Source organism: Thalassophryne amazonica, chromosome 11, assembly GCF_902500255.1.
Source record: "Thalassophryne amazonica chromosome 11, fThaAma1.1, whole genome shotgun sequence".
Classification (NCBI taxonomy): Eukaryota; Metazoa; Chordata; class Actinopteri; order Batrachoidiformes; family Batrachoididae; genus Thalassophryne; species Thalassophryne amazonica.
The window spans coordinates 90,043,862-90,188,040 of NC_047113.1; the positions used below are offsets into that span (position 1 = coordinate 90,043,862).

At 42.5% G+C, this 144,179-nt stretch overlaps 1 protein-coding gene, 3 long non-coding RNA genes and 1 pseudogene across 4 annotated transcripts; 1 reads left to right on the forward strand and 4 right to left on the reverse strand.

The window, feature by feature from the left end:
• Positions 1-28,918: 28,918 nt before the first annotated feature.
• LOC117520189 lies at positions 28,919-37,903 on the reverse strand. The gene is made up of 5 exons (XM_034181506.1): positions 36,987-37,903; positions 34,651-34,807; positions 31,516-31,664; positions 30,149-30,229; positions 28,919-29,055 (listed from the first exon to the last, which is right to left on the reverse strand). The coding sequence occupies exons 1-3, from the start codon at positions 37,545-37,547 to the stop codon at positions 31,660-31,662; spliced, it is 723 nt and encodes a 240-aa protein (XP_034037397.1). The 5' UTR covers positions 37,548-37,903; the 3' UTR covers positions 28,919-29,055; positions 30,149-30,229; positions 31,516-31,659.
• A 5,527-nt stretch (positions 37,904-43,430) lies between these two features.
• On the reverse strand, positions 43,431-69,755 carry LOC117520226. The gene is made up of 3 exons (XR_004563576.1): positions 69,208-69,755; positions 61,711-61,805; positions 43,431-43,543 (listed from the first exon to the last, which is right to left on the reverse strand). It is a non-coding gene; the product is annotated as an uncharacterized LOC117520226 (long non-coding RNA).
• Positions 47,134-62,813, forward strand: LOC117520225. The gene is made up of 4 exons (XR_004563575.1): positions 47,134-47,297; positions 50,713-50,717; positions 53,768-53,771; positions 62,803-62,813. It is a non-coding gene; the product is annotated as an uncharacterized LOC117520225 (long non-coding RNA).
• A 27,140-nt stretch (positions 69,756-96,895) lies between the features above and the next one.
• Positions 96,896-135,377, reverse strand: LOC117521005 (annotated as a pseudogene).
• On the reverse strand, positions 114,532-125,225 carry LOC117521006. Its single transcript, XR_004563849.1, has 3 exons — positions 125,212-125,225; positions 121,314-121,315; positions 114,532-114,677 (listed from the first exon to the last, which is right to left on the reverse strand). It is a non-coding gene; the product is annotated as an uncharacterized LOC117521006 (long non-coding RNA).
• Positions 135,378-144,179: the final 8,802 nt, after the last annotated feature.

Below are 144,179 nucleotides of genomic sequence, written 5' to 3' on the forward strand. Positions count from 1 at the left end.
TGGTTAACAACACTGTATCCTAGCAATCATGACTGAACTACAGCAGACCCCGGAGCGGCGTGCTCAGCGCCGCCGCTGCCGGACTGTTGGTAGGGCAGCCGGTTGCGTTGTGATCTTAGTGTGTTTCGTGCTCCTCAGATTCCTGGCCTGGTGGTTGACCCAAGAATTGCAGCTCACTGTGGACCGAGCCAGAGAACAACGCAAGCAACATCAGAAGAGGTTTATTCATAATGTGAATGAGACAGATGGACACCCTCATATATACCATACTAATTTGTGGTACAGAGATGTTCATTTATTGGCTATGGAATTACGTTACTAATTGTTATGTTTGTTCGCAAATGCCTATATCCTCAACACACCCAGCTCTGACAGCTAAACCGTACCCTGCTAGGGTGACAGAATGTCTTATCATACGGATGCATAATCAAACTGTATTTCGGGGGCAGCAGTTCTCAGCAAATCTGATAAGATGTAACACCACTTGCCTCAGTGCAACCACTTATATGATAGGGATTTCAACAGAGGACGTACAAGCATGCCCAAGTGCTGCTCCATTGACTAGACTGAAGGGAAATGCAAAAATATCATCACGTTAAATTGTCATTACAACGGCCATTCCCGATTTGCTTTTACGGGACAGGGAATAAAACTGTAAGTAAAATTAAGAAACGTCTGTGTACCCAAACGTATGTTTTATCAAATAATTTAAGCCTAACCAAAACATAATATGTGGATGGTACTTATCTTCATCACATTGGACGGGGATGTAATTATACATGCTCCTGTCCATGGGGAACGGATGAATCATGTGCTTATGTTAGTAAGTTTTTGCTACCACCTGTAAATGGTACTCCGGTGTATGATGACATCTATTGGCTTTGTGGTTCCAGACTGTACATGAGTCTCCCACCAAATTGGGGTGGTGTGTGTGCACCTACCCAGGTGACTGACCATACATATGTGGTAGTGCCAAGGACCTCCACAGAGAAGAATGGCAGCACCAGACGGAGGAGATTGATATACCCAGATGTATTACCACATGATCACATGTGGGGCTCGGATGTACCAAAGGACCAAAAATTGTGGTCTGTAGGAGATAAAATAGCACATTCATTGTTCCCCTGGATAGGAGTGGGAAAAAAAAAATTAATTAATGATTGAAACTCTGAATTATCGATTGGGTCTGTTCATGAATGTAACTGAGAAAATAGTAGCAGCTCAAAACACTGAAATAGATGCTTTACGTACCATGGTGATGCAAAATCGCATGGTTTTAGACTTGCTTACTGGTTCACAGGGAGGAGTTTGTGTTCTGCTGAACACAACATGCTGTACTTTCATCCCAGACTCCATTCATTCAGTGGATGTGCAGGACGCATTGGAAGAGCTGAATAAACTTCGTGATGCAATGCATAAAGACACCCTAGCCGTGAACCGGTGGAATCCCTGGTCCTGGTTGACTTCAGGACCATAGTGGCAGTTACTATTGAAAATGGTGACACCAGTTATTATAGTCCTAATTCTGATTGGACTTTGCATGTGTTGTGTGATCCCTTATATCAAAACAATGGTTGGCAAAATGGTGTCAAATACATTTGTACAGTGTAATCTGGCTTTCCAACAAACTATGCCAAAATATCAAGCATTGAAACAGTCAGACCTTAGTGGAGAAAACTATAATGACTGTGTTGAGAATTATGATGATATTGAAAAGCTCACAACTCCAGTTCAAGCTTGAACTGTTGACGTGATGAGTTAACACACTCTTAGCCTATGAAGCTTTAGCTGAAAATGTAATAAGACAAGTGGTGTAGTCGAATAATACAGATAAACGGTTCATTTATACCAGTCAGCCGAAGTGACGTGTGGTGGTGGTGTGGAGATAATAGAATTTTTGACAGATTGCCTAGGAATGTGTCAGGCTACTGTGTTTTAGTGTCCCTACTCCTCCCAGTAAAAGCCATTCCCATTTTAGCCAAGGACTTGTTGACGCACCTAAAGTCTGTGGTGCCTGAAAATTGCAGCTGAAAATCTGAATAAGAAGTGGTTGCTTAGTAACAATTGTTTACTTTTAGGTGAAGATGTAATACCGTTGGAATGCATGATAAACAGAGGGGAAATGTTGGAGTTATTCTGTAGATACACTGTTTTATTTTATCATGCATGTTTTGTGTTCTCTGCTCTGGTAGAATGTAGTTCTCTCTGCTCTGATAATACACTGTTTTATTTTATCATGCATGTTTTGTGTTCTCTGCTCTGGTAGAATGTAGTTCTCTCTGCTCTGATAAAGTGTATTGTACTGATGTGATGGGTGAAGGTTACTTAAGATATGTGATATGACGTGTTTCTGCAAGTTGTGGTATCTCTGTGTGCACGCTAAGCTCTTTTTCAGGATATGTGAAGATGACCCAGGCAGAATGCAGCCGTAAGCGGAGCAGTGAGATAAAGAATAGAGAATTGAATGTTCCAACCACAGTGTGATTATGATACATTAGTCCTTGTGTTAGAAGAAGTGTGATTAATCGTTAGATGTCTTAAACACATCTTAATCGAGCCCAAGATTAAAAAGGTTCTGAACGTCCTGAATGTATTGTGCAATCAGCGGTTCTGCGGCAACAGCTCACGCGCTATCACTCTTCCCCTTAGGAGCTGTACCGGCCATGTATGTAGGGAAGTCCTAAATAAAAAGAGCGGGAGCGCAGGCCAGACTTTAGTGTAGCTTTGGTGTACAGCCTGACTGCACTCCTCGCGAGCTTAAAATTGAATTCTATCTCTCACTTGTTTTAAGGCCTGGTTGTCTCTTCCTCTTATCAAAGATACAGTATTCTAAACCCGACAACCACCACAATTTCTCTCATTGATCCCCATGCTCCTGGGGTACACATGTATAGGTTCACGGCTGCCATGGTAACCTTTTCTGCCTCTTCCCATGTCATATGTCCAGATTGTAATCCGTCCACACATATCACCACCCGCCAATGCTGGCGTTCTTTGGCCAAATCAATAGCTGTTCCCAGAGTTTTCAGCATTTCCTCCATGTATTCGATCGAATTTTCTCTCCCTGGGTAGCTTTCAAAGGGCACATGTATGAGTGCATGATAAGCCATTCGCGGTGCGCTTGTTATCACCATCGATCTTCCGTCCAGATCTCTCCCCTTTATATTCTTAAGCTCTTCTTGGTATTCTCTGCCTGCCCGCTCCTTGAGCTTTGCTCGGAATTTTCGGTTGGCAATTTTCAGTCTGGGATTTGTGAAGACAATGAGACTATCTCCATCTATATCCCAAGGACTGCCAAAATAATGATATGCCTGTCTTCCGTCTTGGGCCACCATTTTTTTTGGTTCCTTCGGGCATAGGGTCCAATTCCTCCATGTAGTCAGATTCAGTGTATACATGGTGGGTTTTTGCTTTAGATTTTCTAAAGATCTCCTGCGAACGCCCTTCCTCTTTAATATGGTAACTCGGTCTGGCAACACGTTCTTCAGCTTTAAGCTGTCCCAAGATTCTGGGCCCACATTCCGGCGATTGATGGAATATCTGTCCAGACACTCCCTGAAGGCTTCTTCGTCTTTTATCCTGCTCAACCAGGTGTTCTGTCTGTTTTCTAACTGTTGAAGTTGTTCCTCTCACACTTCCTAGGGGCAATTTTGGCCACTCTGGGTCAAAGCTTGTGTGGAGCTGGTCTGGGCTTTTATATTCTTGACCATTTCCCCCAGGATTAGGACCTCCCGGGGATATTGATTCATCTCCACCTACCTCTGGGTTGTGTTCCTCATCACTTTGTTCGGATTCGGCCTGGGAGTCTATCTTGCCTTCGTCTTCATTATCGAGGATCTGACTTCCACTCATATCTTCCATTATAGGATATTGTTCCTTAAGCATTCTTCCTAATCCTTTTAGCCGTTCTGCCGTGGACTTAAACTCGGCATATACGGACGCTGATTTTGCTTTAACATCAACCAGGACCGTCTCTACTTCCAACAACCCGGCTGTCATTTTTACTACGGAGTCATAACTTTTCTCGGGGCTTATTAAGGTGGTGATTTGTCCTCTTTTCCACTCTTCTCCGAGAAGTTTACACCACCATACAAGCCACTCTCTGGTCCCCATCTTGTCCTTTGGGACTGGTGGGCTCTTTAAAATGGCCAGGATCTGCCCCTCCTTATGCTTACCTGGATAGTATATCCCTAATGTGTGTATAATTCCTGCCATGTCTTCTTTGAAACATTCTTCATCAGTTTCCACACTTTGATCTATGACATATTTCTGAACTGTTTCTGCCCAAGTATCATATCCTCGTCCATACAATACCACTCTGTGTGGCCGGAAATCCACTTCTTTTTTCCCTTCATGTTCGGATTCAGGGTTTGCTACGGGTCCTGGCTCTCCTTCAGCCATATTTTCACTGCTTGTTCTTAATACTAAACTTACTGTTTCGTAATGATTGTCCTCTCTTTATTCTCTCGGTTGCTGAGATTGTCGATTCCACCACTGTCGTCTCCTTGACTTCAGCTATGGTCTTTGTCGTCTCGAGTCGTCTGCCTCTCAAAGCCTCTCTTGGCGCCTTGAGTCAGGGATGAGTGACAGACTACTTGGCTATTCAGCGCTAATTCCAGAGGTTAATTCCAGATCAGCTGCTCCTTTTCCCGCTTCTCCCCTCAGGAACCTCACGGGGTGATGATCCTATTCTCTTGTAGATCACCATTTTGCACAGTATACTCTCATACCTGCTTTCTTGACGATCCGATCCAGCAGGCTCCCTTGCCTGCTTCCCTTCCTCGTAGTTTAATGACGATCCAGCAGGCTATCCCCGTCTGATTCTCGTCCCCGATCCCAGCTCCCTGGGATAATTACTCCTGTTTCTTTTACTTCGTCTTTCTGGCGGTCGCCTCCAAATTTTCACACCTCTGGAGGACAGATATGTTTCAAGCCGTTACTGGACCTATACAAGCCATCAGCCGACACTCTCCACAACACTGTCCTCTTCGGTGATCTATTCAGGGGCTTTCCACCTGTCCAATGGCAAAGACTCTCCTTTGGCCAGGATTCTTCCTCGGACCCGACTACACTTTGTCTGGTCCTTGTTCGGGCGCCACGTGTCCGATCCCACTACCTAGATACACGGCCCACACTCACCCTCCAATGAGTGTGGTTGTGTAAAACCAGCTCTCCGTCTCTGGGGTCCGACCTTCGTGTCTCCACGGGTATTACCCGGCAAGGCTACACAAGGGCTATTTAAGCTGGTGTCGAGATTCGTCTAGCTGCTCACTGCCTCCATCCGGACGTCCACCCCGCTGAAGCTGGTCTCGCACCCCGGTTGAATAGCCTCCTCAGGAACCAGGATACGATCCGGCCACGCCCGTTAACGCAGCTCTCCTCTTATGGATCAGGGCTCTTGGAATGTTGCTAGATTTTAAATTTAGTGACTCGTACAGCGAGTCCCCAGGATGTGTTATTTTTATTGAAAACCAGACTAACCTTTGAGAGCACTTTGTTGTTGTGCACCCAATAAACTTAACTTTCACACCTTAAGAAGCATCAATAATCCAATGTCCGAGCCTTAACACTTTGACTGCATGCTTGGAGTTTTATTGCAGGTTTTGCAAGGGCCGATAACATATTCATCATGGGTTATATGGTGATGATTTCACAACAGTACTACAAATATAATTAAAATAATGATTGGCTGAGATTTATTATTATTATTATTATTTTTTTTTTTTTAATAATACTACAATTCTGACTGATCTTGCTTTGACTGGGACTGGATTGATTTCTTAACAAATTTTCCTGGGAGTGGGGGAGGAAGGTTTTCGAGGTTAAGGTCCCCAGCTCGATGAACTTGATTTCCTCTTCATCAGCTATTAGTCGTTGGCTGATCACGATCCTTGTGCGATCTTGTGATCCTTCAGCAAAGTTAATCCACATAAGATATTATTCCATCTTCAATCAACCACAAGTTGATCTAATCCATTCTGGTATGCTGTGATATTCCTTGAGAGAGAAATCGTTGAACATTCCCCACTCAGACTTAAGGCCAGTGGTTATCCTCCATCGTTCTGCTACTCCGTAACTGGACGGCCTGAATGGGCGTCGTAATATCTCTCAAACGACTCTACACGGCTCCAATCCTCTCACTCCACGATTCCAATTGATGCTCACAAGATGGTCAAGTCTTGTGATCTCCTCGTAGCAGGGGAGTAGTGGCAACAGCACCTCTCCCTGGAAGAATAACCCCGTTTTCTGGTGTTTCAACAAGTTATATATGTTCCTGACTCCAGTCGTCCTCAGATGATCTTGGCTACCATGGGGACACTGTTGACTCAAAACCTCCTCCCTTCTCCTTCTGCTTTACTGGAAATCTCCGCAGCCCCTACCAGTAACTTATTTCTCACGTTCCTCTTTTCTGTTAACACTTCAGCTTTTCTGAGAATTCATTCTTTTAAATCATTTCTTGAAAATCACATCAATCATATTCAATCATTTCATTTCAACTCTCTTTCACATAAAAACAATTCATATGATCATATACAAACATTCTCATTCCTTATTATTCATTTCATATCTTACCAACATCTTAATCATTTGGTCAATTGTTTCACATCAGTTTTTCTTGCCCCACTTGCGACATCTTCTTCACTCCCTCTTTTTCTCTGACTCTGCACTCTTTATGAAAAACAACTCATATAATCAATCATTCATTTCACTTACTCATAAAATACATCTTCTAATCAACTCTTAATTTTAACACATTACTACTTCATTTGATCATACTTGTCATGTTAGAATCATTTTTAGATATATTCCCTCGTCTTCACCATCGAGTTCATTCTGTGGACCTCCCCATTTGCAATGGAAAAGTCCGGCATGACCTCACTTACTCCTGGAAGGTACCAAAAACTGTGCAGTTTAATTCAACAGCATGTATATTAATCCCATGGCACGTATTATACTCCAAGATGAAAACAAGCTGAGAGCAAGCTTAAAGTCATCTTTCCTGACAATTGGGATCTTTGAAATTGTCCGTAGGTGTGTCTGTGTTTGTTTGTCTGTTTGTGGCCCTGCGACAGACTGGCATCCTGTCCTGGGTCTACCCCGCCTTGCGCCCTATGGCTGCTGGGATAGGCTCCAGCCCCCCGCGACCCTTAATTGGACTGAGAGGTAGAAGATGAATGAATGAATGAATGTCAGATGTGTGTGAAAAGTTAGATTGACTTTATGATGTTTCCTCCATAAAATGGTCCAAAATATAAAGAGAATTGAATTGACAAATATCTAAATGGGAGAAAAGCAAAATGTTGTGTTAAAAGCTGAAACATGACAAAAGTTTAACTTTTTTTTTCTGAGATGAGTTTAATTAATTAATTACAGACTGTCGTTATTAATTTAATTTTTTAAATAATGTTATTTTAAATTTTATATTTATTTCTTGTCATGTTTGCTGCCATTGTTAATGCAAAATTATTTATTTGCCGCTGTTTTCAAAACATTAATAAATTATTATTAAAATAATAACTCAATATTAATTTAATATTGAGTATTGAGAAGTTATTTTGGAAATAAAGAGAACTGCCCTGACAAACTCTGAATTTTTGTACATTTCGGGAGGAGGAGGGGGGCACCACAAACATTTGTGCTTCGGGTACCCAAATGGCTAGCACCGGCCCTGAGTTTTCTGCTCAATCAAGGATTTGGTCACAGAGTGGTTGATTGGCCCCGCCTCCTGTAGGTAAAGATGACAGGTTGTTTCAATCATCATTAATTAAAGGGTTCCAGAATAACTGAGGACATGTTGTTGTTGTTGCTGTTGTTTGTTATCTTTGAAACACATACCATATTTAGTCTAATATACGCCCCGGGGGTGTAAAATTTTCATGTAGGGGGCGGTTATTGATGATCGTTTGCATATGCGTGCATGCATGCATGCTGTACACAGTACAGCCTTGCAGTACATACGTACATGAATACTGCATGCAAGAGAAGCAGCGCAGACTCGAAACTAAAGTTTTTTCCTGCATGCACTAGATGCTACACAGTTTCATATAATGGCTCAGCACAAACATTTTTACTTGGCAGCATTCAAGCTAAAAGTTGTGAAAGAAGCAGAAGAGAAGGGCAAGCACCATGCCACTCAGATTTCCTAGACAATAGGAAACGCGTCCGGGAGTGGTGTAGGAACAAGGATAAGTTTGCAACCCTGGCCAAAACAGCTGCCTGGTGGGGGGAGACTGCAGGCGTTTGCATGACAGGGAAGGATCTGAAATATAATGCACTGCGGCTGCCTTCTGACAATAGGGCAGACCTCGCCTTAATCCAGCTTTAATCCAAATGTTGCATTATAAGTCACTGTGTCCCAGTCCAAATTTGATGTTTTCTTGAATAAATTACTTAGCAATTTGCAAATTTTTAACTAGCTAATGATTGTTTTTCTCTCACTGCTGGGTTAAATACTTTTCTCATCCACACAGAATATGCTAATTGTCGTGTAAAATGTTCTGCACTGTGTTGCAACATTATTGTGTACTTACGAGGTGGTTGTAAAATCTGGCCACCCTGTCAGATCTCCCTGTCGTCATCAGGCAACTCCGACTCAAACTGCACAGAAAAACACAAGTCAAAAATCACATACTGTCATGTCAACATAAATAATGCTGAATAACAGAAATAATGTTGTAAAGATTAAGCTAGCTCCAGCTAGGCTGTAACAAAAGACCCCTTTCTGTACTTACATTTGAAAATACGAGGGAGTTATCGTAACTTCCTTGTGTGCATGCAACAGCAACATAGCGACGGGCCTGGCTGGGCACAACAAGCCACGACACCATTTCAATCTCTGTTTACGTCGTCAAAATAATGCCATGGCCAAGAAAGTGATGATTAAAAGCATCAGAGAGTATTAAAAAGTTAGGAATGTTTCGACCACGGGTTACACAAAGCAGGAGCTGTTAGATTTAGTGGAGAGAGCGGATGAGATTGGCCTGCTAGCAAGAGAAGACAACGATCAGGAATAGGAATATTAACGATGTAGAACTGTTGTTCATACAACCTGCATCATCGGCTATTCCAGATGCCCAACAGTTATACCCAGGCCTGTCTACAGTCTAATTCTTTCAAAAGATTTGTCAAATTTTAGTGTAATCTGTAATTTTTGTTGCTCGGACTTCCAAGATCTGAATAGTCAAAACCTATCTCAATTTTACATCAGGTAATCTCAAAAGCTGCATGTGTGTAAAAGCACTCTCAGTATCTTTGAGTGAGAGTATTTGCTGAACGCGGTGGCTGCTCGGTAACACCAATGGTCCAGGCACATAAACAAACGCATGATGTCACACGGTGGCAACGTACGGAACAGTTTGCAAGTGGAAATGAAAGACTTCTGCAGTTCTTCTGTAATGGGGGGTTTACATATTTCAAGCAGACTTGAAGAACAAAATACACAAAATACAACTGGCCTTACATTTCGTGAAATTTGGGCCAACTATTTTTATACATCAATATACTGCAGACATTTTTGGGGGGGTTGCAGCATTCATGCTGAACTAACACTGTAAGCATCTTTTTACCTGATTTTATTTTGAAGTCATAAATTCCTTAAAGTGTCACAAAGTAATCAGAAATGTTTACTGACACACCTGCAGTTAAAATTAGTACTTTGCAAGTGGCATCACAAGTGGCATACTTTATGTACTTTTAGCCAGAAAAGTTAGGAAACAGCACTGTTCAGAAATGTTCTGAAACGGAAGTGATATACGGACTAAAAAGTGTACAGGGGTCAAAATGTCCAGCAGAGCCGAGCTGCTTAACTATGATATTAGCAAAAGACAAAAACGTAAAATATAACCCATATCAGTATACATTTTTATAACATTCAGAAGATACATATTGGTCTGTCACACAGCCTTGAAGGGACACTAAAACAGTGATTCTGCTTTGAAATCCAAAACAGTTCTAAATGGTCGTATCATTAAGCTGAAGGACATGCTTCATTTGTCATATCTGGTTCTGGAGGTGTTGCTTCACAGCTATAAAAATAAATGCAAATCAAAACTTTCTGCCATTTGTAGACTGATTTCTTATTTGTAGATTAATGAACTGATCTTGAATTAAAACTGAAAAATTGAAATCATGGACAAAAACAGTCTTACACGTGTGAGACGTTGCTGCAGTCGGACTGGGAGAGACTGAGATCCATCTAGATGGACAACACTTGGCCAGACGGTTGTCTCCAACAGAACAAAAGATAATTGTGAATAAAAGAAAAAACAAAATGAAGAAAGAGATCAAAGGAAATCTGAGACAGATTCACATCACCTTAATTTGTTGTATTCTCTCGACCACATCTTTCTACAAAATTTGGGGCTCAGTCTTGACACACGAGCTAAAGCCATAGACTCTATATATACTGGACAAAGCCTACAAGACATCATCCATTGGTTCTGACACAAATATGACTTTCTTCTCAAGAAATGGTTCAACAATTAGTACATTGTTAATCGCAGATGATTAGTTTTCTGTCAATTATTTGCTCAGTGTTTCAGCTGCACATTTTAACACTGGCTTAAACTTTGACAGAAAGATGTCTGTAAATTAATTCATTTTTTATGTCAGCGTATAGAGCTTGAGCTCTATTGTGCTTAATATGAACTGGCCTAAACTTTAAATATGCACATCATCTCAATCATATCATACTTTGATCCTTTGGGATTCTGGCTGTGATTGTTACTTTCACCTTGAGCCTTCACTGCACCAGTTATATTAATTATATTGTTTGTAGCCTCAAAGGTCTGCAGTCATGATACTACACCACAGCGCCCTCCACTGGATGTATAATGAGCTGAGGTAAACTTCATTTTCACATTTTAGAATGCTGAGTTCGACTTCAGCAGTCATTTTGGTGAAAGCAACTCAAACATAATGCAGGGGTTTTGTCGCGCATTTCATTTCAGACACAGTAATATTGTAATGTAATTAATTACTTTGTAATAACAGTAACTAGTAATCTATAATGTATTACACTTCGGAAGTAACAAACAGTGGAGGTGTGCTCTGCGCAGTACAACTGAAGATGGGTTTTGTCTTGAATATTGTCTCTTAATTTCACCCAGAGTGAAATTATACTTTGAATTGGCACTTAATCTATAAAAGATTTCACATTAACCATAAATTAACATTTGAATAAACTCAAAATGAAGAAAAGGTCATAGTAACTTAAAACTTTAAGTTAGTAGCATTATTTATTTCAAAATCCTTAAGTTTTTTTTTCAAAGTTTACTGTACATAATCTGTTTAATTAGTTTGAGTGTTTGGGTTTACAGTGTAGAGATGGATCGAACATCGTGTGTATCTCAGTGTGCACCACATGGAGCACACCTGGAACCTCATGGTTCTGGGGAACCTTATGAAGAATTTTATACTTGAATTTTAAACTTGATAAAAATCTGTTGCTCTCAAACAAAGCAGAAAAGTTCTAAGTTATTGTGTCCCACTCCAAAGTTGATGTTACTGTTTTTGTTTTTGTTTTAATAACTGACAAAGCGATTACCAAATTTTAAACTAGCTGATGATTCTTTTTCTCTCCCTGCTGGTTTAAATGCTTTTCTCATCCCAACACAATCCACTAATGGCCATGTCAAATGTTCAGTACTGTGTTGCAACGTTAATGTTTGGACGTCTTACCAGCTTCTTCTGACAGTGGAACATCCACCGCGGAGTCAGATGGCAGCTGCACAGAAAAACACAAGTTAAAATCACATGCTGTCACGTCAACATCACCTTCATCAACGACTGATGTTCAGGCTCACGTGTAAATAGAAATAATGTCGTAAATACTAAGCTAGCTCCAGCTAGGCTAAAACAAATGACCCCTTTCAATGTGATGAACGCGGTGGCTGCTCAGTAACACCAATGGTCCAGGCACATGAACGCACTCATGATGTAGCACAGCGGCAACGTCCGAAACAGTTTGCAAGTGGAAATGAACAAGACTTCTGCAGTTCTTCTGTGATGGGGGTTTACCTGTTTCAGGGGGAGTTGAGAGTCCTCGTTTATGGGGTGCAGGTTTTACATGTACCATCAAAAATAAGAGCTAAGGAGGCGTCTCAGTCTGTGGCACAGCGATACCAAACTGAACGACGGCCTCACAACTTATTTCTTCATGCTATAATTGTGTGTACATCATTCAGTGTGTGTGCTGTGACCAAGAACCATGTCCTCAAGAGTCTTTTAACACCTCAGTATCTATCTCCAAACTCTTTGTGCCAGTAACAGCGCTCTGTCTTAAAACTTTGACATGTTAATTAAAATTAATACATTAAAGATTTACTGGGCCAATGTTTCTGCCAATTTCACAAAAGACAGCTGAACTGACAGCACAGACATTTTGTGAAATTTGGGCCAAATATTTCCACACATCAATATATTACAGATATTGTTATTGGGTTCAAACATTCATGCTGAACAAACACCGTAAGAGTCTTTTTACCTGCCATCTTTATCCATGTGAAAGTCATAAACTCCTAAAGCTGTCACAAAGTAACTATAAATGGTAAATGGACTGCATTTATATAGCGCTTTTCCATCTGAATCAGATGCTCAAAGCGCTTTACAATTATGCCTCACATTCACCCCGATGTTAGGGTGCTGCCATACAAGGCGCTCACTACACACCAGGAGCAATAGGGGATTAAAGGCCTTGCCCAAGGGCCCTTAGTGATTTTCCAGTCAGGTGGGGATTTAAACCCATGATCTTCTGGACTCAAGCCCAACACCTTAGCCACTAGACCAGGGGTGGGCATCGAGGACCGAGACACTGCAGGTTTTCCGTGTAACCAATCACCTCAGCAGGTAGGTTGCCGATGAGCTTCTGGTCTGAACATAAACACCTGGTTGTCAATGAAATCACCTGCTGAAACACCTGATCTTTAATGAAATCACCTGCTGAGGCAATTGGTTGCACGGAAAGCCTGCAGTGTCTTGGCCCTTTATGGCACATGATTGCCCACCCCTGCACTAGACCATCACCTCCCCAACTATAGATGTTTAATGACACATTAAAGTCCAAACCACCAGCTAACAGACTAGTGTCAGTTTGGATGTTTATTAAATCATATTTTTTGGACAGCACGGTGGTTTTCCTGATGATTTATTTTGGTGTGGACAGTAAAAGTTATGAGCCGCTTATTTTCTCAGTAATCGTACATTAGATGGACCTAATGGATGAAACTACTGACAGCTGCTAAAAGCGCTAACATACAACATAAGATGTGATGAGTTTCATGCAGTGTGAATACTGCACCAGAGATGTTTCATAACACAACAAGCCATATTATTCCAGGTGTGTGTAATGAAATACTCCAAACAAACACAGCAACAACACAACAGTGAGCGGGCGCAGGACTCTGAGTTATGTTCACAGTGAGAGGAGTCGTCAATGGTCTCAGCTGCTGTCAATTAAAGCAACCATGCACACAATCATACTGAATTTTATGGCTTAAAATGTCTTAAACTAAGATGTTAGAAGAAAATTCACCCTCTGTACAGTTGTCATGGAGGAGGAAACTATCTATAGAGACCAAAACTGTTTTTTGTACCAGGCTGTGAACATGTTTATTTCTGCTCTACAGCTGGACATTGTAACACGGAGCCCTATGCAAATGTTCTCTGTTTTAGAACCAGCCTCAAGTGGCCAGTCAAGGAACTGCAATACATATTACTTCTGGGATGGGGTCAAAATACCCGATTGAGGTTCATGGCTTGACTAAAGCATGTGGCATATCTTCATTTGGGCCGTGTCCACCTCCACTTTGCAAGTGAGAGGGGCAAAATATGATAAAGCTTCAGGCACATACATGTTATTACCTCCGCCAAGGAGGTTATGTTTCGGTCGAGTTTGTTTGTTTGTTTGTTTGTCTGTCTGTTTGTCAGCAGGATAACTCAAAAAGTTTGAACGGATTTTGATGAAATTTTGTGGAGTGGTTGGAAATGACAAGAGGAACACGTGATTAAATTTTAGTGGTGATCCGGCTCACGATCCGGATCCAGGAATTTTTTAAAGGATTCTTCGCCATTGCAGGATAGTGGGAATTTTGACATTCTAGTTTCTAACTCCACAAAAACAAGGCAGAAAGGCTTGAAAAAAATTAGAGTGTAACATAATCAAATGTTCTATCAAACAACAAAGCTTGGTGATGATCGGATCCGGATGCTGCACCAAATTGTAGCTGAATCTGTACTTATTCAGTAAGATGTCATCAGATTTGATGTAGCTTCAAATGTTCTGGAGCTAGATCCAGAAGAAAACCGCCATTACCGAAAAATCGTTTTTATACAATAACCTTTGAACTAATAAAGACATAAAAGTGATTCCAAGTTCTAGTGGTATGTTTTCATGGTCAAGGATGTCAAATATAAAGGAAAGAAAAGTGTATGTATCATAGCTTTGGTTGTAACACTGAATTGTTGAATAGATCACTGTGCCAAGGAGGGAATCTCTTTAGGGTCAGTGACCCTATGGCCTTGTTAGTAAACAATGTCAAATACAACACACTGCAAAGAGGAAATCCCTCATGACAAACTATACAGGGCTGGGGAGCACAATGAATTTATTAGATGAAGGACTATCATTTGGCTTTATTATATTTTAGTGGCAATGAATATCACTATCCAGATGACTTCACTTAGCAAAGTGATGAGTCAGCAGTATACTCAGCAGTGGTTAAGTTCTGGTTCAGTGCACATCACTGAACAAAGTACACAAGGTGCAAAACCCACTCCCAGGTGTTGATGAATCATGTCTAGGATCCAGAAAACCCAGAGGCTGACATCAGCACCTTACTGTCGCATATATTCTGCTTCGGTGCACTTCACTGAATATATAGAAGGTGCACTTCATTATGTAGCAAAACATGCAACACTTAAAAAATAGTTCTATTTCAGAATTTACTGTTATTTATTTAGAGAAGTGTTTCATAAATGTTAAAAAAAATTCATATATTTCCAGTTTAGTTGAATAATAAATTGAATTTTGTCTCTTATTTGTTTTTGTCTATAAGCACATGCAATATCAATATCAGTGCTCAGATGACAGTAGCTTCTGGGAAAGGTGCAAGTTGCAATAAACTGTGATGCCAAGCGCTAAGGATACATGCTATCCAGTCACAGCAGATGAAACTTTTTTTACTACTGAGCAAACATCATTGTTAGACTTTTTTAGGTTCAATGATTCCACGGCATGTAGATGTTATGGCGTCAGTGACCCCATGGCCTTGGCGGAGGTTTGCACTCTCTGAGTGCTTCTAGTTTGTTTTTTTATTGGTATGGTGAAACCAGATGGTCACCCTTCTCACTCTGGTCTGCTTGAGGTTTCTTCATATATTCAAAAAAGAAACAACAAACACCTGCAGGAGTTTTTGGGGTCGGCCATGTTGAATCCTTGCTTGTGTGCATGAGCATGAAGCTGACTTATGTTGTGAGTTTTTGCTGTATAAATGAATTGAACTTAATTCTGAGTCCATCTTTCGATAAAATTTAATTGTTACAGAAAATCAATTGAACATCCACAAAAACAACAAATGAAGGCATTGAAGTTATACTTTCATCAGCAATTAATGAGTTAAATTTTAATTTCATGTGTACGAAAATATGTTGAGTGAATAAAATCTAGTAAAAGTTGTTTTGTTTTGTTTACAGGGGTGGTGGTGGAGGGGTGTCTTCATATTTTCTTTCCTGGAAGTGGTGGTCGAAGTTCAAAAGACTCAAGATAGATAATCCAGTTTACTCTCACTGTGTAGCTGAACGCCGTGCACACTGTCATCAGTGTGTGTGTGTGTGGATGAAAGGGTGAATGTTATTGCCAACTATTCATTAACTGCACTAACATGTAATATTTTTAGTACAATTTCAGTTTTGTGTTTTTACGAGTGTCAAATGTGATCAGATCACTTAAAATCATGAAGAAAAATATTGTGATATGATAAAAACAAATCAGGGAGAATCTAAGTGTTACAGTTGGAGTTGGTAGACTTTCTACAAACCTGATGATGTGCTTTGTGTCTCCTCTGTCTGACTCCCCAGGACGTCTGATGAGGATGTGGACCATCATTTTGTTCTGCTGCTCCTCTTGCAGTCCTCCTCCTTTTTGACTCCCGTGTCACCTGAAGTCAGAAAGATACAGCAATCAACCTGTGCACCCCCCCCACCCCCCCATTAAACACTGTGATTATCGGGAGAACACTGCGGTGACTTACAGCATCAACGAGGTCTTCAGAGTCGCTTCTTCTTCTCCTGCCAGGTTGAGGGCTGCAGCAAACAAACACTGTTAAACCAACCAACCAACAAAGACTTGCTCTTGTAACAAATCCAAATCCTGGTTAATACCTGGATCTTTCTGGCTGGGTGTGGCTCATTTTGTCTTGAGTTTCAGCTTCAGACCGATCTGAACTTCTGTCCATCAGTTGAGTATGAATGACATAAAGACAAACGCTGTCATGGTTAAATACCAAACCTGGTGCACAGGCTCAGACAACTTACTTAATGCTGCGTTTACACATAGGCAAGACACATTACGAATGACATATTTGCGTCATTCTTGGCACATTCCTGACATTCTTAACATGATTTAACGCATCTGAATAGATTTCTTAATAATGCGTGTTGGTGCGTGATACTCGTGATTTTCATAGAGCATGTTTTTGGCTGTCAAAAAAATCTTCCACGAATGTTACACACCACCCTCATTTCGCCTCATGTCATGGAGGTCACAACTGAGCGTGTTGATCCATCTTGATTCGTGGTGATCCTTCATAGAGCGTGACATCGTTCTTCTCTGATGTGCGCACAATTAAACCCTGCTGCCCCACATTCAGTTTCAGTGATGCCAAGTCAGCTAAAAGTCTCGTTCCAATGCTCCTCAGTGCGCTCCTGCACGTGTTCCACCTGCTGCATGTGCCTGATGTTTGTGAAAACATGCTAGACAAGAGCCGCGTAGAGCCACACATCTGGCTCTCTCTGTCTCCTCCTCCTTTCTGCATCACTCCATGGCACAGAGCCCAACTAGGCATGCAGTCATAAAGTTCTTCTGCTGTGGATTTTGAGGAGCAAACTGGAGCGATCTGAATTGTTCAGCAACTGACGATTGGTTGAATATGGGTGTGTGTGTGTGTGTGTGTGTGTGGAGACAATTCACAATGTGACGGAATTTAACGATGCGCTGTTGCACGCAACACTGCGGAACATTATTCTTTACTGTGCATAATGGTTCCTGATAATTCTCCAGCAACACGTGCCATTAATTGTAACGCGTGGTAACAGGTTGCAGCAGTTCCTGAGGACACCTGACACCTCTGCCTCAAATCATCACATTCGTGATCAGCGGCCAAGAATGCATACTTTGTGGAATTTGTGACTTGCCGTCATTATGTGTAAAGGCAGCATTAGTTTTGTCAGTGAATGTGGTTCAGAAATGGTGACCAATAAAAATTATTCTGTCACAATCAACAGTCTAAGTGAATATTAATTACGCATTATTGCAATCGCGGACAGCAACATGAAAGTACCATCGTAACAGCTCAGTAATCCACAGTAATTAGTGCACACACAGATATTTGTGCCGCTGTTACCAAATGTGTGAGGGGAACCTGTTTGAGTTCAGACCACAATGATTAAATGGAGACCACAGTGATGTCAGAAAATGGTGGATTGTTCCCTCTGGGACAGTGGAGAGTTATTGCCCCAAGAGGGTGAGTTTAAGTATCTCGGGGTCTTTCTCACGAGTGGTGGTAAGTTGGAGTGTGAGATTGACGGATTGGACAGATTTTCAATTAAAATGTACTTGCTGTGTGCGTCATGCCAGAGCATTGCAGTGATATGACATGCTGTCACCTTTTATCATCATTCACTTGAATCTCATAAATGTCACAAATTGCTCTATGAAAATTAATGATGACAACATACACACATTGCAATGCAACTTACTACACCATAACTAAAGTGACATGAAATATACAATGACATGGCTAAAATTCTTCTCTATTACCCGTGCATAGAACAGGTAACTCAGTTAGTTCATTATAAGACTGTAAATTGTATTTATTTCTTGTCTACATTTTTCTATATTACTAAAATGTTTTTTTTTTTCTCCCTCTTCAATCCACTTTGCTGTGGATCTAATGAATGCCCCCCCGAGCTTTATTCATATAAAACTCATCTAGTTGAGATTGTAAGCTATTGATTTTCTCTTTGTCCTCATCACTCCAATTTATTTTACTATAATATACTAGCAATTCTTTAATCAAGTATGTTTTCTTTGTTATCCTTTTTTCATATTTTTTTTTCCTAAAGGTTTTAGAATAATTTCTTATAATAAATTTGAGATATTCCCATTATTGAATTGGGGAAGTTAAATTTTTCATCTTTTGTAACATCCAAACAAAGATATTTAATGTTACTGCAGTATTCTTGATTAGTCAGTAAATTTGCACTGAATTTCCAATAATCTTTGAACTTATTAGTTTTGTGGCTTTTGGTTAGTTTGAGATTTACTATACAGTAATTCATCATACAGTATAATACACCATGTAATTCATCTACAACATCTGACACTTGATGCAGCAAAGTCTTATTTTTATGTTCATCATTATACAACCCCTGGCAAAAATGATGGAATCAACGGCCTCGGAGGATGTTCATTCAGTTGTTTAATTTTGTAGAAAAAAAGCAGATCACAGACATGACACATAACTAAAGTCATTTCAAATGGCAACTTTCTGGCTTTAAGAAACACTATAAGAAATCAAGAAAAAAAGATGGTGGCAGTCAGTAACAGTTACTTTTTTAGACCAAGCAGAGGAAAAAAATATGGAATCACTCAATTCTGAGGAAAAAATTATGGAATCACCCTGTAAATTTTCATCCCCAAAACTAACACCTGCATCATATCAGATCTGCTCGTTAGTCTGCATCTAAAAAGGAGTGATCACACCTTGGAGAGCTGTTGCACCAAGTGGACTGACATGAATCATGGCTCCAACACGAGAGATGTCAATTGAAACAAAGGAGAGGATTATCAAACTCTTCAAAGAGAGTAAATCATCACGCAATGTTGCAAAAGATGTTGGTTGTTCACAGTCAGCTGTGTCTAAACTCTGGACCAAATACAAACAACATGGGAAGGTTGTTAAAGGCAAACATACTGGTAGACCAAGGAAGACATCAAAGCGTCAAGACAGAAAACTTAAAGCAATATGTCTCAAAAATCGAAAAATGTACAACAAAACAAATGAGGAACGAATGGGAGGAAACTGGAGTCAACGTCTGTGACTGAACTGTAAGAAACCGCCTAAAGGAAATGGGATTTACATACAGAAAAACTAAACGAAAGGCATCATTAACACCTAAACAGAAAAAAACAAGGTTACAATGGGCTAAGGAAAAGCAATTGTGGACTGTGGATGACTGGATGAAAGTCATATTCAGTGATGAATCTCGAATCTGCATTGGGCAAGGTGATGATGCTGGAACTTTTGTTTGGTGCCGTTCCAATGAGATTTATAAAGATGACTGCCTGAAGAGAACATGTAAATTTCCACAGTCATTGATGATATGGGGCTGCATGTCAGGTAAAGGCACTGGGGAGATGGCTGTCATTACATCATCAATAAATGCACAAGTTTATGTTGATATTTTGGACAATTGAAAGGATGTTTGGGGATGATGAAATAATTTTTCAAGATGATAATGCATCTTGCCATAGAGCAAAAACTGCAAAAACATTCCTTGCAAAAAAGACACATAGGGTCAATGTCATGGCATAGGGTCAATGTCAATGAGCAGATCTGATTTGATGCAGGTGTTAATTTGGGGGATGAAAATTTACAGGGTGATTCCATATTTTTTTCCTCAGAATTGAGTGATTCCATATTTTTTTCCTCTGCTTGGTCTAAAAAAGTAACCGTTACTGACTGCCACAATCTTTTTTTCTTGATTTCTTATAGTGCTTCTTAAAGCCAGAAAGTTGCCATTTGAAATGACTTTAGTTTTGTGTCATGTCTGCTACAAAATTTCTACAAAATTAAACAACTGAATGAACATCCTCTGAGGCCGGTGATTCCATAATTTTTGCCAGGGGTTGTAGTTGTAGATATTCACCAAAGTTATGATACTTAAGTGCATTTTTTAGGTTTAAGAATTCAAGCTGCCTTAAAAATCCTCTAAAGGTCAGAGATTCGGACCTCTTTCTCTGAAAAAATGCCTTGAATGCTGTCTTCTACCAAATTTTCACTCATAAACTCAACTATGTCACTAATGTTGAAAATGTATCTTTAAAATAAAATTTTAAGATGACATTACTGCTGTATGGTATACAGTTATTTGGCCCAAATGGAAGACGGAATAAAGGGTTATCATTGACCCCGTCGAATGGGAGTGTGAAATGACAGTGGTGCTTACTTATACAAAACAGTTTGCACAGATAATCAGAAATTTGTGACAAAATTTAGCCACTCGACCCTCGTAGTTCAACTGTTTGCTCCGACTGATTTGTTTTTAATTCTGTCAGATGTTAGTGATGAAGCCAAAGGCTGAGCTCTTACGTCACTGGGTGATTAATGTTGAAACCGGAAGTCTTATTCTGGAGGGGACCAGAAATAAAGTGATGTGGTATGTTTACAATGATTTTTTACCTCCGCCAAGGAGATTATGTTTTCGTTCGCGTTTGTTTGTTTGTCTGTTTGTCAGCAGGATAACTCAAAAACTTTTGAATGGATTTTGATGAAATTTTGTGGGGTGGTTGGAAATGACAAGAGGAACAAGTGATTAAATTTTAGTGTTGATCCGGTCCGGATCCAGGAATTTTTTAAAGGATTCTTCACCATTGCGGGATAGTGGGAATTTTGACATTCTAGTTTCTAACTCCACAAAAACAAGGCAGAAAGGCTTGAAAAAAATTAGGGTGTAACATAGTCAATGTTCTATCAAACAACAAAGTTTGGTCATGATCGGATCCAGATTCTGGATCTGGTGATCCAGAATATGTAAAAATATAGGGAAAATAGAAAATGTGTCAGTGTGAGGTGACAAATGAAGCTAGAGATGCACAACTAACACCAAACTGTAGCTGAATTTGTACTGATTCAGTAAGGTGCCATCAGATTTGATGTAGCTTCAAATGTTATGCAGCTAGATCCAGACGAAAAACGCCATTACCGAAAAATCATTTTTATACAATAACTTTTGAACTAATAAAGACATAAAAGTGATTCCAAGTTCGAGTGGTATGTTTTCATGGTCAAGGATGTCAAATATAAAGGAAAGAAAAGTGTATGTATCATAGTTTTGGTTGTAACACTGAATTGTTGAATAGATCACTGTGCCAAGGAGGGAATCTCTTTAGGGTCAGTGACCCTATGGCCTTGTGTAGCACATGCAACACTTAAATAGTTTTATTTCAGAATTACTGTTATTTATTTTGAGAAGTGTTTCATAAATGTTAAAAAATTCATATATTTGCAGTTTAATTGAATAATAAATTGAATTTTGTCTCTTATTTGTTTTTGTCTATAAGCACATGCAATATCAATATCAGTGCTCAGATGACAGTAGCTTCTGGGAAAGGTGCAAGTTGCAATAAACTGTGATGCCAAGCGCTAAGGATACATGCTATCCAGTCACAGCAGATGAAACTTTTTTTATTACTGCACTGTAAAAAACAATAGTTGAGAATACTTCAAATTTGCAGGCAACAGTCTGCACTAATACTTTTATGTTGTGCCGATGATGAGCTATATCTTCTTCTTTGTCTTTCGGCTGTTCCCGTTAGGGGTCACCACAGCAGATCAATCGTTTCCATCTCACCCTGTCCTCTGTATTTCCTCTGTCACACCAACCACCTGCATGTCCTCCCTCAGCACATCCATGAACCTCCTCTTTGGTCTCCCTCTTCTCCTCCTGCCTGGTGGATCCATCCTCAGCATCCTTCTCCCTATATACCCTGGGTCCCTCCTCTGCACATGTCCAAACCATCTCAATCTCGCCTCTCTGACTTTGTCTCCAAACCGTCCCACCTGAGCTGTCCCTCTGATATGTTCATTCCTAATCTTGTCCATTCTTGTCACTCCCAAAGAGAATCTCAACATCTTCAGCTCTGCCATCTCCAACTCTGCCTCCTGTCTTTTTGTTAGTGCCACCGTCTCTAAACCATACAACATAGCTGGTCTCACTACTGTTTTGTAAACTTCCCCTTCACTTTTGCTGATATTCTTTGGTCACAAATCACTCCTGCCACCTTTCTCCATCCACTCCACCCTGCCTGCACTCTCTTCTTCACCTCTCTACCACTCTCCATTGCTTTGAACAGTTGACCCCAAATATTTAAACTCATCTACTTTCACCACTTCTTCTCCTTGTAACTGCACTATTCCACTGGGCTCCCTCTCATTCACACACATGTACTCAGTCTTGCTTCTACTGACTTTCATTCCCCTTCTCTCCAAAGCATATCTCCACTTCTCCAGACTAGACTCAACTTGCTCTCTACTCTCACTACAGATCACAATGTCATCTGCAAACATCATAGTCCATGGGGACTCCTGTCTGATCTCATCCGTCAACCTGTCAATCACCACTGCAAGCAAGAAAGGACTCAGAGCTGATCCTTGGTGTAATCCCACCTCCACCTTGAATGAGTCTGTCATTCCGACTGCGCATCTCACCGCTGTCACACTATTTGTGTACATGTCCTGTACTACCCTAACATACTTCTCTGCCACTCCAGACTTCCTCATACAATACCACAACTCTTCTCTTGGCACCTTATCATAAGCTTTTTCTAAGTCCACAAACACACAATGTAACTCTGTCCTTCTTTGTACTTTTCCAACAGTATTCTCAGAGCAAACATTGCATCTGTAGTGCTCTTTCTCAGCATGAAACCATATTGTTGCTCACAGATCTTCACCTGTTTTCTAAGCCTAGCTTCTACTACTCTTTCCCATAACTTCATGCTGTGGCTGATCAGCTTTATGCCTCTGTAGTTACTGCAGCTCTGCACATCACCCTTGTTCTTGAAAATAGGAACCAGCACACTTTCGTCTCCACTCCTCAGGCATCCTCTCACTTTCCAAGATTTTATTAAACAATCTGGTTAGAAACTCTACTGCCATCTCTCCTAGACATTTCCATGCCTCCACTGGAATGTCATCTGGACCAACTGCCTTTCCACTCTTCATCCTCTTCATTGCAGCCCTCACTTCTTCCTTGCTAATCTCTTGTACTTCCTGATTTACTCTCACCACATCATCCAGCCTTTTCTCTCACTCATTTTCTTTATTCATCAACTCTTCAAAATATTCCCTCCACCTTCTCAGCACACACTCCTCACTTGTCAGCACATTACCATGTGCATCTTTTACCACCCTAACCTGCTGCACATCCTTTCCAGCTCTGTCCCTTTGTCTGGCCAATCGGTACAAGTCCTTTTCTCCTTCCTTACTATTCAACTTCTTGTACAGCTCGCAATATGCCTTTTCCTTTGCTTTTGCCACTTCTCTTTTCGCCTTACGCCGCATCTCCTTGTACTCCTGTCTACTTTCTTCATCTCGCCGACTAACCCAAAACTTTTTCGCCAACCTCTTTCTCCTTATGCTTTCCTGGACCTCTTCATTCCACCAAGTCTCCTTGTCTTCCTTCCACTGTCCAGATGTCATACCCAGTACTGTCCTAGCTGTCTCCCTCACCACATCTGCAGTACTTTTCCAGTTGTCCAAAATTGCTTCCCCTCCAACCAGTGCTTCTCTCACCTGCTCGCTAAATTTCACACAACAGTCTTCCTCCTTCAGCTTCCACCATCTGATCCTTTGTTGAGCTCTCACTCTCTTCTTCTTCTTTACCTCTAAACTCATCCTACAAACAACCATCCTATGCTGTCTAGTGACTCTCTCCTGCTACCACCTTACAGTCTGTGATTTCTTTTAGCTTGCATCTCCTATTAAGAATGTAGTCCACCTGTGTGCACCTTCCTCCACTCTTATATGTTACCCTGTGCTCCTCCCTTTTCTTAAAGTAGGTATTCACCACAGCCATTTCCATCCTTTTTGCAAAATCATCTACCATCTGTCCTTCCCCATTCCTATCCTTGATACCATATCTACCCATTACTTCCTCATCACCTCTGTTCCCTTCACCAACATGCACATTGAAGTCTGCTCCTATCACCACTCTTTCATACTTGGGCACACTCTCCACCACCTCATCTAACACACTCCAGAAATCTTTCTCCTTCATCATTCATCCTTCCTTCAAAGAATGCCTCCTTGACCCCTCAGAGAGGGGTCAAGGAGGCATTCTTTGTGAAACGTTTGAAACCCAGCCTTAACCGGGGAGGGGGTCTGAGACACACTTTATCCCCTGTTTACAATGGGGTACTCAGGTCAAAGAAGTTTCAGACTTTTGTTCATGGTAATGAGTCATTTACATCATCAAGGGAGCCATCAGAAAGGCATCCATACCATCATTAGAGGGACAGCTGTCCTGTCATTAGGTGTGCTAACTAGAGCACAATAGTTGCTAATTAGAGCTATTGTTTAGTCACTAGCCTATAGCAGTCTGCCTCTCAGTAGGAGGGGTATGGTTAGGTTTAAAACTCCAGCTTTTGTTGGCTTCTGTTTTATTCTTCTCTACAAGAGTCAGACAGAAGTCAGACTTCCAGAGCAAGAATTTTAGCTGAGGAAGCTTCTGCGATTTGAACAGAAACGTCCTCGCGTCAAGCAACCCAGTCCAGTCGAAGATTCAAGCTTCTCTACTATGGAAACCACCTGGACAACTGAGAGCCTACACAGAAATCATCAAATATTCCTGCAGTTTAATGCATGTTCCTCCAATATGAAACGTGAAGTAATATGCACCGCACATTAGGAACAGAAAATTTTGCATTTCAACAGAAAATTTTGGATTTATCGGCTATCAGCTTCCTGCCACCGCCCTCCAGGTTCAGGCGGGTGCAGGAGACACAAATATCGTAGGGGTGCACAAGAGGCCTGAAAAAAGTGCTGGTGGCTGCTGTATCGCTGTATTACATTACTAAACCATATATACTGATTTCTAACACAAAACTGTCAAAATGGGTAATAAATATCAGTGTAAAGATGATTGAATATATAATGAGAGCAGTAAATTGATCAGTCCATGTGAACGCTGCACATCGACTCCTCGTGGGTTTATTTCAACAGGTGCTGCCCTGACGCTGATCCAGGGGCGTAGGTTTGCATATGGACCATAGGGACAAGTCACAACCAATATTTTGGGATGGCAAAATAGTCCCGTACCAATATTTAGCATTTTTGTTTATATAACAAAATCATTCACTATTTTTTTGCGAACTCGATACTATAATTTTAGTCGTCACGTTTTGTGTTTTCGACGTGCCAGAGTGACAGGGTTACCCATGTTGCAATTTCATTAGCTCACGTTCTTCTCACATGGACGTAAACAAAGCGCATCTCGTGGCAGGCAGTGCTTCATTTGTAAAGTGGGAGGTCCCAGAGCGCAGAGGATGGGTGGCTCCGGTGCAGTGTTGCCAGATGTACGATAATTATCGTATTTGTACGATAGTTTTGCCCTCTGTACGATCAATAATGGGAAAAAAAATCCAATATGTACGATAATTTCAGTTGGCTGCCCAAACACGCATCTCTCTCTGACACCCAAGAATCATTTTGCAGGTGTTGCACTCAGGCGGCATCAAATGCTGGCTTTGGGCGACCGGGACAGTCATTTGAAAGCCCGCCCCCTCTCCATACAAAGTAATGAGTTCCATCCAATCTCTGCAGGACAGGAAGATTCCCCAACCAACATCTTTTTTTTTTTTTCGAAACTTTATGTCAACAAATGCAATAACAAACGAACAAAACACAAGAGCAAAGAGATATACAAGAAGAATAAAAAAAGTTAAAGTTCCTTATGGAGGTATCAACATTTGTTTCTGTGTTCAACAAAATCTGCACAAGTGGCATCGGATGACGACAGCGACCTCGAGGTTGAATTCGACTCTTTCTAGTCTGGTAATTAACACGTTTGTGTCCCTTCACAGAAAAAAAAAATCTTTCTAGTCTGGTAGTGCATTTGTGTTCTTGTTGTGCCATAGTTTCCCCATTACTATAATTACTGTTTAAAAATGTGACATAAAATTCTTTGTAAATTAAAAAAAACGCTAAAATAGCTACGTTGTATGCGTTTTGTTTGTGTACGATAATTTCTCCCAAAATACGATAATTTTGAGGTTTTGGTACGATAGTTTCGTATTTCATATCTGGCAACACTGCTCCGGTGCAGAAAAACAAGAAGGGCGGGGGGGAGGGGTTGCGAACAATGCTGTGCGCCACACTTAAAATAAACTGCACACCCACACAAACACACCTTCACAAATGACACTAACACCCTGCCTTTTCCTAAAAAATTACTACATTTATGTTTGCTGTCTGTCTCTGTACTTTTGTCACTTTTACGCTTTTTTTCATACTTTTCCCTCGTTTCAAAAGTCACCGAACGCACTTTACCGTAATATATGCAACATATAGCACACTGTTGGAAAGCACGGGTTCTTGGCTTGCTGTCAGTGTTGAAATTTTTCAGCGTGAGGGCTTACATGAGAACTTACGGTAATGAGAATCAGCGGCGCACTAGTGTGAAACTTCCGTTTTTCCTCTGCGTTATGACATCACAGGCTTACGTTTACCGTAATACACCATATATATCATTGTAAAGCCCTTTTTTTGTTGGCAAATTAGGTTGCCAGATACCTACAACTGCATTATCTTGGTTGCAGAAACTTTTTTTTTTTTGTTAGCTCCACAAGTATTTTTTTTGTTGTCTTGTTCTCTCAGGTGTAGGCCTATAGAATAGATTCGTGATTTTGGGTGCAATTTTGTTATTTAAGCTATTTGTTTGTCTGCCTACACACTTAATAATGTAAATAAAGTGTTAAATTATTCAGCATTATGTCGTCATATGTTATGTATTATGCTGTACTTGTGCATCTAATGGTATGAGTGGGTTAGGCGGTGGTGGTGGTAGGCAGGGGGGCGGGGGGGTGGTATTGTCCCTACCAAAGCTGAGACCAAACCTACGCCCTTGCGCTGATCCACAACGTGACTCATGCCTTCCAGAACAGCTCTTATATCATCATCTGAATCTTCTACAACCCGCTATGGTTCTGTTTATTTTTATTTTATAGCTCACTTTTTATATTTAATAAAAAAAAAAAAAAATAAGCGCAGGCAGGAGGCAAAAATATTTTAAACATAAAATTATTTTTTAAACTTGAGTTACAAAGAGACAACATAAAAAAAAATTGTACAACAAAATTCTTGTTTTTGTAAATGTGCTAAATACTGAAAAGAGGAAATACTAGAAATAACCCAACAAAATGAAAATTATGTTTTCACAATGTAAACTTTTACTTAAGAACAAATACAAATTAAATAAAGAAAAAGAAAACCAAGAAACTACATGCTACAAAGGCTCACATACAAATTTAAATCACAATGCTAACAAATTTGTAAATTCTGTGAAACATGAATTAAAGACTGAAGGTGTTTTTATTTTGATTTATTTATTTTGAGTCTGAAATTTATCTTAAAAAGTATGCCGCGTTCACACCGGGCGCGATTAGACGCTACAAATTTGCAGGGGTCGTGTGGCGATGGACACGACTCCTTCGCCCGGTGTGTCGCTCTGCTTTTGCTGCAAAAATTCGCCCCAGTGCGTCATCAAATAGGAGGAGCTTCCATTCCGCTCGCCGGCTCCGGTTGTCAGTCAAGTTAACATGACGGACCTTGATCACACAGAGCGAGTTGTTGTGGAAAGCTGACAAACGTCATGAGACGTTCCCAATTCAGGGAGTATCATTATTTGCTGCAGGAGCTGCGTCTGGATGACGGCCTCTTTCAGTGGTCCTTCCGCCTCTGCAGAACCCAGTTTGAGGACCTCCTGTCCCGTTCACCCGCGCACATGTAAACAATTAAAAAAAACAAAAACAAAAAGAAACTCTGCTGCTTGCTGCGGGGCTGCTCCTCACTCTTTCCCAAAAAACTCTGTCATAATTGTGTTTAGAATCCAGTCACCATTTTCTTTATTATACATCTGTGTACTTAATAAAATAATCTCCATGGATGATTCGCTCGCACGCGCACGTAAAATAAAAAGAGAAAGAAACTCTGCTGCCCGCTGCTGTTCGCTCCAAAAACTCTGTCATAATTGTGAAATAAAGGACAAAAGAGACATAAGTCCTGCTCACAGGCTGCTACCAGAGACAGGACAAGTTCACATCTTCAGTCAAACTCCAGACATCTCCACATCACTACATATTCAGTCCCTGATTGGTCATCGCGGCGCGACGAGACGAAAAAGTTCAGATTTTCCAACTTGGGGAGGAGGGCAACGCGACGTGACGCAACGCGACGCAACGCAATATTGTGCTACAGACGCGCCAATCGCTCAAAATTGCTTCACTCGCGTCGCTTCATTCGTGTCCATCGCGTCGCGCTGCGTGACTTGGCGCCAAAACGCGTCGTTCCATAGGGATTACATGGCAACATGTCGCTGCTGTCGCTCACGTTGCGCCCGGTGTGAACACAGCATAAGACTTTAAAAGAGGCTGAAAATAAATAAACAGATTTACCTAAATTGACAGGTCAAAATATATTTTACCTCATTCTAAAAGAAATGAAAGCTTTGGTTAAAATCACATCTACACCCCCCCCCCCCCCCCCCAAAAAACAAAAAAATAAAAATAAAAATAACCACATGACCCAAGGGGGAAAGAAGAAGAAGAAAAAAAAAATCAGCAAATATACAACTGTTTTAGGTAATGAAGTCATATGAGAATAAACTTGGGGAGTGAGGGTCCATCAGAGGAGGAAGGCTGTTTGGGGGGGTAAGGGTCTGTTTGGGGGGGGTGTGGGTCTGTCATGGTCCTCTGGTCTGTGCACAGTCCTGTAGTGCTCCTTCTCTGTGCTGGTGGTCATTCAGGATTCATCACTGCGTGGCCGTTTGGTGTCGACATTCCTGAAACAACAATCACAATGATTGTTTCTTCTGTTTACAAAACCTCACACAGAAAACAAGGAATTAAAGTGATACGAGTAAACACAGTTATTCAGGTGAGCAACAGAAAATCAATCAACATGTAGATGAATTTATACATAAAAATATTGACTCATACTGGCTCCTAAACTGTGGGAATTTGCTGTTTTTCTCTATTTTATGAAGATGAAAATGATCCTTTTGTGCCCCAAAGACAAAAGGTCATCCTGTGTGTTTGTGAGCAGGATATTGCAAAAACACGAACAGATTTTAATGACATCTTATGAACAAAAAGTATGTCTTGACACAGAACATTTGATGAGACTTTGAACAGATCCTGATCCAGGATAAGTTTTAATTCATATTTATTTTTAATATCAACCACTGATCAGCAAGTTATTCATACGTGGCAAAGCAGCGCCCCCACCTGTGTGTCCACCCAGTGCTCAGTTAAGGATGGACACACAGAGCAATGCTGCCGGACACAAGCGCCAATGTTACAAAGCCGCCGTTGGCTCCGTGAGAACATAATGGACATTAGAAATATCTTCTGACATTTTATGAAGTAAACCAAGTCAACAATGACACTAACCTGCACCTGACCTTTGAACTTATGCAAGATCTGAGCAAAGTGCAATCTACAATGGAGACTTTTATCACAATCCAGTAGGACTGAGATTCTGCCCCCTAGTGGCATAATCAGAATTGAAACAAACCCAACACTTATCTTGTCTGAAGTGTTATTGAGGTGATTTTGTGTATCAAGTTGCACTTTGATACACAAGGTTTTTGTGAAGTTATTCTACTGCATCCTCTCAAAACATCCCTGTACTTTAATCTCTCATACATCACACTGTCAAAGTGCCGCCTGTTCGCCATGTTGTACGTGTCTGTCAGGTATCCATGGCAACATGGCGGACCAGGGTGATGCACGAGTTTTGAGACTTGACTCTTACTCGACTGTTGCTTCTTCACCTGAAAGTGTCAAATTATAATTATACAGTTGGCAAAAAATACAACAGATCACTTTCATGTTTTCTGACAGCTTTCACGATTCCAGACTGCAGCGACTTACCTTTTCTTTACGAGATTCACTTTTCTATTTCATCTTGATGGTCCAAATGGGGTGAATTCAGACACAAAAATCCAGATGTTTCTGCCAAAGAAAATAAGTAAACAGTTTCACTATCAGTTCAAGAAACAGATGAAGCGTTTTGAGGGAATTACCAGATTTATAAGTGGGATTTACACATTGTGTATTGACTCTTAAATCAGACATTGTCTTGACACCATGGTGCGTTTAACTTCTGATAGGCTGTTTTAAAGAAAACACATCTCGTTGAACGGCACATTCCATCTTTCCCAGAATGAAATATTCTTCCATTGCACACATGAAAAAAAACATTCATTATTTGTTTTATATTACGCCTAAAATAGATCCTTGTCATTTGATATTTTATTAATTTATAAACAAGAGAAAAGAGACTTACATTTCAGTGTGTGTCGCTGGTCCTTTGATGTCAAGAGATTCGAAACAGTCCAAAAAAACCCCCCTACATCCAACACAATATACAATCCAATTCAAAATTGTTGCCAGTCAGCTTGCAAAAAACAGTCATAGTTCAAAAACAATCCTGACCATGTGGTCCGTACCTGGTGCTGTGCAAAAACAAGCTAAGCGCTGTCGCCCCTAGTGTAAGCGCACGTGGTCCTGGTGTGCAATAGCACAAAATGTATACAACCAAAATTTACGCTGTCAGTGGAACACAATGACAAATGAGACGAATAATCCATATCACGTGACAGAAAAACCACCAATCAAATGACAAGGATCTATTTAGGCATTATGTAGTAAGTCTCTTCGGCTGCTCCCTTGTTTGCACTCGGGGTCGCCACAGCAAATCCAAGGTGGATCTGCATGTTGAATTGGCACAGGTTTTACGCCGGATGCCCCTCCTGATGCAACTCCACATTACATGGAGAAATGTGGCAGGGGTGGGATTTGAACCCGGAGCCTTCTGAACTGAAACCAAGCGCATTAACCACTTGGCCACCACCCCTGCTATTTAGGCATTATATAATCCCCGTTAATGCTGTCAGTTAACACTTGACATTGACTGTAGTTGATGCTCAATTTCATTTCCTAGATTTTCCACTTGTAAAAATTTTGGAGTTTAAGTGTTTCAACATTTCAGAAGGAAACAAAAATGGAACGACCTTTAGTAGACACTAAAAAGACGATATTTGAATTTTCAGCCACGAGAGACATGGCTAGCATCAACCACTAGCCATTAGCATTAACCAGAACTGCGTCCGCTAATTGTAATAGCATATATGAGAGCAGCAGTTAGCGTTGTCTTTAATCAGTTCATCATTCTTCAAACACGCCAAATTCCAGAATTTAATATTTGCATCAAAGACCATGTCCAGCCATCATCTTACCTCCGTCATGCTTTGATGTCTTTGAAGTGGCTGTAGGATCAAAGACACTCGGTGATCCAGTCTCCGATCCTCAGCAGACACCTGCCCTTGTGTGGAGGCTGCTCCAGACACTTCAGGGCCTTTTTCACTGGCTGCATGTGCTCCTTACACTAAACACAAATCCAGTTAGCCCAATTACTGCACAAAAACATACAACACAGACAAAGACATTGTTGCAGTTCACACGCTGCTGTTTTTCTCCTGATTTACGTGCACTTAAAGCTGCAGAATGGAGGATTTATCAGTGTTTATTGGCAGATATGGAATACAGCTTCAAAAGCATCTTTTCATTTGTGTATGTAATAAGGAATCCATGGATTTTTTTAAGGTAACAATGAGCCCTTCATATCTACATGGCAAGGACTTGTCCAATCAAACCACTCGTCGTAACGGTGGCTCCACTGACGGTAATGGATCAGTACTTTTTCATCTTCATAGTCAATCTTCTCTATGCTGGCTGCATATGAGGTCTGATTTTGCCATGAAAAGAGTGGCGGCGAAATTCATCGGCACAAAGCTGATGGCGCAGCAAAAGCGCATCTGTGTTGAAGTCTCACAGGACATGCCCTGACATGTCCAGCTTGTCCACAATTTCTCGGATAGTCACATGACTGAAAAGCCACCGAAAACCGTCTGAATTTTCCGAATGGTTGACGAGCTGGGCATGTTACAACATGTCCTGTGAGACTTCAATACGGAGGCGCTGTTGCTGTGCCATCAGCTTCGTGCCGATGAATTTCGCCGCCACTCTTTTCATGGCAAAATCTTCATTCACAGTGGAATGTGCCGATAAAGTGCTGATGTCCACCTCTTCTGCAGTTTCTCGGATAATCACACGACGGTCCCACATCTCCACAGCGTTCACTTTGGAAATGATCCGGTCGTGTCAGCATGTTGATGCTGATCGGAGCGCAGCGTGCCCTCCACCGTTGTGCAGATGTCTTTAAACCGGTTGTACCGCTCCTTAATCTGTGTGATGCCCAGAGGATCGTCACCGAAAGCCATCTGAATAATCCGAATGGTTTCCACCTGGCTGTCGCCCAGATTCTGGCAAAATTTGGTGCAGTCGCGCTGCTCCAGTTGTTCTGCCATTTCCTTGCAAAGAAAAAACGACGAGAGACTCCACCCATCCTCACACAAAGGCTGCTTACAAGCAAATGACGCAACCGACTGGCGTGAAGAAAAATCACGCATGCGCACAAAGGTTCAAGGTTTGCTCATGCAAGCACACGTGATTCAAATCCATCAGGTTTTTGAAAAAAACAAAAAGGTCTGATACTTTTCTAACAGACCTCGTACTTTCATTGGCATCTTAAGTTCAGATGTCACCTTTACCAGTTTTTGAGGCTGTCTCTGGCCTCCAGCTGAGCTCCCACCTCAAATGTTATCCCTCTTCTGTTAGGGGGCGTCTTACTCATACTGCTCACATCAAGGCTCCCTTCCTGTTTTCCAATCACTCTTTGTCCAGTCAGGTGTTAAATGTTTAAAATAAACCGGCTGGAGTGCGGGTACCGCCACGCCCCCTCATGGAGGCTGCCATGGTGCACCGCCATGTTGATACAGCAGCCCAAAAGGGACAGAATTACTCCACCTTTTGCATTTCACAGCATGGCTAGAAAACTGGACAAAAAGAAAAGGAGTCGACGGTTGCTCATCTGAACACTGACGACTGGCTGCTAGCTCAGGCTAACATGTTTGTCAAATGGACACTCATCTATATCGCTTATCACAACAGAAGGTGAAGGAGCAGGAATTGCCAAAAAAAGTAGGTTGTCCAGGTTGTCCCCAGGGTAGGCTTTTCGTTCCGGTTGCGCTCAGAGAGGACGTGATTAGGTGGGGACATGACAGTCGGTTCTCTTGTCATGTCTATCTTGGCTTTCAATGCTTACCAGTCCAGTAAGTATCAGTGAAATTGTGGAGAGCTGGACATGTCCAAACTTGTCCTCTGACACGCAGAAACGGAGGTGTTCCTTTGTCTCGCTTCCAAAGCGAATCGGTTGTGACGCGCAAAGCCTCCGCGCGGCTTTCCATGACAAAATCTCTTGTTAAAAGTAAAATCTGCCGGGAAATGGCTGATGTCTAGCTCTTGTGATAACCAGAGAAAGAGCACACGACGGTCTCGTCTCCACAGAGCCATCAGCTCAGAAATGGTCCGGTGGCTTGTGCCGCGTCGTCGCAGCTCGGAGTGTGGCGCGCCGAGGGTCCTTAAAGGGGTCCTTAAAGCTGTACTAACAGACCTTATTCTCTGTGAAGCCTGTAAAATTTTCACCGAAAGCCAGATAAATTTTTCGAATGGTTTCCAGGTGCCAGTCTCTAACAGCTTCTGAAAAAATTCTGATGGAAAAAAGTCCTTTTAATTCCGCCATTTCCAGACAATGAAAATCCGACGAGGGGGCGGGACCACTCCTTCCCAAGGCGTGCTCACAGGCGAATGACGTCACCGACAGGCGTGGAAAAACTCACGCATGCGCTTGAGGGTTCATGCATGTCTGACGTAAAAACATATGAATGAAATCCATATAGTTTTTGAAAAAAATAAAAAGGACCGTTACTTTACTGACAGACCTCGTAATTTAAGACCTTTGTAGCATTTTGAGAGTTTAGGAGAATAAGTGTTTTGTTCTGTATTTCCTCTAATACTACTGGCTTGTATTAGAGATGGGGCTTTAGGTTTTAAGTACCCAATAGAAAATCGTACAATTGGGTGGATTCATCAAATTCCTGAGACTCTCATCTTGTCCGAGCCAGAATCAAGACAAAAATGTTTTTATTTTATTTTCATTGTCAAATGATCAGATTACATTATTCACTCTATTGACATAGCAGGATATAGTCACTTGTATAATATCTACTAGTTTGAGGAATATGAGTGAAAAGCAGGATTTTCAGGTGCATATGCAGTCTCTATCTAATGTGCTATCAGCAGCAGCATTCAACAGCAACACAGCAGACAGGTAGACAGTGTGAATACCCAATGGTGACAACACTTGAGTGATACGCAAAGTGTGTGAAAGAGGCCTAAAGTTCATTGCAGCCACCCATCATGATGGAGTGTAAATTACTCAAAATTTGGAAAAAACACAACAGAATCCTTACCACCCAGATGACGTGCTGCATCAAGTCTATCTGTTTTTGTCCCAGTTCCTTTTTTGTATTTGAAAAGATTGATGAAGCGTGGCGCGTGCTTGTCAAGAGCTTCATAAAAGTCCCCTTCAAGATTCTTGCTGGCGATGCGATTAAACTCAGCAAAGACCTGAAAAACAGAGAGTGGAAGTAGGCAGAGGGAAAACAACATTAAAGGTACAGTGTGTAATATTTCTACACAAGTGTAAAAAAAATCGATCTATTGTAATTATTGATTAAAATGAATAAAATCATACCCAATCGTTGAAATAAAACCTTCATTGCCATTACTTTTACCCATAAAAAACAATATAAACATACATGGTGATGGAGCGACCGCAGGGCGCACATTACCAGTGCCGCCATCTTGGTGAGGGGTATAGTGCCCGACTAGGCTATATTAATCATAATTTCCCGATTTTTTTTTCCTTTTTTTTTTTTTTTTTTAACCAGATTTCCTCGCGGTTTGCTTTGTTACAAAAAAACAACTTTAAACACCTGTGGCACCTTTAGCCAGCACCACATGAACTGCGGTCCGGTGGCTTGGCTTGATTGACTGCACGCTTGCAAGCACCTAATGTTATCCCTCCATTGAATCAAGTGAAATGCTGCCACCTAGGGGGAGAATTTTACACACTGTACCTTTAAGCTGACCACCATTTAATTGATTGACATATTGATGTTTGAAGCTAGGGTGAATTAGAGTTGCTTGATCATGGCAAAAGTCATAATTAGAAACATCATGCATATATTGAACTTTTTAAAGCTCAACTTTTGAACAGTTGATTTCCTTGAACTTAAAATATAAGTCAACTTAAAAAAAAATGTTCAAAAAATAAATTGTACTGTTCATAGTTTTTTCTTGGATCATTTTTCTCTCATAAATCTTTGAAACTTATAACTAATAACGTGTTTCTTGAATATATTAAATCAACTGGAGATAAAACATTAAATATTCAGACTATTTCTTGTATTTTTTCAGTTTTACTTTCCTAGATTTCGACCTCTCATATAATCCCAACACTTTCCCATAACGTAATTTTTTTTCCCCACAATAAACTGCATTTTCTCCTAATACTTGAATTTTCCTCGTAATACAATATTTTTCAGCAAATTTTTAACCTTTGTATATGTATGTATTATTATGTATGTATTATTATGTATTATTGTGCATGCTCTTCTATTATTGTATTTTTTAACATTTAAACATTTTAAAAACAAATGTAAAAAAAAAAAATCAGACTTTCCTCGCATTTTTCAATTTGCCTTAGTGTAAATAATATATCACTACTCATTTTATTTTCAATCAAATAACATTTGTGCACATACAGATTTTGAAAAATTATTGCAAGAGCAATTTTTTCATGAGGATGATGTATTTCAATATTCCACCGAATGTGTTAAACTTTCTAGCTTCATAGCTTTGATATATTGTGTTTTGACATTTGATCTGCTGGAATTTTTATGGGGGAAGTCAGGCCTGGGCCATCCTCAGAAATTTTCCTTCATATGAATCTTATGAATTAAATAAAACACTTTGTTGTATGAATGGTGAATTAGAGCTGCTTGGTCATGGCAAAAATCATAATCACGATTATTTCTGTCAATACGAGCATCACGATTATTGCACACAATTAGTTTAGAAACATCCATCCATCCATCCATTTTCTTCCGCTTTATCCGGAGTCGGGTCGCGGGGGCAGCAGCTCAAGCAAAGCCGCCCAGACCTCCCGATCCACACACACCTCCCCCAGCTCCTCCGGGGGAACCCCAAGGCGTTCCCAAGCCAGCCGAGAGATGTAGTCCCTCCAGCATGTCCTGGGTCTTCCCCGGGGCCTCCTCCCAATGGGACATACCCAGAACACCTCTCCAGCGAGGCGTCCAGGGGGCATCCGGAAAAGATGCCCGAGCCACCTCAACTGACTCCTTTCGATGTGGAGGAACAGCGGCTCGACTCCGAGCTCCTCCCTAGTTTAGAAACATTATGCATATATTGGACTTTTTAAAGCTCAACTTTTGAACAGTGGATTTCCTTGAACTTTAAATATAAATCAACTGAAAAAAAAAAAAAGTTCAAAAAATAAATTGTACTGTTCATAGTTTTTTCTTTATGAACAGTACAGTTTGTTCTTTATCATTTTTTCATAAATCTTTGGAACTTTTAACTTATTTTTTTCTTGAATATATTAAATCGACTGGAGAAAAAATAAATATTAAATGAAATATTCAGACTATTTCTTGTATTTTTTCAGTTTTATGTTCCTAGTTTTCAAAAAAACCAAGTCTAGTTTTCAAAAACAGTCACCTACCTGTCTCTCCATGAAAAGTGCTGGCCATCGTTCCATCATGCTCTGCACAGCTGGTTCTTGTACCACTATCTCCCTTCTGCGCAGTGAGAATGTTTCGTCCATCATTTTTGAGACAAGAGTGGCATCGGGGTATCTTTTCTTCATTTCCTCTTTGATGATCTTCCTGGCTTTTTCAAGGCTGTTTTCATCATGTCTATTAGGTAAGTTAGGCAAATAATTGGCTTCACCTCTTTTTGGCCGCTTGATATTCTTGCTGGATGATTGTCCCTCTGGGTTGCGTTTACTTTGTTTACCCCCATTGATCATTACATCATCATATCCTGCTTTACGCAGTTTTGTACGATAGTTGGCCATCTTGAATTTTAGGCTGTTCTTCCAGCCATACCATCCTGGCTTAGGACCAGGTTCAGTGAGGCTGAGGTGCTTGCTAACCAGTGATTTTGCAACACTGCTGAAGTCATCATCAGGGTAGGCCTTGAAACTGTACATTGTTTCAGCAAGCTTCTCAAGTATGTCATGTTTCATGTCTCGTGATTGAGTGAATGGGACACGATCTCTCATGAACAAAAGATCTGCCTGTCTCAGTCTGTATGCCACATCCACTGAGAAATTAGGTATGTCGAAGAACTCGGGCCACTGTTTTCTTAGTGAGGATGTTCACCCAGCAGGTGACAAGATCTCAGTATCCACTGTGCTGCAGTCTGACTCCTCGGTGGGTGAAGACTGGGATGTCAACTCAAGAGTCACAAGTGGGATTAATTTCAGAGTAGCTCTTTCAGGCAAATCTGCTATTTGAGTCAATTTGCAGAGCGCATTACTGAAGTCTGGATCTTCGTATTGTAATGTGAAGTCATACTGCAATGACAGCTTATCCCTCAGCTGTGTCTTTAGTTCCTCAATGGAATAGGGTCTCTCATTTAAGATTATCTTCTGTATGTCATCATTTATGATAACCCGCAGCATCAATCTTTGCTCCATTTCTATATCACTTCCTGTAAATAAAAAAAAGAGAGAAATTCATCTCAGACAGGCAACATTTAGGTGTTGAATCCACTCAGCACAATATGTATCGCTTGAGTGAAACAAGCTGTTTGCCATGAACTCTGTAAAGTGACAGAGGAAAAACATCGTTCATTTCAGATAACTGGGTGACTGAGCAGGTGGTAAAATGGCCACTACAGAATTCATATGCTCTAAGATGCTCATCATACCATGAGGTCATCAGTCTATAGACAAATGCTACGTCTGTGTTGTTTACGACAATCTTTGTGATTTGTCTGAAATCTGGGAGCCCTGAGCATGATCCCACAGAAATTACCATATCAGCACTGTACCTAATGCCATCAATGCAGACAGAGGATGCTACAAGTACTGTGTTCAGTGGATTGGTCCTTTGACTGAGCCAGTTCTGCACATTTTTTGGAAATGATGAAACCATCACAGACTTCAATTTGTGAATTTCAATGGGAGGCTTGAAAAAGGATGAAGCAGAAGGCCATCATTTTCTGATGTTTGTTTGCTAAAGTGAGGGGTATGTTTTTAAAGCTGGGAGAGTGATGCACAGCTTTTTTTTTAAAGAACTTGTGTTTTCCTTCAAAACGCATCTTCCAAACATCAGATAGAGGACCAAAGGTTCGAATTAGCTGAGGGTAGTGCTCAATGTAATCGTGCTTTGGTCGTAGCTTTTCACCTGGGAAAACGTTCTGAAACAAATCTCTATGCTCAGAGATTTTGCTATCAAGAAAGCACAAGGATTCCTCTGTAAAGCTTGTCCTTTAAGGTCATTAAAACCTCCCAGGTTTCATTGCCCTTCGGAATGTGTTGACCAATCAGAAATGGCAGAAGTCGGAGAAGAGTCCAATTTTCGTGACCGTTTCCGCCAATTATGGACTTTGAGGAGAATGTCTTTGGAATCACCTGGGGTTGGTTTTTTCTGTCGGAAAATGTGTATGGGAACTGTTTTATAGCATCATTCAGAGCCTCAAGGGAGATCATTCCCTGCGATATCAGAGCCTTTAAGCACAAAGCCAATTCTAATGGAACAACCCCCTCTAGAAGATTGTGCAAAAGGTCTGGAGGGAAACCATCAACAACATGAAAATGTTGCAAGCTTTCACTAAACGGACAGCTTCGTTTCACACCATATTCTTGAGCCTTGGTTGAATCCTGTGACGCCTCTTGCTCATGTTTGTCATGGTTTTCTCTTGTTCTTTGTTGAAAATAGCCTGTCTGTACTTCCTTGTGCTGAATTTCCTCCCGCTTTGCCATACAGAACTGACACACTTGGCTAGCTGTGAAGCTTTCAAAGAACCCTCCCAAAGAATGGGCAGCCAGATTGTCTGCGGCAATAAATAACACCATGCCCTTAACAGTGGCTCCCAACTGTTCAACATATATGCCTTGCTGCTCAAGAAAAACAAGGTCCTGAATAAGAGGGCGAAGAATTTCACCATAACCATGGTCTTTGATGCTGCTGGCCTTGAAAAGCAGAGCAAGTTGAATGGAATGAAGAGAGGAGCGATATTTAGGTTGTAAATTGCCAAGTACCCAGTAGACGGCAATAAGCTTGTGCTTTTTTCTGGAGGTTCCTAAGGGGTTGGCCATCTCGAAGTCATCAATATACAGGTAAAGAGCGATCCTGAATTCTTCCTCATTCAAAAAAGCATTGTCTTTGAAGCGGGAACCATCTCTGTAAGATTTGTATTCTTCTGACAAAGCTGCCTCATGTGACATGGCCTTTTCCAAAATGTCTCTATTGCTCAGCAATGTTTGCAGCATTTTTAGTATAGGGATATATGTACACAACTGTCTGCTTGTCATTTCCTAGGACAAACTCAACTGGCATAACCAAAGAGAATTCCCTCGAAATATATGTTCTCTTGTTAGCGGTTGACAATGATCCGCCATCAGAAGTTAATCTGAGGAATACATTATTCTCAGTGACCACTTGAGCTATCTCATTCACTAAAGCATTATCAACATCTGCACAATGTGTGTGTAGAATTCTTCGAATAGAAGAATGTAGTGATGGCTCTGATAATAAATAAATCTGGTTGATCTGCTCTATGACTTCTTGCTGGGCAGTTTCAGAAATGTTAAGAATTGATGACATTTTCAGGAAAAGAGCAGCTACATTGTGTTCCAACTGAATCTGTAAGTCCTCCACATCTTTTAGCTTAGCAACTTCCCAGTCAGTGTCATCCTGTCCATGGTCACTCTCTTCCAGCTGAACACTTGCATTAGTTGGAAGTTCTTCAACTACATTTTCTGAAACAATTTCAGGTTTGAATGCCATCTCATTGTGCGCCTGATGCTCTTTGCGTGTGTGCATTGAAAGTAGAATAAACATTGCACTGAAAGTGACATTCTTGATATGGACAAGAAACCATTTGTCTAAGCTTAAGGTGTCGACGCAAATGGGCAAAAAAGTCTTCTTCTGTTCAAAGCTCAACAAAGTTGCACAACTGACAGTGAAATGCAGTTTCCCTGACTTTGCCTGAATCTTTTTGAGAGTGCCATGTTGATAGGTGTACTTGGAGTGCATTAAAAGATTTGAATGTGCACAAGCAGTCCTTATGCAGGCATGGGACTGGAGATGTCCTTGTGTGGAATCCATGTTTTAAACGGTAATGCTTAAGAAAGTAGCCCCTCTTTTTAGCAACAAATGTGCAGTACTTACAGGTCCACTGCATCGGAGAACACTGTTCTGCATGACCTGAAAAGATAAGATTTCAGTATTAAGCACTTGTGAAAAACAAAACAAAAACAAAACAGGAAATTAGGAAAAAAAAGACTTAAAATTAACTTGAAAGGTTTGATTACCTGGTTAAGATTGAGTTTAAGTGACACTGCAAAGGTAATGTCAAAATAAATAAGTACACTTCTTGTTTCAGGTATGTAGTTTTTTATCAATATGTTGAATGGATTTTGAACAGCCCTTTACTAAAAAAAAAAAAAAATCTGCAGTTAGTTTTCAGTTACAAATTACTATATATACACACATACATGCATGCATGCTTGCATGCAACAGTTTGTCCACTCAGGGCCTCTGAACATTTTTTTTATTGAAGAGGCGCCCGGCCGAGCGCTTGCCACTTTCCTTGGCCTCAATCGCTTGAATAGTGTCCTCTAATGTTGATTTCTGATTAGATTGGCCAAGGATGTCTAGACGGATTTCATCATCACAGATTCCACGTATCAGTACATCCCGTATCATATCATCACTATAGTCCACATCCTGTGCGCAGCCAGGTTTGGGGCATGTAATTGAGAAATTGCATACACTAGCCTGTCCTCTCAAGCGGGCAGCGAATGCTCCAACAGGTTCATCCCTGTCCTGTCGCATATTATGAAGTTGGACGCAAGCTACCATGATGTTCTCCTGGCGGACAGCAAGCGTTTTCATGTTTTGAAGGACTGTGGCTTCGGCACTGCTTGAGAGAGAGCCTAATGTACGGGTGAGGTCTTTCCTCAGCAAGTCATCGCAACATTCCAGGAGCTGGTAAACGATATCCTGTCCAGTAAGGTGTGTGGTCGCTTTATAGTCATTCCACCGTTGCAGGAAGTAGAACAATTCCTCACTAGAGCCAGCCGCTGAGACAGTGGGCCGTTTCACCTTCTCCGCAGAGGCCGTAATGGCAGTAGCTGTTGAGTGGAGGGTGGGCTGTGCTGGCGTGTATATCCAGGAGGCGGATGAGGACTTCTGGAGGAGTTGAACTGGGCCAGCTGACGCCGCAGCCTGGTGCAGGGCAGTTGATGTTGGCCATCGTGGGTGAAACGTGTGAGCATAAATGAGTGCCGAACTCTTTACTCAACTTGCCAGCAAGCAATGCTCACATGTTTATTCTGCAAGCGACAAATGTGGGTGTTACAACACAGAATGCCGTGTAATTATGTACAATAGCTATACAGTGACCCATTAACAGATATTTATCAGTAACATGTACTACAACTATAATCCTATAAAATGGGGGAATAAATATAAGTGTAATCAGAGCAGTAAATTGATCAATCCGTGTGAGGGTGATTCTTAGACTACGGGCACTTATTATGTCCTTTGATCATATTGTATGAAAAACAGAAAAAAGGGGAAATTTCACACTTTTATAGTTATCTTTACAATAAAAGTGTGTTAAGAAATTTGTTCTAGTAGTCTATGATGACTTTTTTTTTACCTTTTTTTCAGCATCATTATATGCAAATATTGCCGTTTTGTGCTTGTCCCACACCCAGACTTTTGATCTTCAATGATAAAAATGAATGGTAAAGAAACATTTTTTTCTAATGTTTTAAAATATCTCTGAATAAAATATCAGTAAAATAATCAAAACATAATTGGGGTATTCAATGTCATACAACTGTTGTGATTTTTTTAAACAAAATGTAGTTGTCCCACACTATTGCCGTAATTTCCACCACAACACTGTAATGTCCCTTTAAACAGTTTGTATGAAAGATTGTTTGGGTAGTTTCTATGGAGATAAACAGTGACATCAGAGCACATGTATATAGCGCCAAATCACAACAAACAGTTGCCCCAAGGCGCTTTATATTGTAAGGCAATGGTGTGGTGGAAATTACATTTACAAGGCCAATAGTGCCCGTAGTTAAAGAATCACCCGTGAACGCTGCACATTGACTCCCCACGTGAACAGAAGAGCTGGATTGTCATTCCTACACTCATATTGTTATATTTAATAAAAATAATGCTGTGGTCTTTATGGAATCAGTGGATACACTGATGCTGGGACTTGAGAAGCTCATTGAGGAGTGTCTGGGTTTGCCATCGTCCTGGATTAAGACTCAGATTCACTTCCTGGACTCGGCCATCATAAGTGTATTTATATGTGGTGAAAGTCTTGAACTTGTAGAGACTTTCATTTATTTCAGCAGTGACATTTATGTCTCTGGGTCCTCGACCTTTGAGATCAAGAGACACCTGTGCAGAGCTTATGGAATCACGATGTTGCTGAACAGAGATGTTTGGAAATGCCAATGCTTCTTCTTCTTCGTCGTTGTCATGGTGAGACTTGGAGGCCCACCAGTGACCTAAGGTGAAGATTGGATGCCTTTGGTATTTGGTCCCTTGTACAATAAGAAGTTCACATTGTTGACTGTTGCTGCCCTTTAGAGGCACTAACGTAGTCAAACTACTTTCTTTTGGTTTCTTTCCTTTTCTTTGGTTTGTCACACAGTAGATGTTTTACACCAAATGCACTTCCTGACACAACTCCATATGAACATGGACAATGGGGCGTGGGGAGCTTTGAACTGGACCTTTCCTGCACTGTATCTGCTTATGTTCCACATTATTGACACATGTTGGTGAAGCGTTTGTGAGCACATCAGCTGTCAGAGTGATGTTTTTCTCAGCCAGCTCAGCAGTGCTTGTGTGACCTTTGACCTTTCTAGAGGCAGCAGTCTCTCCTGTTGGATGATGAGGACACCACGGGTCAGAGGTGACTGAAGACCAGGTGGGATGAAGAGGAGCTGTCCAAGAAACAAGGTGGAGTTTGGGGCGGATCACAGGCTGTCTGCCAGGAATTACAGCAAAGCTTCTGTGTGAGAGGAGCAAATATTGGAAGTGTTACTGTGGATGATCTGCCCCATTTTAATGTTTGTACTTGTTTTTATCCATATGTTGATGATGCAGCTGCATATTTCAGATGTTACTGATGAATTTATGTTGATTCATGGCTTTATCAGAACATCCTCAATAAAATGTGACCTTTCAGGCCGTGACTTGCGTTACAGGACTCCAGATTGACTTTGTAGAAAATTTAGAGGCTCAAACCATAAACTGTCCTGCAACATAATTATTCACATTTTCCCCCAACTTTAGCTGCATTACTGATAAATACTTGGACAAATGAGCCATTTCATCTAACCAATAAACAATGGATGTTGTGTTGCAATGCATCATGGGAGTTTGGGATTTAAAATGTTATTGTGGTTCATGTTTGTTGAAAAGTATTGTTCATGTAATTGATTTATCGTGTTTTTGTAGTTCATTTAGTTTAGTCAGCCAGTCGGAGTAAAGAGGCCCCGTGACGTCACTGGCTGGTCTCTCTGTGGCTGCTAATTCAACTTGGCAGAATCTGCTCCAAAACTGCTGCCTTTCTGTGTAAAAATAACAGGTTGCTCATATAATATGTAAAAGCTAGTGAGACATAAACACTTATAAAACTGAAAATGCAATTTTTTTTCTTGCTCCTCGAGGTCCAACCAGGACGCTCAGAGAAGGTAAGGTTCACTGATTAAAGAGTTTCCTGCCTTGTTGACATCAATGTCTGTGAAACAGACCAGCGACACACGGTGGAGAACATCAGCTACATGACCAAAATGAGGTCTGGAGATCAGGAGCAGAGCAAATCCAAGGAGGTCAGTGTCATAAATCTGTCAGTCACAGAGGAAATTCTGTTTTTGCATTGCGATGTTTGAACTAATAACCCTTTCAGACTGAAAGGGTGTCAAACCCGTGTCTGTGGTCCATCTGAAAGGACCGTTATGGATCAGGTGGCCTGTGTTTAGGACATTCCGCTTGACCTGGATCAGACCCGTGAATCTCCTGTTGAATTTGGTGTGAATGGGTTAAGTGAGCTGACTTGAAAGTCAGACCTTATTGGTTCATTGCGCCCACGTCACACTGTCAAGAACATCACATGTCAGACATGATGTTCTTTTTGGTTTTACATGTTTGGAGAGCGACATTGAGCTTTTAAAGTCTGCCAGCCCACGCTGTCTGTATGTAAACATGAACCTCTTATTGAACATAGAGTGAACTGTGTTCTAATTACTGAGTCATCTCATAGTAGAAACTGTGCAGCAGCACAAACTGATCCAGGGTGGCAGAGATTTTGGAAGTGATCCACAGAACTCAAAACATTTTACTGGGCACATCTTCTGCATATGGTATATCAAAATTTCCAAACACAATCTTATGTTCAACCTTTTTGGTACACAAACAAGTGGTTGTTGCACTCTGATGTGGTGATTATTATTGTGCAGCGCTGTTGAAATATTTTCGAGCAGCGGTCACCAGCCCTGTTCCTGGAGATCACCTGTCCAACATGTTTTTCAACTCTACCAGCTCTACCTACTGCTAATTAATTAAGTCAGGTGAGCTCAGCCAATCAAGAGCCAGAAAACACCAGACATAACTAATGTGGTTGCAGCAGGTACATATGTAAAACCTCCAGGGACGGTGATCTCCAGGATCAGGGTCGGTGACCCCTTCTTTAGAGCAAGGGCAGCACCCCGCAGACAATATTTCATCAAGCACTTCTCCACTTGTGGGAACATTATACCGTCACCAGGACACAGACACAGATAAAAGCTGCTGAAATCTATCATTTATCCAGAAATGCTGTTTGTACCCACAGGAGAGACTGAGCCAGTGTCCAACATTCTGATCTCCGTGTTAATAAATATTCAGTGTGTGATCTGTAAATGGGTGATTCTTTAACTACGGGCACTATTGGCCTTGTAAATGTAATTTCCACCACACCATTGCCTTACAATATAAAGCGCCTTGGGGCAACTGTTTGTTGTGATTTGGCGCTATATACATGTGCTCTGATGTCACTGTTTATCTCCATAGAAACTACCCAAACAATCTTTCATACAAACTGTTTAAAGGGACATTACAGTGTTGTGGTGGAAATTACGGCAATAGTGTGGGACAACTACATTTTGTTTAAAAAAAATCACAACAGTTGTATGACATTGAATACCCCAATTATGTTTTGATTATTTTACTGATATTTTATTCAGAGATATTTTAAAACATTAGAAAAAAATGTTTCTTTACCATTCATTTTTATCATTGAAGATCAAAAGTCTGGGTGTGGGACAAGCACAAAACGGCAATATTTGCATATAATGATGCTGAAAAAAAGGTAAAAAAAAGTCATCATAGACTACTAGAACAAATTTCTTAACACACTTTCATTGTAAAGATAACTATAAAAGTGTGAAATTTCCCCTTTTTTCTGTTTTTCATACAATATGATCAAAGGACATAATAAGTGCCCGTAGTCTAAGAATCACCCAAATGTGTGCCAGACCTGTTGCCATGTGAAAGTGGTCTACATTTGGTCAGGGCACGTAGAGTAAATTCATGTTTTGTTTCATTGTTTGTTGTTCCAGATTCTGCAGCTGCCTCATGTCTGATTGTTTTTATAGTGAACTCTGTGTGTGTTTGTTGTGTTTCAGCCTGCAGGGGGAATCGATTCAAGGCTGGAAGCACAGTTTAAGAATACGGCTCAACAAAGGCCAAATTTAAAGACACCCAGGTGCTGCCCTCATCTCTCATATACACAAGCACACACATACTTCTCATCTCATGTTACTGACCTTTTTTTAAATTTCTGATCTTTTAGATCTAAAATGTGCTACAATCAGATCAACATAGAAAAACAATGAAAAAGCCGTAACTACTTGAATGACTTGAAGGACCTATGAGGAGAACCTGGATGAAATAGTGAGGTGTCACTAAGGCGGCCACAGTCACAGCCTGACTGACAGCGACTCGGCCCATCAGCCCTCAAACCTATTTTCTGGAAGGAATGATTCTTATTCAGTGGCTTCCTGTTCAGTTCCCCATTTATGCAGTTCTTAAACATCAGGGGCCTCATGTACAAAGCGTGCGTATGTACAGAAATGCCCGTGTACGCCCGTCTCCATGCCAACGTTCAGATGTATCAAAAGAGATCATGGAAATGTGTGGCGCGTCACACAAAAATCCTGGCTGGCGTGCGCACGTTCCTACAGTTATTGGTCCACTGCGGTCACGTAGAGGTGATGCTGGGAACTGTTAATAATGTGAAAACAAGACGTCATCAGAGTGATGTGCACATAGAGACACACTTATTAACAATTAACACACCCACGTGTCTGCAATAATATGGATGGATATAAAAGCATGCGCAAAGTGATGCGTAAAAATGGCATTAACAATGGTTGTGTTAGCATTGTTAGAGGACCTTGCAAATGACGATAACTGGCTCATAAGCCGATTTCATTTACCAACACCAGTGTTACTGGAGTTGCGTGCAGAATGCGGCCGGCCAAGAGCGCAATACGGCGAGGAGCCAGGGGTTGTCTGACCCCACACAGGTGTCGACCACGCTGGGCGTCCTGGCAACAGGGGTATTCAGGAGTGAGCCAGTCAACTCTGAGCCGAGCCATGTCAGCTGTGTGGAAAGCAATCATCCCAATGTCATCCAGGTACATCACATTCCAACATTAAAGTGCAATTTGCAGCGAGAGCTGGTTTCCCTGATGTAATCGGAACTATTGACTGCACACATAGTACACAGTAAAATCACCAGTGTAAAACTACAACCCCAATTTTAATGAAGTTGGGACATTGTGTAAAATATAAATAAAAACGGAATACAATTTGCAAATCCTCTTCAACCTATCTTCAATTGAATACACCACAAAGACAAGATATTAAATGTTCAAACTGATAAACTTTATTGTTTTTGTGCAAATATTTGCTCATTTTGAAATGGATGCCTGCAACATGTTTCAAAAAAGCTGGGACAGTGGTATGTTTGCCACTGTGTTACATCACCTTTCCTTCTAACAACACTCAATAAGTGTTTGGGAACTGAGGACATTAACTGTTCATTTATTCATTTCATTTATATAGCACCAAATCACAACAAGGTTGCCTCAAGGTGCTTCACACAAGTAAGATCTAACCTTACCAACCCCCAGAGCAGCAGTGATAAGGGGAAAACTCCCTCTGAGGAAGAAACCTCAAGCAGACCAGACTCAAAGGGGTGACCCTCTGCTTGGGCCATGCTACAGACACAAATTACAAATCAATTCACAAAACGAACATACAGGAAATGTTGCCGGTGCGCAGGACGGTTTCTGGAACAGATACCACACTCACCTCTGGATGGAGCCGCACCTCAAACAGAGAGAAAAGAAAAAAGCAGAATCAAGCATCAGAAAGACAAATTCAGTGTAATTTGTCAGCATTAAGCAACAAGAAAAACAGCAGAAAAACTAAGGTGATCTCCGGCCACTAGCCCTAAGCTTCACTAAAAGACCCAGAATTTAGATAAAGTTGAGGCCGCGGCCCACTCTGTTTCCAAATAAAATTAATTAAAAGAGTAAAAAGCATTGAAACATAGTATACCAGTGTGCTAGCCATACGAAAGGGAAAATAAGTGTGTCTTAAGTCTGGACTTGAAAATCTCCACAGAATCTGACTGTTTTATTGAAGCAGGGAGATCATTCCACAGAACAGGGGCACGATAAGAGAAAGTTCTGTGACCCGCAGACTTTTTATTGACTCTAGGGACACAAAGTAGTCCTGCACCTTGAGAACGCAAAGCCCGGGCCGGTATGTAAGGTTTAATTAGGTCAGCTAAGTAGGGAGGTGCCATTCCATGAACAATTTTATAGACTAGTAGCAGGACCTTAAAATCTGATCTCACTGGGACAGGAAGCCAGTGAAGAGATGCCAAAATGGGTGTAATAGGGTCGAACTTTCTGCTTTGTGTCAAAAGTCTGGCTGCAGCATTTTGAACCAATTGGAGACCCCTAATGCTGGACTGCAGTAAACCAGAAAATAGAACATTGCAGTAGTCCAATCTAGAAGAGACAAACACATGAATCAGGGTGTCAGCATCAACCATAGACAGGATGGGACGAATCTTCGTTATATTTCGCAGGTGGAAAAATGCAGTCCTAGTAATATCTCTAATGTGGAGGTCAGCTTCTCACTGATGCAAGGCAATCTTAGGATTTTATGTGGATGAGTTATAGATAGTCCAAACTATACCTTTTTGGAATCTTTGTGATCAGACACATAATGTGGTATAGCATTCAATATGATTGGAGCATTTTTAAATTTTGACCCCGTGTAATTCTTCATTGACTCCTACCTGGCCGCCATATTGGATTTTCAAGTGGCCCGCACTTTTTTCTCAAACACTGATGTATGAAGAACATTCCTGCCAAATCTGATGCTTGTGTCACCAAGTGAAGGATTGTTTCAATTATCTGCTGCACTACAAGGGGTGCTATATAAAGGGAGAAAAGCAGGGGGCCTAAGCCGGACCCCTGTGGAACCTCAAATTTCATGTCACTAAGGTTAGAGGTTGTGCTATTGTACAAAACACAGTGAGAACCGGTCAGGTATGACGTCAACCATGCAAGGGCACTCCCAGTAATCCCAAATGATTCTTCAGCCTATCTAGTAGAATATGATGATCCACAGTATCAAACGCAGCACTGAGATCCAACAGCACCAGAACTGTAATGGTGCACCCACCTCAGTAGTAGGGTGTAGTGGCTGGGTTAAGGCATGCTGGGATATGCTCAACCAAATGTCTTCTATTTTCTTCATGACGTAATCCAGGAAATCCTGTGCTGTAAAAGGAGAGCGTCTTACAGGTGGTTGTCCATGTATAAGTGTTGCCACCGTGTCGAAGGAACTGTGAGTTATGCTTGTTTTTGTTAATCAAATCTGAGTAATAGGCCCACTTTGTAGCCAGTAGTGCATGCTTATAGTCTAAGATAGCATCACGCCACGCGAGATGGAATACTTCTAATTTTAAACAACGCAATTTCCATTCTAGACCTCTTGTTATGTGTCGACGCGGGTTGAGGAGCGGACCTGCGTCAGACAGAACCCAGCGCTAAAAATAACCAGAAAGCGGTTCCAACAACAGAAACAATTTATTTTTCACCTGTGCATAATAATGTGTACAAAACTGAAAGAACGTCCTTCTGGTGGAGTGACTGTTGGCGCGCTCTTAAGCGCCCAAAAGGATAGAAGCCCGGCGTTCCTGGACCCACTACCACCAGACAAACACCCCCCAGGTGGACACGACAAACTGACTCTCTGTGAAGCAAGAAGAGGTGAGGTAAGTCAGCAGTTACAACAATATCTTTCAAAAGACACGCTATCAGCAACACATTCAGGTCTGTATCTTTTTTACTTTATGCAAATGAGCAGCTTCTCACAACAGGTGGAGGATCACTTATCCGCACGCCACAGCAGTGAGAAGCAAGCTGCACAATTCTCATCACAATTCAAGTATACTGTGTAACAAAACACCAAGTTACTATCAACAATTAATCAAACACTTAATTACCTTTAACGTGTGCTGACAGCATGTGTCCTCACCCTTTCTTGCTTCACGGGCTCGATGTGTCAAACCCAGGCGCGGTCCTCAACGTCTCACAAACGAACATCACAAGGTCGAGTTCCCGGCAGTTCTGCTTGAATCACACATGACTTAAATGCAGAACGCCATCCAATTATCTGCTTCAGCTGAAAGTCTTCAAGGTTGCATGTGAGCACCAGTCACAGGTGCTACACATGATGTTGATGAGGGTGAGGACTCTTCAGCCAGCACCTTCTCCACAGACAAATCAGTTTCCATGCCACCTGAAGAGCAAAGAAAAGAAAAGAACACCAAAATATCCAGCCACACCCCCCAACACACAACACCTCTAGCCTTATGCTTGAGGTCACGCAAGTAGTCAGTGAACCAAGGTGACTGTGTTTTTGGGGGGGGGCGTGGTTTTAACAAAGGTGGCACAATCGTGTCAAGTGTAGTTTTGAGCACTGAGTTTAAACTATCCACAAGACTGTCTAGTGATTGGGCATTTTCCAGATGTGGAGCTAAGATATCAGGCAGTCTAGCTTCAAGTTCAGTCATAATTGAGGAGTTGATGCAACGCCATAGTGATAAAGTTGTTGTTCCACTAAACATGGCAGCAAAACTGTAAACCTAATAAGAGATCAGAGACCTAATCAGAGACCACTGAAGCAAGAGGCATGATGTCAATATTCGTGACAGCAATACCACGTGTGAGAACCAAATCCAGGGTATTTCCACTCATGTGCGTCGAGTCCCAAATGCATTGCTGAAATCCTAATGCATCCACAATTTCCATCAATGATTTGCAGAGGGGATCAGAAGGCTTATTTATATGAATGTTAGCGGGTTGTAGACACGAAGTCACCAATAATCAGAATGTTACCTGCACTCATTGACAAGTTAGAGTTGAACGCACCAAATTCATCTAAGAATTCAGAGTATGGGCCAGGGGGCTATATACAGTGACAAAGTAATACGGCTGATTTTTATTCTTCTGACATTGCCAATACGTAGCATCGTGGGCAGAGCAGAGAATCAGATGCTCAAATGAGTTATATTTGTGACCCCCAACAGCTAATAAGCTAAACCAAAATTTATAAATAAGAGCAACACCCCATGCCTTGCTTCGCATCATGAGGGACGTGGCTAAATATGTACGCCGGTGGGCAGGCCTCATTTAAGGGGAGGACAGCTGTAGGTTTAAGCCAGGTTTCACATAACCCAATCATATCTAAGTGATGATCCATAATTAGATCATTAATCAACAATGATTTTGAGGATAGTGATCTCATGTTAATGAGACCCAGACTAAGGACCTCTGTGGGACTGATGGTTGGACTGTTTTGGTTTAGGGGTGGTTCCAGAGTAGCATATATAAGATGCCTGGAAGTAGGTTTAGGTTGGAGACATTCCACGCGAGTTATAGGTAGCAGACATGAAATCTTTGATATTGCTGGAACAGCAACGGCTATCCTCAATTTCAACATCATCCAATGTAGCAATGGGTATTAGGTATGCAAAGCATATCCCTCTATGATTTTTCTGGACATGTCTAGGAAGCAGGCCACAGTCTCAACTTGTTGAATTTCCCTCCCTGGCAGATAATCTGCACGATCACCATAGCAAATTTTCTGCACTAATTTCCCTACTAAGCGAATGGATTTCCCACCCACGTTTGTCATAAACCTTGCAAGGTCTCTAATCACCTGCTCCATGGCCTGCAGCCCCAATTGTTGAAGCATTGTAGGTGGAATTGTTTCCCATTCTTGCTTGATCTACAACTTCACTTGTTCAACAGTCCGGGGTCTCCGTTGTCGTATTTTGCGCTTCATAATGCGCCACACATTTTCAAGGGGCGACAGGTCTGGACTGCAGGCAGGCCAGTCTAGTACTCGCACGCTTCTACTATGAAGCCACGCTGTTGTAACGTGCAGAATGTGGCTTGGCATTGTCTTGCTGTAATAAGCAGGGACGTCCCTGAAAAAGACGTTGCTTGGATGGCAGCATGTGTTGCTCCAAAACCTGGATGTACCTTTCAGCATTGATGGTGCCATCACAGATGTGTCAATTGCCCATGGGCAACTTACACTTTGCCCTGGGAACAGTCTGGATGGTCTTTTTCCTGTCCAGAGGACACGATGTCCATGATTTGCAAAAACAATTTGAAATGTGGACTCATCAGACCACAGCACACTTTTCCACTTTGTGTCTGTCCATTTCAAATAAGCTCAGACCCAGAGAAGGCGGTGGCATTTTTGGATGTTGTTGATGTATGGCTTTCGCTTTGCATGGCAGAGTTTTAACTTGCACTTGTAGATGTAGCGGCAAACTGTGTTAACTGACAATGGTTTTCGGAAGTATTCCTGAGCCCACGTGGTAAGATCCTTTACACAATGATGTCAGTTTTTAATGCAGTGCCGCCTGAGGGATCGAAGGTCACGAGCACTCAATGTTGGTTTTCGGCCTTGCCGCTTACGTGTAGAAAGTGCTCCAGATTCTCTGAATCTTCTGATTATATTATGGACTGTAGATGATGGAATCCCTAAATTCCTTGCAATTGAATGTTGTTCACAAAGTGGTGATTCTCACTCCATCTTTGCTTGTGAATGGCTGAGCCTTTTGGGGATGCTCCTTTTATACCTAATCATGACACTCACAATTAGTGTCCTCAGTTCCCAAACACTTATTGAGTGTTGTCTGAAGGAAAGGTGATGCAACACAGTGGTAAACATACCACTGTTCCAGGTTTTTTCAAACGTGTTGCAGGCATCCATTTCAAAATGAGCAAATATTTGCACAAAAAGAATAAAGTTTATCACTATGAACATTAAATATCTTGTCTTTGTGGTGTATTCAATTGAATATAGGTTGAAGAGGATTTGCAAATCATTGTATTCTGTTTTTATTTACATTTTACACAACATCCCAACTTCACTGGGTTGTAACTGTTGATTTTGACTATTTTTTGAAAGGTACTAAAATGAAAAGGTTAATTATATAAAATATGTTGTTATTATCCTATTACGTATTATAATTTATAAATGTATAAATGTATTATATAAATGTATAAATTATAAATGTATTATAATTAAGTATTATTATTATTGCTTATCCTTGCACACGCTGCTTGATGCACATTTTCCTCTACTCGCACCCATCTTGTGTGTTTTTCTTAAGAGCTGACATAACGTGAATTTCTCCACTGTGAGATCAATAAAGTCTTATCTTATCAAACTTGAAATTTACTATGCACGGTTCAAATGTCAAGGCTGCATACGATGTAATCTGTACTATATTTACTACATTTAAAAATCATGATTCTGCGTTTTACCTGAAAATGTATACAAGTTATATTAAACCCATATTAGAATATGCAAGTCAAGTCTGGTCACCTTACTTAAAGAAAAATATTGACAGAATAGAAAGCAGTGGCGGAGCCAGAATGTGGCTAATGGGTAGGACTAGAAAAATCAGTATGGGCCTTATTAATTTTAAAGCTGATACAAGATGTGTGTGTAAACATTTTATGATGTAATAAAATCTGTTGCGCCACTGTTAATTAGCCTATGGTACGAAGAATATCTGTACTTGTGAGAGGAAAACAGTAAAGACCTATATTCCACAACTGTTTTGCTGCTATTCCACGAGATAAGTGTTTTTTTTATCTGTTTACTTAGCTAAAGGCACAAAACTTCACACTTCTGTACATGGGAGACAGAGAGCTGCTCTGCTCCAGTTCAGCACCTTGGACAGTTCAGTGCACACAATCCTGATCAGTGCTGGCTGGTGAAAAAAAATCTTGGTGGGGCTGGTGTGCCAATAGATTTCCCTGTCTAATCCAGTACAGGCATTCAAATGAACAGTCGGAAAATTACTACAATTACACAATAATCATTTCATGTCCTTATCAAAATCAGCAGTCTCACAGACAAAGTTAACAATTTACAGCTATATTAGGCCTCATTTATACTTTGGAAAGGAACAGTATCAAATACAATACAACACTCAAGTTCTTGAGCAAGAAACATTTCACCATTTGACACCAATTACACACAAAGTACACCAAACTGTACTACACTGCTGTTATCTTCAGCCAAACAGATCCCAGGTTTCACAGTGACACCCCCTTAACAGAATATAAAATATCACCAAATTTAGACTCTTTCAAAATATGGAAAAATTCCTCATTTGACAAAAGAACATTATGTACAAGCTACAATGTTCACACCACCTTCCACGAGAGAAGTGGTGTGTGTGTGTGTGTGAGAGAGAGAGAGAAAATTAAGGTAAAATTAAAGTAATAATTTGCATGAGCTAGAAAAACTTAAATTAAATAATTTGGCTATCTGATAACAGCAAAACATTTAAATTAAATTGGTTAAAATTCATTAACAGTGAAGAGGACAAAGCAAATTAAGTTTACAAAACCACTTAATTAAATGCTTTGCTGAACTTGAGTTCATCTGAATATGAATGAATCAATGAATTTATTTATTAATATAAGTGTCTTGTGTGGCTATCTGATAACAGCAAAACATTTAAATTAAATTGGTTAAAATTCATTAACAGTGAAGAGGACAAAGCAAATTAAGTTTACAAAACCACTTAATTAAATGCTTTGCTGAACTTGAGTTCATCTGAATATGAATGAATCAATGAATTTATTTATTAATATAAGTGTCTTGTGTGAACTCAGTAGTGGCTGAGTTAGAATTTCTTTTAAAAAAATGCAAATTGCTATTTTAGTAAAAAAAAACAAAAAAAAAACTAAACAAATCATTTGTTTTAGACTTTGTAATACTCCAAAGACTATTTCACTCCTGTGGGCTGATCCTCATTACGTGTAAACTGAAATCAAGTTGAAACTACTCCAATAATTTATGACCAAAATGTCACCATGGCTGCAGCTTTGAACATTGTTACAAACAGCCCCGATCTCCCCTAAATGTTATAAGTAGTCTGCTGTACCAATAAAGATCACAGCTTTGACCCCCTAAAAACAAACAAACATAACTCATTCGTTTTATCTTAAATTTTCATCCTCATTTCCACACCAGGAGCAGCATTCAGACAGCTCGACATCAGCTCACCTGGGCTGAAGTGTGGAACTCACACAACCACAATCATAACACGCCACAGCAGGCCAGAATACATGAAATAAAGTCACTGTCTTAAACCAGCAGGCTTTACACAAGGCGGAGTCTTCTGGGCTTTGAGTTAAACGCTTTAATGATGTCATCATAATCCGAAATGTCAATCATTTCTTTTTCAAATGACAAAAAAGTGTCATGTTTTTGAGGCGTCCAGTCGGCATTGATGATCTCAGGCGCGTCTGGATCCTGTTTGTTGCGGAGAAAAGTCTCTCGATGCTGCAGGAGGTTAAAGGGAGCGTTATGATGGCCCTCAACAGACTCTTCATATTGGGAAAAATGTCCGGAGGGCAGCTGTCCAGTATTTCCATCAGAGTTGGGAAGTTGTCCCGATCAGTTTTCCTTCTGATGTGCTCAGTGAACACAGTATGTTCGGCATCACCTATTTCAATCCCTCACAAGTCACACGGAGTCTTTAAAATGTCTTTGTCACCAAAACTGTGTCTCCATCTGTGTCCTCTATATAATCGGTTAACTCTGATCTCTGCCTGTCCAGAACACAGTTCCACAGAGCTTTTATATCATTGTTACTTTTGATAGCTGATGTTTTCCCCAATGTTGTGGTGACAACAGAAGTGTGAAACTTTGAAGGCAGTGAGAGGCAGCCACATCCCAGTTCGCCATCTCTTTTCCATTAATTCTTCGGTCTGACTGGATTTTTTCAAAGTCGCCATCTGAATCATCCCAGAAAGTCACATATGCAGCTTTCAGCATTTCTATAAGGGATTTGCAGTCTGTTACACAGCGTGTTGAGCTCTGCAGCCCCTTTGTGGCAAAATCACTGTTGTTAGAGTGTTTGCAAAATACAAGGAGCATGAAAACAAACTTTATAGTTTGCATTTGTTGCAACAGTTGTTCTGCTTCTATTTTAGTTTGTCCACTCATTTCTGCACATTCAGCTTGAGCCTCCAGTAACACATCCAACAATTTCAGGATCTTGTGCACTGACCCAGATTTTGAGGTCCATCTGGTGTCACTCGGTCGCTCCAGTTCCATGCTCTGACGGTCGGGGTGCATTTCCTTTTGGATCTCAATAAACCAAGCATGTCGCTGAGCCCCCGTGAAGAAACTTTGTATTTGATTCACAACGTCGAAAAAGGTGCTGACACGCCCAGATTATTTGGCTGCGGACATAAATGGCTTTCGGGAAATGTTCTCTCAGGACAACCTGAACTCCTCCCCTGTGTCCCGACATAAAAGATGCTCCATCAAAACAGAACCCGACACGGAGAGTAGGATCAAGTTCAAGTGGATGAAGGACCTCCAGGATCTTCTGTGATAGTCCCTGGGCAGACAAATCCACGGCCTCGACAAAGCCCACTGCCCACTCTTTGATCACTCCTCCATGAATGAATCCGACACAAACAGCAATTAACTCTCGTTTCTCCAGCTCGTTATACTCATCTACAAGTAAAGCAAAATACTGTCCATGCAGTTCAGCCTGAAGCAGGATTGATGCTGCAGCCTCAAGAAGCTCATCAATGTGGCATTTGGTGGCAGCTCCTTCAGTTGGTTTTCAATTTCTGATGCATATTTTGACACAAACTTAAAAAGCTCAAAAAAAAAAAAAAAAAAAAAAAAAGACCCTTGTTGAGCACGTCCTCAGTTTCTCTGTGGAACCTGAGTGGGATTTCAAGCTTGGCACACAATATAGCAATGTCCAGGACAACCTGAACATGTTCCCGGTTTCTCTCCTCAAATGCCGGCGCATCACCGTGCAGCTGGTTCTGGGGAGCATAAGCATGTCTAAAAACCTTCAGCCCCCAGACCCCCCAACTAAAGCCCTCTTAAAGTTTTTGCACGGGGTAGAGAAGCTCTGAGAAGATGGAATAAAGGTGCATCATCGACCCCTGTTGACAGGGAGTGTGAAATGACAGTGGTGGATACTGACAGAAAGAAATTTCCACAGACTCACAGAAATCTGAGTCAAACTTTATCCACTAAAACCCAGTTGTTCAAAAGGACTGGTTTTCATGCTGAAATATAAAAGTAGTAATAATAATATGGTTAAATGAAGGCTAATGGTACAAATTTGTGAAAGTGATTTTATGTTGCTTTAGATAAAAAAGCCAGCTATTATTAAAGGCCTCAGCTTTCTTTTATCTCACTCACCTTGTACAAATGGATGTAGAAAACAGCAGAATTTATGACATCAGATCAGCACTAAAACCACACTCACATAAAAAATGTGTTAGGGCGTATTACATTGTTTTATATGCGTAGATATTAACTGTGCACATGAGGAAACTGCTCCTCAAGTGGGGGGGAAAAGGTGCTGCGAGGTGATTTCTACTCTCTCGCTCAAAAATGATGGCGCTATGGAGGTTGGATTTTGGCACGATGGGGGAGGGAACCAGGTCGGCACTGGCTCTGCTGTGATTGGTTCATTTCTGGAGAGCGAGGTTTGATTGACAGCCCTCCTCTGACACAGACGTCAGTCTGAGACAATGGCGTTAAGCGATTATTGCCTCGTTTCTGCTTAAAACTTCACTCCAGTCATCATCTGTCTCAGCGACAGATCTCTGAAGCTTCTGTACACACAATCATTTTCACATAAATTCAGCATTATTTCATTTGATGTCCTAAAAATCACCTCTTGACACCGGCGCGTCTGAGTCTGACTCTACATTCTCTCCAAAGATGACCAATCACAGCAGAGCCAGTGCCGAAATGGCTCCCTTCCCCATAGTGCCAAAATCCAACCCCCCACAGTGCCATAATTTGCAAGCGAGAGAGTAGAAATCCCCACGCAGCACCTTTTCCCTCAGTCGAGGAGCAGTTTCCCTGCACGCAGTTAATATCTACACTTGTAAAGTAAAATAATACGGCCGAATGCATTTTTTACACATGCACAGAGATCATTTTCACACGCGCAGTTAACATCTACACTTGTAAAGTAAAATAATACGCCCGAATGGATTTTTTACGCATGCACAGAGATCATTTTCGCACGCACAGCTAATATCTACACTTGTAAAGTAAAATAATACGGCCGAATGCATTTTTTACACATGCGCAGAGATCATTTTCACACACACAGCTAATATCTACACTTAAGTAAAACAATACGCCCAAACGCATTTTTTATGCATGCGCAGAGATCATTTTCATACGCGCAGTTAATATCTACGCTTGTGTAATAATATAATATGCCTGACTGCATTTTCTACGAGTGTGGTTTTGGTGCTGATCTGATGCCATAAGACTTTAGCAAAATTAAATCAGAACAGCGAAAAAATGAATGAATGTCCTCACTTCCTGCATGTGATATCACTCAAAATCGTGCAGATTTGTGTCTGAATCTTTATCTGCCGGAACCAGCCGGTTCAGGAGCCTTCTTTCTGCACAAGCTCATGGAGTGAGCATCACAGTCACAATCCTTCCAATCTGTGCCTTAAAGTGCACAAATACAGCTTCATCTGTATGATGTTGTTTGTTTACACATCTTTTTACAAGTTTATGTTCTTATTTCTTAGTTTTGAGTGTCATATTGGTGGTAGTTGTTAGCTTATAACAACATTCAACTTGTATAGGTGCTTGTGTAAATGTTTACGGCGACTTGTGTTTTTGTACTTTGTGTTCTTTGTTTTTGTCCTTAAATAAGGGCCACCTGTAAGAGTATAATCAGGGTCACAGAAAGAAAAATGCAGACACTGCTACTTTTTTTGAACAGTCTAATATTCCTTTTTCTTCACTTTCTGTAAAGTAGTAACAATAAATTTGATAAATTTTTCTTCATGTTTTGATTTGGAATAGAACGTCTTCCCAATGCATTTGCATGTATGGAAATAAAAAGTATTATAAGGATTTTGTGCTTTACTCATGTTTTAAAACATGCTGCTATTATTTTGAACACAACTGTATTGATGAGTGACACACTGAAGTGATTCAGGGTCATTCCATCTCAAGTCACCCAGAGGCTCCCAGGTCACCCCTCAGTTCTCTGTAGAAGTACTTTAGGCTCATGATGAACCTGTGGCACCTCGTCAGAGTCTAACCCATCCTGCCACAGTGTCGGTAGTTAAACAGAAACACTGTAGTTCAACACAAACTTTACAATAGGCAATAAATGATGCTGCACTCAGAACCCTCGAAAAGACCAGACATAAAGAAAATGATAAACAGAAAAAGTGCATTCATCAGATAAAATGCTATATAAATTAGCTCAGGGGTCACCAACGCTGTTCCTAGAGGCGAGTATTTTATTTGTAGGATATTTCTCCTGGTATGTAAATTCTCAGCCAATCACAAAGTCAGTATACACTATGTCCTTCGCGTGATTAGCATACGATTAACTTACAAATGCGCAAGCACTGAAAGGTGAACAAACGTGCCAAAACACACCGAGCAAACGCATCGAAAGGTTAACAAATGCACCGAACAGTGAGTACACAATGTCCACCACTTCAAGATGAATTTAATTGCATCAAATTTCACTGTTGAATCTATTAGCAGGAATGAGAGTCTCGGGAAGATGCAGAGAACAACAGGTTACACAGTCTCTGCTGTAACGTTTTTACAGTGTTCATAATTATCCCCCTGTGACATACATGTACTTTCTTTTTCTGGATACTACAGGGCGGGCCAGAAAAAGTACATCTTGAACAATAGGAAGTCTATTGTTTAGCCTATTTTTTTTTTCTATTTGTTTGGAAATTGAATTTTTGAATCCTGATGGTTCCGTTTATAGTTTATATTTCTTTTGTTTACTAAAAGATGAATTTGATTATATCAAATTTCACTGTTGAATGTCTTTTGAATCCTGATGATTCATGGTTCTGTTTATAGTTTATATTTCTTTTGTTTAATAAAACAAAGATATATTTGATGACATCAAATTTCCCTGTTCCCTCTTGCATGAATTATTTGGGACCATCTCAAAATAAAAGTGAAGCCAAGAAAACCGCACTGAACAGATTTCACCGATCTACTGCACTGAGAGATGGACACTAAGAAAAAAAAAATAGAAAGGAAGTGCTAAAAACAAACATGCGTGTTTGCTTCTATATTTATAATTCATTCATGAGGCAAACAAAATGTCAACAACGCATGGTCGGTGCAACTTGAATCATGCTCAGTGCCCTCAAAACAGTGGAGACGGTTGTTGATTTCAGGAAGAACCCAGTCCCGGCCAACCCCATCACCCTGTGTGACTGCCCAATTGCCATGGTAGATTCCTTCTGTGCCAGTGTTTGTTCTGCCTTTGTTCATCTTTTGGCGCAATTTTTTAATGGAGTGATACATTAATTCAAATAACTTTAATGTATCTTTAAACTATCTTTAAAAACGTATCTCTAAACTAATGTTTTACTCCATAAATGAAAACTCTTTTTTTCCAGAAAAAAAAAGTTAAGCATTAATTGTCTGCTTTTGTGAGCAAACAGGAGAAAATTTTGGGATTATTCCAACATCACGACACTCCAACAGCACGAAGCTCGGCTTTTTGAAGCACGTAATACAACTTCATTTATTATTGGTACATTTTTACCCAGAATGCAAGTGGGGGCCAGTATCTGTGTGTGCATTGGTATGTTAATCGTATGCTAATCGTGTGAATGACGTAGTTAGTACTGACTTTATGATTGGCTGAGAACTTACATAACAGGAGAAATATCCTACAAATAAAATACTCGCTTCCTGGAGAGCTCCTGCCCTGTATGTTTTCCACATCAACCTACTCAAGACACACCTGTTTTGTTTTGTTTTTTAAATGGTGTCATGCAGCTGTTGATTGGCTGAGCACACCTGATAGAGTTAACTGCCTGGGAATGGACCAGGAAGAGTTAGAAAACATGCAGGGCAGGTGCCCTCCAGGAACAGGGTTGGTGACGCCTGGATTAGCTATTTACCGTATCACAGGAGCTCTAAACTAACGTTACCCTTTAGGCTAAATGAAATAGTCAACGACACGTTTGTTGATGTGTGGTGCTATAAACAACTAACTGTACATACAGTGTGAATGTATGACATACAGCAGTAATGCTGTCTTAATAATCCTCTTCAGCCCAGGCAAAATTATAATCTTTTTTTTTTTTTTTTTTTTTTTACATATTTTACAAACTTCATGTCTTGACAGTAGCAAGGCTACCGTTTTGACTTAAATGGGAATTGGTCGGTAATTCATGCAGATACAGTTTGTCCACAGTAGGTTCTGTGATGAATGATATGTGCACAAGTTAATCATCGGTCTATCAGACGGTTTCACCATGCAGCAAAGTACAGAAGAGTTGGGAGGGAGAGGATTTTAAAAATCCATTTTAAAGATTCATTTTCAACATTAGCAACATAGTTGAGTTTATGAGTGAAAATTTGGCACAAGACAGCATTCAAGGCATTTCAGAATGGCATCAGAATGCCCGACCTTTAGAGGATTTTTAAGGCAGCATGAATTCTTAAAGCTTAAAAAAAATGTCGAAAGTCAGTGTTTCGTTGTGAACATACCACACTGAGTTGCGTAGTCAGAAGCGCTTCATTTCCGGTCCCCTCCAGAATAAGACTTCAGGTTTCAACATGAATCACCCATCAATACATTTCCCCTGTTTCCAAATAAAGGAAAATAAACGTTACCAGGATGTTGAACTGTTAAAATAAATTATTCCACCACAACATCAAATCACTGCTTATGCAGGTATTACACATTCTTTGTCATTAAACATTTCTTGTGTTTACAGAACATTTATCTTGTAACCTTGTACAGTAACTTTTAACACCTTTCTCCTTATCCTTGTTCCTTTACATCTCCTCAATCAATCTCTTTGGTTTCACAATTCGTCTTTTGGACCTTTCTGTCTGTGTTACATTTCCTGCAGTTGTTTTCCAAACGTTGGACACTGTTTGGGTGCATGTTTGCCTCCACACCTCTCACAGCCTTTAATATCCTTCTTCTGCCTTGTTTCCTTTCCTTTTGCTGAGGCTCTTTTTAGAGCCCGACCGATATAAGCCCCTTTCAAAGTACTCACTGTCGGCCAAAATTTTGCCGATAGAACACCGATAATTTCTCATAAACACAACAGTTATTTAAATAATGTTCGTCCATTAGGACAAAAACCTCAAGATACAAAAACAGCTACTTTCCGTCCGCAACGAGATGAATAAATAATGCCAGAGACCCCCATTTGCCCTGCCCCCCCTCCCACAAAGTACAGACTGATCATCCCTGTACTGTTCATCTGCATGTCTGCACAGCCCCATTCCACGACAGTGGTCCCTCGCTATAACGTGGTTCACCTTTCGCGGCCTCGCAGTTTTGCTGATTTTTTTTAGTCCAATTTTGCATGTTTTTTTATTTTTTACAGCGCATTGTGTTCTGCGTCCTCATCAAGCAGGCCGGTCACGGCACCAATCCGCATTCACCGCGAAGGGAGAGCACGCGCATTGTGTTCTGCATGTGTCTGTTTATAAGAATCTTCTCGCCCAGAAGAAAAAAGAGCGCCAACAACTACCCATAACTGTGTTCTTCACTCGGAAAAAGACACCTGCACCGAGGTGTCACTCTGGAAAAAGATGCTACAGCAGAGCGGTGCCAGGATGAAGAGGCGCGATCAGAAGGAACTGTGAAATACTGGTGAGTCACTATTAATAATTTCTTATGTGTCCAACCTTGTAGGTTGATCATTAAAATTAAATTTGTTAGTTCTAAAAGCCATCATAATTATTTAAAGGAAAATGTTTTTATTCTTTTTGTTCTTTTATTCTTATTTTTATTTCTCAAACAAATGTTTGGGCCTGAAAACAGGTTTTGATCTTTGGTTTCATTCTATAATACTGGACTTATTTTTCTACTAAGGTTTGAACTTTGAGTGTTTACACAGGAGAGAAAAGTGAGAAAAGTGTATAAAGTATGTAGTGAGGGGTTTTGCAACCTTAAAACGTTGACTACTTGGTGGATTTCGCCTATTGCGGGTTATTTTTAGAACGTAACTCCCGCGATAAACGAGGGACCACTGTATATCTATTTAACAGTAAACTTAGCTTTGCCCATTTGTCTATTTGACTCCTTTACTTCTTACAGAAGTATTTTTTCCTTTTCTTTTTATTGTTATGCACTTAATACTTTTTACATAAGTATTTTCTTTGATTGTTGTTTATGCACCAATGACACCAGATCAAATTCCTTATATGTAAGAACTTACTTGGCAATAAATTAGATTCTGATTAAGTCTGTGACACACTGTTCAATTGATTCTTTCTGCATCCTGTTTCTGAAGATGTACCATTCATAGGTCTCATTTTTCTTTGGTGTGCAGTACTGTTCAAACTTTTTGTAGAGGCTAATCTTTGTTTCCTTTTGCTGCTTTAACCTCTTCTGCAAAAAAGAAAGATGACCACTGAGCCTGTTTTTACGCGTTTAACAACATGTGTTGCATCACGGTAAAACAACCGTGTTGCTCCAGCCATTTTCGTTTTATTAACAAAGTTCAAGCACAGCACTTCTTCTCCAACAATTTACAAGACAGCCAGGCAGTAGCGCCCCCAAACGTACCAATCATGCATCAAAAATTTTCCTTTTCTTTTAAACAAAAATACAATCATGTACCTTTCAATATTTTAAATTATCCTTTTAAACAAAATACACATGAATTGTTCTAAATTATTTAAACCTTGTAATTACATTAGCTTCAAATCTTATTCCAAAAAATGGCGCTTACATTCCGGCCCCTAATTGTTACTGTGCGGGCATAACAATTACCACAAAATAAAGCGACACATTTTTTGTAAACAAAACACATTTCCATATCTCACCTCAAACAATAAACTGTACCATGAATATGACTTTGAGTGAACTCAAAAATAGCATTATTCATCCATTTCAAGCAAAAGACACAATTTATCTACTGGTCTTTCTAACACACTGGTTTTAGTTTTCACCATCACTCTTCTCACATGACCCTTTGAATCACAAATAGATCTTTCAACTTTTCCCATTAGCCATGAACCTCTAAGTGCAGTATCATCTACTATGAGAACACCACCACCGGGTTTCAGATTTCTCTTTGCATTGAACCATTTTTGTCTCTCTTGTAAAAGTTGAAGATATTCTTTGGCCCAACGTTTCCAAAAAATATCCGACAGGTATTGGACCCGGCGCCACCGTCTCTTTGAGTACAAGTCCTCCTTTTGGAACACACCAGGTGGTAATATTGGTTTTCTTTTCATGAGAAGCAAGTGATTTGGAGTCAGTGCTTCTATGTCATTTGGATCATTAGATACTCTCGTAATCGGCCTGTTATTAATAATGGACTCCACAAAATAATGTGTGGAGATGCTCATCATCAAGAGTCTGTTGTCTCAGTAACTGAATGAGGATTTTCCTGACAGAGCGAATCTGCCTTTCCAAAATCCCACCAAAGTGAGACCCGGCTGGTGGATTAAACGTCCATGTGATACCCTTTTGGCTCAGTGAATCAGCTATTTTTGACGGATTCCATTTTTTAAGAGATTCACGCATTTCCTTTTCAGCACCTACAAGATTTGTACCATTATCTGATCTCATTGCAGACACTTGACCTCGTCTGGCTACAAACCTCCTAAATGCGTTTATACAAGAATCGGTTTCAAGTGAATGAGCAACCTCTATATGAATCGCTCTCGTGGTGAGGCATGTAAACAAAACACCATAGCGCTTTACATTACTTCTGCCACATTTAACCTCAAACGGTCCAAAGTAGTCTATCCCTACATTTGTGAAAGGGGGGTTATCCGGTACAAGTCTGTCATGTGGCAAGTTTGCCATTCTCTGCTCACCAGGTTTACATGACAACATTCTGCAATGTACACATTTTGACAATATTTTCCTGAGAGCTGCATCCGCTTTAGGAATCCAATACCTTTCTCTTAGTTTGGATAACATAATGTTCCTGCCACTGTGCCCCGTTTGTTTGTGAACATGTCTGCGAATCAAAGTGGACACATGGTGGTCCTGATGTAATATTACAGGATGCTTCACACTGGATGGTTAAGCAGACTGATGTAACCTTCCACCAACTCTTAAAACACCTTTGTCCATTATAGGATCTAGCTTCACAATATGGCTTGTTCGTTTGACCCTTTCACCCTTTTGCAAAGTTTAAATCTCATCTTTATAGCTTTGGCTTTGACAAAATTTAACAATCTCAATCTCAGCATTTTCTAGCTCTGCAAGTGTTAAATAACTCTCAACCTTGTCAACCCTTTTTGACTTTGATTTTTGCCTTTTGTTTGAGACATTCTTCAAAAGAACCTGTTTTAACCTTAGCATCCAAGCAATAGCCTTTTTTAGTTTGTGCCAATCTTTGTAATGACCAATAAGCTTACTGACTGGATCTGTTTCCACAATGTCAACATTAACACTCATAACTTGTACCTCTGCATCATTATGAGTGTCCTTTGAGATTATTGGTGACACTGGCCAAAGCTTACTGCCCTTACTCAGAAGGTCCGGTCCATGAATCCAAGATTTGTTTGAAAGGAACTCACTTGCCTTCATGCCCCTAGAAGCATGATCAGCAGGGTTCAACTCCGAGTTCACATATCTCTGATCTCTGATGAGTGACACTCGATTCGCAACAAGTCTTAATCTGACGCTGTCATTTGCAATGTACCTCAGCACTGTGGTACTATCAGTCCAAAAAGTTGATTCCTTCAATGGCATTTGTAGCTCATTTCTCATTAGTTTGTCCATTTTCACAGCTACAGCAGCAGCCGCCAATTCCAACCTAGGAATAGTTGTTTGTTTTAGAGGTGATACTCTTGACTTGCCAATTACAAATGAAGTGTGGACTTCCCCCCTCTCATTTGTGAGCCGAAGGTATGCAACTACACCATACCCACATTCACTTGCATCTGCAAAATGGTGCAATTGTGCAGATGTAACATCTCCAAATCCAACTGGCTTGAAACATCTGTCAACAGTAAATCCTTGTAGTTTTGTAAGATCTGATATCCATATCTGATATGAAATCTGTGATTTCTGAGCAAGTTAAGCAGGTATGTCCTCATCCCAGGAGAATTTCTTTCCACACAGTTCCCGTAGTATGACTTTTGCTGGTAGAATAACTGGGGACAGAAATCCTAGAGGATCATAAATTGAACTCACAAATGACAGAATGCCGCGCCTTGACTGTGCTAGTGGTTTTGCATTGATTTTGAAAGAGTCTGTTTCAATGCACCAGTTTACTCCTAATACTCGTTCATCTGGAAGATTGTCATGACAAAGATCTAGCGCCTTGACTTCTGATGCTCTTTCTGTTTCAGATATGGAGGTCAAAACAACTCTGCTGTTGCTATTCCACTTAGTAAAATGAAAACCTCTGCTTGCACAAAGTTCTGTCAGTTCCTTTACCATGGTGCAGGCCTCACTGTCAGTTGCTACAGAGAGAAGACAATCATCAACATAAAAGTTATTTTGCACTGCATTCACAGCCATGGGTACACTGTCTGTGGCATCTTCTGCTGTTTTCTTCAAAGTTAGCGCAACTAGGTGAAGATGTTGCACCAAACAAATGAACAGTCATTTTGAACTCCTGCAATGGTTCATTCAGGTTTCCTTCAGGCCACCAAAGAAAACACAGCATGTCTGTGTCCTCTGGTGGTACTTTCACCTGATGATACATTGCCTCAATGTCAGACATTAAAGCAACATGGTCATGCCTGAAACGAGTCAAAACTCCAAGGAGTGTGTTAGACAGATCAGGACCCTGTAGCAGTTCCTGATTTAGTGATTTGCCCTGATATGATACCGTGCAGTCGAAAACAACACGGAGCTTCCTTTTCTGCGGGTGGTACACACCATGATGAGGTATGTACCAAACTCGTCCGTCATCACGTTGTAGTTCTTTTGGCACAGGTACTGCATATTTTTTCCTAAATGAGATCTGACATGAAAGCTTTGTACTCTGTGAGTAAGTCATCATCCTTGAGCATTTTTCTTTTGAGACTTTCTGCTCTCTGCACAACTAATGCACGGTTGTTAGGTAGCTTAACTGACTGGTCCTTAAAAGGGAGGCCAATGTAATAATGGCCATCAACCTTTTCAATAGTGTCTTTGACAAAGCTCATGAATTGTAAATCTTCACGAGACATCTCAAACCTCTCATCAGAGGATTTTTCTGGAAAGTCATGGTCGATCTGCTTCAAACACAATGTTTCTATTTCTGACATTGAAATGCGGTTTACAGAAACACCTTGATCACTTTCAAAGTCATTTCTTTTCAATGGGCCGTTTATAACCCAGCCTAAGATGGTTCGGACTGCATAGGGACCATCATCTCTGCTGTGGATGATCTCCCACGGTTCCATTGCCTTATGAGCATTAGCTCCTATCAAAAGTCCAACATCTGCATCTATCTCTGGCAGTTGTACACCATGCAAATTTGGCCACTTTTCCAAGTCTGACTGGACAGGAACACTCGCTCTGGTTACTGGAATGTCCTTGTGCGTGTACGTATCAGGTAGGTCAATGTACGCATTTTCTTTCACACCACAAACTTCTAAACCTGAGACAATGTAACAAGGCTCTACCCTTTTCTGGCCCATAGTGCGAAGTAGGATTTGAGTTTTCTTTCCTTCAGTGCCAAGTTGTCTCATGAGTTTCTCTGAGCAGAAGGTTCTCACTACCATTATCCAAAAACGCATACGTTATCAATGGTTTTGTTGCTTTTTTTTTTAGCTTAACATGAACTGGCACGATAGCCAAAACTCTACTGCTGTTACCGGCCCCGGTAGCACCACATGTACCACCTGTGATCGGAGTGGGACTAGCAACTTCAATGTGAGAGCTTTCAGTGTCGTCGTTAGGTTTGTTTTCTACTGCTACATCTTCTTGTTTCTCGTAATGCAGCATACTTGGATGTCTCTTGGAGCAATAATCACACTGGATTCGTTTCTTACAGTCTTTACTCAAATGTCCTTGTGTCAAACATGAAAAGCAGAGTCCTTTTCCCTTAAGAAACTCTACTCTTTCCTGTTGAGGTAGTTTTCTAATTTTTTGACACTCAGCGTGTGATTTTTCTCACAGTAAGTGCATGGTTTCTGAAATGCATCGACTGTCTGACGTGGTAACTTCTCTTTTGTAGCAGGTACCACACTGGTAGCAAATGCACTGCCCTTTGGTCTAATTGACTTGTTTGGTTTTAAGTTTAGCTTATTTTTGTCATCAGCATCTTTAATGTCACCAAATAAAGGATCTGAAGCTACTTTAGCTTGCCTGTTCACGAATCTCACTAGGTCTGAAAACTTGGCTCTCCTACCAGAGTTTTCCTGAATGTCAAAGGCTGACACCCTCCACGTCTCTCATCTTGTAAGGTAACTTGGAAACTATGACTCTAAGGTTAGTTGGGTTGTCTAGTTCCTCCAAGTGATTAACATCCTGCATTGCATTGTTACAACCAGTTAGAAAAAGTGAGTAACTATGAAGAGCTTTAGCGTCATCTGCTTTAATCTGAGGCCAGTTAACTGCTCTACTCAAGTAGGCTGTTGCAATTTTGATCTCGTTACCATAGTGATAGTGTAGAAGTTTCATTGCCTCCTTGTACCCATGCTCAGGGCTCATATGCTGGCAGCTTCTGACTAAGTCCTTTGGTTCACCTCTAGTGAACTGTTCAAGATAGTAAATCCTGTCACTATCACTGTCAGTTTTGTTACAGATCATGTGCACAAATGCTCTGAGAAATGGTTTGAACTCTAAAGGATCACCACTAAATATTGGTACATCTCTCTGAGGTAAGTCAGTGAGTCTTTGTTGTCTAACCAACATTTCAGTAATGTCATTTTGCTTTAGCATTACTTCACACAAGTTAACTGTATTGTCTGTTTGTACTTGGTCCGTGGATTTCTCTCTTAACTCTGAGGTCTGCTTGAAATGTGAGCATTTGACCGTTCATTAGTCACAACAGGGAAAACACTGACATTTTGGTTATCTCTCACTGTGTTAGCACGCAGGCTTGTAACACTTTTACTCACATTTTTCTCACTTATCTTGTTCATTTTGGCAGTGACTTGAGCCAATTTTGCTCTTCTTGCATTCATTTGCCTGTGCAGTCGGTCTTCCAGCCCTTTTTCCGTGTACTTTGGCGCCCTCTTCTGGACACCATCGGTACTGCAGTCATTTTCCTGTTCTCTTTCTTGCGTCTCGTTGTCCGCTATTCTGATTCAGTTTGCCTCAAAAAGTCCGATAGGATTCAACAACAGTTCAAACGAAGTAGTCTATGACACAAAGCATACTTATCTTTCTTTTTGAGTGCCATCTAGCAAAGACTACAACATTCCTGTTATCTGATATTTCTTCTCTTGGCTCATTTTGCTGTTACCAGTTCGTAGCTTTTCTTTCTTTGTGAAGTTCCGTTGCCGCACTGTGGGCTCCTCCAGGCTCGTTACCTCGTTGAGCGTGGTTGTTTTACTTAATGTAGAGGTTAATCTTTGTTTCCTTTTGCTGCTTTAACCTCTTCTGCAAAAAAGAAAGCTGACCATTGAGCCTGTTTTTACGCGTTTAACAACATGTGTTGCATCACGGTAAAACAACCGTGTTGCTCCAGCCATTTTCGTTTTATTAACAAAGTTCAAGCACAGCACTTCTTCTCCAACAATTTACATGACAGCCAGGCAGTAGCGCCCCCAAACGTACCACTCATGCATCAAAAAATTTCCTTTTCTTTTAAAGAAAAATACAATCATGTACCTTTTAATATTTTAAATTATCCTTTTAAACAAAATACAAATGAATTGTTCTAAATTATTTAAACCTTGTAATTACATTAGCTTCAAATATCTTATTCCAAAAAATGGCGCTTACACTTTTCAATAACAGCATCATACTCGTCCGTTTCATATTCTGTGACGACAAACGTGTCGTTCACATCCAGTGTCAGTCTTCCTGCTACTGTTAGCATCAATGCTAATATCTTCCTCGTATGAAATTCAAACCTTTACCTGAAAACTCTCCACTTCTCATTAACATTCCCACATAACTTCACTTCTGGTGGACGGATATTATTAGTCATTTTCTGAGCACCACATACCACATCGATTTATTTCCGGTCCCCTCCAGAATAAGACTTCTGGTTTCAACATTAATCACTCAGTGACGTAAGAGCTCAGCCGCTGGCTTCATCACTAATGTCTGACAGAATTAAAATAACAAATCAGTTGGAGCAAACAGTTGAACTACGAGGGTCGAGTGGCTAAATTTTGTCACAAATTTCTGATTATCTGTGCAAACTGTTCTGTAAGTAAGCACCACTGTCATTTCACACTCCCGGTCGACAGGGGCAATGATAACCCTTTATTCCGTCTTCCTTTTGGGACAAATTACTGTAAATCATATAATGTAATTGGATAACATACAGCAGTAATGTCGTCTTAAAATTATTTTTAAAGATACATTTTCAACATTAGTGACATAGTTCAGTTTATGAGTGAAAATTTGGTAGAAGACAGCATTCAAAGCATTTTTTTTTCAGAGCAAAAGGTCTGAATCTCTGACCTTTAGAGGATTTTTAAGCCCCATGAATTCATAAACCTTAAAAAATATGCACTTAAGTATCATACTTTTGGTAAATATTTCCGACTGTAATGATGAGCATAAAAATAAGACTTTGCTGCATCAAGTGTCAGATGTTGTAGATGAATTACATGGTGTATTATACTGTATGATGAATTACTGTATAGTAAATCTCAAACTAACCAAAAACCACAAAACTAATAAGTTCAAAGATTATTGGAAATTCAGTGCAAATATACTGACTAATCAAGAATACTGCAGTAACATTAAATATCTTTGTTTGGATGTTACAAAAGATGAAAAAATTTAACTTCCCCAATTCAAAAATGGGAATATCTCAAATTTATTATAAATAATTATTCTAAAACCTTTCGTAAAATAAAAATGAATGAAAAAAGGATAACAAAGGAAACATACTTGATTAAAAATGACTAGTATACTTTTGTAAAATAAATTGTTGTTTTGAGGACAAAGAGAAAATCAATAGCTTGCAATCTCAACTAGATGAGTTTTATATGGATAAAGCTCGGCGGCATTCATTAGATCCACAGCAAAGTGGATTGAATAGGGAGAAAAAAATGCATCATACTTTAGTAATGTAGAAAAATGTAGACAAGAAAGAATTAGTCTTATAATGACTAGCTGAGTTACCTGTTCTATGCACGGGGTAAATAGAGAAGAATTTTAGCCATGTCTTGTATATTTCATGTGACTTTAGTTATGGTGTAGTAAGTTGCAATGCAATGTGTGTATGTTGTCATCATTAATTTTCATAGAGCAATTTGGACATTTATGAGACTCAAGTGAATGATGATAAAAGGTGACAGCATGTCATATCACTGCAATGCTCTGGCATGACGCACACGCAGGTATGTTGTGATGGTGTAGTGACACGGACCCACAACAGGGGGCGTTAATGAACGGACATGGATAAGCCAAAAAGTTAACAATTTAATCTTGTGAATTGCACAACGGAATACAGACAATAACAATAGAGTAGTCAGTCAATCATATACAAGGTGACGTGTGGGCAGGCTCGAGATAGAAGACGTCTGTCCAGAGAAGAGCCGGATCAACATGGCTTTCCCCCGCCAGCGGATCTGAAGAACACCGGAGCCGCCTAAGTCCTGAGTCCCAGGTGGCCAACCGTCTCCAGCTGTCAGACCAGGTACTGCTGGCAGAAACAGAAACAGTTAATGGTGGGTGTGTGAAGACACACCCAGTAATCTTCCCTTGATCAGTTCCTCCGGGAGGGAGAACCTCACACTCCAGAAACAAAGTCACCTGTGCAGCTCCTGTCATTCGACTTCCCTGGAAGGAGTGAGAGGCGAAGAGCGTCGTGCTCACACTTTCCGCCAATCCAGCTTCTGACTGTAGCCACCGGAAAACGGCTGCACACAGAACAACGTTTAGTCACAGGAAATTACTGCAGAGAAAGTTACCTTGAGTGGTAGCTGATTTCTCGGCGAGGAGGTGGAGTTGCAGTCCGGCCTTTATGGTGATGGTGATGAGTTGGATGAGTGACAGCTGGTGCTGATGATAAGTGACAGCTGTCACTCCAGTGGCTCCAGACGCCTCTTGTGCTTGAAGCCCGCACTTCAAGCAGGGCGCCATCTGGTGGTGGTGGGCCAGCAGTACCTCCTTTTCAGCAGCCCACACAACAGGACCCCCCCCCTCAACAGGCGCCTCCTGGCGCCCGACCAGGCTTGTCCGGGTGCCGGGTGTAGAAGTCGGCCAGGAGAGCTGGGTCCAGGATGAAGCTCCTTTTCACCCAGGAGCGTTCTTCAGGTCCGTATCCCTCCCAGTCCACTAAGTACTGGAACCCCCGGCCCTTCCGACGGACGTCCAGGAGCCGGCGCACAGTCCCAGCCGGCTCCCCGTCAATGATCCGGTGCAGGTGGCAGCGCCGGTCCAGGGGTGCAGAGCGGAGAGGTATGGCAGGGTTTGAGACGTGACACATGAAAGACCGGATGAATCCGCAGTGAAGCTGCAGCTGCCAGCTTCACTGCGGCTGGACTGAGGACTTTAGTGATGGTGTATGGTCCTATGAATCTGTCTTTTAGTTTTTGGGATTCCACCTGAAGCGGGATGTCCTTGGTTGATAGCCAAACCGCCTGCCCAGGCTGATATGTAGGGGCCGGGACATGCCGGCGGTCTGCATGGGCCTTAGCCCTCGTCCGGACTTTGAGCAGGGCAGAGCGGGCGGTACGCCACACCCGACGGCACCTCCTCAGATGGGCCTGGACCGAGGGCACCCTGACCTCTCCCTCCACTAGTGGAAACAATGGGGGCTGGTACCCCCAAACATACCTCAAACGGGGAGAGGCCGGTGGCAGACGAAACTTGGGCTATTATGAGCATACTCGATCCAGGCCAGATAGTCGCTCCAGGCCATTGGCGTGCGCGGAGGTTACGCAGCGGAGGGCCTGCTCCAGTTCCTGGTTCGTCTCGCTCTGCCTGCCCATTCGTCTGGAGGTGGTACCCCAGACGAGAGACTACGGTGGCCCTCAGTTCCCTGCAGAAACTCTCCAGACCCTGGGAGGAGAACTGAGGACCACGATCTGAGACAATATCCGATGGAATCCCATGCAGACGCACGACATGGTGGACCAGGAGGTCTGCAGTCTACTGGGCCGTCGGGAGCTTCGGGAGGGCCAGACGTGGGCCGCCCTTGGAGAACCGGTCCACTATCGTGAGGATGGCAGTCATGCCCTGGGACGGCGGGAGGCCCGTGACGAAGTCCAGGCCGATGTGAGACCAGGGGCGATGAGGCACGGGCAAAGGCTGGAGGAGGCCTTGGGTCTTGTGACTGGTCGGCTTTTGCCCATGGCGCAGGTGGTGCAGCCTGGACGTACTCCGGACTGTCGGCTTCCAGAGACGCCACCAGAAGCGCTGCGGACCACTGCCACGGTTCTTGCACCCCCGGGGGCAGGAGAGCTTGGAACCCGTGACAGAAGTCCAAGGACTGCAGCCCTGGCCTCTGGTGGGGATGTACATCTTGTTCTTCGGTCCAGTCCCCCGGTGCGGGTTTCCGTGTCAGGGCCTCCAGTACGGTCTTCTCCATGTCCCAGGTGAAGGTGCCACGACAGTGGACTCTGGGATGATGGTTTCTGTGGGTGGACAGCTGGGTCCTGACTCCTCCTCGTGCACCCGGGACTAGGACGTAGACCATTGGTTCTTCGTCCCGGGGTGGTATGTGATCTGAAAGTCAAATGCCCGAAGAACAGTGACCAGCGGGCTTGCATGGGTTCAGACGCTTGGCGGGCCGAATGTACTCCAGGTTCCGATGGTCTTGTGAAAAACCGTGAATGGTACTGAAGCTCCCTCCAACAGGTGTATCCACTCTCCAGAGCCTCCTCACCGCAAGAAGTTCCCGATGCCGACGTCATAGTTCCTTTCAGCCGGGGTCAACCTGCGGTGAACAGTAGGGCACATGGTGGAGAACCTGTTGGAATCCCCACTCTGGGATAGCGCGGCTCCTATCCCGAGTCAGAGGCATCCACTTCGACTATAAACTGGCGTTTTGGATCGGGCTGCACCAGGACTGGGCAGTCGAAAACCAGCGTTTCAACTCCCCTAAACGCGGCTTTGCACCGATCCGACCAGGTGAAGGGGACTTTTGTGGAGGTCAGGGCTGTCAGGGGGCTAACTACCTGACTGTAGCCCTTGATGAACCTCGGTTAAAATTAGCGGAAACGAGGGAACTGCTGTAGTTTCCTACGGTTTTGTTGGTTGGGGCCAATCTCTCACCGTCGCAACCTTGGCCGGATCAGGGGCGACGGAGTTGGAGGAGATTATAAACCCCAGGAAGGACAAGAAGTGCGGTGGAACTCGCACTTCTCGCCCTTCACAAACAGCCGGTTCTCCAACAACCGCTGCAGGACCTGACGTACATGCGTAACATGAGTCTCAGGATCAGGGGAAAAGATGAGCATATCGTCTAGATATACGAAGACAAACCGATGCAGGAAGTCCCGCAAGACGTCATTAACCAAAGCCTGGAACGTCGCGGGTGCATTGGTGAGGCCGAACGGCATGACCAGGTACTCAAAGTGACCTAACAGGGTGTTAAATGCCGTCTTCCACTCGTCTCCCTTCCGGATCCGAACCAGGTGGTACGCATTCCTAAGATCCAGTTTGTGAAAATTTGGGCTCCATGCAGGGGCGTGAACACTGAATCCAACAGAGGCAAAGGGTATCGATTGCGAACCGTGATCTCGTTCAGCCCTCTGTAATCAATGCATGGACGGAGTCCGCCGTCTTTCTTGCCCACAAAAAAGAAACCTGCACCCATTGGGAAGGTGGAGTTCCAGATCAGCCCGGCAGCTAATGAGTCCCGGATGTAGGTCTCCATTGATTCTCGCTCTGGACGTGAGAGGTTGTACAGCCTGCTGGACGGGTACTCAACGCCTGGGATCAAATCAATGGCGCAATCGTATGGTCGGTGCGGTGTGAAGATGTGAGTGCCAGATCTTTGCTGAAGATGTCAGCAAGATCATGGTACTCCTTCGGCACCGCCGTCAGATTTGGGGGAATCTTGACCTCCTCACTAGCCGTCACACCAGGCGGAACCAAGGATCCGAGACATTCCCGTTGGCAGGTTTCTCTCCACTGAGCCCACAACCCAGACAGCCAATCAATCGGGGATTGTGTTTTATCATCCAAGGATAACCCAAAATCACACGGGAGGTAAAAGGTGTTACGTAAAACACAATCTCCTCCCTGTGATTACCAGACACCACCAATGTCACTGGCTGTGTCTGGTGTGTGATTAGTGGAAGAAGGGTGCCATCTAGTGCCCGTACCTTCAAAGGTGAAGGTAGAGCCACTAGAGGGAGCCTGACCTCCCTTGCCCATCTGCTGTCCAGCAGATTCCCTTCCGACCCCGTGTCTACCAGTGCTGGGGCGTGAAGGGTCAGATCCCCACTCAGGATCGTAACTGGGATGCGTGCTGATTTACGGTGTTTCCCCGCGTGCGTGTTATGGCCCACCCTTAGCCCAGTTTCTAAGGGCGGGCGTTATCGTTTAACCGCTTGAGGCAGTTCCTCTGTAGATGCTCACTCGAGCCACAGAAAAAACACTCCCCGCGGGCCAGCCTCCATTGTCTGTTATTTGCTTTAACTTTGGCCCTGCTCGTGTCCATAGCTTCGTCAGCAGGGGGAGCTGTTACCACACGGGAGTCACGGGCTGTGGAGCGTGGGGAAGGCGGCACCCTTTCCAACCCGAAAGGAAGAGGGACGGCTCGTGCCCAGCCACGCCCCCCGCCCTGCTCTCGACAGTGTTCCTCTAATTGGTTGGGGGGGGGGGGGGTCGTTGAACGACCAGCGGAATGTCTGTTTCAGGCCTCCGGTCAGCAGGAGGAGGTGCTGCAGCAGCGCCCTGAGCATGCGCTTCCACCTGGGCGGTGAGAGCCTCCATCCTCCGATTGAGAATAACATTTTGCTCGGTGACTAAGTCCAACCGAGCAGTGAAAGCGGTTAAGAATTGCTGCAGCTCACCTAACACGCCTCCTGCCGACGCCTGTTCACCTCGCTCTTCCATTGGCCGTTCAAGCGATGGTTGACGCCCCTCGGGATCCATGACGCTGGCCGAGAAATCCTGTTGTGATGGTGTAGTGACACGGACCCACAACAGGGGGCGTTAATGAACGGACAATGAATAAGCCAAAAAGTAACAATTTAATGTTGTGAACTGCACAACGGAATACAGACAATAACAATAGAGGAGTACAGTCAATCATATACAAGGTGACGTGTGGGCAGGCTCGAGGATAGAAGACGTCTGTCCAGAGAAGAGCCGGATCCCACACGGCTTCCACCGCCAGCGGATCTGAAGAGCACCGGAGCTGCCAAGTCCACCGTCTCCAGCTGTCAGACCAGGTACTGCTGGCAGAAACAGAAACAGTTAATGGTGGGTGTGTGAAGACACACCCAGTAATCTTCCGTTGATCAGTTCCTCCAGGAGGGAGACCCTCCACCTCCAGAAACAAAGTCACCCGTGCAGCTCCTGTCAGTCACTTCCCTGGAAGGAGTGAGAGGCGAAGACGTCACGCTCACACTTTCCGCCAATCCCGCTTCTGACTGTAGCCACAGGAAAACGGCTGCACACAGAACAACGTTTAGTCACAGGAAATTACCGCAGAGAAAGTTACCTTGAGTGGTAGCTGATTTCTCGGCGAGGAGGTGGAGTTGCAGTCCGGCCTTTATGGTGATGGTGATGAGTTGGATGAGTGACAGCTGGTGCTGATGATAAGTGACAGCTGTCACTCCCAGTGGCTCCGACGCCCTCTCGTGCTTGAAGCCCACACTTCAAGCAGGACGCCATCTGGTGGTGGTGGGCCAGCAGTACCTCCTCTTCAGCGGCCCACACAACAGGTACATTTTAATTGAAAATCTGTCCAATCCATCAATCTCACACTCCAACTTACCGCCACTCGTGAGCAAGACCCCGAGATACTTAAACTCATCCAGTCGGGGCAATAACTCTCCCCCGTCACAGAGGGAACAGTCCTCCATTTTCTGACATCACTGTGGTCTCCATTTAATCATTGTCATTGTGGTCTGAACTGAAACATGTTCCCCTCACACATTTGGAAACAGCGGCACAAATATCTCTGTGTGCATTAATTACTGTGGACTACTGAGCTGTTACGATGGTACTTTCATGTTGCTGTCAGTGATCGCAATAATGCAAAATTAATATTCACTTAGACTGTTGATTGTGACAATAATTTTTATTGGTCACCATTTCTGAACCACATTCACTGACAAAACAAATGCTGCATTTACACATAACGATGGCAAGTCAGGAATGCCACGAAGTATACATTCTTGGCCGCTGATCACGAATGTGATGATTTGAGGCAGAGGTGTCAGGTGTCCTCCGGAACTGCTGCAACCTGTTACCACCACGCGTTACAATTAATGGCACATGTTGCTGGAGAATTATCAGGAACCATGGAGACACATTCTGTGCAGCCAGCCTGATCCAGACCAGGATGAGAGCTCACAGGTCATGTTCTGTCCAGAAAGTCATGCTGCATCTAAAAAAAAATTGAATTTCAAGAAAAACTTCAATATTTCTTGTGTGTTATGTCAGAAAGTCAAACTTTTTTATATTCTGGACTCATAACATATAAACTAAGATGTTGAAGCATTTTGTAAATGTAATTTGGATGTAGACACTGGGAGTGGAGGTGACCAAAGCACTGGAGGCTGTAGTGATGGAGATTCTGTGACTCTGTGAGTTCAGATTGAGTGCTGTGTTGCTGAATGGAGTGAGTGTGGAATCAGAGGACGTGTCCATCTTTGGTGAAGTGAAGGTTGGTTTGAATTGTGGCCTCAAACTCAGAGTGAACAGATGTTACTAATGTGTGATTCATCGAGGCTGTAAGGAGGAACCTGATTCTGGAGAAAAATGAGCTTCCTATGACCTTGATCTGGGAAAGCTGCTTCTCAAATGGCTTTCTAATCTGATTCTTAACCAAAATCCACGTATCATCCAAAAACTGACATTTTATCCTGAGAAGGACCAGACATGAAACAAAACAGTTCAGCTGCTCAAACACAGAGCAGACGTGACAGTGGTGTCAGAGTTCATGTTTTGGTTCAATATACCTTCAGGGTCAAAGCTAAAATGAACTTCAAGTGCAGGTTGTGAACACACTGAGCAGAAAGTGAAAGATTATTTTATTCATCAGTGTATTGTGGAACTAATCAGTCCAAGACTGCAGGAAAGCCTCCAAAGTGAGAGGGAACACCACAGAGAAGATGTGGAGTGAAAACACAACGTTCTATCAGAAAGTGACTGAAAAAGCAGAAAGTTCACTCTGTGAGAGATGAATCAGGGCAGGAGTGGAATTAATTAACAAAAATGACAACAAGAAAAGACAAATGTACCCCACAGCCCTGACCCCTGACTCCTGACAAGCTTAAATTGTGTCATGTGGAAAGTGACTGAGTGCAATGAGGCTGAAAGGGTTCAAAATGGTATAAAGAGTTATGAGACAAGTTGAAATTCTGACTTCAGGATTGTTCCTGAGGGTGTAAGTAACAGAACAATAAACTGTAGTTAATTCTCTCCAAAATCAAAGAGTAACACAAAACTGACTAAAGTATAAAGCAAAGAAACAGTGAACTGAAACATCTCCAAAACAATCAAACTGAATCCACAAACACCAAACAAAAAGAGACCAGACGGCTGTGACGTCTGCTCCATTAAGAACAGTGTGTAGTAACTGACAGTGTGTACTTGTGCTGTGTACTACACCAGTCAGCACAGACATCTGATTCCTAACATGAAGTACAAATGAAACCTTTTACTCATCAGAGTCCTGGTTGGTCCACTTGATTCAATTCATAGAGTTTTTGTACTATTTTTATGAATATCTTCATAGTTTGGTTTAATTTGCTGCGGTTTGTATTTGAATGCCGCTGCTGTCTAGTTTATGTAGAATTATATTACTGTGATGATTAGTTCCATTTATAAATGCATTCCAAAATGCAGCACGATGGCTTAGCTTAGCGATATTGGCTCTCAATATGAAGGTTGTGGGATCGCTTCCCACTTGGTGTTTGTGTGGGTTCCCTCTGGCTTCCTCCCAATTCTAAAGATGTGCAGGTTTGATGAATTGGAAACTTTAAATTTGACTTCAGGTGTGAGTGTGTTTGTTTGTCTATATGCGTTCTTGTGATTGGTGTCCCGTCCATGGTGCACCCTTCCTCACACCCACATGACTGCCGGGATAGACTCTAGCCCCCTGTGGCCCTTAACTGGACTAAGCGGGAATAATGAATGAATGAATATTGGAACATTAGGTTGGTTTCTCCATTTGTCATTGAAATGTTTTTTTTTTTTTGTGCTGTGAAGCTGTGTCAGTGATCAGAGCTCAGTGGGCCTCCATTCACTGCAGGATGACTTCCAGGGGAGCCAGGATCCCCTTGATTCCACATGGGCTCCTCTGGTTCACAAACATCATTTTGTGGGTCTCTAAAAATACTGACAAATTGATATTTTGACATCCATTTGTAGTTTTCTGTTTTGAGGTGAACACATCCCAAACTGCATGAAGGCAAACATTAAATGGACAATCAGCACTATTTTACACATCGGAAAGACACAATCCTCAGTGTGCACAGTCAGAAAATCAGCATGACATTTTGGTTGCTCATAAATGTCCTCTGATCAGTTTTGTTACTTGTTACAAACTAAATTGTGAAAGTTTAACTTTATCTGCTGCACAGTCTCACACAGACACAGACTGTGTTCATAAGAAACTCAAATGGGAACAGAGTGTGTTGGACCAGAGCTTCGACAGGGGGCGCCACACTACCTGTGATGGATAACTGATGAAGTGCTGGTACAATGCTGCCCTCTTGAGGCGATTTATTATCATGACCAGTAACCTTTTTCAAGAACTGTTTTATGTGTTTGTGATCTTTTGGCCAAAATCCCATCAGCTGAAACTACAATAATAAATACATCCATCCATCCATTTTCTTCCGCTTTATCCCGAGTCGGGTCGCAGGGGCAGCAGCTCAAGCAAAGCCGCCCAGACCTCCCGATCCATACACACCTCCCCCAGCTCCTCCGGGGGAACCCCCAAGGCGTTCCAAAGCCAGCCGAGAGATGTAGTCCCTCCAGCGTGTCCTGGGTCTTCCCCGGGGCCTCCTCCCAATGGGACGTGCCCGGAACACCTCTCCAGCAAGGCATCCAGGGGGCATCCAGAAAAGATGTCCGAGCCACCTCAACTGACTGCTTTCAATGTGGAGGAGCAGCGGCTCGACTCCGAGCTCCTCCCGAGTGACCGAGCTCCTCACCCTATCTCTAAGGGAGCGCCCAGCCACCCTGCGGAGGAAACTCATCTTGGCCGCTTGTACTCGCGATCTCGTTCTTTCGGTCATGAGCCAAATCTCATTACCATAGGTGAGGATCGGAACATAGATTGATCGGTAAATTGAGAGATTTGCCCCCCTACTCAGCTCTCTCTTCACCACGACGGTCCTATACAGCGACCGCATCACTGCAGATGCTGCACCGATCCGTCTATCGATCTCACACTCCATCCTTCACTCGTGAACAAGACCCCGAGATACTTAAACTCCTCCACTTGAGGCAAGGACACTCCACCGACCTGAAGAGGGCAAAGCACCTTTTTCCGGTTGAGAACCATGGCCTCGGATTTGGAGGTGCTGATTTTCATCCCGGACGCCTCACACTCGGCTGCAAACCGCCCCAGTGCACGCTGAAGGTCCTGATTTGACAAAGCCATCAGAACCACATCATCCGCAAACAGCAGAGAGCAGAGACGAGATTCTGTGGTTCCCAAACCAGACCCCCTCTACACCCTGGCTGCGCCTAGAAATTCTGTCCATAAAAATAATGAACAGAACCGGTGACAAAGGGCAGCCCCAGCCCTGGTGGAGGCCAACGTGCACTGGAAACATGTTTGACTTACTACCGGTAATGCGAACCAAGCTCCTGCTGCGGTCGTACAGGGACCGGATAGCCCTTGGCAAAGGACCCCGGACCCCGTACTCCCAGAGCACCCCCCACAGGGTGCCCCGAGGGACACGGTCGAACGTCTTCTCCAGATCCACAAAACACATGTGGACTGGTTGGGCAAACTCCCATGAACCCTCGAGCACCCGATGGAGTGTGTAGAGCTGGTCCAGTGTGCCGCGACCAGGACGAAAACCACACTGCTCCTCCTGAATCTGAGGTTCGACCATCAGTCAAATTCTCCTCTCCAGTACTCTGGAATAGACCTTACCGGGGAGGCTGAGGACTGTGATCCCCCTATAGTTGGAACAAACCCTCCGGTCCCCCTTCTTAAACAGAGGGACCACCACCCCGGTCTGCCAATCCAGAGGCACTGTCCCCGATCGCCACGCGATGCTGCAGAGGCGTGTCAGCCAAGACAGTCCCACAACATCCAGAGACTTAAGGTACTCAGGACAGATTCCATCCATCCCAGGAGCCTTGCCACCGAGGAGCTTTCTAACCACCTCGGTGACTTCGGCCTGGGTAATGGATGAGTCCGCCTCTTAGTCCCCAGTCTCTGCTTCCTCTTCGGAAGACGTGACGATGGGATTGAGGAGATCCTCGAAGTATTCCTTCCACCACCCGACAACATCCCCAGTCAGGGTCAACAGCTCCCCACCCGCACCGTAAACAGTGCCGGTGGAGAGCTCCTTCTGCCTCCTGAGGCACCAGACGGTTTGCCAGAATCTCTTCGAGGCCGACCGATAGTCCTCTTCCATGGCCTCCCTGAACTCCTCCCAGATCCAAGTTTTTGCCTCTGTAACGGCACGGGCTGCGGCACACTTGGCCTGCCGGTACCTGTCAGCTGCCTCCGGGGTCCCACCTACCAACAAAGATAAGTAGGACTCCTTATTCAGCTTGACAGCATCCTTTACTTCCGGCATCCACCACCGGGTTCGGGGATTGCCACCGCGACAGGCACCAGAGACCTTGTGACCACAGCTACGAGCGGCCGCATCGACAATGGAGGTGGAGAACATGGTCCACTCGGACTCCATGTCTCCAGCCTCCCCCGGGATCTGGGAGAAGCTCTCCTGGAGGTGGGAATTGAAGACCTCGCTGACAGAGGGTTCCGCCAGTTGTTCCCAGCAGACCCTCACGATACGTTTGGGCCTGCCAGGTCTGACTGGCTTCCTCCCCTCCCATACAACTCACCACCAGGTGGTGATCGGTCGACAGCTCTGCCCCTCTCTTCACTCGAGTGTCCAAGACACGTGGCTGAAGGTCAGATGATATGACTACAAAGTCGATCATCGACCTCCAGCTCAGGGTGTCCTGGTGCAATGTGCACTTATGGACACCCTTGTGCTCGAACATGGTGTTCGTGATGGACAAACTGTGACTAGCACATTAGTCCAACAACTGAACACCGCTCGGGTTCAGATCAGGGAGGCCATGCTTCCCGATCACCCCCCTCCAGGTCTCACTGTCGCTGCCCACATGGGCATTGAAGTCCCCCAGGAGAACAATGGAGTCCCCAGTCGGAGCGCTATCTAGTACCCCTCCCAGCAGTGGCGGTCATAGAGTGATTTACTCCCCGGGCGAAACCCTCTGCGTGCCCCCCCCTGCGCACACTAACGTGGCCACCACCTCTGCCCCACCAGCCATGAAAACACTAACTTTGTCCAGAACACCCACAATCCCACAAATTAACTCACAACAGCTATTTTCAAGAACAAATTTCCGGTTTTAATGACTACTGCAATAACAAACACAAAGAAATTGGCACAGTCTAATGTGTCATCATCCATGGACTTATCTGCAATCATCATCTCAAAAGTTTGCAGGAGGCATCATAATTGTTTGCCACAGTGCTCACTATCCGTGATGTGAAATTCCATCGAGTAGGAGCATTTCTGGGCAACCTTGAGCAGCCTGCAGACTCAAGAAAAGACATCCTCTTTGTGGATTTTGAGAAAAATGTGGCAAACCCAGAGAGTGATGCAAAAAATATTCTGCACTCAGATAAGCATTTAGCCCCCTGAGACAGAACCAGATTCAGTCTGTGTGCATAGCAATGCACAAACATTGCACTGGGGGCTATTGCTTTAACTTTGGCCTGCAAACCATTGAGAGCTGAAGCCATGACAGCAGCCATGGCTTCTTCGCAAGGAAGACTATCAATTGGCTTTGCCAAAATCCGGTCCACAACATTCAAATTGTCTGCCATTATGTGCAGCTTGTGACTGGCGCGAGGCTAGTGTGAAGTGTGTGCGCCTGTGAGTGCTTTGTGATGATGGAGGAGCTCAGCAGCACCCGCTGCTCGGTAGGGACAGAAACTGCCCCATAGACCCCCAGACACGCTGAGCGTCCGATGGGCGGGACAAAGCCCAGCATTTATCCAATGACTCGTCTCGTTTCGCTGCATGCTTTGTGTTGCTATGAGTCTGTGGGACACTGTTTTAAAGCACTGTGAAGCTGCGGGAATGAGGTGAGAGAGGAAAGCCCACCATGGATGGGGGGGCGCCGCTCTGCCGTAACGGAACCACGCCCCCCCCCCCCCCCCCCCCCCCCCGTCAGGACAACCCCCCCACCCCGTTTTTTTTTAACATTTTTTTTTTCCTGCACGGTCCTGCCCCCCGTGATGCCGCCCCAGGCGGCTGCCCGGTCAGCCCGCCTCCAGGACCACCCCTGCCTCCCAGGGACTCCAAGAAGGTCGGGTACTCTGCACTGCCGCTCGGCCCGTAGGCCGAGACAACGGTGAGAGACCTGTCCCCGACCCAAAGGCGTAGGGATGCGACCCTCTCATTCACTGGAGTGAACTCCAACACATGGCGACTGAGCTGGGGAGCAATAAGCAATGCAACCCCAGCTCTCCACCTCTCCCCGTGGGCAACGCCAGAAAAATGAAGCGTCCAGCCCCTCTCCAGGAGTTGGGTACCAGAGCCCAAGCTGTGCATGGAGGTGAGCCCAACTATCTCTAGTCGGTATCTCTCAACCTCCCGCACAAGCTCAGGCTCCTTCCCCCCCCAGCGAGGTGACATTCCACGTCCCAACAGCCAGGGGCTGTGAGCATGGACCGAGCCACCGGGCCACCCGCCCTTGACCGCCACCCAATCCTCTCTGCACCCGACCCCCATGGCCCCCTCTGCAGGTGGTGAACCCACAGGAGGGCGGGCCCACGTTGCTCTTTCGGGCTGAGCCCGGCTGGGCCCCATGGGCTAAGGCTGAGCCCCAACCCCAGGCCTGGCTCCAGGGTGGGGCCCCGGCTCCGCCATACCGGGCGACGTCTCGGTCCTTGATTTTTTGCTGGGCATGAAGGTTCTGAACTGCCCTTAGTCTGACCCGTCACCTAGAACCTGTTTGCCTTGGGAGACCCTACAAGGGGCACAAAGCCCCCGACAACATAGCTCCTAGGATCATCCGGGTACGCAAACTCCCCCACCACGATAAGGTGGCAGCTAGAGGGGGAAATAATAAATACAGTATGTTGAATATACAGGTGTGTTCTTTTTGGCTGGACTGATAGTTGTAGAGATACATCACTGAAGAGAACCATCGATGAACCCTGAAGCTGAGATATTGTGAATGCTGGCATTATCCCTAAAATCAGTGCTGGACATAAAGTGTCACACTTGAAGGGTAACAAGTTCCAGAAAGTGGTCTTGTCAGGAATTCTGGATGAGACTGGAATTTCTCAATATCAAGGTCTGAGTCCTTCATGTCAGATGGGATCCAGACCATTAAGGAGAGAGGCAACATTTGATTTACCTTCAGGCCAGCTCTGAGAATGACCAGAAACCCTTTCAAGACTCAAAGGGTCCAAGGAACCCACGGCTACAAATGTGGGAGTGAGTTCATTGCAAAGCTCAAAGGCCAAAGGAGTGAGTTTGTCTGCAGACATCCAGATGTGAGATTAATCGCCAAAGGGATCCAGCACACGGCAGCAGAGCAACCCACTGAGCCACTCTCAGTTACACTATAACAACCCATTTTCAGAGCTTCAAATTCCCTTTATGAAAAAGGGAAGACGCAGAGGAAATAGATGCAACAATTCCCACATTGTTTCCCAAAGATGCCCCGGATCTTGATTACAAGAGAGTGGGAACACCTTTGGGCCTCCTTGAAGAGCTTTGCAATGGCGACTACAGAAACCCAAATGGAAGTGATTCAACTGTGACAGGAATTTCCGCCATAATAATAGCTCAGATTTATTTGAAGAAATAAATAGTTTGCAATGTGTTTGAAAATAACAGTCACGATATAACGGCGGAGTGGATCCTTGTTATTTGATTGGTGGCTTGCATGTCACGTGACATGGCTTATTCGTACCATTTGCCATTGCGTTTCACTGACCATGCAACAGTTCTTTTAGCATGCAGTTTTGGTGCTATATAAAATGTGCTATTGCACGTGCCGACCACCACGTGCGCTCACACTAGCAGGGGTCGCGTTTAGCTAAACATAGCCGTGTTTTTTTCTTGGTAGATGATGATTAAAAGGAGCTAATTGATGCTGCTAATTCTTCGAACACAAAAAAACAAACAAATCCACCTCGCCGTAAGCCGTCTGGAGGTATGAGGAGCTGTTAGGATGAAAAGACAGCCAAATTTCTGACGCAATTTTATATTTGAGTTATATGTCTGCTGTAAACACTGACATGGCATCTAATCATTCTATACCGATTCAGATTCAGGAACAAAACAAATCTGCAGGTTTTCTATCATTTCGATACACTTCGTTAACACCGCTGGGTTTCCCATGTGCCAAAAAGATAGAGTGAAAATAAATAAACCTGAGATTCCTCTTGTGATCTCCTACAGCATGATGTAGCATGCATTCAAAAGCCACTTGATTACTACGTATTATTCATTCAATAATGCACAACAATAAAATGTTAAATTTGTGTAACTCTTTTACTGTTTTCCCGGGGAAAACACTTAAAACCTATTTTTATTCTCTTTCTTATGAATAGTTTTTATTTTGTTATGTTTTATTCTTTTACTTCTGTTTTTAATTAGGTATTTGAATTTTTTTTTTATTTATTTATTTATTTACATTTTTTATGTTGAACTGTTCTGTGTGAGGCACCTTGAAATGGCTTTTGTTGTAATTTGGTGCTTTATAAGCTGATTAAATTGAAATTTAACAACATTTATTGAGTCTTAAAGTAATAAATATGAATTGGTTACTGGATCCTTAAACTCGGGACATAATAAACTCTACATGGTGGATCCTTGATCGCTGGACATAAACAGAAATAAAATCTGTTAGTTTTTGTCAAAAGCATTTCCTTTCAAACATTATTATTGTCATGAATGTCTTTCCATACCTATGAGCTGCAGCTCTTGCAGCTGTGCTGCAGGTCAGGTTTATAAAGAATGCCGGACGTCTCATTTTGGGAGGAAAAAACATTTTAATTGATTGTAGTTTATTGTCTGTATTGCAACGTTTGTAAGAGGAGTCATTTTATTTAGAGTGGGGATTCCTTTTGAAGTTATTAATTCCAAGCGGACCCCTCTCGGCAGAGAACTGCGCAGTGTTTGAAGCTCGTTTCTCGACTGCAACAAAACCAGAGTCCCAGTTAGGGACTTTAATCCACACAAAAGTGACTCATGATATTTTAATGGCTTTCAGAGGGGTTAAGAAGCAGGCTTACCGCTTCTGAAGAGCAGTGAATCAAAGAGCCACGAGCCATTGAATCGAAGCTTCGATTCACACTTCAAACTGGAGTCGCGCTGCAGAAACGGTTGATTACAGACGCTGTATTGAAAATCGTAACGGTCCAAAATAAGCGCAATGGTCCAAAATTATAGCATAACGGGCCGTAACGCAAGTTTGTGCTAGCTAGAACCTTGAACACACCACTATTTTATAATAAATTTCTCAGCGATTTGGAGTTTTTCCGCTAAAATACCATTTCACGGATTTGAGGAAATAAAAATTCATGTTTTGCTAGTTCTTTTAGACGGCGAGATTTTGCAAAAAGACGGAAATCCGTCCAAAGACTAGTTATTTTATTTTCATTTTATGGTTATTCTCTGTTCTGTTTTGATTTGTCACTTTGTTTTCTTTGTTACTTTCCTTACTTTGTTCATGGTTTAAGTTCTTGTTTTATTCAGTCAGTCTGTATTGTCTTTGTTTATATTTTGATTTTGTTGTTCCATTGTTTATATGATCTTTTATGTTTTTCTTTCAGGTTTTGTTAATCACTTTGTCTTATTCTCAGGTCTGTTTAGTCATTTTTGTTTTCTTAGTTTCGGTTCAGTTGGATCTTAGTGTTTATTTTCTTTTCAGTTCTCATGTAGTTCTAGTTTGTATGTTCATGTCTGATTTTAGTTCCTGTTCACAGTAATATTATATTCAGTTGTAGCTCTGTTCTGTTTTGGCCATTTGTTTCCACTCCACACCCTGCACCTCCCATCATGTCTTCGTCCCTCACTCATATTCGATTGTGTTCACCTCACCTGCCCCGTTTCTTTCACTCACACTCTTGGCACCAGCTCACGTCTGTTACATCACTCCACTTTGTGCACTCCCCTCCTCACAATCTTGCCCATCAATACTCTTTGTCCAGTAGCCACGCCCCCATTCTAGATTATTCCTCGCATGCACCTTGGTAACTCCTGTCTTATTTAATCTCCTCCCAGCCACCACACCCTTGCTCGTTTGTTGTTTTTGTACACATACCAGCTCTGTATCAAGTCCTGTTTTTTGATTTGCTGTGTATCCAGATCCTGCTTTGTGTTTTTTGCCTGCACCTTTTGCCTCATCCATGATGTCTGTGTGTGCTCATGCCTTTGAACCCTGCTTACCCATGACTGCGTTTTTGCCTGACCCTGTTTGTGCTTCTGCCAACTGATCACCCGTGTACCGAACCTGAGCCTGAATTAAAGACCATGATTTCTTTTACATCCAAGCCTGTAGTCCGGGAGTCTGCATTATGGGTCCTAACACTTTGGGTGCCTGGCACCCGCCGTGCCTGATAGAGTTGAGAAGTGTTCCTGAGAGTAGGACTGAGAATGAAACCTCTGATTGTCCAAGGGCAGAAGATATGTCAAGTGACTTGATTGTGGATGATGAGACGGGTGATTTATCTAATATAGAGTTGAACAATGATTGTGTGGATGATGCATTGTCTGATATCGGGTTTCATCCAGGCCAAGATCCAACTAAGGAAACTGGCACCCCCTTAGTTTCTGAGCCTCAGAGGTCAACTAGGAAAACTGCAGGACAGCACTCAAATCCACATAGGTTGCTGCAATCAGTGCAGGCAAACAAACTATTACAATAAAGTTGCAGGTATTTGATAGGTCCTCCTTTGTACATCGCCAAGTCGACGATGCTTCTTGTTGGGGAGGGATGTTGCGGGTGGAACCGTGGGGTGTCACTGTTGCCCCATGAACTACTATAAGAAGTGGAAGTGGGGTGTTGAGTGGCGAATGCCAGTTTCCGTGTGAGGCCGGGACGTTACCTGGGTCCATGCTTTGTGTTGATGCAATGAATTGTTTGGTGAGTTTTTATTGTTTTATGGTTTAAATTATTAGTACAGAAGTAAATCTTTTTTGTTTTATGGCAGGGTTGCATTTAAATCGATGTTTTGTGTTGGCTGTACAACAGATGCAGTGAGAAGCGAGATGTGTGTGTGTGGGAATTCGAGGAACAGGTACATCTGTTTTAATACATAAGAGTTTTATTAAAGTAGTTGGGACTTAAATATTTTTATTTGCCTTGTTTTTTGTTTTACAGTGATGCACTGTTTTATGCTGTCCTTGTAGTTGTGTTCTGGTTTTTTCCCTAGTTAGTCCGTCTGAATTTTAGTCTGTTGATGTCAGAATTAGTGTTTTTAAGGACGGACTAACTAGTTTGTTTTTATCTGTTTTTTATTGTTTTGGTTACTTCCCTAAACCTGTACTGCCGAGGTAAACCTTTTGTCACCCAATCATCTGAAGTGCTGTGATATCATGCGGTGCATTGGTTCATTTGCGGTTTTGTCGTGGTTGACACTGGTGTGTTTGTAATTGGGTTGTTCCCAAAGTGTCATCAGTGTGGCGCAGTTGAAGCATGAATGTGATCTGTTTATTTTGAGTGCAAATAAATAACATAAACTACAGTGAGGAAAATAAGTATTTGAACACCCTGCAATTTTGCAAGTTCTCCCACTTAGAAATCATGAAGGAGTCTGAAATTTTCATCTTAGGTGCATGTCCACTGTGAGAGACATAATCTAAAAAAAAAAAAAAAAAAATCCGGAAATCACAATGTATGATTTTTTTTAAATAATTGATTTGTATGTTACTGCTGCAAATAAGTATTTCAACACCTGTGAAAATCAATGTTAATATTTGGTACAGTAGCCTTTGTTTGCAATTACAGAGGTCAAACATTTCGTCTAGTTTTTCACCAGGTTTGCACAAACTGCAGCAGGGATTTTGGTCCACTCCTCCATACAGATCTTCTCCAAATCTTTCAGGTTTGGAGTTTCAGCTCCCTCCAAAGATTTTCTATTGAGTTCAGGTCTGGAGACTGGCCAGGCCACTCCAGGACCTTGAAATGCTTCTTACTGAGCCCCTCCTTAGTTGCCCTGGCTGTGTGTTTGGGGTCATTGTCATGCTGGAAGACCCAGCCATGACCCACCTTCAATGCTCTTACTGAGGAAAGGAGGTTGTTTGCCAAAATCTTGCAATACATGACCCCATCCATCCTCCCTTCAATACAGTGCAGTCGTCCTGTCCCCTTTGCAGAAGAGCACCCCCACAGTATGATGCTTCCACCCCCATGTTTCACAGTTGGAATGGTTTTCTTGGGGTTGTTCTCATCCTCTAAACATGGTAAGTGGAGCTAATTCAAAAAAGCTCTATTCTGGTCTCATCTGACCACATGACCTTCTCCCATGCCTCCTCTGGATCATCCAGATGGTCACTGGTGAACTTCAAACGGGCCTGAACATGTGCTGGCTTGAGCAGGGGGACCTTGCTGCCCTGCAGGATTTTAAACCATGACAGCATCATGTGTTACTAATGTAATCTTCGTGACTGTGGTCCCACCTCTCTTCAGGTCATTGACCAGGTCCTCCTGTGTAGTTCTGAGCTTTCTCAGAATCATCCTTACCCCACAAAGTGAGATCCTGCATGGAATCCCAGACCGAGGGAGATTGACAGTCATCTTGTGTTTCTTTCACTTTCTAATAGTAAGTCCCTTCGGCTGCTCCCTTGTTTGCACTCGGGGTCGCCACAGCAAATCCAAGGTGGATCTGCATGTTGAATGTGGCAGGGGTGGGATTTGAACCCGGAACCTTCTGAACTGAAACCAAGCGCATTAACCACTTGGCCACATCTCTCCATGTAACGTGGAGTTGCGTCAGGAAGGGCATCCGGCGTAAAACTTGTGCCAATTCAACAACTCAGAACCTGGTTTAAAGAGGCAACACAGTGGGTGAAGGCCGTCTAAGCAGCATAGCTCTGGTGGCCATTGAGAGGACACGGGTCAAGTCCTTGGAAAAGATGCCTTCTTGTTTTGATAGGGTCACAAACCATTTTAATGAAAAGGAATGGAGGTCAGAATTTACATATAAATCAATTGACAAATTTTATGATAAATGGAATCAATCTGACATGTCTGTTTGAATGAAAAATATGAGTTTTGGGTTCTGAGACCGTGCTATGGACCTTATCTTTGTATAACATTCTGGGGAAGTTTTTGCGACTTTTGTATAGTATGAACACTTAAATTGCTTTGCTATTTTAAAGGTGTGATAATTGCAATTTAAAAGTCATAGCATATATAGGAAGATGTCAGTGAACGATAAGCTAAATTTATTATTTGATTATTTTAAATGATGCTGTGCTGCCATCTGTTGTGGGGTTTTATGTTTTGTTCAGCTTTATTCCCCTTTCCCCTATGTGTGCCCTTGCTCTCTTGTATGCTGTTGTGTTACCCTTCTCAGTCCTTTGTCTCCTTATTTGGTTCTCCGGTTGGGTCTGTGCTTCTTCCTCTAATGTGTGAATTTTGGTTTTCCAGCTGGTAGTTAGGTACATTTCTGGTTTAGTCACCTTTCCTTGTGGTCTGTCTGGTGTCAGTCTATTGTCTTTTGGGTCTCGGTGATTATGTCTTCATTTGTAGCTCATCAGGTGTCTTGGTATTGTCAGTTTCCGTTTGAGGTGTTTTCTTAATAGAAATTATGAGTAAGGATTGTATTTCTTTTCTTGTGGAAGTTTGTTCTATGCTACCTCCTTGTGTTTTGTTTTATTTATCTTATGTTCTTGTCACCCTGGATGGTGAGTCTGTTCTCTGTTGCCCCCTGGTGGTCCGTTTTTGTTAGTACATGTTCCACCTAATCAGTACACTCGTGTCTAAATAGTTCAACTGGTTATTTAAGGTCACATTTTGGGATTAGTCTTTGGGGGTTCATTGTTGTTGGTATTAATCACATGCAGTTGTGTTCTCCTGTGTCTTCCAGTGCTCTTGTCTCAGTAAGTAGCCAGTGTTTTTTTTTTTTTTTTTTTTTGCACTTTTGGAACTTACCTTTTGCGTCTGTGCTGTTCTGCATGTTGAGGTTCTATTTTTGATTAGTTCCAAGTGCCGTCATCGCAACAGATGATAATATAATGAACTTTGTTTGCAGTGGTGGACTTTTGTAACGCTAAATCGATAAATTGCTAAAAATTTAGCAGACGTTACAGCTAACCGCTAACTCTTAGTATTGACTTGGTAAACTGTCGGCTACTGATAAACCAGTTTTGAGTTTAAGCACCACCGAGGCTTCTGAGCAAAATCAAAGACGATCACAAACAAGCCAGCACTTCTGTCTTTATGGACCCTGCCTGCTGCTGTAAGGAAGTGTTATTTACTTTCCACATGCAATGGCACAGACATGTGGCAGGAGACATGAAAAGTAAGGCACTTTTCACTGATGGTTTCATTTATAAACAAATCTAATTCCAACATCAACGGTAACTGTCATGTCTTTAGGTCAAAGACATTCATCATTTAAGATTTATAAGTTAGTTAAAAGGTTATAAATAAGTTCATATTTGGTAAATAAATATGCTAAGATGGATGATAAAATTGTTAAAGTAGACCTGCATTGAAATAAATGCAGTCAGATCTTTGGACCAAAAAATGACTTATATTTACACATAAGATCCTTCTGAATGTAGTAAAGTAAATCTGCAAGCCCAGATCTGTCATTCAACGGAGAAATCTTAGTTTAAAAATGACAAATTTACAGCTAAAATTTAGCCCTCCGCAAAACTGTCAGCACATCCGGGATACTGCCGAGACATCAGAGAGAAGACCCTATCCCAGCATTCATTGCGCACGTCAACTGTAATTTGTGGATTTACGTCAGTTTGCATCTCTTACAAAAGCATCTTTTTATTGTCTTATACAGAAGGATCGACTTTTTTTAAAACTTTATATTGTCTTGCGGTACGTTTGGTGAGTACACATTTCTTTTATTGTTGCTTTAAAATGATTTTTCGGGACTTTTTCATACGCCCATTTGATTGAGTGGTGTCGCATTGAAAATCTACTGTCTTTAGCCTCCGGTGTTATCGTTGCGGGGTACGGATGCAGGACCCGCAAAGAATTCAAGTCATTAAAAAGATATAAACCTCTCTCAGCGGCCACGGAGCTCTGCGGCTCCGATTACCGAGACCGTGCAGCGCTGCGGATTTTGCCGCAAGAAGTCTGTCCTTGCGGGCAACAGGTGTCACCGGCCGCTCCGCATCAAAACAGTGAGCGTAGTCTCTGGACTTGCTGCCAAGTTGGCCGCACCTCCATTCAGTAGACAGGGAGGTGGTGCCGGCTGCACAGCAGACACGAGGGCGGTGTGAGTGGCCCGCTGCAGCGTTTACCGAGCCCTCAGACTCGGTAAGCGCATCGGAGGCAGTGAGAGCAAGGCGACGGAGAAGAATGTCGCCCGCTGTCGATGTCGCCGCTAATCTGAGCATGCAGAGCTTTATCTCACATTCATTGCAGCTTTCTTTTCGATGTTGAAACCAGGATGTGTATAACAGTAACATTACTAACTGATAAAATCAATTTCAATGCGGGATCGGACTGAAGGCGCAAGCGCTCCGTCTTCTCCCCAACGTCATGGAAATGACCCGGATGTACAAGCTGTTTTCGCGGAGGGCTAAATTTTAGCTGCAAATTTGTCATTTTTAAACAAAGATTTCTCCGCTGAATTACAAATTTGGGCTTGCAGATTTACTTTACTGCATTCATAAGGGTCTTATGAATACATATCAGCAGTGGTGTCAAAAGTACACACATTTGTTACTTAAGTAGAAGTATAGATACTGCAGTTTAAAAACACTCTGGTAAAAGTTGAAGTATCAACTTGACCTCTTTACTCAAGTAAAAGTGAAAAAGTATGTGCTCCAAAACCTACTTAAAGTATAAAAGTATAAAGTAACCTTTAAAAAAAAAAAGGTAGATGCCACTATATGAATTGAAAGCTTAATTTAAAAACTGATTCGTTCTACATGTGGCCCAAAACCCAAAATTACCCCCCAACACCACCTGCACGAAAATGTTTCAATTCTACGTAGAAGCTCTGAAATGCAATCTGGGACTATTCCAGACAATAAATTGCAGTGAGTGCAGCATCCATTTAGTGAAGGAAAAAAAAAAAAAAAACACAACTTTCCTTATTCAAATTCATTCCAGTAGTATTCTGCTCTTACTAGGATGCAGCAGTTTTCTAGTTTGGCAGATAGTTCTGGAGAAAATCACAACACATTGAAAATATGGTTTGACCGAAACAAACTGTCATTAAATAAGACAGGGATGAAGTGGAGGTGTAAGAGTCACTAGGTGTTCACAGGAAACACTTAAGTATGTATGTATGTATGTTCATTGTTAGTTGCTTTTATAATTTTTGTTGTGTTTCTATTCAGGTTCTTTTTGCCTCTTTCTCTAAAATTGTATATAATCATCATTAGATTATTAATATATAAACAAAAATAAATTTAAGAAATATTACAATTTGAAAACAAATGCACCTAAACGTGATGAGAGCTGCAATTGCTTAATGCTAACTTTTAACATTGAAAATGCCATAGACATGCTAACATATTAGCGTCGCTCCCGTTTTTAAGTTATAAAATACATCTATCAACTGTTTCAGAAGACCATAACAGGTCGGTTTAACATAGAAAAGGTAAATAATACTCACAGAAGTATGCTCTTTAGGGTTTTAGCGGGGGAAAATTAAGCGAAAGAAAGAAAGAATAAACGAAGCAACAGGTCGAAGCATTGCTTCAATCTGCGAACCACTGCTTTGATTGGTTCACGGTTCAAAGTAAAGCCGTGCTGCAGAAAAGTTGATTACAGTCGCACATGACGTGAAATATATATATAAACATTAAACTGAAGCCAAGAGTAACGAGGCTGTTTGTTTTAAAAATGTAAGGAATAGAAAGTACAGATAATTGTGTGAAAATGTAATGAGTAGAAGTCAGAAGTAGGCAGAAAAATAAGTAATGGAGTAAAGTATAGATACCTAAAAAGTGTACTTAAGTACAGTAACGAAGTATTTGTACTTCGTTACTTGACCCCTCTGCATATCAGCTATTTCTTTCTGAGATCTGACCACATTTCTTTCACTGCAGGTCTACTTTAAAAGCTATGGTTAAAAAATTTAAAGTGAGACTTCTCCATAAAGGATCCACAAAGCAAGAAATGCAAACCTGTCTGTAGTTTTCTTTATTGGTTTGCTGGCTGTCTAGCAGCACACAGACACATGTTGTAAGGACAACACAGCAACTCTGTCATTTTTACAAAGTGAAAATATTGCACATATCTTTTAAAGTAATGCGCTAATTCTGAAGGTTTGAGTGTTAACAGACACATGCACCAAAAGGCATTATGGGAAATGAGTCTCCTCTCAATCACTGGTTGGTTGATTGGTTTATTTATTTGTAAAAAAACAACACACAAGTTACTGTAACATGTGTGTTGGTTTTTACAAATAAATGTGTATTTGTACATATGTCATTTTTTTTCATTTGTAAAAAAGGAGATTTGCAATACTGAAAATTCTGTTTGTGAAGTGTGATTCAGCCCAACGAATAGCGACCAATGATCACACGTTGTTCGCTACTCACACGCCCATCCAGTAGATGGCAGTGTTCTATGCATTTTGACAGGGGGAGGGAGTGATTGAGAGGAGACTGATTTCCCATAATGCCTTTTGGCACATGTGTCTGTTAACACTCAAACCTTCAGAATGAGTGCATACCTTTAAAACTTATGTAATATTTTCACTTTGTAAAAATGACAGAGTTGCTGTAAATGTTGATAAACTGCAGAATTAGTTTTGTTTATAAATGAAACAATGAGTGAAAAGTGCCTTGCTTTTCATGTCTCCTGCCACACGTTTGTGTCATTGCATGTTGAAAGTAAATGACACTTTTTTGCAGCAGCTGAGCTCACAGCAGTTTGACTGTTGCAAAACATGCAATAGACAGGTACTAACATGTATGATTTTAGGGTTTACAAATGTTTTTGACTGTTAAGCTTTATTCACTATGCCAGCAAAAAATTTTTTTAGCAGAACTAAATTAGCAGAAGCTAATTGGTCTGCTAATGGTTTTCAAAGTTAGCTGAAAAGCTAATCCACTAGCAAAAGTTAGCTTCGCTGGTTACCGGATTAGTAGAACTGTGCTCACCACTGTTTGTTTGTGATCGAATTCAGAGAATGCTATTTACATATAGACATAAGCAGGGGTGGTGAACAAGTGGTTAGTGTACTTAGTTTTCAATGCGGAAGGTTCATGGTTCAAACCTCACCCCTGCCACATTCTCCATATAATGTGAAGTTGCATGCAGACCCACCTTGAATCTGCTGTGGCCACCCAGAGTGAAAACAAGGGAGCAGCCAATGGGACTTACTTCACTTTTATATAGTCCAAGCACAAATGTTACTGTCAAATGTTCTGGGAACCAAAAAGAAACTCTCCTTACAAACATTCCCAGAATGTTTGGCCTAACGTTCTCAAAATGTTTGTGCTAACGTTACTATAATGATTTAGGAACTTTTATTTTGTTAGCTGGGAATGAGAACACAACAGTGATCCACAATCCTGAGTGACAAAAATCCAAAAAAGCAGTGATGGACAAAATGAACAAACCAACAACAAAAACAACTGTCAAAAGCGACTGTGAGATAAACACTTACAACTGATTATCACAGGGGCAGACGACAGAACGTGTGTGATGAACAGCAGAGACAGAAAGCAATAGACCGGCAGTAATGAAGCAGACTGGTGTGACTTAAATACAACACAACTGATTACAAACACGTGTGAGGGCAGGAAAACATGAGAGAACTTAAAGCGACACAAGGAAACAACAAATGAAACAACCATACTGATGACTGTGAAAATCAAACCAGAACTATGACATTAACAGAAACCGGCACAGTGGTGGACAACAGGAAAGGAACAGAAATACAACAAACACGGGGCAGAAATAAACAACACAAAGAACAACAGATCACGAGGGGCGGGACCCTCTGGCAACAAGGTACTGTCAGATGCCCGCGACAGTTGTCAGGCATAACGCGAATGGAAACATATAGATTAAAGTAGCTGCAAAATGAAAACAACCAGCACAGAGATGTGTGTTTGTGGCAGCCATCTGAAAGTGTTGTCCTTTAGTGTTGTGTTTCATTTTGTTATGAATGAGTGATTATAACATTGTAAGAAGCCGAATGTTTCAGTCAGGTTGACATCCTTCAGAGTCTAATGTTGATTTCACTCCTCAAGCCTTCAGCGCCAAACACACTCCCATAGCTGTCGCCATCTGACAGGAAGCCGCTGCCTGTGGATGCTGTGTTGATTATTGTGTTCCAGTGCCGTGAGTCGCTGCTTCACTCGGAGCTGCGAAGAGTTGAACTCCGACTCTGCAGGCGGGCGAAACACGTCTGAAAACATTAAGCCACACAGGTAAAGAGCTGAACAAGGAGGGTGGGGGGAACACAATATATATATATATATCTATGTATATATTATATATATATATAGTATATATATATATATAGTATATAGTATATTATATATATATATATAGTATATATATATATATATATTATATATATATATATATATAGCTGGTTGAGAGAATTCACAGCAGCAGTTAGTGATGGTCAAGTTAGGACTCATTAAGCAGTTTGTTTTATTCCTGACCCATTAATATGGTGGCCAAAGATGGTTTACAGCACATTGACAGACTGCCATTAGTGGTCTCAGGAAAAAAAAAAAAGCACCAAATGCTTTATGAGGCCTGATTTGACCATCACTAGCAGCAGTGGCACTGACCTGGAGTCGATCCAGACTGGTTTCCAACCGTTCCATCTTCTTCTCAAGTTCCTCCCCTACAGACACAGCAACTTCCTCAAGAAGTCCCTCCTTCATGCAAGATATCCCGCCCCCTCTGTTCCAGCTGGCCCTGGCATGGGGGAACTCCTGAAGCGCCTCCATCAAGTCTTTTTGAAAGGCAGAAGAGGTCTGAGTACCGAGGCTGCGGATATTGGCTGTACCGTCGGTTTTCCCATCTTGCTGCCAGTGATATTCAGGATGCTGATTTCTCCAAAGCAGGTTCCTGCAGTTAGAACAGCTAACTGACTGATACCGTCCTCCCCGACCACCACCAGGCGGCCTCTTTAATTATATACATCTCCTTCCCCACGTCTCCCTAAGGAAAAAAAAAACAGATGGAACACAGAGGGGAGAGGAAGAATAATGTGCGTGGTTTTGTCACAGGAAACATGATACTTACTGCTGCTGTGCAACAGACTGAAAACTGAACACTTTTCAGTCTATGGAACACCAGATGTGACAAAAGTATAATTAAGCAACACTGTGAAAATGTACCATTCAATTACAAAGTAACTCCATAAAATATTAAAAGTCAAATCACTATTTTGAAATTCTATTTCATCACTGGAATTTAACATTTTTATTTCATAAGTTTTATTTACAAATCCATTCTTCAATAAATCCAAAACAAAAAAGTCTTAAATCACGAAAAATTAAAAAAAAAAATATATATATATATATATAGATATATCAGTAGTTTCAGAAAGAGAAAATTTTATATATTCCAGATTTATTATGTATAAAGTAAAATTTGCTAAGCATTTTTTAATGAATGTCTTCTGAACAACTGTCAAGTCAGCAGTCTTCCCATGATTGTGGTCATGTGTACTGAACCAGACTGAGATTAATGTCGCATAAACAGTGAGTTAATGAAACATATAATGAAATAATCTAATACTAGTGTGTTGTCTATGGGGATCCATGGGCTCTAGATTGGGTAGTGTTTATGTAACACAGGGCTTTGTAAGGGCAGTTTATTATTTCCCACGGCTCTTGCTAGCCCTTGAATGCATCACCCTCGTGCTTGGCATCATGTGACTCGAATCAAAGGGTAGTGTTCCAGTAGAGGAAACAGGTACCAGTAGATTCTCACAAATCAACAGACCAGCATTCATGATATGCAAAGTCTTAAGGCTGTGAAATTGGGCTATTAGTAAAAAAAAAAAAAAAAAAAGTAGAAAAGGGGGTGTTCACAATAGTGTGGCATTCAGTCACTGAGTTTGTCATTTTGTGGAACAAGCAGGTGTGAATCAGGTGTCCCCTATTTAAAGGATGAAGCCAGCACCTGTTGACATGCTTTTCTCTTTGAAAGTCTGAGGAAAATGGGATGTTTCAAGACATTGTTCAGAAAGAACAGCGTAGTTTTGATTAAATTTGTTTGGAGGGGAAAACTTATACGCAGGTGCAAAAAATTAATAGCTGTTCATCTACAATGATCTTCAATGCTTTAAAATGGACAAAAAAAACAAAAAAAAACCAAGAGATGCATGGAAGAAAACGGAAAGCAACCATCAAAATCGATAGAAGAATAACCAGAATGGCAAAGGCTCACCCATTGATCAGCTCCAGGATGATCAAAGACAGTCTGGAGTTACCTGTAAGTGCTGTGACAGTTAGAGGACGCCTGTGTGAAGCTAATTTATTTGCAAGAATCCCCCGCAAAGTCCCTCTGTTAAATAAAAGACGTGCAGAAGAGGTTACAATTTGCCAAAGAACACATCAACTGGCCTAAAGAGAAATGGAGGAATATTTTGTGGACTGATGAGAGTAAAATTGTTCTTTTTGGGTCCAAGGGCAGTTTGTGAGACGACACCCAAACTCTGAATTAAAGCCACACTTCACAGTGAAGACAGTGAAGCATGGTGGTGCAAGCATCATGATATGGGCATGTTTCTCCTACTATGGTGTTGGGTCTATATATCGCAAAGCAGTTATCATGGATCAGTTTGGATATGTCAAGATACTTGAAGAGGTCATGTTGCCTTATGATGAAGAGTACATGCCCTTGAAATGGGTGTTTCAACAAGACAATGACCCCAAGCACACTAGTAAATGAGCAAAATCTTGGTTCCAAACCAACAAAATTAATGCCTCGCAGATGTGAAGAAATCATGATACATTATACAACTAAATACTAGTTTAGTGATTCACAGGATTGCTAAAAAAGCAGTTTGAACATAACAGTTTTGAGTTTGTAGCGTCAACAGCAGATGCTACTATTATTGTGAACACCCCCTTTCTACTTTTTTTTTTACTAATAGCCCAATTTCATAGCCTTAAGAGTGTGCATATCATGAATGCTTGGTCTTGTTGGATTTGTGAGAATCTACTGAATCTACTGATACCTTGTTTCCCATGTAACAATAAGAACTATACTCAAAACCTGGATTAATCTTTTTAGTCACATAGCACTACTATTATTCTGAACACTACTGTATAAAATAGCTGACAAAAAAACATTTAGCTTTTTCATGATATTCTTATTTTATTCGATGTACCTCTAAATTCATCAACAGTAACGATGGAAAATATTCTGACCTTTCTAGCAGATGTAGTCTCCAGGACTGAAAACCTGTGGGTCGAAGTTTTAACAACACCAGCTCACCAAGAGCCACCTCACAGTCCTGGAAAAATACGAACCTTCACCAAGAACAACACACACACACAGGGAAAAACACACACACAGCACACACACACACACACACACACACACACACACACACACACACACACACACACACACACACACAAACACACACACACACACACACACACACACACCAACACACAGTACATTTTAATTTATGTTGCCATATACATGAGGCCAGAGGAAAGAAGAAGTAGAAGTAAGATCTATTCAGGCCCTGAGGCCTATCAGGCCTGTACTTATCCCCAGATACTACAACATGAACCGGCTGAGCGTCTATGATTCTCAGCGGGCAGGACATCAGTTGATTGCTTGTTTCAAGCAAAACAAATGTTATTCAGGACAAAATGAAGCTTTCGGTCCAGCCATTCTGATCCCACTATATGTTTTTACCTTCTTTAGTGTTTTCCAGGTGAACTTGATGGCGATCTCTGCTCTCAGTTTACTGGGCAGGCTCCTCAACACCTCCTGTTCATCTACGGTCTTCTGATTGGTCCACAGGTAGTCAAACCAGCGAATGACACGCTGTTCCAGCACCTTGCTGACATGTCTGAAGTGCATGTAATGCTTCAGTGCATCTACACGGCACTGAAAGGCTGCTCTGGTGGCATTCATGTTGGAGATCATGGCTCCAACGTTCCCCACAATGGAGGCAAAAATCAGAACTCCAACCTAAGATATAAATCTGAGTGTTAGATAACAACAATGACTCAATGTATAACTGGACACTATAGGCAAGTGAATCTCATCACTGACAACGATTTGATACACATCTCGATACACTACCGGCGATACGATATAGCAATACATGACGATACTGACGATATGATGTGATACGATTCACCCCTGTTCCCGATTCAATGCAATTTGATATGTAGTTGATGGCGATTTAATTCCGCGCAGTGCGATATGATGTGATTTGGTGCTATACGATTAACCATGGGTATTGATAAGATTTTATCGATATTGATGCCATTATCGACTCTGCTTATCAATCTGATTCTTTATTGATTCTTTATTGATTCCCTTATCAATCAGGCTTTACAGGTTTTCTATGTCAACAACATTTTATTGAGTCTTAAAGTAAATAAATATGAAATTGGTCACTGGATCCTTGATCTCTGGACAGAAATAAAAATCAATAAAAACTATACATGGTCACTAGATCCTTGATGTACATGATGGATCCTTGATCTCTGGACAGAAATAGAAATTAACAAAATCTGTAGTTTTTGCCAAAAGCATTTCCTTTCAGATAGTAATGACATAAATGGAACCCCATAGACTCTGAGCTGAGTTCTTCAGCCGCCTGCTGCATGTCAGGATCAATGTTTCATAAGGGCACCTTCACACATAGTGCGAATATGTACAACTCAGCCGTCGGACACCCGTCGGAGCAGCTCGTATGAGTGCACCAGTAAATGTCGCGCCAACGGGCAGGCCTGCACTATGCCAGTGCTACGGTTTGTGAATGCGGGAACACAGTGCCACCAGCTGCATGATGTGTAATCACATTGTGCAGCTGGTCCCACTGGTGGCATCAAATCCAGGTTTGCATCTCAGATGTACCTTCTGGCAATTTGTAGCTAAACTTTCAGGTCTTCTTTTTAAGAAAATCCTCCTCTATACCACTTAAACATGAAGATAGATAACTGGTGATACAAAATACAAAGCTTGCACTGTGCATAATTTCTCCAATCACGGCCACATAAGCCTATCACTTCTTCTGGGTTGTATGGGTGTCTTGGTGGCTTTCCTCACTCTTCTCCTTCTTGCACAGTCACTCAGTTTTTGAGAACTGTCTACTCCATGCAGATTTAGCCTGGATTTGATCTGTTTTGGTGAAAGAAATTCCTTCTCTACTCCACTGTGAAGCTAAGAGTAGTGATGCAAAATGCAAAGCTTGCACTGTGCACAATTTCTCCAATCACAGCCACGTCTACTCCATGCAGATTTACCATAGAGTGCCATATTGTTTGTATGTCTTCATAATTGATGTAAATAAAATCCAAAACATATTCAGTGGCAGCTTTACCATCAGAGAGCCTCGTCCACAACTACCACAAAAGACTCCAAGCTGTCACTGATGTTAAAGGGGGCAATACATAGTATTAAGAACAGGGGTATGTAAGCTTTTGATCAGGTTCATTTGGGTAGTTTGTGTTCTCATTATGATTTCAAAAGAGTAAACACAGTTGTTTGACAATAAATGGCTTCACCCAACCACTAACCATGAGCGAAAAAAAAAAAGTTTTTGTGTTATCATTTATATTCTCTAAAAAATGGCCAAAAACTAAACTTCTGCCAGGGTATGTAAACTTTTGACCCCAACTGTAGATACCGATTCGTATCAATTAATCTCCACATGCCTAGTGGACAAGCTTCACAACAGGTTTTCAGCTCACACAGAAGCAGATTTGGCTGGCTCTTCCAGATGCTGAGGAATTCATATCTACCTTCTTTCATGATGAACGAAAGACTGCAGTTCAATGCTGGAACATTTAGTGGTGCTGTAGTGCAACAGCCATAATTTTAGAGTTACTTTTATGACTAACCTTATGAACTGAAATGTCCTTTCCAAGAAACATACTGTATCTAAGATTACAGGTATTTTTAGTAATCAAGTTAATGTGAAATGAGTCAGCTGGTTAATCTTGGAGAGACACGAGAAAAAATGGATGCTAGAAACTGGCTTTAAAAATGCCAGAGCTGATAAAGATAGGTAAGTGAACCCAATAGCAATATACTAAAGACTGATAGAGCTAGCACTGGCCCAAATGTTAATATTAGCAGCAAGTTGGAAAAAGCGAAATGACAGTCGTGGGATACACAAAGAGTTCTGAGATTGACATGAGGTCATCTGAAGTATGGTCGACCCAAAACTGTTCACTCTCAATATTTCAACATTGAGGAGTGCAACCATTGACTGGATCCAGGAAAGATCTCTTCTTGCCAACTTACAGTAGCATGGAAAGTACTGAGTAACCAAACAGAACGGAAACAAAGACCATCTATTATCATCTATGGGGCCTGAGAAGTCAAGCGTCAGGAAAATTAGTTCAATCGCTTTTAGAATCTTTTGGGACAACCATCTCCAGCCACTACTAACCTACCACAAATCAGGATATCCAAAAGGATCAATAGCTCTACAGCTCCATTTAAGATGAGCAAGTTAAGTTCTCGAGAACAAGAAGCCTCCTCGACTTGATAATATAGCTGCAGTGTTCTGGAAAGATGATCTGTTCCATTTGTATTTATTGCATCTCTGTAACCAAGTGTTCACTGCCTTCGTATGTCCTTCCATCTGGTGTGCATCAAGTACTGTACCCGAGCCAAAGAAAGGTGAACTTTTTCATCCATTTTACCATCACAGTATCAACCTTACAGGCAGAACACCTAAAAACTACAACAAGCTCATCCTCACCAGGCTGGTAGTGCCACGAGACCCCGTTCCCAGAAAGGATGTAGGAGGTGTAGATCAACATTTTCTCAGATACTACTGATGAGACATATTAGTGAGGAGATGTGCAATGCCAACACAGACACAACATGGACTATAAAGGCAAAAGATATAAGGCATGTTGACGGCTGCTACACAAACCTAGCATATAGAACTTAAGAATATATCCCGGAGACAACATCTCACCTTGGTCCTTATATATGGCAATATTCCTCCACTGTCTGTTACACTTACTCAGCGCAGAACCCAGTTTGCAGACCATGCATTTCATGTCAAGGGAGAAATCATATCTGACATCTGATGATGGAAGGAATCGACAGCAAGGAAACTTTCTGTCGAGGCCTTTCCTGGCACCATCTTGGCCGCAGCCACAAGATGTGACACTGAGTAGTTTAGGGAAAACAGATAGAAGGTGATCAGCATTTGTTTTTTGGTCAAACTGTGGTGTGTCAGGGAAAACTGACAGAAAGATACAGAAATAACATCAGATAATTTTAGAAGGTGGACAGTGATTGTGTTTAAGGATTTCTTTTTTAAAAACAGGGACTGAGGGGCATGGTAGGAATGAGGATCTGGATGCCTGAACCTTTATGCCATCTCCAACCAAACCAAATGCCACCCTAGTTAATTACCAAAATCTATCAGACTGTACCAAAGTTTTGGTGACTGAACATAACGGACACCTGAATCCAACGAACACATAACAAGTGAATTTGACAAGCTGCACTTTAGTTCAATGACTCCTCCATCTCTACTGACCATGTGTCCACCATGGTCCTTTAAGTTGTTAACTCAGGCATTAGAAGTTTGGCTTTTGACTGGTTCACATGCAGTAGGCTAGGTCAGTGATTGAGTTTGGAATTGGTTGTTTGCTAGCCAAAGCTGTAAATCAGTGATGTGATGTCATAAGCCACAATTGTTAATGCATTCACTGCATCTGAACAAAGTAAATACAACCTCTGCAGTCTTGAGACAAGAAGGTAGAGCAGTTAATATAAGGTAAGTAAGTCCCTTCGGCTGCTCCCTTGTTTGGACTCAGGGTCGCCACAGCAAATCCAAGGTGGATCTGCATGTTGATTTGGCACAGGTTTTATGCCGGATGCCCTTCCTGACGCAACTCCACATTACATGGAGAAATGTGGCAGGGGTGGGATTTGAACCCAGAACCTTCCGAACTGAAACCAAGCGATTAACCACTTGGCCACCACCCCTCAGTTAATAGCAGTTAATATAAGGTAATACCACCAAAATGTATACATTAGTATTGCTGCAAACTTACCAGAAAGTCAAATATCAAGAAGAGGTACTCTTCATCTCGAACAGGTGGTGGTGTCTCCCCAATGGTTGTCAATGTCAGAGTGGACCAGTACAGACAGTATATGTAACTTCTACTCAGTGAACCAAACTCCGGGTCAGAGGCATTGGGATAAACCCATGAATCAGATCCTAATCCAAGCACCTTGGAGAAACTGTAGTATACACAGGCGTTCCAGTGGATGATCACCAAGATGTACAAAACCAGTTTACAGATGCGGAATGCATTTGGGTAGCCTGTTCTTGTCTCTGTACGTTCAAAGAACTCAAACAGACGTGGCAGACGCAACAGTCGGTTGAACCGGAGAAGAGGAGTGTACGCAGTTCCAACAGTAAGGTAGAGGAGATCAGTAGGAAGGATGGAACAGATGTCAAATTTACACTGCAAGGTTCGAAGATAGGTTTCTCTAAGACGACGAACATCTTTCACCATCAAGCCCTGATCCAAGAATCCTTCACATAGTAAAGGAAACAGATTAGCACTTTTATCTCAACAGATGTTGTGAGATACGTATGTACTATACTTTATTAGATATCAGACAGGAAATTCCATATTCAATTTTTTCCATGTTAGTGTTTCAGTACCTGTGTGAAGACGAACAGCCACATCTAGGATATACATTCCATCACAGATATAGTCTAGTACCAACCATACCAGAGTGCTCTTCATCTGGAGTTCATCAAAACAGGCCCTACAGATGCAGACAAATGAGTGAAAAAGAAAAATGGCATACAACATACTGTCGCACTATGAACAGCAAATTATGTTACTGGTCACCAGTTCAATGACTCTCCATCACCTAAGATAATTGGTCCTATCTTTGGGCATTATATACAACTTGTGAAGATATTTTGCCATCAAGTCGACTGTCCTTGTATTGCCAGTACAATGCTACCATGGGAAGCATATAGGCTACCTTACAAAGTTTTAGGATTGTGGAAAAAGAGATCTTACTAATAACCAGAAGGGCGAAAGGTCTGACAAAACTAAACAAATCTGTTTCAGTTCAGCTTCAGCTTTATTCAACACATACACAATTACACAGTATAATGTGCAGGGAAATGCTCTTCACTCATTCTACCAGGATTAGCCTACATCAGATGATATCACACCTCCCTGATGGCGGCAGGGAAAACAGGCTGTTGTTGGGGTGACTGGATTCCCCAGGGATCCTCCTGGCTCTGCAGATTGATGGTTCTTTCATCTGAACAGTCCACCCTCCAAGCAGCCAAGTGATCCTGCTGTTTACCATCCAGGTGATGATACTCCCACTCAAGATGCTCTCTATAGTGACAGTGTAAAGGTTCCTAAGAATAATACCTTAAGTGAGATTTGAAAGTGCCTCAAACATCTAAGATGGTGGAGGTCTTGATGGGCTTTGTTCACCAGGGTGTTAATATGACTGGAGCATGAAAGGTCCTGCGTGATGTGAATGTCAAGATTTTTGAAATTATTCATCCTCTCCAGCTGGACCTCATCTATGCTGAGAGAATAGAAACTCTTCTGATACTTCCTGGTGAAATCCACACTGAGTTCCATAGTTTTGTTGATGTTCAGCTCAAGATTGTTTTGCTTACACAAGTCTACTAAGTGATTAACCATAGACCGGTAGGTAGTCTCTTCATTGTTTGAGATCAGACCCACCATCCCTGTGTTGTCAGTAAACTTGACTGTGATGTTCGAGTCAGAGGTGGCCACACAGCCATGGGTGTAAAGGGAATACAGCAGAGGGCCCAGTATGCAGCGCTCAGTGCTGAGGGTAAGAGGAGATACATGGTGGCCTACTCTTACCACTTGTGGTCTACCAGTGGTAATAATTCTAACTTATTATCATGTACAGTGAATGTGAACAGCGGCTATCAAACCGAAAACACCGTGCGCTACTGCGTGCACGCCGCCGCAAATCTGAACAAGCTGTTATATCCACAATAGGCCTTACAGGACAGATATTTGACCATTCCTTCGCATGGGTGATGTAAATAATGTGTTACAATTCTGACCCGAAAACCAGGCTTGGACCCCAAAGCAGGGAGACTGAATTAAAAAACAGTAGGATTTAATGAACCAGGAAGGTGTCACAGAACTAATGCTGCATAAATAGTGAATACAGTTTTGGAGGTAGGCAGAGTGGAAACCTGGCCCACGTTGTGGTGGACTCAGGTGGTCGCAGCCCATGTAGCACTGGTGTATAGGTGGCAGTCCAAGATGGGGAGCTGAGTGGTCTGTGGTCCAGGTGGCCCCCTGGGGAGCTGATGGAGGATGAGGTCACTGTGAAGGAAGAGAAGGCAATGAGAGGGCTGCTACAATCACTCAAACCAAAACTACAGATGGCTAGAGAATTGTGGAATGCAGAAAACAGCAGATTGCTGTAGATTGCAAGCAGGTGTGCTCATCAGCTCCACAAGGGATGCCACCTTGGAAAAGAGAGAGAGAGAGAGAGAGAGAGAGAGAGAGAGAGGGCAGGAACCAGGACGACACACAACAGTACCCCTCCCTCAATGGGAGCCCCCAGGCGACCTACCAGGCCAATCAGGATGCTCCCTGTAGAAGTCCTGGAGGACCAGGATGAGGCTCCACTTGACCCAGGAGCACTCTTTGGGCCCATAACCCTCCCAGTCCACCAGATATTGGAACCCCAGACCGCGCCGCCGAACGTCCAAGATCTTGTTGACTGTCCAGCCCAGGTGACCGTTGATGATCCGGGCAGGAGGAGGCGGCGGAGCAGGAGGACACAGCGGGCTGGAACAAACAGGTTTGAGCCGGGACACATGGAAAACTGGGTGGATGTGCAGGGAATGGGGCAGACGGAGTCGCACAGAGGTGTGGTTGACCACCCGGTCAACCACAAATGGTCCAGTGAAGCGAGGTGTGAGTTTGGGAGACTCCGTCTGCAGAGGAATGTTCTGCAAGGAAAGCCACACCTCCTGCCCGGGCTGGTAGATGGGGGCCTGGGTGCGGTGACGGTTGGCATGACGTTCCATGCGTTATTTAGACCGCAGAAGGGCGGAACGAGCCGTCCTCCATACCCGCCAGCAACGTCCAAGGTGGGCCTGAACGACGGCACAGCGATGTCTGCTTCTTGTACGGGGAACAGAGGAGGTTGATAACCCAGAGAAACTTCAAGGTCAATCCTGTAGCGGCGGAGATCTGAGAATTATGTGCATATTCAACCCAAGGAAGGTGGGTGCTCCACTACATTGGGTGGGAGGACGAGATACACCTCAGGGTGGATTCCAGATCCTGGTTGGCCCATTCCGCCTGACCATTGCGCTGAGGATGATAGCCAGAGGAGAGACTGAGCGAGGCCCCAAGTGACGCACAGAAGCTCTTTCAGACCTGGGAGGTGAATTGGGGACCTCGGTCTGTTACCACATCCAAGGGTATGCCATGCAGCCGCACCACGTGGTGGTGTCTCCTGGTGTCTCGATGACCAGTCTCCTGGGCCGATGTAATCACCGGCAGAGCCACAAAGTGAGCTGCCTTGGAAAACCGATCCATGATCGTAAGGACCACCGAGTTACCCTGGGATGGAGGCAGTCCCGTGACAAAGTCCAAGCAGATGTGGGACCAGGGGCAGCCTGGTATGGGAAGTGGGTGAAGGAAGCCTGCGGGTGGTTGATGAAAGGATTTGCCCCTGGCACAGATGGTACAGGCTTGGACATAAGCACGCACGTCTGCCCGGACGGAGGGCCACCAGAAGAGACGACGTACCAGCTCCAAAGTTCGAGTCACCCCAGGATGGCAGGCAAACTTGGAGGTGTGACAAAAGATGAGGACTTCTGAACGGGCCTCTGGTGGAATGAAAAGCTGTCTGGGAGGACCTCTTCCAGGATCCGGGTGTCTGTCCAAAGCCTCCCGGACAACTCTCTCCACATCCCAGGTAAGGGCCCCCATGACCATGGAACGGGGCAGAATAGGGTCCGATGTGGAGGGGGTATCCGAGATGTCAAACTGGCGGGATTAGGCATCCTGTTTCCTGTTCTTGGTTCTGGGTCGGTAGGTCAGGTTGAAATTGAATCATCCAAAGAACAGAGACCACCTGGACTGAAGGGAATTGAGACGTTTAGCAGTCTTGATGTATTCGAAATTCTTGTGATCTGTCCAGACAGTGAATGGAACTGCGGCCCCCTCCAGCCAGTGTCTCCACTCTGCCAGCGCCTCTTTGACCGCAAGAAGTTCCCGGTTACCAACATCATAGTTCCTCTCCACAGAGGTCAGCCAGTGGGAGAAGAAGGCACACGGATGAAGCTTGTCATCAGAGGCTGACCGCTGAGGCAGGACAGCACCAATACCAGAATCGGAGGCATCAACCTCCACGACAAACTGGCGGTCCGGATCAGGCTGGAGTAGGATAGGGGCCGTGGAGAACCGGTGTTTGAGGTCACAGAAGGCTTTGTCCGCTGAGGCAGACCACTGAAAAGGAACCTTAGGGGAAGTGAGAGCCGTGAGAGGTGAGGCGACAAGACTGAAGTTGCAAATGAACCTACGATAGAAATTGGCAAACCCAAGAAACTGTTGTAACTGTTTTCTGGAGGTCAGGACTGGCCACTGAGTTACAGCAGAGATTTTGCTGGGATCCGGCTTGACTGAGTTAGGAGAGATGATGAAACCAAGGAAGGAAATGGCGGACTGATGGAACTCACATTTTTGAGCCTTCACAAACAACCGGTTCTCCAACAACTGCTGAAGTACTAGACGCACATGTCTGATGTGTTCATGGAGAGATGAGGAGAAGATAAGGATATTGTCTAGGTAGACGAAAACAAACCGGTTGAGGAAATCCCGAAGGACATCATTTATCAGTGCTTGGAAAGTGGTGGGAGCGTTCGTGAGACCGAAAGGCATGACCAGATATTCAAAATGACCAAGAGGCGTGTTGCAGGCTGTCTTCCACTCATCACCCTCCCTAATCCGAACCAGATGATAGGTATTTCTGAGGTCTAACTTGGAAAAAATCGAGGCCCCCTGCAGGGGGCTGAATGCGGAAGCTAGTAGGGGGAGTGGGTACCGGTTGTGGACTGTAATAGCATTCAGCCCCCGGAAACCAATGCAGGGGCACAGGGTTCCATCCTTCTTCCTGACAAAGAAGAAGCCTGCCCCCAGTGGAGATGACGAGTGACGTATCAGCCCAGCAGACAAGGAGTCCCAGATGTAGGTCTCCATAGCCTCACGTTCCGGGCGTGACAGATTGAAGAGTCTACTAACTGGATACTTTGCGCCCGGAAGCAAGTCTATGGCGCAATCATAAGGACGGTGTGGGGGAAGTGACAGAGCATGATCCTTGCTGAACACCTCGACCAGATCCTGATACTCTGTGGGGACCAAAGACAGGTCAGGAGGTGAAGTGACCTCCCCCTTGCCTACAGCACTGTGCAGAATAGAGGATCGAAGACACTCACAGTGGCAGGCCTCGCTCCACTGTGTAATAGTTCTGGTCGGCCAATCAATCCGGGGATTGTGTTTGACCACCCAAGGATGACCACCCAAGGATGACCACCCAAGGATGACCTAGCACTAAAGGGGACGTGGAAGAAAACACCAAAAATTGGATAGGTTCCCGGTGGTTCCCAGATACCACGAGAGTGATTGGTACCATTTTGTGTGTTATGGCAGGAAGGGGAGTGCCGTCTAAAGCATAAACTGAGAGGGGCGTGTCAAGTGCCTCCACCGGGATGCAAGAATTGACTACAACCTTGCGGTCCAAAAAATTCCCTTCAGCCCCTGTGTCAATTAGTGCAGGAATAGATAATGAACGATCATTAAACAAAAGACTGCCCGGGATTTGGGTGCGTCTGGATTGAACCCCCATGAATGTGATCTGGCTCATCCTTAACCCGGAGTCTAAGGATGAGCGTTGGTTTTTGGCCGCACGGGACAAGAACTACAGATGTGACCTGTTGCAGCACAATATGAACATCCCCCAGCATCCAGTCTCCACTGGCGCTCCTGTGGTGATAATTTGGCCCTGCCTAATTGCATGGGCTTGTCAGCAGGGGAGCTGGAGGTCTGGGGATGGACACAGCGGTGGAGCTCGGGAAAGATACTCTGTGTGCTTTACCTCAACTTCCCTGAGGAAGTCTTCCCAAGGGATTAATAAAATTCTATCTAATCCAAAGCAGAAATCAGGACTATTAGGCGACTGTCATTTAGGAGTAATTCCGTTGAGTCCCACTGCCTTCCAAGGCACACATCTAAACATCTTCCTCATGCCATGCTCCTTCACAGTGAAGCCCCCCCCCTCGTCGGTTGATATGTTTGCTTGCTGGCAATTCATCATGCCAAGAAGTCTAAGTCATCAGCCAGAGAGCTGTCAACACTCATGATGGATGAGGGTTTTGCATTGTCGTCCATGAAGGAGTGAAGGCCCGACCATAATCCTCGGGAATCAGGCTGCTGTAGTTGTAATTCCAGCTTCCTCCCACACTGCTGCTCGCTCAACTGCTTTAACTGCCCCGTGGACATTGTAAGAGGCAGCCTCCTATTCCTGCAAGTTCTCTGTGACAAGCCTTGTGACAGGGAAGCCCCAACCGAGAGCTGTATCTCAATGCTTTGTCTGATAACCAGTAAGAGCCTCGTGTAGCTCCGACAGGCCCGTATTCACTTGTGGTTGAATATAAACAGCACTGAAAGGTAATAAATATAAATTCAAGCGGCAATAGAACAGGTGACATTGCAGTGTCAGGAGCTCCAGGTTGGTTGAGCAGGAGTGTGTGAGAGTAATTCTTGCTGTCACACCATTTGTTAATCAACAAACACCATCCTCCCCAAGGATGCATTAACGTCTCAGCAGTCCTACATCTGGATTGCTGGAAACACTGAGTCACTGGAAACATGCATCTGCTGTTTGCACCATTTTGAGGGAGGCAGTGTCGGCACGTTCAAAAGTCTGGAAAAAGAACTTCCTATCCTATACTATAACTATCCTTGACTATCAGTCAGTTCTTTCATAATGTTTAATCCATTTGAGCTCCAACCTTTTGAGTTAAACAATTATGAACTTGAGTTTGACTATTCAAGGTCAACAAAGGTAAAGGTCATGTTATCAAGAAAGGAGATACATGACTTCATTTGTGTTTTATAGCATCCACAGGTGTGTTGATTAATTAGAATAGCCATTCCAAATGTATCCTATTAAAAAGAAGAAAGGATATAAAGTTTGGTCCAAATTGGATCATAACTCTGGTCCTATTTTGTTCACACTTGCACAGACACTCAGAACCAAAAACCAGACCCCCAATTGTGTAACCCGGTGATGTGAGTCTTCTGGAAATTCCTAGAAGTCCAGTTTTTCCATCTGTGGCAAAATTTGCTGTTTTTTTTTTCTGTTGTTTTCCAGAGGGCTCCAGGTCAGATTTAAGGTACATATTTGCGGGAGCAATGCACTGTTTGTAAAATCGATTGGAAAGGTCTCCAATGAGACGCCATTGCATTTTCACATTTTTGTGCTAAACATCAGAGACTGCAAGTCTGTTTGAAAAATTTGGACCAAAATCATAAGAAGAATAGTGGATTTTACAGTCTGTAAGTTATTACAGTTGATACCATCATCATTATGTCTCCAATCTTATACAGATTGTGAAGGAGTATTTATTGGTACTCAGTAGTACAGGTTACTGTAGCATTCATAGCAATATTTCCCAACCTGACAACAAGCAGGGTCCAGTTATAAAAAACAGCAGCAGCGATCACCATCAGCCAGTGATAATATGCATCATCAGATGGGGATAAGACCAGGACTTTACATTTCCTCCTCCTGAGAGAGACACGCAGGAAAGAGGGGAAAAAATACAATATAATTTACTCTCAGGACTTTCAAGGAGTCATAGTGTCCAAATAACAAAATTTACTTACATTTTACAGTTTAATATCTTTGGGGTTTCATGTTACACATTAAGTTTAAGTAACTAAATGGCTCTTTAAGGTACGGTGCATCTGGAAATTATTCACAGCGCTTCACATTTTCAATTATTTTTAATGTTACAGCCTTATTCCAAAATTGATGAAATTCTTTTTTTCCCTTCAAATTCTACATATAGACCATAATGACAATGTGAAAAAGTACATTTTTAGATTTTTGTAAATTCATTAAAACATAAAAATAAAAAAAAATTAAAAAAAACTAAGAAATTACATGTACATAAGTATTCATAGCCTTTGCCATGAAGCTCAAAATTGAGCTCCGCTGCATCCTGTGTCCACTGATCATCCTTCAGATGTTTCTACAGTTTAATTGGAGTCCACCTGGGGTAAATTCAGCTGAATGGACATGATTTGGAAAGACACACACCTGTCTACATATAAGGTCCCACAGTTGACAGTGCATGTCACAGCACAAACCATTTTGGCTGTTTTGAATGTCCCAATGAGCATAACGGCCTCCATCATCTGTAAATGGAAGACATTCGGATCCACCAGGACTCTTCCTAGAGCTGACCTCCCACCTAAACTGAGCGATCGGGGGAGAAGGGCCTCAGTCAGGGAGGTGACCAACAACACGACGGTCACTCCGTCAGGTCTCCAGCATTCCTCTGTGGAGAGAGAAGAACCTTCCAGAAGGACAACCATCTCTGCAGCAATCCACCAATCAGGACTGTATGGTAGAGTGGTCAGTAAAAGGCACATGGCAGCCCACCTGGAGTTTGCCAAAAGGCACCAGAAGGACTCTCAGACTATGAAAAACCACATTCTCTGGTATGATAAGACAAAGATTGAACTCTTCGGCGTCAATGCCAGGTGTCATGTTTGGAGGAAACCAGGCACCATCCCTACAGTGAAACGTGGTGGCAGCATCATGCTGTGGGGATGTTTGAGCGGCAGGAAGTTGGAGACTAGTCAGGATTGAGCGAAAGATGAATGCAGCAATGTACAGAGACATTCTGCATGAAAACCTGTTCCAGAGTGCTCTTGACCTCAGACTTGAGTGATGGTTCATCTCTCAGCAGAACATTGACCCTAAGTATACAGCCAAGATATCAAAGTAGTGGCTTCAGGACAACTCTGTGAATGTCCTTGAGTGACCCAGTTCCAACTGAACATCTCTGGAGAGATCTGAAAATGGCTGTGCACCGACACTCCCCATCCAACCTGAAGGAGCTTGAGAGGTCCTGCAAAGAGGAATGGGCAAATCTGCCCAAAGATAGGTGCACCAAGCTTGTGGCATCATATTCAAGAAGACTTGAGGAAGAGACCAGCAGAGGGCACTCAACCCTAATGTATAAAAGAGGCTGGTCTACCTGAGGTGTTTAGTCAGAACCTGGGGAAAGTCAGAGGCATTAAAGCCAAACTGCAATCCGCACCTGGGGCCGTTCCAGCATTTTGCAAACCTCTACCTGTGCTCTATGTGATGAATAATGCTGTGGAAGCCCAGTTGAATAAAATGAAAAAAGAAGGGGTCATAACTGTAGTAAGGTACAGTGAGTGGGCCTCAACCACCGTGAACATTCCCAAGGTGAATAATTCTGTTAGGATTTGTGGGGATTACAAAGTATCAGATTACAAGGTATCAATCAACCCATGGTTGGAAGATGATCAATATCCCATTCCAAAACCATAGGATTTGTTCACAAAACTAGCAGGTGGTGACAGATTTACGAAATTAGACCTATCCCAAATGTATCAACAGGTGGAACTGGATGATGATTCTGTCAGGGTTTGAATCATTGTTTGGTTTTCTGTTTGATTATTCTGTTTTGTTATTTTTCTGTTTTGCTGTGTTTTTTTTTCTGTGTGTTCTTTCTCTTGCTGGGTTTTTCTGCTTGGGTCTGTTTGTCTCTATCTCTCTTGTTTGTCTCTTGGTTCTTGGTGATGGATGCTTCTCTCTCTCTGGCCATGTCCTTGTTCTGGTACTTTCCATGTACACCTGTTCCTGATTTGTTGATTATCACCTGGGGTTATATACAACCCCAATTCCAATGAAGTTGGGACGGTGTGTAAAATGTAAATAAAAACAGAATACAATGATTTGCAAATCCTCTTCAACCTATATTCAATTGAATACACCATAAAGACAAGATATTTAATATTCAAACTGATAAACTTTATTGTTTTTGTGCAAATATTTGCTCATTTTTAAATGGATGCCTGCAACACGTTTCAAAAAAGCTCTGACGGTGGTATGCTTACCACTGTGTTACACCACCTTTCCTTCTAACAACACTCAATAAGCGTTTGGGAACTGAGGACACTCATGATTGGGTATAAAAGGAGCATCCCCAAAAGTCTCAGCCATTCACAAGTAAAGATGGGGTGAGGATTGCCACTTTGTGAACAACTGCATGAAGAAATAGTCCAACAGTTTAAGAACAATGTTTCTCAATGTTCAATTGCAAGGAATTTAGGGATTCCATCATCTACAGTCCATAATATAATCAGAAAATTCAGAGAATCTGGAGAACTTTCTACACGTAAGTGGCAAGGCCAAAAACCAACATTGAATGCCCGTGACCTTCGATCCCTTAGGCGGCACTGCATTAAAAACCGACATCATTGTGTAAAGGAGCTTACCATGTGGGCTCAGGAACACTTCAGAAAACCATTTTCAGTTAACGCAGTTCGTCGCTACATCTACAAGTGCAAGTTAAAACTGTACCATACAAAGTGAAAGCCATACATCAACAACATCCAGAAATGCCGCCGCCTTCTCTGGGCCAGAGCTCATTTGAAATGGACAGACGCAAAGGGGAAAAGTGTTCTGTGGTCTGATGATGTTTTTGGAAATCATAGACGTCGTGTCCTCTTGACAAAATTAAATTAATTAACTCCATAATTAACCTTAGTCTGTGAAGAAGATTTCCCATTTACATGAACAAATTGTAATCTATTAGATACATATGATTCAAACCACCGCAGCGCAATGCCTTTAATACCTATGGCATGCTCTAATCTCTGTAATAAAATTTTATGGTCAACAGTATTAAAAGCAGCACTGAGGTCTAACAGAACAAGCACAGAGATGAGTCCACTGTCTGAGGCCATAAGAAGATCATTTGTAACCTTCACTAATGCTGTTTCTGTACTATGATGAATTCTAAACCCTGACTGAAACTCTTCAAATAGACCATTCCTCTGCAGATGATCAGTTAGCTGTTTTACAACTACCCTTTCAAGAATTTTTGAGAGAAAAGGAAGGTTGGAGATTGGCCTATAATTAGCTAAGATAGCTGGGTCAAGTGATGGCTTTTTAAGTAATGGTTTAATTACTGCCACCTTAAAAGCCCGTGGTACATAGCCAACTAATAAAGACAGATTGATCATATTGAAGATCGAAGCATTAATTAATGGTAGGGCTTCCTTGAGCAGCCTGGTAGGAATGGGGTCTAATAGACATGTTGATGGTTTGGAGGAAGTAACTAATGAAAATAACTCAGACAGAACAATCAGAGAGAAAGAGTCTAACCAAATACCGGCATCACTGAAAGCAGCCAAAGAGAACGATATGTCTTTGGATTGGTATGAGTAATTTTTTCTCTAATAGTTAAAATTTTATTAGCAAAGAAAGTCATGAAGTCATTACTAGTTAAAGTTAAAGGAATACTCGGCTCAAAAGAGCTCTGACTCTTTGTCAGCCTGGCTACAGTGCTGAAAAGAAACCTGGGGTTGTTCTTATTTTCTTCAATTAGTGATGAGTAGTAAGATGTCCTAGCTTTACGGAGGGCTTTTTTATAGAGCAACAGACTCTTTTTCCAGGCTAAGTGAAGATCTTCTAAATTAGTGAGACGCCATTTCCTCTCCAACTTACAGGTTATCTGCTTTAAGCTGCGAGTTTGTGAGTTATACCACGGAGTCAGGCACTTCTGATTTAAGGCTCTCTTTTTCAGAGGAGCTACAGCATCCAAAGTTGTCCTCAATGAGGATATAAAACTACTGACGAGATAATCTATCTCACTCACAGAGTTTAAGTAGCTACTCTGCCCTGTGTTGGTATATGGCATTGGAGAACATAAAGAATGAATCATATCCTTAAACCTAGTTACAGCGCTTAATGAAAGACTTCTACTGTAATGAAACTTATTCCCCACTGCTGGGTAGTCCATCAGAGTAAATGTAAATGTTATTAAGAAATGATCAGACAGAAGGGGGTTTTCAGGGAATACTGTTAAGTCTTCAGTTTCCATACCATAAGTCAGAACAAGATCTAAGGTATGATTAAAGTGATGGTGGACTCATTTACATTTTGAGCAAAGACAATCGAGTCTAACAATAGATTAAATGCAGTGTTGAGGCTGTCATTCTCAGCATCTGTGTGGATGTTAAAATCGCCCACTATAATTATCTTATCTGAGCTAAGCACTAAATCAGACAAAAGGCCCGAAAATTCACAGAGAAACTCACAGTAACGACCAGGTGGACGATAGATAACAACAAATAAAACTGGTTTTTGGGACTTCCAATTTGGATGGACAAGACTAAGAGTCAAGCTTTCAAATGAATTAAAGCTCTGTCTGGGTTTTTGATTAATTAATAAGCTGGAGTGGAAGATTGCTGCTAATCCTCCGCCTCGTGTTGGGAAAGTGTAGGAACACGGACCCACAACAGGGGGCGCAAATGAACGGACAATGGAGGAAGTCAAATAGCACTTTTACTGTTGTGAAATAAGCACAACAAACACAACCGATTACAATAATAGACAATAAAGTCGAATCACAAAGGTGTCATGTGGGCAGGCTCGAAGATAGGAGACGTCTGTCCAAAGCAGAACCGGAACCACACGATTTCCTCAGCCACTGAACCCCGGGAATACTGGAGCCGCCAAGTCCCGAACTCCCAGGTGGCCACTGCCACTGCTTGTCGGATCTGGTACTGCTGGCGAGGAACAGAAACAGTCAGATGTGGGTGCGCCTGCACCCAGCAACACGTATGGTGGAAAAACCACCTCCACCTCTCGTCAGGAAAAACACTGTTAGTGCAGGAATGTGAGTACTTATCCAAAAGGGGTCCAATACAGTCTCCTGCTGTTCTACTCACTCTCTGCGTGAAGGCAAAAAAGTATTTATGGTCAAAAGACAATATGATTGGCTGGATACGTTACCTCCTCGGTAGAGCAATATCTCGGCAAAGAAGTGGAGATGACGTCTTGCAGATATACCGCTGCGGATCAGATGATTGGTAACAGCTGTCGTAGGTGACAGCTGTCACCCCAGCTGCTCCTGTGAGGTGGCAGCGCCCTCTGGTGCCTGGAGCCCGCACTCCAGGCAGGGTGACCTCTGGTGGTGGTGGGCCAGCAGTACCTCCTCTTCAGCGGCCCACACAACACCTCGGCCCGTGCTACGAGCGTTCTGGCAGTTAGTGTGACTCGGGGGTGTTGACTCATTTAGACTAACATATTCATCCTGCTGTAACCAGGTTTCTGTAAGGCAGAATAAATCAATATGTTGATCAATTACTATATCATTTACTAACAGGGACTTCGAAGAGAGAGATCTAATGTTTAATAGACCACATTTAACTGTTTTAGTCTGTGGTGCAGTTGAAGGTGCTATATTATTTTTTCTTTTTGAATTTTTATGCTTAAATAGATTTTTGCTGGTTATTGGTGGTCTGGGAGCAGGCACCGTCTCTACGGGGATGGGGTAATGAGGGGATGGCAGGGGGAGAGAAGCTGCAGAGAGGTGTGTAAGACTTCAACTCTGCTTCCTGGTCCCAACCCTGGATAGTCACGGTTTGGAGGATTTAAGAAAATTAGCCAGATTTCTAGAAATGAGAGCTGCTCCATCCAAAGTGGGATGGATGCCGTCTCTCCTAACAAGACCAGGTTTTCCCCAGAAGCTTTGCCAATTATCTATGAAGCCCACCTCATTTTTTGGACACCACTCAGACAGCCAGCAATTCAGGGAGAACATGCGGCTAAACATGTCACTCCCGGTCCGATTGGGGAGGGGCCCAGAGAAAACTACAGAGTCCGACATTGTTTTTGCAAAGTTACACACCAATTCAATGTTAATTTTAGTGACCTCCGATTGGCGTAACTGGGTGTCATTACTGCCGACGTGAATTACAATCTTACCAAATTTACGCTTAGCCTTAGCCAGCAGTTTCAAATTTCCTTCAATGTTGCCTGCTCTGGCCCCCGGAAGACAATTGACTATGGTTGCTGGTGTCACTAACTTCACATTTCTCAAAACAGAGTCGCCAATAACCAGAGTTTGTTCCTCGGCGGGTGTGTCGCCGAGTGGGGAAAAACGGTTAGAGATGTGAACAGGTTGGCGGTGTACACAGGGCTTCTGTTTAGGACTACGCTTCCTCCTCACAGTCACCCAGTCGGCCTGCTTTCCCGGCTGCTCGGGATCTGCCGGAGGGGAACTAACGGCGGCTAAGCTATCTTGGTCCGCACCGACTACAGGGGCCTGGCTAGCTGTAGGATTTTCCAAGGTGCGGAGCCGAGTCTCCAATTCGCCCAGCCTGGCCTCCAAAGCTACGAATAAGCTACACTTATTACAAGTACCATTACTGCGAAAGGAGGCCGAGGAATAACTAAACATTTCACACCCAGAGCAGAAAAGTGCGGGAGAGACAGGAGAAGCCGCCATGCTAAACCGGCTAAGAGCTAGTAGCTGCGCTAAGCTAGCGGATTCCTAAAAACACACAAAGTAAATAATGTGTAAATAATTTAGAGGTGATTCAGCAGAGGGAGTGCTTTAGTTAAGGCATGTGAAGATTACACTGTGAAACAAATCGTTATCTAGTTAACTAGATCAATCTAACTGCGCAGATTAAACAGCTAACAGATACAGCAAAACACCACTGTGCTCTGGAACAGGAAGTGATAAAATACCGCAGTGAGAGCCAACCACCAGTAGAGGCCATGTGTTGGTGTTTACAGATAAATGTGCTTTTGTAAAATATTCCATTTTTTATTTGTAAAAACAGGCATTTTTACAGAGCCCTGGAAGTGTCATCACAAAATGTTTTGCATGTGGAGAGAATGTGCGCTCATTTTATTATATTGTGCGCACGTTTTATGATGTTGTGTGCATGTTTTATTATATTGTAAAACGTGCACTCGCCACGCTGTGAGATCTCAGTAACACTGAGAACTGCATTGAGACGCTCTGATCATGCTGCACTAACCGTTGCACACAGACAACACCATTAACATTGCAACATAAAACTATTTTTATATTGTGCCTAAAACTCTCTGCGTTTATTAAATTCCACGCAGAATAAATGTAACAGACACGGATTATTTGTTATATTGTTTTAGCAAATTTTCAGGGTATCATGCAGCAGTCTCTTATTAACGTGATGAAAAGCATAATAAAATTACATTTTTGTAGTATAATATTCATTTACAACTGTCCTCGTGTTGATTCTCTATATGTTGTTTGACTGCAGCAACTCTCTGGCACGTAAGGGATTATGGGATACATCAATAGGGCGAATGAACACTACTGGCCAGTAGATGGCAGTAGAGACCTTGAAAACTTGCCAAAACAAAATTCCAGATAATCCATGTCTGCTACATTTAAGATGCGTGTAATTTACTAAACGCAGACAATAACAACATCTATAAACCCAGAGAATATATTCACAAGAGTTTTAGGCACTAGAATTTAATGCTGTTGTCCATAGATCAGAGTGTCTGAAATGCATTTCTCATGTCGTGAACGTACTGAGATTACTCTATCCTACCCATAATGCACTGCTGGGCACAGCATATATCTACACTAAAACCTTAAAAATTAGCACATTACTTTAAAACTAAAACATATATCTGATATTTTCACTTTCTAAAGCTTCAGACATGACATTAATTTAAATAACTTGTCTGAAATTAGTTTGGTTAAAAGTTGAACCATAAGTTAAAAATGTATGCCTCTGGATGACTTCGGTGATATTGCCCACATATCAGTATGGGGTTAAAAGAAATGAGGCTTTTTTGGGGGGGTGCACTTCTTCTTTGCCTGCAGAGGATAGAGTGGTTTCTTTTTAAAGCAGCTCTTCTCTGTTTTGTAGAAGGTAGAACTACACATCAGCTATGAAACATTTAACAGGTAGGTGCTCAACTGATTTTAAGTTTTATAAATATTTGTAGCTGTTCAGCTTTATTTATCATGTTATCAGTCTAAAAATTATCATAGTAGAGAAGCTTGAATCTTCGACTGGACTGGGGTGCTTGATGCGAGGACGTTTCGCTTCAAATCTAAAAATTATCGGACAAAAATTTATCGCAAGATAATTCATCCGATAATGGTTTTTAAAGTTATCTAAAAAGATAATCCAATAATGAAAACATTATCTTTGATAATTATCGGTTATCGGATTATCTGAACTGTGCCCACCACTGGAGGAGGAGTGAGGAAATTTATGGTTAGAATCACAGACACACAGTGAGACACATTTTGATGTTCAGTAGATGATCAGATGCTCTGTGGCGCCTGTGTAGAACTGAGATTTCCACATGGGCAGAAATATGTAGAGGATTTGCAAATCATTGTATTCTGTTTTTATTTTCATTTTACACAACGTCCCAACTTCAATGGAACTGGCGTTGTAAGCTCACTGGATGTGTTTGTCCCTCGCCAGTTTGTTGTGCCTTGTGCTTTCATTCCAACTCTGTTCCTGCATTCCATAATCCTGCCTACCTCCTTGTGTGTTCCTGACCTTCAGCCTGTTGCATTGGCCATCCCTTTTTGTCTGATGATTTTTGTACTGCTGATTTTTCTGGACTGCCTGCTCGTGTATTAACCTCTGCTATCAAATACAGTAAAGCCTTCTAAAAACCAGAGCTGTTTGTTTGAGCTGTGCATTTGTGTCCAGAAATTCCTGACCATCCAGCCTGTCAGTTTCAAAATAGTTCTTGCCTATAAACAGTCATAAAGGCTTATACAAAGTAAGTAGACTTCCTTATGGGGTTGTGAGGGCACCTGTGATATTCCAAAAGGTGCAAGACTGTTGCAATAGTTAGATGGAGTTACAGTAGTGTTCAGAAAAATAGTAGTGCTATGTGACTAAAAAGATTAATCCAGGTTTTGAGTATATTTCTTATTGTTACATGGGAAACAAGGTACCAGTAGATTCAGTAGATTCTCACAAATCCAACAAGACCAAGCATTCATGATATGCACACTCTTAAGGCTGTGAAATTGGGCTATTAGTAAAAATAAGTAGAAAAGGGGGCGTTCACAATAATAGTAGTGTGGCATTCAGTCAGTGAGTTCGTCAATTTTGTGGAACAAACAGGTGTGAATCAGGTGTCCCCTGTGTAAGGATGAAGCCAGCACCTGTTGAACATGCTTTTCTCTTTGAAAGCCTGAAGAAAATGGGACGTTCAAGACATTGTTCAGAAGAACAGCCTAGTTTGATTAAAAAGTTGATTGGAGAGGGGAAAACTTATACGCAGGTGCAAAAAATTATAGGCTGTTCATCTACAATGATCTCCAATGCTTTAAAATGGACTAAAAAATTCATAGACGCATGGAAGAAAACAGAAAACAACCATCAAAATGGATAGAAGAATGACCAGAATGGCAAAGGCTCACCCATTGATCAGCTCCTGGAGTTACCTGTAAGTGCTGTGACAGTTACAAGACGCCTGTGTGAAGCTAATTTATTTGCAAGAATCCCCCGCAAAGTCCCTCTGTTAAATAAAAGACGTGCAGAAGAGGTTACAATTTGCCAAAGAACACATCAACTGGCCTAAAGAGAAATGGAGGAATATTTTGTGGACTGATGAGAGTAAAATTGTTCTTTTTGGGTCCAAGGGCCACAGACAGTTTGTGAGACAACCCCCAAACTCTGAATTCAAGCCACAGTTCACAGTGAAGACAGTGAAGCATGGTGGTGCAAGCATCATGATATGGGCATGTTTCTCCTACTATGGTGTTGGGCCTATATATCGCATACCAGGTATCATGGATCAGTTTGGATATGTCAAAATACTTGAAGAGGTCATGTTGCCTTATGCTGAAGAGGACATGCCCTTGAAATGGATGTTTCAACAAGACAATGACCCCAAGCACACTAGTAAATGAGCAAAATCCTGGTTCCAAACCAACAAAATTAATGCCTCGCAGATGTGAAGAAATCATGAAAAACTGTAGTTATACAACTAAATACTAGTTTAGTGATTCACAGGATTGCTACAAAAGCAGTTTGAACATAATAGTTTTCAGTTTGTAGCGTCAACAGCAGATGCTACTATTATTGTGAACACCCCCTTTTCTACTTTTTTTTTACTAATAGCCCAATTTCATAGCCTTAAGAGTGTGCATATCATGAATGCTTGGTCTTGTTGGATTTGTGAGAATCTACTGAATCTACTGGTACCTTGTTTCCCATGTAACAATAAGAAATATACTAAAAACCTGGATTAATCTTTTTAGTCACATAGCACTACTATTGTTCTGAACACTACTGTATATGTTACTTGCATGACATATTGATTACGGGAAAGAACCACGAGGAGCACATGAAATATTTGGAAGAAGTGCTAAAAAGGCTGAAAACTCACAATCTGTGAGTAAACAGTGACACGTGTGATTTCTTCAATATAGTATGTCATATTTGGGGTTGGCGTTGCTGAGGGGATACACCCTTTGAAGGAAAAATGTGAGGCTATTTCCAAAGCAAAGACTCCCAGTAATGTGGCAGAGTTGAGGCCATTCCTTTCCTTATTAAGTTACTATGGGAAATTTATACCGAATTCGTCAACAGTGATAGCACCGATGACAGTGTTGCTACATAAAGACGCTAAATGGGAGTGGTCAGACTCGTGTGACAGGGCTTTTAAGGAAGCTAAAAGATAGCTGATTTCAAATCGAGTCTTAGTGCACTACAGGCTGGATCTGCCACTTATCCTAGCATGTGATGCATCACCTGAAGCGGTGTGTGCTGTGATTTCTCACAAAATGTTAAATGGAAGTGAGAAACCCATTGCTTTTGCTTCTCAAATGCTAACTAAAGCAGAGAAAAACTATTCACTGATTGAAAAAGAGGCATTAAGCTTAATCTTTGGAGTGATGAAGTTCAGTGATTACCTTTTTGGATGTAAATTTACGCTGATCACAGATCATAAGCCACTGTTGAAGATATTAGTTTAAAAAAAGGGGTACCTGCTAAAATGCAAAGAAGGTGCTTGATTTTAGCTGTTTACTCATATGAGATAAAGTACAAACCATCTGAACAACACGGAAATACAGATGCGTTGTCAAGATTGCTGATCAAAGATGATAATTTTCCTAGGTCAAGTACTGTGTTTCGGGTTTCGTACACTGGCAGCTTACCGATCACAGTGCAGCAGATTGCCAAGAAAACTACGAAAGATCCTACACTGGCTAAAGTAAAACAGTATGTTTTGTCAGGACGGCCAAAACGTGTGTCGGATGAAAACCTTCAGCCGTATTGGAGACATAAATTTGATCTAACAGTGTAAAGTAAGTGTTTACTTTGGGGTTTCCGAGTAATCATTCCAGATTCTCTGAAAGACAGGTTACTGGCAGAGTTACATGACAGCCACTGGGGCATGGTGAAGATGAAGTCTCTAGAAGTCTGTTATGGTGGCCTTCACTTGATGTGGATATTGAACTTGAAGTTAATCAGTGTGACATATGCAAATTCCAGCGTAGTGTTCCTGAAAAAGCACCGGTACAAACTTGGAAATGGGTTTCAGGACCCTGGGAGAGGGTACATTTGGATTTTGTGGAGTCAAAGGGACAAATGTTTCTGGTATTAATTGGTGCTTATGCCAGATGGCCAGAAATTGTTCATATGCAGACTACCACCACAAGCAAGACTGTTGAAGTTCTGAGAAACTTGTTTGCAGCTTATGGATTACCAAAAGAGGTCGTAACTGATAATGGGGCCGCAATTCACCTCAGCTTAATTTGAGACATTCCTCAAGCTGAATTTTGTTTAAAAAAAAATGGTGCATTAAAAGGTTTCAGGGAAGGACTGTGGTGTCTGGAAGAGACCAGCAGAGGGCACTCAACCCTAATGTATAAAGCAGGCTGGTCAACCACGGTTCAGGGCAGTCATTGGAGGAGCATGAGCAGAGAGCGAGAACAGGTGTATAATAGTGCTGTAATAAAGTTCAGTGTGGTCTTCAGTCCACAGTCTTTTTCTGAATGACCCACACTTTTAAATTTTTGTAAACACAACACAAAGTATTGAGTAAATAGTGTAAATACTTACATACACTGTGATTTCTTAGTTTTTTTTTTTATAAAGTTATTTTCAAACAAACATTTTTTAATGTTGCCATTATGGGGTATTGTGTATAGAATTCTGAGGGGAAAAAAAATGAATTTACTTCATTTTGGAATAAGGCTGTAATGTAACAAAATGTGGAAAAAGTGAAGCACTGTGAATAATTTCTGGATGCACTGTATTTCGTAATTTGTTACAATTTGTGAATTTAATGATAATTTGTGTTGATTATCCGTGTTTTCTTACCTGCGTCTCATGCGCTGAACTTCAACATCTGAGCCCATATGGGTGTGGCTAATCCTACTGGGCGGGGCCGATGCGTCCACGTGTGCAGGGCCTCTGAAACGTTCCAAGAACGAATCTGGTCGCTCCGTCTCTTGAGCCAAACTCTTTTGAGCCCATTCTCTCAAAGTCATCACCATGGCAACTAACCTGAACACAAACAAAAGCTATGTTTATTTTTCTGTTGCTAACTTCATGCCGAAGAGTAGAATGTTTTTAAAAAAATTATTCAATGCAGTTATCAATTTTGTGATCCAGACTAAGATGTTTAGACTGCTCATCCTGGTCCAACCATTTTTAGGTTATGGTTTTGCCCTTGTTTGTTTGTCTCTTTGTTTGTGAACAGCCTGGAGCCCACAATTTTTCATATATCGTTGTAATTTTTATTTTTATTTTACAGAGAATTCATATCCTGATAGGCAAGAAGTGATTGAATTTTCAAGGTCAAAGGCCAAAGTCAGGAAAAATCTTGGAAAATCCCTATCTTTAACATTGAATGAATTTTCAGAAATTCGTTACTGTCAAAAAAAATCAAATTTCTTTAATATTTGAAAGCATTATGTAGAATGGGATCCTTTATCGACTGACAAAGTTTGATCTGGCTCTGATCCAGATTACATATTTTGTGGCCATTTAAATTTAACATTGAAAACCCCATTTAATGTATATTTTACATTATATCTTAATCAAATATACCCCTATCACTCTCATATTTGAAGGTGGGGTGTATATTGGCATTCGTTATCTCCTGGCAAAGTTTGATCTGGCTCTGATCCAGATTACATATTTTGTGGCCATTTAAATTTAACACTGAAAACCCCATTTAATGTATATTTTACATTATATCTTAATCAAATATACCCCTATCACTCTCATATTTGAAGGTGAGGTGTATACTGGCATTTGTTATCGCCTGACAAAGTTTGATCCAGATTACATATTTCGTGACCATTTAAATTTAATATTGAAAACCCCATTTAATGTATACGAAGTCTGTTAGAAAAGTATCTGACCTTTTTATTTTTTTCAAAAACCTTATGGATTTGAATCACGTGTGCTTGCATGAGCAAACCTTGAACCTTCGTGCGCATGCGTGAATTTTTTCACACCTGTCGATTGCATCATTTGCTTGTAAGCAGCCTTTGTGTGAGGATGGGTGGAGTCTCTCGTCGGATTTTCTATGCAAGGAAAATGGCGGAACAACTGGAGCAGCGCGACTGCATCAAATTTTGCCAGAAACTGGGCGACAGTCAGGTGGAAACCATTCGGATTATTCAGACGGCTTTCGGTGACGATCCTATGGGCATCACACAGATTAAGGAGCGGTACAACCGGTTTAAAGATGTTGGCACAACGGTGGAGAGCAAGCCACGCTCCGGTCGGCCATCAACATGCTGAAATGACCAGATCATTTCCAAAGTGAACGCTGTGGTGATGTGGGACCGTCGTGTGACTATCCGAGGCATTCGTTATTGCCTGATAAAATTTGATCCGGATGTGATCCAGATTACAGTTTTTGTGGACATTTGAATTTAATATTGAAAAGCCCATTTGATGTATATTTTGCATTATATTTCAGTCAAAAGTGCCTCAATCACGCTCATTTTTCTGTTATGGATTTACCTACACAACCAAAATTGGAAAATAATATTGGCAGAGGTTTGTGCTTTGCGAATGTGGTGCTCTAGTTTCTTTGATGGAACTGTCATGCTACTTTCACATGTTGGCGGTCAGTGACAGATGGTAAACTGAAGTTTCCATTGTTTTCAGTGAGGTTGACCACATCTGGCTGTGAGCATTTCAACTGCACTCCACTATGGCGGTTGCTGTCAAAAGTTAACTTTCAGCTTTTGTCACCTACCACAACGAAACGGACAAAAAGGATGTTATTTTATCTTTAATAAGGAGGAAAGACAGACCGCGTGAGATGGATCATTTCAGTGCAGAGATTCACCCAGATTTAAACACTTCAAATTTGTGTGGTATTACAGAGAGGAATTAATTAGTAAGTTCTGTTGGCATCTTCCTTCTTCCACTCAGAGGTGCCACAGCAGATCTGACATTGGCCTGCATTGTTGATTTGGCACCAGTTTTACACCGGATGCCCTTCCAGATGGAACTCGACATAGAGAACTGGGAATCTTCTGCTCTGAAAACAAACACAGTAACCGTTTGTCCACCACGCTGCCACAGAGAGGAATTAGTTTGACTTCAGAAAATGTTTCCTGTTTTAATTTTAACACTGTGCAAATGGCAAACCTCTGTTGTATCTTTCAATGAGGTAAATTGTTGCTTGTGTCATTAAAATCAAGAACACGATGGTGCCTCACATTGTCACCAGCAGTCTGCCACTGCAGACGACAGGAATTCTACTTTGATGCACATGTTTGGATGTGGGAGGAAGCCGGAGCACCCAGAGAAAACCCACACAAACAAGGGCAGGACATGCAAACGCCACACAGAAAGGCAATACAGGGCTGGATCCAGAGTGAAAATCTGACAGATGCATTTTTGCCCAATGATAAAATAAAAATCATACGCGTCTTGTTATTCAATAATCCTTATTTTATTCGTGTGCAACATACACTGTCACACTTCTTTTAATATATTTATTATACTTCATGGACCATAGTGAACACTTCTTATTTGTATAAATATGATGTCCTAAAAAACAACACTATAACAAAAATTGACTGTAAACAGGATCAAATTTATTGCCCAAATCTATCAATTATACCTGAATCTATATATGATTTTTTTTTTTCAATTGATAAAATCAATAAAAATTTGACTGCATATATTCTTAATAATATATTGAGATACAGACAGTTCACAGAAGACATTTTCCATTGATACCAATCAAAATTAGAAACAGTCCACCAGGTAACAATATTCATGTCCATGACTAAATATACTAAAACAAATACATTACAATTGTACACATAACACAATTTGATATGTGTACAATTGTGATGTATTTGTTTTAGTATATTTAGATTTTGTTGTGATTTGGCACTTTATAAGCCGATTAAATTGAATTGAAATTGAACATTTTATTGAGTGTTAATGTAAATAAATATGAAATTGGTCACTGGATCCTTAAACGCTGGACATAATAAACTCTACATGGTGAATCCTTGATCTCTGGACATAAATAGGAATAAACAAAATCTGTAGTTTTTGTGAAAAGCATTTCCTTTCAGACATTATTGGCATAAATGTCTTTCCATATATCTGAGTTCTTACAGCTGCTGTGCTGCACTTCAGGATGTAATTTGTAAAGAAATCCAAATGATCTGCTCAATCCAAATAAGCATAAAATAACAGATGAATTTATCAGTATAATGTACTGTATGAGTTTATATCCAAAAATCACCAGGCCAAGCAGAATTACATCCCATAGTGCCACCATAATTGATAATATATTCAGCAATGATATTGAGAATAACACTGTGAGTGGATTATTAATCAATGACATTAGTGATCATCTACCAGTTTTCATCGTTTATAATAGAAACCAGCGGCGGAATCAGCCAGAGGAGAAAATAAAATACAGGCGAGTGCGGACAGAGGAAAACATGAACACACTAAAGAAGGATTTACAGGAGCAAAACTGGGAAAAGGTATACAGTGAAAGTGATGTTGATAGTGCATATGAAACTTTTTACAAATATTTACATCATTATATGATAAAAATTGTCCAATTAAACAAGACTACAGAAAACAAAAAATCCAAGCTCGACCATGGATGACGAAAGGGTTACGAAATGCATGTAATAAGAAAAATACACTGTATAGAGAATTCATAAAACTAAAGACTAAAGAGGCAGAAAATAGATATAAGAAATACAAAAATAGATTAACTAATATTATACGGGTATGTAGGAAGGAATATTATAGTAACATATTATATAATAACAAAAACAATATTAAAGGAATATGGGATATATTAAATAGCATTATCAAAAATGGTAATAAAAAACAGAGTTACCCTCAGTATTTCATTGATAATAATGTCAAGAAGGAAAATAAGGATGAGGTAGTCAACGGTTTTAATAATTGTTTTGTAAATATTGGACCAAGCTTGGCAGAAAAAATTCCCAATTCCCAACCTGAGGATTGGGATAATAATCTCATAGAAAGAAATCCCTGTTCAATGTTCCTCACAGCAGTGGATGGAAAAGAAATTATAGACATTGTGAATAATTGTAAATATAAAACATCTACCGATTTAAATGAAATTGATATGGTGGTGGTAAAACAGGTCATTGAATGGATTGTAGAACCATTAACATACATCTGTAACTTATCATTTCAAACCGGTAAATTTCCCAATCAAATGAAAATAGCCGGTTGTGCCGCTGTATAATTCGGAATTATTCAAGATTTTTTTTTTTACCGATGACGAAAGATGCGTAAAAAAAATTTGACCGATGCAGCTGCATTGGTCCAAACCGGTCTGGATCCGTGCCTGCAATGGGTGGGAATCAATCACATGACCACTAAAATTCTACTGTACCTGAACCTTGAGTCTAGCCTGCTGTGCAACATGATGATGATCAACCTGTTGCCTATATTAGTAGTTAATATAAATAAATCTTTGTTAGCATCATAGTAATGTTTAGGATTCTTACCTGGACAGAGGACCTTGACCATGAAAGGAAATCTGGGAGTTAATATCTCTTCTGTCCACGGCTGCCATTCTCTGTAGGTCTGAAGACGAGTCATCGCACATTGACTGGCCTCTACATGTGCACACACACAAACAGTAAAACAAAGAAGACCATTTAGTAAATGTTATCCACTACTAATGACTGTGGGGCACTGGTTATTACCTCTGCCAACAAAGCTGGGCAGAGGTTATGTTTTTACCCCTGTTTGTTTGTTTGTTTGTTTGTGAATAGCCTGGAATGGAACCCAAAATTTTTCATATGTCATTTTTTTTGTTTTTTCCAGAGGATTCATTTCATGGTAGGCAAGAACTGATACAATTTTTAAGGTCAAAGTCAGGAAAAAATTTGGAAAATCCCTATCCTTTAACATTGAACCAGTTTTTTTTTCAAATTCATAGCTCTTTCAAAAAAGATTGAATTTCTTTTATATTTGAGAGTATTATGTAGGCATCTGTTATCAGCTGACAACATTTGATCCGGACCTGATCCAGATTGTGGATTTTGTTGACATTTGAATATAATATTGAAAAGCCCGTTTGATGTACATTTTGCATTATATCTCAAATGAAAGTGTCTCATTTACTCTCATTTTTATGTTATGGATTTACCTGCACCACCAAAATTGGATGGCGGTTCCAATTTTATGCCTGTTTATCTTCCAGTTACCAGTCAGAAACCAAGTGCCAAAAAGCAATGACAAATTGTGCATAGCAAAGACAACCATGTTCTGTGAAAATTATCTGAAAAATAATTCAGAAACCGAAAAAGTTGGAAAAAAAAAAAACTTGACAACACCACATATAAACACTTTGATTCAAGTGCATGAACAAAAATGCATACTCCTGACATGTGATCACATCTAATTTAGTTTACGAAAAGTCACTTCCAACAAGACTTTGACCTTGAAAATGTTTTCCAAGGTAAAATTTGGTGGAATTGGCAGAGATTTGAACTATATGACTGCACTGCTCTAGTTATCATTCTTATTCTTCTTATTATTATTATTATTATCATTATTATTATTACCTCACTCATATGTGCTTCCACTGCCTTGATTCCCACTGTGATGATTTTGAAGGACTTCCTGTACGAACGGCGCTGTGCCTCCAACACATTTCCTGGTACTGGTTGAAGCCATTGTGCAAAATCTTCCTTGAAAAGCCATTTATCATTAATTTTACACTCCACAATATCGCCACTCCATGACTCAAGATGACTTGTTGGTTCCACTGTCTCAATTTGTGTTCCCTTATAAGGGGCTTTCACTGAATTATTAAAACAGTAAAGATATTGCCCTTCATTTGGTTATGTTTAACTGCATAATGTCAGAAGAAAACATGAATAAAATCCTCATTCATGTGCCTTGATTTTTTTAAGACTTTTGAAACAGTCATTTTTGATTTAAAAAAAAATGTTGAAAACATAAAAGGTCCATTCAGTAGTTCAGCAAAGTTAGGCCCAAAATGGCACCATGTTCTGAGCTGACACCACTCTCCAATGAAAGGCACTCCAAAACACATTTCTGCCCATGTGGAAATCTCAGTTCTAGACAGGTGCCACAGAGCATCTGATCATCTACTGAACATCAGAAAGTGTCTCACTGTGTGTCTGTGATTCTAACCATCAATGCCCTCACTCTTCCTCCCACCACTCCTGAGTGGGTCAAGTTTTCCAAACAGATATTTGGAAAACTGCAGGCCATTGGGGGAACCCAAGTTCTAATTAAGTTGGGACGTTGTGAAAAATGTAAATAAAAACAAATACAATGATTTGCAAATCCTCTTCAACCTATATTCAATTGAATACACCACAAAGACAAGATATTTAATGTTCAAACTGATAAACTTTATTGTTTTTGTGCAAATATTTGCTCATTTTGAAATAGATGCCTGCAACATGTTTCAAAAAAGCTGGGACAGTGGTATGTTTTCCACTGTGTTATATCACCTTTCCTTCTAACAACACTCAATAAGCATTTGGGAACTGATGACACTAATTGTTTAAGCTTTGTAGGTGGAATTCTTTCCCATTTTTGCTTGATGTACGACTTCAGTTGTTCAACAGTCCGGGATCTCCACTGTTATATTTTGCACTACATAATGTGGCACACATTTTCAATGGGCGACAGGTCTGGACTGCAGGCAGGCCAGTCTAGTACCTGCACTCTTTTACTACGAAGCCACGCTGTTGTAACGTGCAGAATGTGGCTTGGCATTGTCTTGCTGAAATAAGCAGGGACGTCCCTGAAAAAGACGTTGCTTGGATGGCAGCATGTGTTGCTCCAAAACCTGGATGGACCTTTCAGCATTGATGGTGCCATCACAGATGTGTAAGTTGCCCATGTCATGGGCACTAACGCACCCCCATAACATCACAGATGCTGGCTTTTGAACTTATCGCTGGTAACAATCTGGATGGTCTTTTTCCTCTTTTGTCCAGAGCACAAGTCCATGATTTCCAAAAACAATTTGAAATAGAATAGAATAGAATAGGCTTTATTGTCATTGTACAAGTGATACAACAAAATTGCAGAAGACTCATTACAGTGGCATAGCAACACACACACATACCCATCATGCAAACACACATACATGTAATGACACACACACACACACACCCACACACACATAATACAATAATAACAATCACAATGAATAATACAGCCTTAAGTGTCAAATGATGATTAGACATAGTAAAACTAATAGGTTAAAAAAAAAAGCATTATTGCACAGTCCCTATTCTATATTGTCCCAAGGTTGTCAGTGTGGTTGCAGTTTGTTTAAATGTTGTATGGCTCTGGGGTAAAAACTGTTCAAAAGTCTGTTCGTGTGTGTTTTTATAGCTCTGTACCGCCTGCCTGAGGGCATAAGGTTGAATATTTTGTCTCCATGATGTGAAGAGTCTTTTAAAATGTTTTTGGCTCTGGAAAGGTATCAAGCACCTGCAACTTCTTCCAGGGAGGGAAGAGGACAGCCAATAATCTTTTGTGTTGTTTCCACCATCCTGTTGTGGCTGGCGTGCCTGGCTGACTTTTGTCTGTCTTTTGGTTTTCCTTCCAGGTGGTGCGCATTTGGGACTGAGTGGCTGTGTGGCTGAGATATCAGGACCTCACCCTGATCACCTGCAGCTCGTCAGGACTCACAGCTGTGGTGCATCTACATGGATTGGAACATGGTGGCATTTAAGACTGGAGTACACAGTGTGTATTTGCCAGAGACTCGACCTTGTGACCAGACGGGTGAGATCGTCGTCTCAAGAGCCATCTCATCATCAGTGGATGCAGAGAACGTCCAGGTTTGATGCATGGTCTGTGAAATAGGAGGGGGTGAGGTCTCACACTCGTCAGCACACTTCCTGAGGTACGTTAGATTTTGTGACTAACATTTATACAGTCAGTAAATGTGGTGTCCCTCACACCTTGTTATATTGAGCTGTTATGTTAGTCGTTTTAATTAGCTTCCACTGCAGTGAGTTTGTGAACAGGGTGTTCCATGCCTGCAGGGTGGGAAGCTGATTAGTAATTAAGCCAGGAAGTGTTTGCTGTTTGTACACCTTTGAGCGTTCTCTCTGTGTGTTGAGTGTGGACTCACAAGATGATTTCTTCATTCACAGACTCGGTTTGTCACGGCCACCTGGGGGGTGTCGGCGGGGTCCTTGGGTCCGAACTGGTTCTGGCTCCGGACCGTTAGCGCTGCTGGGAGCGCACCGCAATCCACCACGCCAGACCGCGCACTTTTATATTTATCACATCACTGTTATGTTTATTAAACTCTGTTATCCTTTGTACCATGCTCTACTTATTTCATACTGGGTCCTTCAAACGCTGGTCGGTTCTCCGGGCTGCGTCCGACACATAACACATCCTTTGTAGAGTGCTTCTTTCTGCTGCTGTACAAGCTGCATACCAGACTGTGACTCCGTAGGTCAGCATGTTCTCGATGACAGCGTGGTAGAAGGACGCCATTACTGCTCTGCTGAGATGGTGTTTCCTTAGGATTCTGAGAAAGTGAAAGCGTTGCGATGCCTTCTTGATTAGATCTGTTGTGTGCACTGTCCAGGAGAGTGTGTTTGTGATGTGTATACCCAGAAATTTATAGCTTTGAACAATTTCCACTGAGTCACCTTTTATGAAGAGGGGCGGGTAATCGATCCTGTTCTTCCTGAAGTCTATTATCAGTTCTTTTGTTTTGTTTATGTTCAAGTTGAGGTTGTTCACAGAGCAGCACAGTGTCAAACTATGGACTTCCTATGTGGACTCATCAGACCACAGCGCACTTTTCCACTTTGCGTCTGTCCATTTCAAATGAGCTCGGGCCCAGAGAAGGCGGCGGTGTTTCTGGATGTTGTTGATGTATGGCTTTCACTTTGCATGATAGAGTTTTAACTTGCACTTGTAGATGTAGCAATGAACTGTGTTAACTGACAATGGTTTTCTGAAGTGTTCCTGAGCCACACCGTCAGATCCTTTACACAATGATGTCGGTTTTTAATGTAGTGCCGCCTGAGGGATCAAAGGTCACGGGCATTCAATGTTGGTTTTCGGCCTTGCCGCTTACGTGTAGAAAGTTCTCCAGATTCGCTGAATCTTCTGATTATATTATGGACTGTAGATGATGGAATCCCTAAATTCCTTGCAATTGAACATTGAGAAACATTGTTTTTAAACTGTTGGACTATTTTTTCATGCAGTTGTTCACAAAGTGGTGATCTCACCCCATCTTTGCTTGTGAACGGCTGAGCCTTTTGGTGATGCTCCTTTTATACCCAATCATGACACTCACCTGTTTCCAATTAGGTGTTCTTTGAGCATTCATCAACTTTCCCAGTCTTTTGTTGCCCTGTCCCAACTTTTTTGAAACATGCTGCAGGCATCCATTTCAAAATGAGCAAATATTTGTACAAAAACAATAAAGTTTATCGGTTTGAACATTAAATAGCTTGTCTTTGTGATGTATTCAGTTGAATACAGGTTGAAGAGGATTTGCAAATCATTGTATTCTGTTTTTATTTACATTTAGCACAATGTCCCAACTTCATTGAAATTGGGGTTGTATAGTTATTGAGCTATGGCTGGAATAACTCAAACTAGATTCAAATAAATTGTTGTTTGTGGAATTGGGCTGTAAAGGCTTGAAGGTTGTGTCTGTTTACCTGCTAATGATGCTGTCAGCATGCTCACTCTCCTCGTCTGTCCAGGTTTTCACAGACAGTCTGTGTGAATCCAGCACTGCACCTGTCATACTACACACACACAAATGCACATTATCCACGTACGGTGCATCCGGAAAGTATTCACAGTACTTCACTTTTTCCACATCTTGTTATATTACAAGCTTGTTCCAAAATGGATGAAAAATTCATCAAAATTCTACACATAACACCCCATAATGACAATGTGAAATGTTTTTTTTGTTACATTTTTGAAAATTAAAAAAACAAAAAATAAGAAATCACCTGTACATAAGTATTCACAGCCTTTGACATGAGACTCAAAATTGAGCTCAGGTGCCTCCTGTTTCCACTGATCATCCTTGAGATGTTTCTACAGCTTAATTGGAATCCACCTGGGGTAAATTCAGTTGATTGGACATAGTTTGGAAAGACATGCACCTGTCTACATATAAGGTCCCACAGTTGACAGTGCATGTCAGAGCACAAACCAAGCATGAAGTCAAAGGAATTGTCTGTAGACTTCTGAGACGATTGTCTTGAACCACACATCTGGGGAATGGTGCAGAAACATTTCTGCTGCTTTGAAAGTCCCACTGAGCACAGTGGCCCCCATCATCCATAAATGGACGACATTCAGAACCACCAGGACTCTTTCTACACTGCAAATTATTTGGTTCTTACAAACATAGAAAAAACAGATTTAGAAGTGATAAATTATCCTGTTTTAAGAGTTAATTTCTTATTTTAAGTGTTCAACTTTTCACTCTAATCTTCTTTCTAGATTTAACAATTTTTGTTGGGAAGGTGTCGTAGCACGGACCCACAACAGGGGGTGCAAATGAACGGACAATGAATAAGCCAAAAAGTAACAATTTAATGTTGTGACAACACACAACGAAATACACAAAATTTGTAAAGTCAGTTAACACCAGGTGACGTGTGGGCAGGCTCGAAGATAGAAGACCCCCGACGAGAGAGAAGCCGCGTCCCACACGGCTTCCACCACCAACGGCCTGAAGAACACCGGAGCCGCCAAGTCCCGAGTCCCCAGGTGGCCTCTGTCTTCGGCTGTCGACCCTGGTACTGCTGGCAGAAAGCAAAGACAAGATGAATGAGTGTGAGTCCGCACACTCAGTAATCCACAGTCTGCACACAGTTAGGAGGGAGCACCTCCACCTCCAATCACACACTCGTGCAGCTCCTGTTTAATCCACTTATCTGGTTTGGGGTGTGAGGCGAAGCCGTCGCTGTCACACCAAACGCCAATCCCACAGATAAGGACGAACACCACAGGATAACGGCTGCAAGAGAAGTTCAGATTATCACTCAATGATATGAGTCCGCAGAGAAAATTACCTCTTCGGTAGTCGATTTCTCGGCGAGGAGGTGGAGTTGCAGTCCGGCCTTTATGGTGATGATGATGATGATGAACGAGTGACAGCTGGTGCTGAGGATGAGTGACAGCTGTCACTTCTTCTGGGTCTGGCGCCCTCTCGTGCTTGGAGCCCGCACTCCAAGCAGGGCGCCCTCTGGGGGTGGTGGGCCAGCAGTACCTCCTCTTCAGCGGCCCACATAACAGGACCCCCCCTCAACGGGCGCCTCCTGGCGTCCGACCAGGCTTGTCCGGATGTCTCTTGTAAAAATCGGCCAGGAGGGCCGGGTCCAGGATGAAGCTCCTCTTCACCCAGGAGCGTTCTTCAGGTCCATACCCCTCCCAGTCCACCAGATATTGGAACCCCCGGCCCTTACGACGGACGTCCAGGAGCCTGCGGACTGTCCAAGCAGTCTCCCCGTCAATGAGCCGGGCAGGAGGCGGCGTAGGTCCCGGAGCACAGAGGGGCGAGGTGTGGTGTGGTTTGAGACGGGACACATGAAACACAGGGTGGATCCGCAGTGAAGCTGGGAGTTGGAGCTTCACTGCGGCCAGGTTGATGATCTTGAGGATTCGAAAGGGTCCAATGAATCTGTCCTTCAGTTTTGGGGAGTCCACACGGAGAGGGATGTCCTTAGTCGAGAGGCACACCTTCTGCCCGGGCTGGTATGTGGGGGCCGGGGAACGCCGGTGGTCCGCATGGGTCTTGGCCCTCGTCCGGGCCTTTAACAGGGCAGAGCGGGCGGTCCGCCACAACCGGCGGCACCTCCTGAGGTGGGCCTGGATCGAGGGCACACCGACCTCTCCCTCCACCAGCGAGAACAATGGGGGCTGGTACCCCAAACATGCCTCAAAAGGGGAGAGGCCGGTAGCAGGCGAGACTTGGCTGTTATGGGCATACTCGATCCAGGCCAGATGGTGACTCCAGGCCGCCGGGTGCGCAGAGGTGACGCAGCGAAGGGCCTGTTCCAACTCCTGGTTAGCCCGCTCTGCCTGGCCGTTTGTCTGGGGGTGGTACCCGGACGAGAGACTCACGGTGGCCCCCAGCTCCTTACAGAAACTCTTCCAAACCTGCGAAGAGAACTGGGGACCACGATCTGATACAATGTCCGATGGTATCCCATGCAGCCGCATGACGTGGTGGACCAGGAGGTCTGCCGTCTCCTGGGCCGTCGGGAGCTTCGGGAGGGCCACGAAGTGGGCCGCCTTGGAGAACCGGTTCACTATCGTGAGAATAATGGTGTTGCCCTGTGATGGCGGGAGGCCCGTGATGAAGTCCAGGCCGATGTGAGACCAGGGGCGGTGAGGCACCGGCAGGGGTTGGAGGAGTCCCGAGGTCCTCCGATGGTCTGCCTTGCCCCTGGTGCAGATGGTACAAGCCTGGACGTAGTCCCGAATGTCGGTTTCCAGGGACGCCCATCAGAAGCGCTGCTGGACCACTGCCACGGTCCTACGCACTCTGGGATAACAGGAGAGCTTGGACCCGTGACAGAAGTCCAATACGGCAGCACTTGCCTCTGGTGGGACGTACATTCTGTTCTTGGGGCCGGTCCCCGGGTCCGGGCTCCTTGCCAGGGCCTCCCGGACGGTCTTCTCCACGTCCCAGGTGAGGGAGGCCACGACAGTGGACTTGGGGATGATGGTCTCGGTGGGGTTCGACAGCCCCGCCTTGGCTTCTTCTTCGTGCACCCGGGACAATGCATCCGATTTTTGGTTTTTGGTCCCGGGGCGGTACGTGATCCGGAAGTCAAAGCGCCCGAAGAACAGAGACCAGCGGGCTTGCCTGGGGTTCAGCCGCTTGGCGGTCCGGATGTACTCCAGGTTCCGATGGTCCGTGAAAACCGTGAAAGGCAACGACGCCCCCTCCAGCAGGTGTCTCCACTCTTCAAGAGCCTCCTTCACCGCGAGGAGCTCCCGATTGCCGACGTCATAGTTCCGTTCAGCTGGGGTCAACCTGCGGGAAAAATAGGCACAAGGATGGAGAACCTTATCAGCCTCCACGCTCTGGGACAGCATGGCTCCTATCCCTGAGTCAGAAGCGTCCACTTCCACTATGTACTGGCGATCAGGATCAGGCTGCACCAGAACTGGTGCAGTCGAGAACCGGCGTTTCAACTCCTGGAACGCGGCTTCGCACCGATCCGACCAGGTGAAGGGGACCTTGGTGGAGGTCAGGGGGAGGTCAGGGCAGTCAGGGGGCTAACTACCTGACTGTAGCCTTTAATGAACCTCCTGTAGAAATTTGCAAAGCCGAGGAACTGCTGCAATTTCCTGCGGCTTGTTGGTTGGGGCCAATCTCTCACCACCGCAACCTTGGCCGGATCAGGGGCGACGGAGTTGGAGGAGATGATGAACCCCAAGAAGGACAAAGAAGTGCGGTGGAACTCGCACTTCTCGCCCTTCACAAACAGCCGGTTCTCCAACAACCGCTGTAGGACCTGACGTACATGCTGGACATGGGTCTCAGGGTCCGGGGAAAAGATGAGTATATCGTCCAGATATACGAAGATGAACCGATGCAGGAAGTCCCGCAAGACGTCATTTACCAAAGCTTGAAACGTCGCGGGGGCGTTAGTGAGGCCGAACAGCATGACCAGGTACTCAAAGTGACCTAACGGGGTGTTAAACGCCGTCTTCCATTCGTCTCCCTTCCGGATCCGAACCAGGTGGTACGCGTTTCTAAGATCCAATTTTGTGAAAATTTGGGCTCCATGCAGGGGCGTGAACACTGAATCCAACAGAGGTAACGGGTATCGGTTGCGAACCGTGATCTCGTTCAGCCCTCTGTAATCAATGCATGGACGGAGTCCGCCGTCCTTTTTGCCCACAAAAAAGAAACCAGCACCCATCGGGGAGGTGGAGTTCCAGATCAGTCCAGCAGCTAAAGAGTCCCGGATGTAGGTCTCCATTGATTCGCGTTCCGGACGTGAGAGGTTGTACAACCTACTGGACAGGTACTCAGCGCCCGGGACCAAATCGATGGCACAATCGTACGGTCAGTGCGGGGGAAGAGTGAGCGCCAGATCTTTGCTGAAGACGTGAGCAAGACCGTGGTACTCCTTTGGCACCGCCGATAGATTGGGGGGGACTTTAACCTCCTCATTAGCCGTCGCGCCGGGAGGAACCGAGGATCCTAAACACTCCCGGTGGCAGGTTTCGCTCCACTGCGTCACAACCCCGGACGGCCAATCTATCCGGGGATTGTGCTTCACCATCCATGGAAATCCCAAAATCACTCGGGAGGTAGAAGGTGTTACATGGAACACGATCTCCTCCCTGTGATTTCCAGACACAACCAAGGTCACAGGCTGTGTCTGATGTGTGATTAACGGAAGCAGGGTGCCATCTAGTGCTCGCACCTGCAATGGTGCCGGCAGAGCCACCAGGGGGAGCCCTACTTCCTTTGCCCATCTGCTATCCAGCAGATTCCCTTCCGACCCCGTGTCTACCAGTGCTGGGGCGTGAAGGGTTAAATCCCCACAAAGGATCGTTACTGGGATTCGTGCAGATTTGCGGGGTTTCCCCGCGTGCGTGTTATGGCCCACCCTTAGCCCAGTTTCTAAGGACAGCCGTTGTAGTTTGACCGTTTGGGGCAGTCCTTCTGCATGTGCTCACAAGAGCCGCAGACAAAACACTCCCCGCGGGCCAGCCTCCTTTGTCTGATGTTTGTCTTAACTTTGGCCCTGCTCGTGTCCATAGCCTCCTCAGCAGGGGGAGCTGTAGCCACACGGAGCTCTCTGGCAGTGAAGCGTGGGGACGACGTCACCTTTTCGGAACCGGAAGGGGGAGGGACGGCTCGTGCCTGGTCACGCCCCCCGGCCTGCTCCCGACGATGCTCATTTAAACGGTTGTCTAAGCGTATAACTAAATTGACAAGCCCGTCAAAATCCCGCGGTTCCTCCTTAGCCAGCAGGTGCTCCTTCAGGACCAGGAGACAGGTCCACTTTACGAAGGCTGCGCGGAGCGCAACGTTATTCCAGCTGGACCTCGCTGCCGCGATGCGGAAGTCGACTGCATACTCGGCTGCGCTGCGACGCCCCTTTCTCATTGACAGCAGCACGCTCGAAGCGGTCTCGCCTCTGTTGGGATGGTCAAACACTTGTTTGAACTCCCGTACAAACCCAGCATAAGACGTTAGGAGCCGTGAATTCTGCTCCCAAAGCGCCGTAGCCCAGGCGCGTGCCTCTCCTCGAAGCAGATTAATAACATAAGCCACCCGGCTGGCGTCTGACTCGTACATGACAGGACGCTGTGAAAAGACGAGCGAACACTGCATGAGGAAGTCTGCGCACGTCTCAACACAGCCCCCGTACGGTTCCGGAGGGCTTATGTATGCTTCAGGGGACGGTGGGGGGGGGGTCGTTGAATGACCAGTGGAGCGTCTGTTACGGGCCCAGGATCAGCAAGAGGAGTGGCTGCAGCAGCGCCCTGATCGCGCGCTTCCACCCTGGCAGTGAGAGCCTCCACCCACCGGTTAAGGAGAACATTCTGCTGGGTCACTAAATCTAGCCGAGCCGTGAAGGCGGTTAAGATCTGCTGCAGCTCACTCAACACGCCTCCCAATGACGCCTGCGCTCCTGGCTCTTCCATTGGCCGTTCAAGCTCGGGTTGATGCCCCTCGGAATCCATGACGAATAGCCGAGAAATCCTGTTGGGAAGGTGACGTAGCACGGACCCACAACAGGGGGCGCAAATGAATGGACAATGAATAAGCCAAAAAGTAACAATTTAATGTTGTGACAACACACAACTAAATACACAAAATTTGTAAAGTCATTTAACACCAGGTGATGTGTGGGCAGGCTCGAAGATAGAAGACCCCCGACGAGAGAGAAGCCGCGTCCCACACGGCTTCCACCACCAACGGTCTGAAGAACACTGGAGTCGCCAAGTCCCGAGTCCCCAGGTGGCCTCTGTCTTCGGCTGTCGACCCTGGTACTGCTGGCAGAAAGCAAAGACAAGATGAATGAGTGTGAGTCCGCACACTCAGTAATCCACAGTCTGCACACAGTTAGGAGGGAGCACCTCCACCTCCAATCACACACTCGTGCAGCTCCTGTTTAATCCACTTATCTGGTTTGGGGTGTGAGGCGAAGCCGTCGCTGTCACACCAAACGCCAATCCCACAGATAAGGACGAACACCACAGGATAACGGCTGCAAGAGAAGTTCAGATTATCACTCAATGATATGAGTCCGCAGATAAAATTACCTCTTCGGTAGTCGATTTCTCGGCGAGGAGGTGGAGTTGCAGTCCGACCTTTATGGTGATGATGATGATGATGAACGAGTGACAGCTGGTGCTGAGGATGAGTGACAGCTGTCACTTCTTCTGGGTCTGGTGCCCTCTCGTGCTTGGAGCCCGCACTCCAAGCAGGGCGCCCTCTGGTGGTGGTGGGCCAGCAGTACCTCCTCTTCAGCGGCCCACATAACAAATTTTAATTAAATAAATCTTGCCAGCTGAAATTATACTGCCACATGGACAGATCTTTTCTCTCTGATTTAGTGTTTTTATCTTGTTTTTAGAAACCCCTTTTTTGCAATGTAGAGCTGGCCATACGTCAAAACTGAGCAATCGGGAGGGAAGGGCCTTAGTCAGGGAGATGACCAGAACCCAATGGTCACTCTGTCAGAGCTCCAGCTTTCCTCTGTGTAGAGAGGAGAACCTTCCAGAAGGACAACCATCTCTGCAGCAATCCACCAATCAGGCCTGTATGGTAGAGTGGCCAGACAGAAGCCACTCCTTAGTAAAAGGCACATGGCAGCACAGCTGGAGTTTGCAAAAAGGTGCCTGAAGGCCTCTCAGACCATGAGAAACAAAATTCACTTTTGGTGTGAATGCCAGGCGTCGTGTTTGGAGGAAACCAGGCATCATCCCTACAGTGCAGTGTTGTATAGTAACAAAGTAAAAATACTTTACTACTGCACTTAAGTACATTTTGGGAGACTTTGTACTTTACTTGAGTTTTTTAAATTCAGCTTACTTTCACTTTTACTTCACTACATTTCCGACCTTAATTGCATACTTCTACTCCGATACATTTTCTATGTGCCATGCCGTTACTCGTTACAAAAAAAACATGCGCACACACACACACACACACACACACACACACACACGAAAAAAGTAATGTTTTCACCCAGAGACACCACTGATTACGAGTGATTGCAACGAAGTCAGGCCGATTTGTCATGAGGCATGTCCGGTATTTTTGCAGTTGCGCACTTGTGGCGTGTTTGTCAGGAAAATGATCATTTCTCTACATTGATTACAGACCTGCAGCGGGTCTGTAATCAACTTTTCTGCAGCACGGTTTTGCTTTGAACCTTGAACCAATCGAAGCAGTGATTCGCAGGTTGAAGCAGTGATTCGCAGGTCGAAGCAGTGCTTCGATCTACGATTTGTGGATTTTATTTCGCTTTATCCTAATTTTTTCCCGCTAAAACCCTGAAGATCATATGTCTGTGAGTAATATTTAATATTTTTATGTTAAACCGACCTGTTATGGTCTTCTGACACAGTTGATAGATGTATTTTATAACTTAAAAACGGGACAGACGCTAACGTGTTAGCATGTCTGTAATGGTATCAGTAAGAAATTTGTCCTGGTTTTATAGTGACACCTAGTGGTCATTTGTAACATAGCAGCACAGGTAGTTCCTGGTCTGTAAGAAGCCGCCAGTTCATTGGCTGAGAGTGGTCAGATGGTCTTGAGTCAGCGTTCATAAGCCGAAAGTGGTCATGTGGTCTTCAGTCAACTTCCTGTTCAGCCACATGGTTTAGATACACTGGAGAGCATTTTCATGCCTGTGCATTCTTGAACCATCTGCTTGTTTGACGCCTTCTAGAAGTATTGCTTGTAAGTAATGTAGTTAATCTAAGTTTAATGATTCAGTGTTTCTGAATATTGTGTGTTTATGTACACTTTGTGATGCTGTGTAACATAAGCAGCTCACCCCATTACCTTTGCTGTGTTGTCAAGTTATCTATGTTGTAGCTATGCATTGATTTAATTACCACTCTCTCAGGATTTTGTACTTTATGTTCTGACTTTATTTATGTGAGTTGCCGTGTCATTGAGAATTACGTTAATTGTACTGACAAAGGTAGTTATGCTAAGCCAAATGTTATTTTGTGATTAGTTTCACAGATTCAGTAATTCAGAAGCTGTGTCCAAGACATTCCAGAGAAAAGAAGACTGAACTTTATTCCCCTCGTATGGCTCATCATTCAACCTGCGATTACTGACTGTTTAGCTATCTGTCATCTCATGCATAGTCGGCACGCACGTTGGAGGACAGAATAATGTCTATGGTGTTTTCAATGTTAAGTTAGCATTAAGTTGTTCGCATCAGCACGTTTATGTTGATTTGTTTTATGTATAATTAATGGCTCAGCATTCGTTGTCATAAAAGAGTCAAATTGTAATTTTTTAAATTTATTTTTATTCATATATTATAGCAACAACAATAATAGTCTACATAATAGACAATAATAGTCAA

Coding starts and splice junctions, on each gene's coding strand:
- LOC117520189 (XM_034181506.1), bottom strand. CDS start 37,547: ATGAGAGATCGTGTCCCATTCACTCAATCACGAGACATGAAACATGAC. Junction 34,808..36,986: donor CACTTTTCATGGAGAGACAG/GTAGGTGACTGT, acceptor TCTGTTTTTCAG/GTCTTTGCTGAGTTTAATCG.